The sequence below is a fragment of the Chrysoperla carnea genome, chromosome 2, assembly GCF_905475395.1.
Source record: "Chrysoperla carnea chromosome 2, inChrCarn1.1, whole genome shotgun sequence".
NCBI classification, from domain to species: Eukaryota; Metazoa; Arthropoda; class Insecta; order Neuroptera; family Chrysopidae; genus Chrysoperla; species Chrysoperla carnea.
Genome location: NC_058338.1, coordinates 14,505,064 through 14,649,242, shown reverse-complemented (window position 1 = coordinate 14,649,242; position 144,179 = coordinate 14,505,064). Strand labels below are relative to the sequence as shown.

The 144,179-nt window shown below is 29.5% G+C and overlaps 5 protein-coding genes across 5 annotated transcripts in view; 1 reads left to right on the top strand and 4 right to left on the bottom strand.

Moving 5' to 3' along the window:
- LOC123292134 overlaps window positions 1-2,641 on the bottom strand; it is a 6,677-nt gene extending 4,036 nt beyond the window's left edge. Inside the window, exons 1-7 of the mRNA XM_044872690.1 lie at window positions 2,569-2,641; window positions 2,256-2,419; window positions 1,134-1,278; window positions 823-1,065; window positions 508-713; window positions 287-446; window positions 1-221 (exon numbers count right to left, since the gene is read on the bottom strand). The exon at window positions 1-221 is cut by the window's left edge and continues 51 nt beyond it. Of these exons, the coding sequence (XP_044728625.1) occupies window positions 1-221; window positions 287-446; window positions 508-713; window positions 823-1,065; window positions 1,134-1,278; window positions 2,256-2,363 (1,083 nt within the window). The 5' untranslated portion in view covers window positions 2,364-2,419; window positions 2,569-2,641. The remainder of the gene's footprint in view (window positions 222-286; window positions 447-507; window positions 714-822; window positions 1,066-1,133; window positions 1,279-2,255; window positions 2,420-2,568) is intronic.
- A 2,318-nt stretch (window positions 2,642-4,959) lies between these two features.
- On the bottom strand, window positions 4,960-7,142 carry LOC123291584 (m7GpppX diphosphatase). The gene is made up of 4 exons (XM_044871919.1): window positions 6,794-7,142; window positions 6,581-6,726; window positions 6,284-6,508; window positions 4,960-5,344 (listed from the first exon to the last, which is right to left on the bottom strand). Exons 1-4 carry the CDS (start codon window positions 7,140-7,142, stop codon window positions 5,063-5,065), a joined length of 1,002 nt encoding a protein of 333 aa, XP_044727854.1. The 3' UTR covers window positions 4,960-5,062.
- A 206-nt stretch (window positions 7,143-7,348) lies between these two features.
- On the top strand, window positions 7,349-11,660 carry LOC123291581 (peroxisome assembly factor 2; the record flags this gene model as incomplete). Its single annotated transcript, XM_044871917.1, has 9 exons — window positions 7,349-7,355; window positions 7,951-8,667; window positions 8,732-8,961; window positions 9,806-10,187; window positions 10,555-10,869; window positions 10,928-11,101; window positions 11,161-11,290; window positions 11,346-11,482; window positions 11,551-11,660. Coding segments are annotated over exons 1-9 (2,202 nt in total), but the record flags the coding sequence as incomplete, so codon positions are not given.
- A 959-nt stretch (window positions 11,661-12,619) lies between these two features.
- Window positions 12,620-15,316, bottom strand: LOC123291578. Its single transcript, XM_044871913.1, has 4 exons — window positions 15,220-15,316; window positions 14,519-14,581; window positions 13,793-14,013; window positions 12,620-12,863 (listed from the first exon to the last, which is right to left on the bottom strand). The coding sequence occupies exons 2-4, from the start codon at window positions 14,579-14,581 to the stop codon at window positions 12,620-12,622; spliced, it is 528 nt and encodes a 175-aa protein (XP_044727848.1). The 5' UTR covers window positions 15,220-15,316.
- Window positions 15,317-26,041: 10,725 nt separating this feature from the next.
- Window positions 26,042-111,762, bottom strand: LOC123292363 (sex peptide receptor). The gene is made up of 3 exons (XM_044872992.1): window positions 111,337-111,762; window positions 42,547-42,744; window positions 26,042-26,647 (listed from the first exon to the last, which is right to left on the bottom strand). The coding sequence occupies exons 1-3, from the start codon at window positions 111,745-111,747 to the stop codon at window positions 26,042-26,044; spliced, it is 1,215 nt and encodes a 404-aa protein (XP_044728927.1). The 5' UTR covers window positions 111,748-111,762.
- Window positions 111,763-144,179: the final 32,417 nt, after the last annotated feature.

Genomic DNA, 144,179 nt, shown 5'->3' with positions numbered 1-144,179 from the left:
AGCACCTGGTGTATCCTGACCCCCAGTTCCAAATAAAATACCTACAGTGTCACTCATTTGTTCTCTGGTCGAATTCACACCGGAATTTGTATTATTTTTTATGTTACGCTTTAACAATTGGGGCATATAATAAGTTTCTCGATTACTAGGTGTTGGAATTTCTACAATTTCTGATCCAGTTTTTCCAGATATTAAAACCAAGTGACCAGTACGAATTTTTCCTAAATTCCAAAAAGAAGCATGTTCCAGAAATGTTTTCTATTTTCAATATGTAACAAAAAAATACCTTTTTGGGCCGTATGTGAAATAATCACATCAACAACTCCATCACCATCTTGATCATGGATCAATTGTCCAACTAAATAATCAATAATAGAATTTTTAACAATTTTATTGGTAAATTGCCAAATTAATGTGCCATTTCGCCCATCTAAAGCACACAAAAACTAAAAAGCCACATTCAAATATTAGAATCACATAAAACACTTTTCTGTACTAAAAACTTACACCTCCGCGGCCCATTGCAATACAATCCATAATTTTATCACCCGTTAAATCTGCCGAACAATCTATGTAGTAAACGGGATGTGCCGTCCAGTATTCCCATAATAATTCCCCATTATTTCCATCTAAAGCCATTACACCACCTTGACACACTACTTGTTTTGTAAAAAACATTGTGCACAAATATGGAAAGGGTTTAGGGCCGCTCTCTAAATTAAAAAATTTAACATTATGAAATTTCTTCAGTTTATTATAGTTAGAGCATTTAGCTATGTTAATTTCTATTCGCTCCGTGTGTGATTATATTTGAAAAGCTACCTGTTTGAAAACCGAGGATCATATCTTGAATACCATCTTCATTTACATCCACAGTACGAATTGAGGATTCTGTAGACCTTTTTGGTATTGTAACATTCCACATATTTGTAACTCGAAATGATGTGCATGGCCTTAATAAATTTGAACTTAGTGGTCTTGGTACTGATTGAGAGAACCACGGTCGTATCCGATCCATTGGTAAAGGATATATAGATACAATTAACACAGTCAATCCAATTAAGCCTACGAAATTGCAAAATTGAAAATATTCGTGAACGTTTTTTTAAAGTTTTTAGGCATACACTACTTACCTAAAAGAACTACTAAAGCAATTACAGCATAACAATAAAATACACATTTAATCCGACATGGTGCATGTCGATTTCGAATACCTTCTTTACAAATTTTTCTTCTTGGTGCCATAAGAGGCCGTTTAACGCCCCTGTCTTCAACAAGCTGTTACAAAATAAAATCTATATGAATTACTTAGAACATATTACAAATAAAATATATACATTGGGAATTATTCAATGCATGTTGGGAAATAATGGCAACTTTGGGTCTATTTTTGTATAAATATCGAAATTTGAAGTTTATCAAACCAAAATTTGCTCAGTATTTCTTTATTAAGAATTTTCATGTAGCTAAAATTGATGTTTTAGCTAGTACCATGAAAATATGCGCCTGAAAGTCAAAGTTATTGTAAGACATTTATTTTTCAAGATTCATCCAACGATATTGTAATTAATAATGGTGTACACGAAAAGAAATTTACCCCCCCCCCCCCCCGTTACCATTTTTTTATCATAAAAGGCCTTGATAAAAAACTAGTCCAAAAAATGCCGTCAATTAGCCAGACAATTCTCTATTAGAGAGTCCATGTAATTTTTAATAAAATTTATGGTTGGCCCATTGAAAGATTAATTGCACATATTTATTTATGTTTAGGCAATATACATTACATTGTTGTATGATTTTTGTAGAGAACTACTGCGATGTCGTAAAAGTCGGATACGAAAAAGTGCCATTATTTTCCGGATTAGATAGTTTTTTTTCTCCATAACACTGTTTGTCCGAATATATATTAAAATACTCAACAAAATTATATTCAATTCAAGCAGGGACAACTGTTAAGGGCGATACGAAAATTTTTGAAGCGCTCCTTTGAATTATATTCCTACAATGACTTATTGGGGTATAAACAAATCGACCCACCCTAAGACCACCACTGAATTCAAAACATACCGATATCTAGTTCAAATACTTCTTACATCTTATACTTAGCTCTGTTAAATGTATATAACAGTGACGTTTTACGGGTATTAAGCAATATCAGTTAAAAACGTTATAAAAATTTTAAACTTACAAAAAATATCAATAGAATGACGATAAACTTATTGTTATTTATTACAAAGAGTGAAATCAGCCCTTACCTTTGATCCATTTTTACCATCCCTAATAAAGACTTCATCGTCAACATCACTTAAATCTTCATCATCTAAACTATCCCTTACAGCTAATTTTGTGGTATACGAATCCATATTGAATTGGATTAAGTAAAATATACTTAAATTATTTCACTATTTTCAATTTGACTCTAAAAAACAAATAGAATCATGATATTACGTCTCATTTTTAAAGTTTAATTTTATGTGATTGTTAAATCAAACCACGAATTCATGGAGTTTATAGCTTGATATAATTGAAAATTGAAAATATTTATTGGATTTATTGAAAATTACTCACACAAAATTTTCACAACCACATAATATTTTCCATATTTTTCACCACTTTTGTAATGTTAATGTTAACAGATGGTTTGTGTATATTATTTTTCACGTTAATAAGGAAATAGGCATGTAATATTGATTTTTTTTATGTGGGTATTCTCACAATAACATAACGTACGAGCACTTTCTAGTGTTATAAAATAGAACTGTATATGATAAACGTTCATGTCTATTCTATCTAAATACAGGAGAAAAAATAGATTAGGCAATTTTACGAAGCAAATTTACCTAGAAAAATTCGCCAAGCATTTGGATTATTAACTCCGATTTATTCGTTTCGAAAAAAATTAAATTTTATCACTTTATTATACAGGTGATACAGTCACTTTTGCATAAAAATGGGGTCATGCTAGAAAGATGCGGTTTTCGGCATTGGGTACGGAATCTGCTTGAAATCTGCGGTGAAAATTAGGAAACTTTTATTTTTTCATTGAAAACTCCCGGAAAATCTATGAATATTAACTATTGGGTGTAATTACGTCCAAAATGAAAAAATATTTAGCACTACAGCTAGCGTATGGAAATGAATTATCTGCAACAGATTGTAATGGTTGATATTATTTCGAATTACGGTATTTTTAAAAGGCCGGTGAATCATTTCTGATAACATCTCGTTTACTGGCCAATATGTAACAGATAACACTGACTGGCCCTTTTTTAAAAATAATGTTATCGTCTTTGAATACTTTCTAATCGTGTATTCTATTATACCAGGCGTTCCTCAAAATAAAAACGACTATATTCATAAATTAAAAAAAAAGAGTGTGTGTACTTATGTACACGCGTTAGAAGTTATACTTCTTTCATTCAAAATTAATTATTCATATGAATACTATATTTCACAACCATCGACTTGAACTGGCTCAGGGATATAAGTACTATGTAGTGTATAGTATGAACACTCAGTACTGTAACTATATTCAGTGTTGAAAATATATTTTTTTATTATTTCAATTCTGTGGCTAACTTCATCATGTCGTTCGTGCGCGCGCAGCTCACAAATTCACTCTCATCCAAACGCGCCAAAAGAAGTATAACTTCAAAAAGTTATTATATAAATCGGAAAGGGACTTATGGCACACCTGTACAAAATTTTATGAAATTAGCTCTGTAATCAGGAAATTTTTTACTTTGAAATAAAACACAAAATTAAAAATAAATACGCTTCTCACTTTTATTCAAGAAATTTTGTACAAATAAAATTATTCAACAAGTATAAAAAAATAAAAAAAGATACTTTAAAAAAATATTTTAGTCATCTTATATTTGAAAATTTCAATCCAAAATTATATACGATATAGTAAAATCATCATTGGTATTTGAACAATTTGACATTAGTTCAGCTTTATCATTTAAATCTTTTAGACCATCTTTAAACATTGGATATGCCACTTTTAAATTTTGAACACTCATATCTGATTGCCATAATTGTACATCCGATGAAACGTTTGTACAATATTTAAATAATAATTTAATAGCAACATAATTTTGTAGCTCAATTAATCGTAAACGTTTATGTTCTACACGTTGATGAGGTGAATTTTCAAATAACGCTACATCTAGTCGTCGATCTAATACCCATAGCAAAATATATTCTGTTTTATCGACTGTCACATGGCATTCAATTAGAATTTTACAAATAATCCCAATGGTTTCATTAATTAAATTCAAAATTGATTGATGAAATGCATTCAAATTTAAATTCATATCCGTAATTTGAATCGAATTTAATTTAGTTTCAATATTTTTTACAAAATGGACCGTACAATCCCATAAAAAAATTTGCCCATTAATATTCGTACCTAACCAAGCTAAACATCGTTTACAAAAAATCACTTTATCAAAATACATTGCTTTCTCATTTAAAATTGTGGAATTAATCGTAAAACTACAAAAATTATAAAACATTTCATCAAATTTTGGTTGTAACGACGAAGAAACATCATTTGTTGTTTCAGATTTATGACAAAACCAATCGCTAGGATTACAATTTTCACTTGGTAATGGTAAAATACGTCGAAATTGTATTGACCTATTTAATAATTGATTTGTACAATTACGGCATTCTAAAGAATGCTCAGCCATTTTGATTGTCTCAAATTGGCATGGCGGTATTGCACTAGGTAACTTTGAGGCATCATTTACTTGTAATATTTCAGTTTTAAAACTACCGAATTGATTTAACGTTTTAGTTGTAACCCGAAACGAAACGTATTTATTATCGACGATTAAACTTGACATACTTTTTGGAAGTAATTGATAATTCTTATCGATTTCAATTGTCTCACATATCTGATAATTGTTTGATGGATTTTTATATAAAAATAAGATTGAATTTGAACGTAATTTTATTTTGAATGTTGTTGAATCGATATTTAGGCCGTTTAACGGTTTCAAAAATACATTACACGATTGTAATCGTGGACGCAATTCAATTAAAAGTGAATTTATTAATTCGGACATGGTTTTAATATTTTTTCAGTTTCAAATTTTTTAAATAAATTATCGTTTTCACGTACAACAAATGGTAGAGTAACACGTTGATAATAATCACCAATTAATTCAATGTTACTTATAACGTTGGTTAACAAATGCGATTTTTCTGTAAATATTCCGGGGGCGTCATATTTTAAATATGTAAAATGGACATGTAAATGATAAAATGATGGTTGATAATGTAAATAAATTCTTAGCTGCGATGCTGGAAGATTATATGTGTCTTCAATTGCTTTCTGGAACAAATTAATATATCAATTACAAGTTTAATTTTGTTTTTATTATCAAAAGTTGTAAAACTACGTTTACTGTTAAAACTGACCGATGCGAAGCTACGATATAAATTTAGATTCATAAATCTCGGCAGTTACAACGAAGAAAGGAATAGACCTCGGTTTCTTTCAGTTTAAACATAAAAGTATGTTAAGATCCCTCCAATCGTTAAACAGAAATGACAAAAAGTAAATTGAATAATAGGGAATATTCATGTATTTTTTTAATATTTTTAATTCATTGCTTACACCGTTATAACAAAGTAAAAAATATAAATACTGTTTAAAAATGCTGTATTTAAGAGTAAACAAATATTTAAAATACTTTATAATTTTGAGATATTTAAACGCAGTTTTTTGTCGCTCTCTGTTGATGACGTATAAGTACGTGATCTGTCAATTGGTGACAGTTCAATGTATAATTTACACTATAAAAAAATGAATTTACAACACAGAATTTACACTCGTCACTATTAAGTTTTCTAATAAAAAGCCGTAGAATAGTATAGTTTAATGAAATACCATATAAAATGTAAGTAATTAATATCATACAGTATGTCAACAAATTTGACAAGCCCGTACTATGATGTCACGTCCGTATAAAAATTTGAATTTCCGTTTTAGAAATTTTTAAATGCCCTCACTGAATTTGTACTTTTATTAATTAATTTTAAGTAATTAAAAAGATATTAATTACTAAAATAATGGTTTAGTTGAAATGTCCAGTCATTAAAGTTCCGGAAGAAAAATATTTGAACCAAATTTAAATTTCATGAATATTCCCTATTCGCGAAGGCGAAAAAATCTGGAATCAGTAATCTTAAAACTAATTTTCCTACTCTAAAAAACTAGTTATTTGTATACAATTATGTAATTATTTAAGAAAGATGTTAATAAACTTACCACTCCTTTGGTATAAATATTTCGTAACAGCGGTAGATGAGAATCATTTAAATCACGTAATGATTTCAACCCCTTGCAATGTACAATTCCAACCAAATACAATGTTTCTAATGTTTTCCCATCCCATTTTAAATCGGGAAGTAAAATAAATCCTATATTCGGATCAGAATCTTCAAAAACAATTCGTTCCGATTCAGATTTATGATCTAAAATATTATACACCCACTGAAACAAAACAAAAATTTTGATAATTAGGTATTAATAACTTTTCAAAACCATATGCCTATCTAAACTTACGTCTAACGAAAATTGTTCTTTTTGAATATGAGGTAACGTAATTTTATTATACAAATCAACAGTTTCGTTAACTAAATGGATATTTTGTTGAGAAAATTTTTGAATATGTTTTTCAGTCGCTGGATAAATTATAGTTGTTTTCAAACCTAAAAATAAACTACGTAATTTAACACTCTAAAAATCAACATGAAAAACACAAATGCTAAAACTTACCACTTAACACAAGATCTGGAAAACATTCGTAACTGTAATACACATCGTTTTTAAACACATATTTTAAAACACTGTTTTCAGTTAAATAACCATCATCGTTATTAAATTCTGTATCAGTAAATGATTTTTTCTCAAATATTAGTAACGCTATACCATCTTTACCAGGGAATGAACCTTGAATACATATGGTTTTACGATTACTATTATTTGATAAAATTTTTTCTAATTTAAAGTCTGATAATGTTTTCACTAAGTTATCATCATGTTCATCATTTATTTTATCACCATTTTTATCATCTAATTTAATTTTCTTAGAAGCAGGAGCGTCATTTACATCAGATGTCGCCATGTTGTTTGAAATATTTTCGTGAACCAAATATTTTCAATTTCTTGTATAATTTTCATAAATTTTTATAAAATTATATTTGTTTATGTAAATTTAATATTTGTTTTCTAGCTTTTATACAATTTAAAAATAAATATTAATAAAAATCTAGTTTTTATTTGGCGCCTTTTTCATGTGTCATTTCCGTTTACATGACGTTTTAAGTCAACATGGCCGGTTTGAACGAAGTTTTCCTTTTTATAAAGATAAACCAACAATAAATAATTATAAATAATTATTTGAGGATAGAGTAATCAAATATTTATAATGTTTTTTAGATGAATTTTCTGTACTTTTAAAAGGAATGTTAGCCATTTGAAAGAACGAATATAGAAGATGTCTAATTTTTTATTTTGCCGCCTTTTTTCGTTGGTTTTGATTTTTTAATAATTTTGATTTAAAAGGCGGGAACTCTTTTTGGCTTTTTATGAAATATTAATTTTATAATAACCGAACTTGCTTCCTAGATGAAAATTATCTTAAATTGAGAATTTTTAGTTTTTTTGATATCATAATTACTCAGTCGGTACAATTTTTAATAGTAATTAAAAGATGACATTGCTGATTGTTTACTTTGAAAGTAGGTAAACATGAGAGAGCAAAGTTTAAAAAAAACATGACCTGTCATTATTGTTAAAAATGGGAAATAATGAAAAGTTTATAGTTTTTGTTCTAAAATTGATATTTCCAATTCATTACAAACATTTTCCAAAGTATATAATTATATGTTATAAAATATTTGATAAATTTTTTAAGTTAAATGTTCAGCCAGTACCTCGTAAATTAATTTTAAAACAATTATCTAAACACTACGTGAATGATATAGAAAATTGTTGCTTAATTTCGAACACTAATTATAAATTGTATCAATATTTTTATGGTGAAAAAAATATTGCCCGAATAACTAATCAACAAAATTCCCGCGTGATTGTTGTGTATCCAACGTCATTTCTTAACGATTCAAAAATTTATGTCACTGAACAATTCTTTTCTAATTTCAATGAACCTAAAACGATTGTTACTTTGAAAGACGTTAATATAAATCAATTTCCGAAAATTGCCACCAAAGTATTAGTTTCATTTGTGAATAATAATTTAGATGTTTCAAATGCATTGTTAGAGCGCTTATTGTTTAACTATTTTAAAACTCCGAAATTGTTATATAAAAATGATATTTTTGAAATATCCATAAAAGAAACATGTTCCGACATTTTATTTACGAAAGTTGAAGCATCTAAGTACTTTTTTAAATGTGTAAACATTTTGGGTACAAACAATGTTACATTAAAGAAATGTTTTTGTATAAACGGCGAAACAGAATTGAGTTTAACTCATAATATTCAAAGCTACATTCCAAAATCTTTTAATCTAGTCACGAATCCAAATGAATTAGAAGTTTTGAATGATTTTTTATTAGATCGATGTCCTTTTGGATACAAGGATTATGAAACTATATTGCTGGATTGTATAAAACCATTCTTGAGTAAAAGTAAGTCCAACGTACATTTGTTTTTATATTAAAACTTTTCGAATAAGTAAGATTTGTTTTTTAGATAAACCATTGAAAGGTTTGCTACCGCTATTTTTAATAAGAAGTCCAACAGGAGAACAAAAATCTATGTTAGTTGAAGCAATTGCAAATAAATTGGGACTTCATTTATTGAAATTTGAATGTAATGATTTATCATCGTTTACTGCTGTTCATACGGAAACAAAATTACGAAATATATTTTTGAAAAGTAAACTTTGTTCACCTTGTATTGTTTTGTTAAATAATTTTCAGGTCAGTATTAAATATAAATTAAAACAATCGCTCTTGTTAGAATTTACTTAACGAAGTTTTTATGTCAACATCGACTGCCTTCATTGATCCTACAGTTGTATACCGGCCGTTGAATGAATTTTCTTCTTCACTAAGGTGCTAACGGTATACCTAACCGAGAAGTAAATTGATAAGATAGGTACAGATAAAAAATCTATTCAAATGATTTTTGGCCATCTTTTTAAAATCTGAATCAACGTAAATCGATTCAGTTCTCGGTTGGCTACATCGGAAAAAATCGTTACGGTGTGCGTTCATTCAATGGTTAAACAATCACTATAATGTTCCTAATACGTAACAATTTCTATAGTTAGTATTCAATTACGATTCCCAATTAGATTTGAGTGGGAATTTAAGGTGAATAACCATTTCACAATTCTAGGCTATTGACGTATATTTATCTCATGCTACCGGATGTTTCCACAATCTTTGCGAGAAAAGATAAAGTTTTCCCTAAATGATCGTTATTTGCTGTGGAAAACGTGCAGTCACACTAACCACTCTATAAATATAGTCATACCGACCAACGGACGGGGAAGCATTTGACAGTTCAACACCTATAGGATCGATGTCAATTATGCCTGTAAATCGCTGAATTGATTTCTATAGGTACTATTTATGAAAGAATGGCCTTGTTTACTTAAAACAAATAAGCGATTTGAAAAACCGCCAATGCATCTTCAAAGCGCAGAATTCCGTAACCACAGTCGTTAAACAATCTTCGGTCGGAAATTTTTTGTTTCTGCGTTATGATTTTAAATTTTAAGTATATTGGGTGTAATTTAATAAGAAATTTTGTTTACAGATTCTATGCCTGGACAGTGATGGGCATGACGATCCACGATTAATGTCATTTTTTCAAAACGAATGTGAAATTTTATTAACTAATAATAATTATCCAATAATTCTTGTTTGTAATTCAAATGACACAGAATTAAATTCATATTTATTACGAATGTTTTTACAAATAATCAATATTGAATTGCCAACACAAGATCAGCGCTTAGAATTAATACGATGGTTATTTAAATTGAAAAATATTCCACATAAATCTATTGATTTAGAAAATATATCTCGTAGAACTCATAGTTTTTCTTTTGGTGATTTAGAGCATTTAATAAATAAAGTTTTGGAAAATGGATATTATTCAAATGAAATCAATCAAGATATGTTTTTAAATGTTATGGGTGCGTATTAAGTTTCATGTTTATTTTTCAGTATTCTGAATAAAATTAAGGGTCTTAAAAAAAAATCGAAATTTAACAACTTAGAGACAACATTCAAGATTACTTGAATACTTGGAATAAGTAGTTCATGTTATTCAGGATTTGATATTTATGTTTCGATTTGTGCCTCTGTAACCTTCGATTGATTTCTTATTCGAATGAATCGAAAGTGAATCGGTATTCAAATGAATGAAAATGATTTTAATTTCCTATTCATTACCATTTTCGGGCTCCATTTTGGGGATCCATTTTCGGGCTAGGGACTAGTCTAATACTACCATTTTTTTTACTAATCTTTACCAATTAATTACTAATCTTGATTGTTTAGATCAAATGCAGAATGATTATTCGGATAGTATTGGTGCACCAAAAATACCGAAAGTGTACTGGGAAGATATTGGTGGACTAAATGAAATTAAACAAGAAATTATCAAAACAATTGAGTATCCATTAAAATACCAACACTTATTAAAAGATACAATATTAAAAAGGTCTGGTCTTTTGCTCTATGGCCCACCAGGAACGGGTAAAACTTTAATTGCCAAAGCAGTTGCTACTGAATGTGGTTTACATTTTTTATCTATCAAAGGGCCAGAATTGTTAAATATGTATGTGGGACAGTCTGAGTCGAATGTCCGTGAAGGTTCGTTTTATGTTTTTAATCTATTAATTTATAAACTGTTAAATAATTAATATTTTAGTTTTTCAACGAGCTAGAGACGCTGCACCGTGTATATTATTTTTTGATGAACTTGATTCATTGGCTCCAAATCGTGGAATTTCGGGAGATTCAGGAGGAGTAATGGATCGAGTTGTATCACAACTCTTGGCTGAAATGGATGGCATAAACGATAATACTTCTATTTTTATAATTGGTAAAATCATAGGAATTATTAATTGAAATAATAAAAATCTAAATTTAAATAAATTTTAGGTGCTACAAATAGACCTGACTTAATTGATCCAGCATTGTTACGACCTGGACGATTTGATAAATTACTTTATGTTGGTATTTCAACAGATTCAACATCAAAGTTAATGATTTTAAAAGCTCTAACTAGAAAGTAAGTTTTTCATAGAGTTTAAAATGCTTTCTGTTATTTGTGTATAATCTTTTAGGTTCAATTTTTCTGAAGATCTCCTCAAAGATGTGGTGAAAATATTACCCGAAAATATAACTGGTGCTGATTTGCAGGCATTATGTTCAAACGCATGGTTAATTTCAGTTCGAAAGAAAATAACTGAATTACAAATAGGTATTTTTTTTAACTTTTTTATTTTGATATTGGTTTGTAATACCTGTGTTAATTGATTTTTTTTATAGAAGGCAAAAGTAAAATGGGAAAACAAAGTATGGAATTAACATTTGATGATTTTGTAGCGTCTGTTAAATTGTTAAAACCTTCCGTAAATAAAGAGACTGCTAATTATTATAAAAATATTCAGAAACAATTTGAAAATATTCATTAATGTTAAAACAAACAAACAATATTATTAATTTTTTATACGTTGTTTTTATTGATTATTTCTTATTAAATAAAAATTAAAAAAATTTTTTTTAACTTTAGAAAAAGTACTTTATTATTACATTCTTTCGGAACATTTTATCGGAAAGAAAACTTAGTTAATGAAAATTGAAAATTAATATCAAAGAGGGTAATTGTATGCGCTTCTAGAAAAGAATATTTCAATCACATGAAGAATGAAACCAGTGTATCTCAGTTTAATATCCTTGATTACTCGACTGAATCTACTGCAGTAACTCCGCACCCAGAGTATAGAAGTCATGGAGACACAAGGATGAATAAAGCTAAAAATTATATCTATTGCATAACGTAATCGATTGCCATTTGCCTCCATTGTGTAATTTGTGAATTACAAACAAAACAAAGAGCTTACAGTGATATCCTATCTCTTAGCTTCGGAAAATAAAATGGTGTTTTTTTAACATTAGTTGCATTCTTAGTACGCCGACGTTCTTAATAATAATAATGACCTAGTGAGATATGTCTAAACAAGCTCATACCGCTGTGCGATTGATGATGGAAAGCTTTTTGTTGAGGCTAACTCATAAAATTCTCTGAGCTAAATTCTGATTCATTCGATATTATAACAATTATTTCCATAAAATTCATAACATTGTGTTAGCTTTTATGAAAGCTAAAGTCTTAATGAAAGATACTGCTTAGATCTGGCTAATAACAAAAAGAGTCATTTTATGTAGTAGTTTAAAATTAGATATTTATGTAGCCTTCTTTCCACCTTTCACTTAGCTAGAGGCCTCTAGTTTGACTCCATTCTAAATAAAACAAGGATTTTTTGCGATAAAAAGTATTTGTCTGTCTCACTAAGCCTTCATTACAGCTTGATTTAATATATTATATGATAATTAATTATAAAAGAAAGCTTGAAAGATAATTATCTAAATTTGATGATATATTGTTTCTTGTAATTAAATCGTAGCAAAGTATTCGATCACGCTTATCAACAAATTTGTATGAAATTGTCGGTGGTGGCTCATAGAATAATGATGATTTCATCTCATAAATGTGACGTATGTATACATTATTAGTTAAGTTGAACATTGCATTTAAAATATCTAGTGTTGAATTGCAAAAATTTTCTTTAGTTTCAGGACTAATAAAGAAAATTATATAGTAAGAATTTTTTTTAAATAATTGATATTAATAGCTGAACTCTCGGTGACGAAAAAAAAACTGTAAGGGATTTATTTTCTGATGACATCACACAACTGTTAAAGAAGAGGTAAATGTACTATCTATGAAAATCCGAAACAATCTACGTTGGAGCAATTACTCCGAGAATGAAAGTTTCAAATTTCTTCTACCACAGTTTTTTTCCCTTGGTAAAAATACGTTATCGTCAAACTATATGCTTATTCAGAAATATTTTCGTCAATCAAATCAATGTGCTGTGGAAGACTTTTTTCTATTATCATTGTGAGAGGAAAATCTGAACACAGTATTCCTTCTGGTAAAGACTGCAGTCTGTAGTCGATATTTTGTACATTGGAAACGTTTATTTACTTTTGCAAAATAATATTGTCAGAGAAAATACTTGAATTTGGAAATTTACGTGGATCGTCCTTACGTGGATCGTGTTAGATCGTCAGAGTTTCCATGTGTCTAATCTTTAATATTTTATTCTGCCGACGAAAATTACCGAGAGCGTTAATTTATTTAGCTTTATTTTGTCACCGAGAATGCTGCTGTAAAATTAATATTTTCGAATGACTTTAAATTTTGTATTCTTACATATTCACGATTCGCGATTACCACTGAAAGCTCCGAAAGAGAGATCGATTTGGATATTATTATCCAAGGTAGAATTAGGACAACGCTGTCATTTTTACCCACACTTTCCGATGGAATTTGATAAAAAGTATTCGAATTTGCAAATAATAAAAAAAATGTGTGCAAAATTTGAAGAGCTAACCTGTTTATGGAACAATACGAGATGTGATTAAGTATATGTGGGTGCATTTTCCGTATATATATATTTTGAAATCATTCGAAGATATGACATTTTTATTTTTATACTTTTACCATAGTTTAAGAGCGTAAACTTGTGGCGCTGCTAATGTTAATACTCGTATTTTCAAATAACATTTTTCACATAAATGCTGTAATGATCCATACCAGGTGATTGAATCAAAGAAGCAATAATGATAGACGTTACATTTCAGCATTTTATGCCATAATTTTCGGTTAATGGCAATACTATCATGAGATGAATCCCATTTCCATTCCTTATCATAAACGTTCCCCTGTAAAAAACATTGATTATAGTTATTGTAAAACAAAAAGCAGCGACGATTTATGGGTTGCAAATGTGTGAAGAAGCGATTTTTACGAGTTTTGTCCTGCAAAAGTTTTTTGCCTGATTGCATTTTAAGTGCTTGGTTGTTAATTGCCAAGAGAGCACGCGTAAAACCACCCAAAAATAACCATTTTCTGTTCTATACATGCTAGGAAGTTGGGATTTTCATCAATCGATTCGAAATAAAGTCAAATTAACATAAAAGTTCGAAAAACTTCATTTACCGCAACGCAACTCCCCGGAAAAATTAGCTTTAAAAAAAAATTAGTTTAAACAATATCCTACCGGATTACTTATCGACAACCTGCACTTTTACGTTTGGGAGCATTTTTTAAACGAGGTCCTGCACAAATTTTCCATGCGAAAATTACTCATGTTCAATGGACGGAGTTTACCGGGTAGCTATATTTTGAGAAATAATTAGTCGTCCCTACATTATAGGCTGTACCTACCTTTATTCGTCGGTTTTGATATAAATAACTCAAAGCTTTTACGATGTTCCCTGAATTGTACATCTGAAAATTATAAAATATGCAATTTATTTAAAACTATGTTGATTCTGAATAACGAAGAAAATTCTAGATTCATCCTAGAAACCCAAGAAATAAAAAATCGGAATTTTGGGGGAAGAAATTTTTTGTTTTCTAAAACTTAATACAAATACTGATATTCAACACATGTCTATATATACGGTATTTCAACAGTTAATTCTGTCAATTAATTATTTTCATTTTTATCTATCAAACTAAATTTCAATGGCTATTTTCTTTCGTTTTCCCGACAAAATATCTCCTACAGAAAAACTTTTTTTAATCGAGTTACTCTTATTTTTAACATTATTCATTAATATGAATATATTTGGGTTGATTAGTTCACGATCATAATGTACTTATCTTACTCCGCCGTGAGCACTAGTATCGCTATGCCATTCTAACTCCCTAGTCGATTGCCTAATTTACCTATTGTATGTATGCATAGTCGACTATGAAGTGAACCTATGTGTAATATCAATTATACGAACCATCGAACAAAGTTAATGTTGAAATTGGTTTGGCTTTTAATATTAAACTACTTTACTCGTTTTAAAATGAATTCATATAAAATATTTTTTTCAAATTTTTTCATTATTTGTAATAAAACAATATATGTATACCTTTCCGATTGCTGTGTCCGCATTAACGCCAAATTCAATTATTCTATGCTGCAATTCTTTCGTTTCATTATATTTGTTTTCAACGAATTGATCAAGATATTTCCAAACTTCGACAATATCTTTGGAAACATAATTGTTTTCTTTTAAATACAAAATTGATTGATTCCAATTGGATGTATAATTAATTTTATCAAAAACAAAATGTACAGTCCACAACCAATGATTTTTATCTTCGGTTAAATTTGATTGGTGATATGTAAAATTTTCATCATGAAATAATATGTGATGGCATTTGTTTGTCTTTTCATTTCGCCTAGAGGAAAAAATTATGCGTGTGTTCTGAGATTTAATCCAGTCTAGCTGATTAGCTTAAGCTGATGTGTTGGCACGGCCCAAGGCAGATTAACTAATCAACTGGCAGCATTTCTATGCGGATCAAATTTAGTAGGATTACATACTTGGTTTATCAAAATTGGATAAAATTTTGATGGGATAGAGCAAAATTAAATTTTTTGGATTTTGATGACGTCATAAAGTTAAAAAATTCTTTTTTTTTAATAACAAAGGCAAATTTGATCCGATCTTATTGGAATTTTTTTTGAAACCCACTAATTTTAGGCCATTCTTGTTAACTGTGAAATCAGTTTTGCACTAGCTGTCACTTATGTGCTTAATTCCGGGACCAGGACTCCATATTCTTGAAATTTATTAAAGCTAGGTTAATTTTGATCATAAATTTGAAAAGTATGAACTAAATTTAGTAGGTTTACAGACTTTGTTTATCAAAATTAGATAAAATTTGGATGTGATAGAGCAAAACTAAATTTTTTGGATTCTGATGACGTCATAAAGTTAAAAAATTCGATTTTTTTGATAACAAAGGCAAATTTGATCCGATTTCATTGGAATTTTTTTTGAAACCCACTAATTTTGGGCCATATTTTTCAGCTGTGATGTCAATTTTCTCTAGCGATCACTTTTGTGATTAATTCCGGGACCAGGACTCCATAATCTTAAAATCTATTAGATGTAGGTTAATTTTAATCACAAATTTGAAAAGTATGAACTAAATTTAGTAGGTTTACAGACTTTGTTTATCAAAATTAGATAAAATTTGGATGTGATAGAGCAAAACTAAATTTTTTGGATTCTGATGACGTCATAAAGTTAAAAAATTCGATTTTTTTGATAACAAAGGCAAATTTGATCCGATTTCATTGGAATTTTTTTTGAAACCCACTAATTTTGGGCCATATTTTTCAGCTGTGATGTCAATTTTCTCTAGCGATCACTTTTGTGATTAATTCCGGGACCAGGACTCCATAATCTTAAAATCTATTAGATGTAGGTTAATTTTAATCACAAATTTGAAAAGTATGACCGAAATTTAGTAGGATTACATACTTTGTTTATCAAAATTGGATAAAATTTGGATGTGATAGAGTAAAATTAAATTTTTTGGATTCTAATGACGTCATAAAGTAAACATAGGAAGTCTAAATCCGCCACTGGCTATTAGACTTTGACTATGCTAAAAAATGGAAAAACAAAAAATTACTTACACTAAATTCAATCCAGGGCATTCACTCGATAAATTTGAACTTGGAAATTTGTATTGTAATTGTAATGGAAATGGATAAAAAATTTGCGTGTATCTTGTATAATTAATTTTTCTTATTAATTTCATAATGTTCGGATTGTAATACGTATGTGAAAATATTAATAAAACATTTTTGATATTTTTCACATTACTTAAATTATTAATTAGTATGTTTAAATATTTTATATTATTTTTAACTAATATTACAATTATATATTGAAATTGGCTACCAAATATTTCTGCATTGTAAATTTTGTTTAAAGCATTTATTTTAAATATAATTCGTTTTATTGCATTTACATACATTTTACGATGTTTGTCAAGACGTATTCCTGTTGAGTACAATAAAATTATTAACAAATTTTATACTTTTACGAAATAAAGGATCTATAATGTTTTTTATTATTTCAAAATTAAATCTGGGATATCTGATGAACCACTATGCTGTTTTTACAATCACTTGTCCCAGTGTTAAAGGAAAATGAAAAAAAAAATATTTTGATGTCCCAGGAGTAACGGACGCCCTTGTTGCATCAGGTAGAAAATTTCTTACTGTTTCACAACCCGTGGCCGCAAGAGCTTTTTAATCAGAACGACCCCAAGATTATTTTGCGGGCGGTTTGAAAAAGTTTTACAGAAAGCCATTTGCTTAGTGATATAGGTATTATAAATATATGTTGTGTAGCTTTGATCGCCCGTAGCTCGAAAACTACTCATTAAAAATTTTTGTGACCGTGAGAGCTTTTGATCTAAATGGTCCAAAGAACATTTTAGAAAAAAGTGGGTTAGAAAAAGTTTCACTGAAAGCTATTTTTCTATCTAATATTGCGGGGTCCTTTTCGTAGAAAAATGTGTGGATTTACTTTACTTACTGTAGTATGTTATTCTTTTATCTACAAAAAAAATAAAATAACATTCTTGAATCCTATTAGAGCTGGGTTAATTTTGATAACAAATTTGAAAAGTATGACCCAAATTAAGTAGGATTACATACTTGGTTTATCAAAATCGGATAAAATCTGGATGTGATAAAGCAAAATTAAATATTTTGGATTTTGATGACGTCATCAAGTTAAAAAATTCGATTTTTTTGATAACACAGGCAAATTTGATCCGATCTTATTGGAATTTTATTTGAAACCCACTAACTTTGGGTCATACTTTTCAGCTGTAATATCAGTTTATCGGTAGCTATCACCTATGTGCTCAATTCTGGGACCAGGACTCAATATTGTTGAAATCTATTAGAGCTAGGTTAATTTTGATGACAAATTTGAAAAGTATGACCCAAATTTAGTAGGATTACATACTTGGTTTATCAAAATTGGATAAAATTTGAATGTGATAGAGCAAAATTAAATTTTTTGGATTTTGATGACGTCATAAAGTTCAAAAATTTGATTTTTTTGATAACACAGGCAAATTTGATCCAATCTTATTGGAATTTTATTTGAAACCCACTAATTTTGGGCCATTCTTTTCAGCTGTGATATCAATTTTTTGTTAGCTATCACTAATGTTCTAAATTCCGGGATCAGGACTCCATATTCTCGAAATCTATTAGAGCTTGGTTAATTTTGATCACAAATTTGAAAAGTATGACCCAAATTAAGTAGGAATACATATTTGTTTTATCAAAATTGGATAAAATTTGGATGTGATAGTGCAAAATTAAATATTTTTAAATCTGATGACGTCATAAAGTTAAAAAATTCGATTTTTTTTGATAATATAGGGTCTAAGCAATAGTATTATCCTCACAGTTAATCATAGCTTATATTTTCTGGCTAACATCGTATAATTTTAGTTACCTCTTTCATAAGCCACCTTCCGATAATTTGCATATAATATTAGTAATGATATGATGGTGCCAATGCATAATATTAAAAAAATACTTTTTAAAGATGCAACAGGAACTGCAAATAAATATATACAAGAAATTAACCATAACCATAAAAAGAGAAGGAATTAAATTATCTACTAGGTTACAATTGATATCAAGTGAACCGATTATTGCAAAAAAGTATTGGGGGGGGGGGGCATCCAAATATCACAAAATAAAGGCTAATATAAACGAATAACTACCACGAAAAATAAAAATTTGACAAAAAATTAGTGGATAGCACATCCATATAGTCTACAAATTTTTTCCTTGGCTTTTGTCGATTTACTCGTGTTCGTATTTAATTTCTTAACAATAAAATTATACTTACTCTTGTTGAAAAAGCTCATTATGATTGAAACATCGAAATTTTCTCGAATTGTATAGATGCTATCGTTTATCTAAGCATACGAAATGTAATTGAAATTTCTACTTAATTTTCAATTGTCTTTTCTGCTTTTTTCAGTAACCAAGGGAATATATGATTTATAATATCAAAATTATATGGTTCCGTAGCGTCTATTATTACTTTATTGGTTCCACTTGGTGTTTGCAGTATATTATCTGTCATCTATTCTGTTAAGTACACAATTCGACGAGGAAATATTCGCTGAAACTTTAGAAAACAATGCAATTTGTGCAATCTACCAAACAAGCTCCGTTTTCCCAATGGTCTATTATAATGAAGGGAAAAAATCGGTAACTCGGACTTAATTTAAAAGCAGTCAGTTTTTGTAGTTTTTTGTTACATTAAGCGCCAAAGAAAGCATACGCACACATATCAGCGGAAATTTACAGTCAATAAATATCGTGGAAGAGCTATTGAGTCTCCGCCTCTGCTACGATACAAATACATACCCACCCTTTTTTCCGCTGATTTTATAATGATTAATGCCATTCCCACATTACTTATTGATTCTCGTCCTGGTGTGTGTGTGTGGTCTTTTTCTGCTCTTAATGTAACAAAAAAAGTACAAAAACTGACTAAATGATCTTAAAAACCCTTTTCAAATATCCATCACTTGATTTCCGTTCGATTAAAAAACGTTTTTTTGCCACTCTCTCCTGCTCCTCTATGGGATCTGTGTGTCGAGCGTTTAAACTATCCACCCTCATGCATTCATGATAATTTCAGTAATTTATCTCGAACCATTTGAAAGTAATTCAAGGATTGCTGAACTTTTTCTCATCACTGTATAAAATATAACATAATAAAATTTCTAGAAAGTACCTAAATTCTAAAATGTAATTTGAATTTCTCTTTTCTATATATAGTTTCGGTCCAGTAAATAGTATTTCTTGGAAAACATTAATTTATTTCGGATTGATGGAGATAGATTAGATGGGGGTGTGAATGTTTTATTTGAGTATATTTAGTGAAAACAATTGTTCAACTTTATTTTCTTTTGCTCATTTTCTTATTTTCAACCAAGCCAAAGTAAGATGTATTACATTTCACAAAGATGTCCCTTACTTAGATAACAATAATTTGCAAAGTGCATTGAAGAAAATGCATTTAGAGAAAATTAATTTATTAAAAATATATTCTTTAGTATGAAATCTATATATCTGAAATCTATACGCCTGAAATAGCCGAAAGGAACTCGCACAAATTATATATAATCTGCATTTCGGTCCAACTTTTTCAAATTTTTGGGAATGATAGTGTAAGTCATTCTGAATAAAAGGTATCATAGTCACAAGTCATGAAAATGACAGGATTTTAAGTTATCGCTAAATTAAAATAGGAAAATGTACTCATTTATATAAAAAAAATTATTGTAATTTAATTGTCAAAAATCATGTACGTATATACTTAGCTCAAAATATTGATCTTAACGATAGAGATTATTGATTCATTGAACATTTAACACTGCTTCTTCTTTGAATTTCATAACATATTCTTAAAAACAAGAATTAAAAAACATCACCCTTCCATTAAAAAACACACATATGCATGTTGTTATACATATCTGTATATGTATTTGCCTATACACACATAGGTAATTAGGTATATATTATACAAATGAGTACATTTTCCAACTTTAATTTAACTATAATGTACGTATATATGTAGCTCAAAATATTGGTCTTAACAATTCATATTATTGATCCACTGAACATTTAACACTGCTTCTTCTTTGACTTTCGTAACATATTCTTCAAAAAAACAAGAATTAAAAAACAACACCCTTACATTGCAAAACATACGTATGCATGTTGTTATACATATCTGTATATGTATTTGCCTATACACACATAGGTAATTAGGTATATATTATACAAATGAGTACATTTTCCAACTTTAATTTAACTATAATGTACGTATATATGTAGCTCAAAATATTGGTCTTAACAATTCATATTATTGATCCACTGAACATTTAACACTGCTTCTTCTTTGACTTTCGTAACATATTCTTCAAAAAAACAAGAATTAAAAAACAACACCCTTACATTGCAAAACATACGTATGCATGTTGTTATACATATCTGTATATGTATTTGCCTATACACACATAGGTAATTAGGTATATATTATACAAATGAGTACATTTTCCAACTTTAATTTAACTATAATGTACGTATATATGTAGCTCAAAATATTGGTCTTAACAATTCATATTATTGATCCACTGAACATTTAACACTGCTTCTTCTTTGACTTTCGTAACATATTCTTCAAAAAAACAAGAATTAAAAAACAACACCCTTACATTACAAAACATACGTATGCATGTTGTTATACATATCTGTATATGTATTTGCCTATACATACATAGGCATACATAATACAAATGAGTACAGACTTGTGACCATGGGAACTTTTCTTTAGAATGACTTAAACTATCATTCCCCAAAATTTGAAAAAGTTTTCCCAATTATTTTGTACCATCAACTAGATACTATAAATTTCCAAAGGTATTGTATGTTTTGATTTTTTATAAAAAATAATAAATCAAAAATTTAATTTTCACATTTATTAAATAATTTCTTTTTTAAATATTTCGTACAGGTTTTTTACAATTTTTTTCCCTTAAATCTTAAAAATTCATTTAAAAATAAAGAAACTTTATTTTTTGTATTCATAAAACATGAATAATTGAAAATATTTTCTCATGTTTTATACTTTACAAAAAAAAAAAAAAAAAAAAAACACAATTTCTTTAAGAAAACATAATTATCACATAAATATTTTTCCAATAAAAAAATAATCATTATATTTATTATATTTAAAAATTATTTATTTTAAATAATTTCTTTATTTATTTCTTAATACATTGTTATTTTTTATTTTATAAATAGTTTTTTAAATTTTATTTTAAACATTTATTTTTATTATTAGATATTATTACTATTTTTTACAATTATAAATATGTTTTTGTTTTCAGGAGTTAGGGGATGGGGTGAATGTAATCATTTTCAAAAAGCATAGAAATACAAGGAATTTATAAGATAAATTGAGATTTGAAATAAAGTATTTTTGTCGTATTTAATCGAATCATATTAAACATCATTTTCGTAATCCATACAAATGGGAATTGTTTTTTGTGAGCTGTGTAAATAAACACACTTTTCTGTATAAACCATAAAACGTTTAGTTTTTTCATTCCTTCATATCTCGAGTGTAGAATTAGTTTTTTTGTAATAAAATTTTGTACAATAATTTTTCAAACAATCAAAATTGTCTTTTTGTGTATTAGTACAAAATGTACCAAAAAATATATTTATTGTGGCATATAATTTTGTAGAATATAATTCGATATATGTAAAATTAAAAAAATTGCAGCTCTTAAAAATTCCAAAAAATTAGTTTATATAGGCCTGGCAATAAAAATATAATGGCTCCAATTATTTTAATTTTTTCTTTACATTTGAAATCTCAAATTAAACATTTTTTGGGATAAACCCCTTTGTATTCCGGGCTCATTTGCTTTTTAAAATTGATTAAGAATAATTTTTTATAATTGAGGTACTTTTTTATATAATAGATTATCTAACATTTTATATAATATATTATCTATATTTTTTTCTATATTTTTTTTATAATTTTTATATCACAAATTTTTTTTTGTTTACACAAAATGTTTGGGTTGAGAGTTTTTGTTTTTCAAATCGACCTAAAAATAGTAAGCGTTTTTAGTTAACAAAAAATTAAATACAGAAATATCAAAAGTTTTCTTATATTTTTTTAAAATCTAGTCTTATCTACACTTAAAAAGAAAATTTAATTTAATACTCGAATTCAAATGGTTTTGTAGTAAAATGGTGTTGTTTTGTGAAGTTTCCAAATCAAATGGACCCAACTTTTTTTAATCTAGGCTTCTACATTATTATTAATGTAGATTTATTTGTTTTAAAATATTTAAAAATTAAAGCTAGTATCGTATAATGTGCAAATTTTATGAACTTAAAGCATGCAACTATGGTTGATAATTTTCTTCAGCCAGTCAGTATTTTTAATTTATTAAATTTTAAAAATGTTTATATTTCTTTGCAATATTCATGGTTGGCAAAAAAATAAATTCAATTTTATTTTGCATTATGGTAAAATTGACTTGCTTTTAAATATTCTAATCTGTATTTAAGGTAGTACTATCGGTAATAGACTTTGAATTCAGAATTTAATGAACTTTGGCATAGTTGTCCATTATTGTATCATAATTATCCAGTTAAATTTTCAGGGGCCTTCAGATAACTGAAAAAAATATATTTTAACATTGATCCTTATGGGAAATCACAGATTTTATTTTATTTCACAAAACTGGACGTTCAGATTTTCAGTTCTCTGAAGGCTCCTAAAAATTTAACTGGTTAATTATGATATAATAATGGACAACTATGCCAAGTTTCATTAAATTCTGAATGCAAAGACTATTACCGATAGTACTACCTTAACCCACAGTTGTAAGATACTTTTAACTAATCCATGAACTTTTTTCTGAATAATTTATAATGATATATAAGTATTATTAAATACTTTCTCTTATACCCTGCTATTTAATATAACCTGGACTTAAGTTTCGACTCTAAATTTATTAAGTCTTATTTCGGCATTTTGATTTAATTATCTAATGAAATTTGCATGGTTCATTTATTATTTGAGCTTTTTAACTTCAGATTAATTGTTCAACCAGTGTTATACAATTGTCAAAGTATACTTATACAAATTAGTGATGAAAAAAAGAGTTGATTTTTATATGCGCGTCCTTAGATATTCAAGGCCAAAGGTCCCGAAAATCATTTTTTGGTGAACAACGAAACTTTGGTGAATAAATTTTTTGAAATGTCATGGTATGGTTAATCAACTATTGAAAATAATTGCGTTGTAATCAAAATACTGGTATATAAGTCAACAAAAAGTATTTTATGATATCGATTTTGGTACACTTCATACCTTAATGACAGTGAAAATCACCCTTCTCGCTACTCTCTGTTTTTTTTTTCGAACGACTTGAGACAGATAATCATAAAAAGAACGATTTGAAAAGTGTCACTTGCTACGTCGGATACATCATACGGTCATTTTACAAACAAAAACTTCTGTGTTTATTTCTGTTTTCAAGTAAATTTCTAATAAAAAGGTAACAATTATGGATAAACAAATTTATCCAGGTAAAATTTTAGATGTTTCGTGTGTAACTTTCGGTAAGTAAAGCTTTTTGTGTATATTCATTTGGGAATCTTTTATAAATGTTGCATATTTGTTATTACACTATACTTGTCCATAACAAAACTTGATTATGAAGTGGTAATCTTTTTCACTCATCAAAGTGTAATGGAAGTGAAGTTTTTGAAGATAATAAGTTTTTGTAAATAATATTTATTAGCCCAATGGAAATTTATGTAACGGTATGCTAAAAATAATATTGTACTCTAAATTTCTGGTCAATTTATTTAATTTTGTGGGAGATGCTAGCAAACTATGCCCTATGGGTCATCTGTATATATAAAAATGTTTAGTTGTTTTGTGTACGCCTCAAAAACTAAAGAACCCGCTTCAAAGACTGCTTTTATCTATTTTAACCCTCGACGCAAGAGGATATGAAGGTGAAAGTGGGGATGAACAATCGCATATTATCAAAAATATCCATGGGGGGTATCAAATCTTATTATTTGAATCTTATTCCTTCGATTAATACCTGGGGAAAATATCTAAGAACATTGTGTAAAAATCCGATTCGTTGGTTTCTTAAGGTACAATAATATTTTTTGTATGGAAGTACAAGTAAGATGCTTTGTAAAAGTTAATGCCTTATGGTTGATTGCATATAATATGTTCCCTTAAATTTGTATATCACATAAGTTTGTATTTGTTTAATTATACATTTGAGGGTGCTTGAAAAGTTAGTTTTCTGTTAATGTTTTCCAAGAATGTATAAATTTGATAATGTTATACCTTTATTATAGTCGTATTTTCCTAGCATATCATGAAGAACTTGATTATTAAAGTGTTCAAGCGATGCAATTTTTTTTCCTTTACAGTGGCGAATCAGAGTTTGATCTTGGAGAGGACAGATTTCAATTTACAAATTTTGGTCCGTCATGGTGGGTTTGAAATAAAAATCTTTTCAAAAAAACATTTCAAATGGAATTGACGATTTCTTTTTGGGGGATGTCATTGCTCCTGCTGCACTCACTCCTCTTAGAAGTAATATTCATTGAAAATATTATTATTCATTAAAAGTTGGATACAAACATGGAAACATTCGATTGCTTCATTTGTAAACTTTTTGGCTCTGAATTTAAAGTTACTTGAAGCAATCAAAAACAGATTAGGTACTTATTCGAATTAAAAAACTTTGTTAGTTAGAGTCAAAACTAGTACCAAGTTTTTCAAAATAATTACATAAGTTTATTCTAAACCTAGATCAATAATTCGAACAAACTGTGTCGATAAATCAATTTATATCGTCCATCTAAGAATTAATTTCATTCAAAACAATAATTTGCAAACTCAAATAATGTCGATGAACTTTACTTTTACGATAAAAGAAGAAGTAGTGAAATTATATGTATTTCCTGCTCAAGCTTTGCGAAAGGTATTTCAAAAACAAAAAATTTTCTTAAATTCAGTTTTTCACTAATGAATTTTAAGCGAATGTTCGTAGATAGAATTCTACGTCGAGCAACATGGCCATAAATAAAAATGTAGGACGAAAATTTCATTCAAGAAGCAAATGAGCATAAATAGACTTGATAAGTACTTTGACAGTCACTAACAACTAATAAATGGTGACCTAGGCTTAATATAAACATTTTTTTTAATGACACAAAAATGCTTAGTGCCCTTTTTTTCGATAATAAATACATAATTAAAAAAATATGCGAAAGTCACTTTATAAAACAGTTTCATTCGTACATGTTCGTGGTCCATTTACTAAACTATATCGTGAGGAACCAGTTGTACCATTCTTTGATGTTTTTGCGACGACAACACCTCTAATAAATAGTTCTTTAAATGTTTCACGAAATTGTCGTGACATACCACAATATATTGCAAAATTAATTGGATAACTTACAATTATAAAAAAATTTGTAAATAATATTAAACGATTTGCAATTGTATAATTTAAAAATTCATGTATTGTTGATGATATTATATGTAAAATGGTGACAACGGCTAATGGTATTTCAACCAATAAGAACACGGACACTACAACAATTAACATTAATGTTGTACAATTCGATTCACGTAACTTTTTACATTCTGATTTACGATTCTCTTTAAATAAGATCTCACGTCTACGCTGTGCTTGACGCATTGCTCGAAATAAAAGACCATTTAAGACTACAAGCGACACACATGGTATTAAATGGACAAATATTACACGAAAACCATAGTATGTTGTATAATAGACGTCTTCCGATAGATATTCTTCAACCCATGGTGCAACACGCCAACAGCATATTTGCTCTAACTGACCATTCCATCGAACTTTTACCTGAAACAATAAAAATATGAAATTAGTATAAAATGAATAATACCTATCTACATCAATCTATGAAGGTACCAATAATACAGGTGAAAATAAGATGATATAGCGAAATCGATCAAAAGAAGTGACTTATGTTTGAGTTAAATATATGATCCGGTGTAATATAGTATCATTCGGTGCAAATATATGAAGATTAAAAAAGTGACGTATAAAATGGAAAAGGTCATAAATTGTATCTTTCACCCTGTTTTTCTGGCCTATGACTGGTCTTCGGCCATTAGCCTGGCTTTCAGCTTTCAGTCTTCGGCCTGGCCTTCAACCTCCAGCCTTCAGTCTAGCTGGAGCCATCGGCAGTGGAGCTCGCTGCGCTCGTATACAGCTCTAATAAATACCTCTTCACAATACCTGGATCCTAATAAATAATACCACAATACTAATCAAATAGCTCACAATTCTAGATAAATATGGGAGCGCCAATAAATACATTTGAATAGTAAGATGTGATGAAATAGGAGTTCAATTACAATTTTTGAATTTGACCTTCAAGATTTTCCAATTTTGATTAAAATAGGGAATCATAGGTTAGGTTAAGTTATATGAGCTGACCACGAAGGACACACTTAGGCTAAAGAGCCTCATTGTGATAATTATATGTGTTTTACCACCTTTCCGCTGATAATTTCATTTATCAGCTCCTCAATTTCAGAGGCTGAGTGCACCTCCTTCATGCATATACCATGCACTACACCAGCTCATCTCAACTATTAATTAAATTAATTTTTGTTGTGACGGCGGGAATCGAACCCGCTACCCTAAGCATATTGCGAACGGAAATGGTTACACCATAACCATCTGAGCTATAAGGGTTGATATAATGAGAAATATTTTGAATGACTGAAAATGTTGAAACAATAATTTTGGTTGGAGAATGACATGGATAGATATAAGATGGAGATTGATGATATTTTGATCTAAAACATATAAATATCTTGTAAATTCAATTTTGATATTCAATTATAAAGGATATAATTCAATTCCAATTTTGTCTGTCTGTACTAAAATATTATGTATAGGTAATGAAGAATCTTATCAACAAATTTATTCTAATAGAAAATTTTAATTAGTATTTCGTTTGACGTATTCTAACTACAGCATGTTATAAAATATTGTTACAAGTTTTGAGACCGTGTGTTCGATGTGTGTGTTGTCAAATTGTCAATTTGACGTCAAAACAAAGTGATGTATTGATGCCCCACCGAACAAGATGTGTATTTCGACGTATTTGGAGCCGCTGAATCTGAATTTTCTTGAACTAACTCATCGCTCAGAGTGTTCGTAGCTTCTAAACTATTGAAAATTTTATGAAACAATACAGCAACACGCTGCGCCTACACTAACATGTATTATCCATTTATTCTTTTCATCTAACACTTCAGTGAAATGATTTCAAATTGAAGACTTAAGCTTTGGCATATTTTAAATTCTCAAAAGTTTATTGTCTTCAACTTCAAAGCTTTTGAAAGAATGCGTATATGCTATTTGCATATTGGGTTTGACGATTGATCTGAATTATCGACTATATAAAAATGTTTGGTTAATTCATTCAGAACATTATTTTACCGGTTAATTAACCAAATAACTTACCGGTAAATAATCGGATAGTTGTCCTCTCGAATCATTAAATGAAACAAATACATAAATCCAAATTATAGGATACCCTACACCAATTAAAGGATTATAGTATTTTTGAGGAGTTAACTAAATAAAACTTTAACTAACTAAAAAAATGTAAATGTTAAATTAGCATTTAGTTCATTTTACTTATTACAACAATAATTTTATTTACTTGTTCATCAAAAAACAATATTGTTTTATTATATTAGAATATAAATATAATAAAAAAAATAAAGTGAAATAATTATTACGTATAATGCCTTCACATAAAATCGATAATATTCTTGTTAATTTTATTGGAAATTATTATGCTTTCATTGTTTAAACATAACCTTTATTAAATGTCATTTGTAACATAACCTATATAACGTAATGATAAATAAGTCTATACTTCTTGGATGTATTCCGAAATATACACCAATATACTGACCAGTATTGCACATAACCTATAAAATATATTGTCATCATTATAAATAAATATGCCATAATATATTTTATATAGGTTATGTGTAACACTGGTCAGTATACTGGTGTATATTTCGGAATACACCCCTTATATCCTTCGAATCATGGCACACACGTACTCTGTACATAATATACATAGTTTCTATGTTAAACTGTATCAATTTTTTTTTAAATGTATGCACCGATTTCTTTGCCAATAGGCTTTTATCCACAAAGAATTTGAAGCTCATACTCAGCGTCAAGCGTCAGCATGAAAATGTACCTTTGGACTATTAATTTTGAGGCGTTTAGTGAGGATAATAATAATGAAGAGTGTATCTTGTTACGATTTTATAATCAAGTTTTCAAGATTATAACTTATATTCCCATATGAAACGTGCAAGTACACTAATTACGTTTTACCCACGTCATCGATTCCAAATGCAGCTTATCGAATACAATAAATTTCTATATGAAATTGGAAACAAATCACCATTAAATTCATTCTGATTGTAAGTAGGTGTAAGATTTGTAAGGTATATGCAATATCATGGTTTCCTATCTCCAGAGGTATGTTGAACAAACATTAATAAAGAAATGGAAAAGATATTCATTATATCCAGAGACTTGAAATTAAACTAAGTCATTTGCATTAATTAAAATTTATTGAGTGTGTAGTCAACTGAAAGACAAAGGTTCGCCCCCACAATTACTTTGTGGGATAGATTCACAAAGATGTTGTTTAAAAGTCAGTGACTGTAAAGCATTTTTTTATTTATGGATCTGACTAGTTTATAATTATATGTGTTAGTAAATTGAACACATTTTGAGCAATAAAATTAAGCGGAGGGTTGGGTTACGTTTATATTGTCTGTTCACAAAGGAAACACTTAGGCTATAGAGCTTTGTGATCCTGTGTACCTCCTCCTATGTACGTTCATAGGGAAACTGTATGTAAATTTTAAATTAATAGAAAAGTTTAAATTATTATTAACCGGTAAAATACTTTTTCCATTTGGTTACACGTTATTTTTCTTACTTTTTAACTTAAAATTAAAAGAAGTTAAGATAGTACGAGCATCAAGGCCATTTTAGATTTAAGGTTGATATTATTTGTACCTTATGTTTAACTTTAATGTTTTTTTTTTGAATTGTTCTATATATCTACGGACCTGAAGTAATATTTAATTGATATTTATTAAAGTTTACTTAAGCTCGTATGTACGTAATCCACACTAACATAGTTGTCGGAAATGAACAAACACAGTTTAAAATGGCAGTATAATCTTCAACAAACAGACAGTCGAACGTACTAGCAAGCAGAATTATAATAGTAAAACTAAACTATATGTCATTCATGTATTGGAGTTGTTTGTGTTTACGTTCTGTAAAATACAGGGTGTTCTATGATTGATGGCAGAATTCCACACTTTCTGATAAAGCTTATAAAGACGAACGAAAAAGCTCTTTATAAAATTTTCGATCTGAGGCCTACTTTTCTAGATATTGTTCTTGGGACACTTAAAAAAATTCATGCATTCACAGAGCACTGAAAGTCAGTACGCTTGTTAAGCATGCATTTGTTTCTATGGAGGGGATTACAAAAAAACCATAAATTAATTTAATTGGATTAATTTAATTATCAAATTATATCACTTTCTTCGATTATTTATTATTAATTCCGAGAATACGAATACTATAAATAAAGCAATTGCATATACCTGGAGCTGGAGGTATTTGAGTTTGCAAAATGTTACCAAAAACCTTATTGATCCAATTATTGTATACACCTTCTAGTCCAATCATCTTAGGGTTTCAACCAGGAATCTTACGGAATAAGCTGAATACTTGTACCAACCTTTATTTTGATAGAATAAATGTTGTCTTAAGAGTCACATATAATCACGTGTGCACGTCCTTAGATATTCAAAATCAAGGGTCGCAAAAATCAGCATTTTTGAGATAGTTGAAGTAAATGCTATTTAGGAAGCGGGATAAATAAAGGCGTGTGGATTCAAGGATAATATGTGGTTGTGGTTTTTTAACAGTTTTAACAGGTTATATCTTACAGAGTATGCATAAAGAAATGAGTAATAAAAGATTCAAGAGATCATATACAAAATAAATAATTATACAGTGTGATCAAAGGTGGATACCTCCCATCTTTTATGTAGTCTTTCTTGAGAACGATTTCAATTTTGTTATGAAGGTGAATAGAAAATTATATGCCATTTCAAATTATGTATAACAAGGTAGGGGTTGCTATTTGAAATTTCGAAGGGGTGAAACTTGAAATTCTCTAGGTGTCATTTTTGTACTTCCTCCTCGATATTTAAATCGACGTGTTTTCACTCGAAACAATAATCACATCAGGTCAAAAATTATTAAAGGTGTACACTTTTGAAATGATCACACTGTATAATTAGCTTGAGGCTCAAACATAAAGAAGTCATAGAATCGATTTTCTTCTAGAATCGAGTTTTTAAGATTTTATAATTTAATTTATGTGTTGTACCTTACAGTTAATGTCGATTCATTTTTAACCGACTTCAAACAAAAAAGGAAGAGGTAAACAATTCGACTGTATTTTTTTATGTGTGTTACCACAGAACTTTCGACTGTGTGAATCGATTTTGATGATTCTTTATCTATTTGAAAGCTGGTACTTCCCGTGTGGTTCCACTTCATTTTGATCCAGTTCTCACAACGACATCCATAAAAAAACCATAAAAGTCTTAAATTTGCATTAAGTATCTACGACAAGAGGACGAATAACTCAATATCAAGGATAACCGATTTCAATGATTCTTTTTTTAGTGACAAATTAGTGTACTTCAGATTCACTAAAAATCTCAAAATAAAAAATACTTTTAACAAAAATAAAACCGACTTAAAAAGTAAAACTTTTTCAAAACAAATTAATACGCACTAAAAAGTAAAAAATAACGATATTATAATGTAATTTAAATTATTGTTATCTTTGGAGTCGGTGTCAGCCAAGGAAACAAACACCGACTAGAAAAATAACAATAATTTTAATTACATTATATTATCGTTATTTGCTTAATTTTTAGTGCATATTAATTTACTAGCGACCCGCCCCGGCTTCGCACGGGTGCAATGCTGATACTAAATACACTGTAATTATTTACGACATCACATTAGAAACCTCAAAAATAGCAGTACTTCTCCACTATTTAATGGATGTTATTATACATATAAACCTTCCTCTTGAATCACTCTATCTATTAAAAAAAACCGCATCAAAATCCGTTGCGTAGTTTCAAAGATTTAAGCATACAAAGGGACATAGGGACAGAGAAAGCGACTTTGTTTTATACTATGTAGTGATTTTGGAAAAGTTTTACTTTTGAAGTCGGTTTTCTTTTTGTAAAAAGTTTTATCGTAGCTCTTAGCATTCAATTAATATCTCATACAGTATTATTTTTATGTGTAAAATAGAGTCTTTGATTAACAAACGTAATTCAAACGAATTGAATATGTGACTATTATTGGATGTATTCTTCATTCCATTGTGCATGGTATTACATGCTAATCTTTTGAAGATTAAAGCAGACTTTATTCGTCTGAAATTCTATTCTAAATTCGTAATACTACCTTATTGTCTGTTTTATTAACTTTTATTTTTCATAATATCCAGTTTTACCATATATTAACTATATAGTTCTGAGGTTTTATAACATCATGGCTGTAGCATTTTCAAGAAAATGGAACTATTTTCCTGATTCAATGGGTGACATGTTTTCACCGTTCTTATTCAAGGACGGTGAAATAGATTAGTATTGAAAAATCGTATTACTTACATTTAAAAGCTTGAGATTATTGAATTAAAATTGAAATTAGATAATAAAATTAATAAAATTGAAGGATCTACCTAGTTATTATTTTCTGAGGCATAATTAAACCTTCTTGAGGTTTTATTAGAGGTAATGGCTAGTAGGTACTTACAGAATGTCACGCGGCTCGATAGTCGTAGACTAATGGTGGGTCGTCTGCACGATACAGAATATTGTTTGTACAGATATCGGTACTGACTGAAAGTCTGAGTAAAAATGTTAATATGATGACGAAATGTACGTGCAGACTTATTAGTATCTATGAGAATACTTCCAACTTCCGTGCTCAGACTTTTTTAACTCAGACTTTACGATCATACCGACTTTTGTTTGCACTGATTTGTCAGACAAAATTCTATAGAAGTCTGTGTGAAGTTGGTAGCGTGTGGACCCACCATAGGGCGTTTTTTAATTAAGGTGTTATGGGCACTATTGAGTTTAAAAAAATTTTTCATCGCGTTCTACTAAAGGAATTATTTTCGACCATGTAAACAATGACTTCTTCGTTGGAAAGTTCTTGCTGTACGGGACATTCTGCATTAGCTTTAAGAAAATTACGTTTTTCTGCCAAATAAGGATGCATATTTAAGAACACTTTTTTATGAAGAATTTTTCCTGATATTCCCGCATAGGCGTTCTTGCATTTGCGTCATAATATCCGTAATAAAGTGAATATCGGTATATTCTTGATTTGTAAACGTAGCCACTAAATCTCTTTCTCCATATAATATAAATGCGAAAGTAAGAATGTTTGTTTGTTTGTTTGTTTGTTACGCTTTCACGCTAAAACTAGCGAATGGTTTTAAATGAAACTGTACAGCAATATAGCTCATACTTCAGAATAACACATGAACTATAATTTATAAAGATATATTAAAGTAAAGAATGTAAAGAATGAAATGTCTCCTTGACAACAATATGGCAAAATAGTTACATTGCCTACTACATTAATTTACTATTTCAAGGTTATTCTTCTTGAATATAAGCTATTAATCTAAAATCTAAAAATGTGCGTTTTTAATGAAAACGTACACAGTTAGCTGTTATAGGACAGTTGATGGTATTTGATAGTTATCAGTTTTACATTTACTGTTGACATAAACCATTTGTTGTATTTAAGTTAAACAAGTTAATATCGTTTAAAACTTGTAATTCTGTAGACATAATTTTGTGACAATTTTGATTTAAGCTTTGAGATATTATTCGTTAAAATTACTACTATAATTTCAGAAAATATAGAATATTTCGAAAACCGTGAAGTTAAAGTGAGGTAAATCTTATGATAAACACCATTATTTTGATCGTAGAACCTGAAAATTAAATTACAGAGTGTTCTATTTAAGAAAATACAACTTTGAAACTGTCTGCGTTTCCGGTGACCGTGTATATTATACCATGTATATATGAAATATACATAGTATATTAACTTTAGTCCCAAGTTTGTAACGCTTAAAAATAATGATGCTAGGAAAAAACTTTTGTCATAGGTGTTCATAAAATCACCTACTTAGTCCATTTCCGGTTGTCCGTCCGTCCGTCCGTCTGTGGACACGATAACTCAAAAACGAAAAAAGATATCGAGCTGAAATTTTTACAGCGTACTCAGAACGTAAAAAGTGAGGTCAAGTTGGTAAATGAGCATCATAGGTCAATTGGGTCTTGGGTCCGTAGGACCCATATTGTAAACCGTTAGAGATAGAACAAAAGTTTAAATGTAAAAAATGTTCCTTATCAAAATTAAACAACTTTTGTTTGAAACATTTTTTCGTAAACATCACTGTTTACCCGTGAGGGCGCCAATTAGGCGGAAATTTTATAATATGTACTATACTTGATTATCAGTTATGTATGTGTAATGTAATAAAGAAATCAACACTGACTATGCATGGTATTTCAACAATTAACTCAGTCAATTGTTTGTTTTCACTTGTTAAGGAAATAATTTTTAAATGTACAGTCAATGACCATTTAACTTTGAAAAAAAATTTGTTAAAATGAAGCCGTTTAGCCATAATCTTCCGTGTCGTATACAAATTGTTTGGGAATGTGCAGTTACCGCAACAATTCTCAGGCACTAGATATTTTCTATACTAAAAAAGAAATATTCAAAATCCAGCCATTTTAAAATTAACTCTCTCGTGTTAATTAGCTCGTTACTCTAGCTTTTATGAATAAAACATTGTATCTATGTTTATTAACGAATGCTTTTAAGACAAAATGTATGTAATTAATTAGAGCCTGTATCGTTATAAATATCGATTGTATGAACATGTTTTGTAACATAATTTTTTTTCATGCATCCTTCAATGAGACAACTCTTTTCTCTTTTAATGAATTACTTTTTAATTAAGCATATAGAGTGACTGTGTTGATTGAATTGAATTGAATTGTATTTTTCATTTGATTTACTTTGAAACCGTAGTGGGTACATCAATGACAGACAAATAAACATCTCATTTTAACTAACTAATTAACCAACTAGCCATGGAAAACTACGAGATATTGTTTCTATGTGTTATCTACGTCGTAGATGTAATGCAAGTGGTAGATACAGTGTGTTGTCTAAGCAGGTACGCCTGCATTTTAAAGGGAAATACGAGCAAGGTAGCTCCTTCCAGTAAAAAGATGTTAATTTTTTTATTTTTGTGTTTAAATAAGCTTAATAAATGATTTTGAAAATTTGTGAGATTTTGACCGATTATTTAAATAAATAATTGATGCCAAAGGTCACCCTGTTTTATTAAAATTTAAGACCTTAACCCTTTGCCTTAACCTTTTGCTCATACTTGTACGGAGAGTGTTCTTAGCTATGTTTCAAGTGCGAGTTTAGGTTTCCGTACTCGAAAAAACTAAAAATTGGTGATGATCTTCAATATCGATTCAGTTCGGAAAAGGCATGACCTATAATTTTAACGTATAAATAATTAATATGGAAATGAATGGTGAAATGGTAAAATAATTAGGTAATTCAAAAGAACAAAGTCAACTAAAATGTTTTCAATTTCAATTAAAATATTTCCAAAAATTTGTCCCAAAAAATGATAGCTTTCTAAGTATCCCTTTCATCTCATCTGATGTCCTTGACCATCACTTGGATATTGATTTAAGAAGGAGTGTTATAAGTTTAAAGTGTTTATCTGTGCGTTTATGTACTTCTCAGTGGCATCGTAGCCCCCTAAACAGTCGAACTGACTTGATTGAGAACATTTTATAGCTAAGTTTCCAAAAACCGGTTTACAAGGAATAAATCGCATTTGTCTGGGGGTTTTTTAAATTATGTTAATTTCTGATAACTACAACACCTTTAAATTTTAATCCAATGAATTTGGTAAGTCACATATTTGTTTCAAATTTGTCTACAGTCCAAGTTATCTATAAAGCTAGGCTATACCAGATATCTATGGAAATTTGCTAGGCTCCTAGATTAAATTAATTGAAAAGAATGTAAAATGTTCTAATTAAAAGTGTTATTTATTATTCTTTGATCAAACTGTAAGTTAAAATATGTGTTAATACATTTTGCACATTTGTCTTGTTTTATTCAAGTAATAATATTTTATTATGTAGTAATAAGGGCGTCTGCAATCTGTTCTGGTTTAAATATCCTATTCCTTGTATATATTGTGTTGTATTGACATTTTAAAGGTCAATTATATATTATTACAATTTATAACTCGATTATGTAAATAGTTATCGAAAATGATACCATAAGGCAAGGTATATACATGCTGGTTGAAAGCACGCGTAAAAGCAATCTATATATATAAGCGATTTACCACTGACTGACTCATCACGAAATCTTCCAAACTTTCGGTCCGATTAACTTCAAATTTCGTATACCTCTTTCGTGGCATAGACTTCCATTAAGAACGGATTTTCTGTAGTTTATAAGTCTGTAGATACAGTCATAGAGGTAGAAGATACTGTTCACTATCCTGTCGAGTTTCTACACACACTCAACCCACCAGGAATACCACCTCATATTCTTCATCTAAAAATTTGTGCACCAATAATGTTGTTGCGTAATTTAAATCCCATAAAATTGTGTAATGGCACCAGACTACGAGTACAAACCATGCTAAGAAACGTTATCGAAGCAACAATTTTAACAGAAAAGTATGAAAGTGAAAGATAATTCATTCCGAGAATCCCTCTGATTCCATCGACTATCATTTTAAATTTAAGCGTTTGCAGTTTCCAGTAGTAAAATGTTGCTTTGCGATGACTAGCAATAAAGCACAAGGTTAGAGTTTAAAATTAACCAGTGTAGACTTACGAAGTGGCTGTTTTTCTTACGGTCAATTTTATGTGGCGTGTTCAAGAGTGAGTTCACCTGAGGATCTCATCGTTCTTCAACCAAAGAAACGAACGAAGAATGTTATTTACAGAGAGACGGACAAGGAGGAACAAGGATAGCCAAGCAGGGAGCAAGAAATATCAATAGAGTTGACCAGCGTTGCGGCCGAGTAACAGCTAGTATTGATATAATCATTATTAATATCTAATATAATTAAATAAGTACTTGATATCTATAATAAATTATAGATTTAATCTAATTAAATATTATTGTAGTATTTATTATAAAATTAATCAGTGGCCCCTGAAGGGGTTAATATTATTGACATTTTACAGCGTTTTTAGTCAAAAGTTCTGCGTGCGATAAGTGATTCACCATGGCATACGAAACGATGACCTAGATCGTATCTAGTTTAAGTGTGGCTACAGTGGGCGAAGTAATAGTGTGTGATTTAGTGAAAACTATATATGTATCGTTAAGAAATGCATCCAAATGTGTATGTGCTTAATCTTCTTAACAATAGTAAGAGCTTAAACAGAATTAGACGCTAAACAAAATTAGTTATGTTCATATACAACAACATATAATACAGGTAATATAGAAGCTCGTTACTCTTGTCTATAATGCACTAAATTACAGGAGTTATTTATTTATTTAAATAGATTCAGTATCTCGTACTGAATGCAAATTGCACAAAGTCCTTATAAAAAAGGAGGGACGAAAAACCTCATTTAAAAAAAAAACCTACTATACAGGGCGTTCTGTTATTAACTGCAGATCGTGGGCCTACAGAATAAGCTCATAAAGACGAAGGAAAAGGTCATTTACCAATTTTGGATCTGAGCCCTAATTTGGGCGCTACAGGTCTGACAAAAATTGATAAATTGGTAAATTCACTGGCTATCATTCGATAACCAGTAGCCAATGATAATCAGTAGATATTAGTAAATGTCATTTGATAATATTAAACTAAAGAAGGGATATGAACTGATTTCAATTGGATTATATTATTTTGAAAAAAACAATTTAAAAAAACTATTATATTATTTCATTGGTTTGGTCAATTCCCACTTTTTTTATAACTTTTTCCTTCGTCTTTATGAGCTTATTCTGTAGGCCCACGATCTGCAGTTAATAACAGAACGCCCTGTATATAAAAATACCTACTAAATATAAAAAATTCTCTGTAGTCTTAAGTAATAAGCATATTTAGAATTATTAATTATCTCATTTATATTTTTTTTTTAGTTTTTAAGGGTGTCAAAACTAAATTTTAAAGATATCAATAAAATTTATGTAAAAATTCCGTTCTTTAAACATAATAGAAAAGTGATAAATAATCAAAATAATAAAAAAATGTGTTATAAAAAATAATTCTATATAAACACGAAAACACCTTTTTCACATTTTTATGAAAAGTTTTCGTTCTTTCTTTTCTAAATAAAAACCTAACTGCATTTTCACAATACAACAATAATACTGTAACAATGGAAAAATATAATAACATGTTTTTTTGAAAACATTTAAGTGCTTTTAGAAATGGAATGATGTTAATAGCTTTTTTCAAATGCATATGTTTAAGAAATAATAGTTTGGTAATATACAGGGTAAATAACTTGAGCAATGATCAGTGGTGGCGTAAGCGCTAAGAGATAATAGGATGTGTACAAATATGAAGCCGGGTCTTGTATATGTGAAAAACTGAACAAAGTTATATAACAGGCAAATTGATTAAGGATGTATGAGCATGACAACAATGTTTGATTTAAAGGCTCAAAATTTTTGTATAGGCAGACTATTACTCAAAGAATAACTGGTTAAAATTTCAACATAGGTGACCATGCAAATTTTTAAGAAAAAAATCACGGAAAATCGATGTAAAATATATTGACTCTTATGGAGAAATCTTATAAAACGACATACTTTGAAAGTCTTTGAGAATTTTCACTTGGAACGAATGAAAACAAATTTTATATATTTATATTTTAATTGAAATTGAAATATTTGAGTTGACTTTGTCCTTTTGAATTATTGTTTTGAATTACCTAATTATTTTAACATTTCAGTTTTCGAAATGAATTGAGCCATGTTTATTTGACCATTTATTTCCAGAGTAATTATTTATAAGTTAAAATTATATGTCCTGCCTTTTCCAAACTGAATCGATTTTGATGATCATCGTCAATTTTTTAGTTTTCTCGGGTACAAACCTCCATATAGCTAGTAACACTCTCTGTTAAATTTTCTTTCAAATGAAATCAAAAAAAACTAAAATCAGTTCATTCGTTTAGGCGCTACGATGCCACAGACAGACACACACACACACATAGCGTTTAGTTTTAGACTAAAAAAAAATTTTTAAGTAGCCTTCACCCTGTTTATTAAATTATATATCGTTATAATTCATCATTTAAAATTATCTGACATGAATTCATTATAAAATGCTATATTTTGTGTAAATTTATACACTTCATAGAAAATTCTATTTAGAAAGTTTACACAAAGTAAATAGAATCAACGTTTTTAAAGTTAGCATTGTTAACTTAATACAGGAAGAGCAGCTTTTCATCTACAGCGTGGTTATAATAATATTTGAGTTTAAGTTCACAATTCTTTGAACAATTTCAATCATTAAAGTTCATATTAACATTTGTTTAAAGCTATGAATAAGGATACAACATGTTTATTAAGAGTGTAATTTTTTTTTTTAAATACACCCATGCTTAAATCGATCCAAATATTACGATATCTTAGAAATTGTGCTTCCAATCATTAAATTAACCTGATTTTTATACTTTTTGTATCAAAATAAGCCCACTCACCGAGTTTCATCAAATTCCAAAACAAAATTTTTATTCCGATTTTCTCAATTTTTTCAAAGGGGTACGTACCCTTTTCCGATTTTTAGAAAAATGTGTTATTTTTTCAATCTCTTAGGGAATGCACTAACACAGCTCCTACGCTACGAATTTTTTATTTTTTATGTTGTTTTTTATACACACATTAATAATTTCAATTTACAAATTATGAGATTTTAATTATTTATACTATAATTAATTAAAAAATTAAATAAAAAAAATATATTTCAAAGCTTTAAGCAGTTCCCATGACTGACTATCTTTTTTTATGTATAAACACCTTTTTGAATCAACTTTATATGATTTTGATCACACCTTGAAAAGAGTGTTTTTGTGTCACATATATAGTAGCTATTAAATCTGAACACATATGATAAATCATTATGTTATTTGGCAGAATGTAAGGAGAATTTAAACGGAAATGTATTTTTATACGAAAAAATTTAAGATATCACAATTTAAATTTTTTAACAGACTTTTTATCCACATTATTATACCATGTATATATGAAATATAGATAGTATATTAAGTTTAGTACCAAGTTTGTAATGCTTAAAAATATTGATGCTACGAAAAAAATTTTGGTATAGGTGTTCATAGAATCATCTAATTAGTCCATTTCCGGTTATCCGTCCGTCCGTCCGCCCGACCGTCTGTGAACACGATAACACTAAAACGAAGAGAAATATCAAGCTGTACTCAAGACTTAAAAAGTGAGGTCGAGTTCGTAAATGAGCAACAAAGGTTAATTGGGCCATCTTGTAAACCGTTAGAGATAGAATAAAAGTTTAAATAAAAAAAAAGTAAAAAAATGAATAACTTTGCTTGAAATATTTGTTCGTAAATGTCATTTTTTCGTAAATTACTGTTTACCCGTGACAGCGCAAATTGTATAGTTTGTATTATATGGGAGTATCAGTTATATTTTGTGACATTTATGTATGTGTAATGTGGCAGAGTAATCAACACTGTCTATACATAATATTTCATCAATTAACTTAGTCAATTGTATGTTTTTACTCATCAAGCTATTTATTTAACTTTACAATCCTCAAAAGTATTCATAATATGGCTGAAAACAAGTGGCTAATAATTCGAAAATTCTTTGCCTCCGTGAAGGTTTTTTGTTGGATATTCATCTGACATTGGTGATTGATTAGCAGTTGATCTTCATTTGCAAAGTGGAAATTGTTTAAAAATAAAACATACTGTAAATTAGATATGTCTATGAAAATAGAATGAAAAGGGGAAATCATTAGAACTGATGGTGTAAAAAGTAATTATTCATTCAACGATAATGCTGGCTGGCTGACTAGCTGATGTTTCAAGTGTTTCATTAGATAGATGACGATGACATCGTCTTTAAGATGTAATTAAAATTTGTAATGAAACTCATTTCTTTCCAAGTGGAAAAAAATAGTCATTCTATTTTCTCTATACAGTTTTTTCATCAGTATTGCATGGTACAGTTCTGCTTAGTAGAACTTGAGAAACATTTTAATATTTAAATTTAATTTTTTCTTCTAAAACAAATAAAATTATCTTATTAGCTTCTTAATTAGTTTAGAAGGAACTCTTAACGTACATAATGAATTCGAAAATCGTAATCATTATTTCCAACAAACATGTCATCTTGGAAAGTAATGAAAATGCGTTAGATAAAAATATTTTAAGAGACATGTATATAGGATGGATGCTTGGTTATTCTTGGTCGAAAGGTGATGTAAAGCTATTTATTTTGTGCATAATAGGAGAAAAACTGAAAAAAAGTCTAAAAATTTGGAACACTACTTTCTTACCTGCATTATAAGTGATAAACTGAAAAAAATCCAAAAATTTGGAGCACTACTTTCTTTTGCTTGGAAAACGTAGTTTCACATTCTCGCAAGGAGTTAAATAACATACCAAAAACGCGGCTTTAAATCGCGTTTTGCCATTTTAATCTCTATATCTCTATATACATTATAAATGTGAAAGTAAGGATGTTTGTTTGTTTGTTTGCTACGCTTTCACGCAAAAATTATTGAATGAATTTGAATGAAACTTAACAATTATATAGCTCCTACATCAGAATAACACACGAGCTTTAATTTATAAAGATAAATTAAAAAAAAAAATTAACACAGGGTGAAGCAGAACAATTTATGGACATCTGTTCTACATAGGTTATCAGACATACTTCTGACATTTAAAAAAAGTTGAAAACTGATTATATTTGATACATATACTTTTATCCGTGTAAATCGAATAAGTGTACATTTGAATATTGCATATTCACTGAGCTATATGCGAGCGCAGCGAGCTTTAATGCTGAATGCGCCAACTAGGCCGAAGGCCAAGTTAAGGTCGAGGTCTAAGGACCAATGCCAGCCAAAGGCCAGTTTTTCCAAAGTTTTAAGTTTTCTTTTAAGTTATCTTTTTTTTTTTGACATTTCAAAAACAGGGTGAAAGATACAATTTACGGCCTTTTCCAATTTATACGTAACCTTTAAACTTCACATATTTGCATCGGATGACAGAACAAATAATATTGTATACAGAAGCATCCTGTATTTTATATTTAATAATCTTTGCCAGTTATTTATGAGGACAAAAACGCGGTCGTAGCCGTGGGTAAAAGCTAGTTTTATATAATTTTTAATCAAATGTTATGATTTTACTCAAACTTTAAAGTTTATAAAACAGCAATTGAAAAATATACTATAAACATTGGCATCATAAATTGTTTTAGAAGTGGAAATAAATTAATAATTCATAATTATTTTAACTTCTTACCTCCATATAATCTCGATCGAAAAATCGTGTGCTTTGATGTAATATAGCCGCAACCGCAATACCAATCAATGCTTTAACAACACGATCCATTGTACAACATACACGTGCAATTGCCGCATGGCAAACATAAATATATCGTTGTGTAGCCAAAGCCAACGTTAACCAAATACTAGCCGTATGAAATAATGCTGGTAAAACCTGCAAAAGAAGAAAATCACCTTCAATATTATTAAAATAACTGTTTCAAAAATTTAATTTATTTGTATGCCTTCTATGATATGATGGTTAGGTTAGGTTAGGTTGTATTGACTGTCCACGAAGGACACACTTAGGCTATAGAGCCAATTGTAATATCATGTGTGTGTTTTACCACGTTTCCGCAAATAATTTCAGAGGCTGAGTGCATCTCCTTCATGCATATTATACTATGCACTACACCAGCCCATCACAACTATTAATTTAATTAATTTTGTTGCGACGGCGGAAATCGAACTCGCCACTTTTCTAGTTTAAATACGTAATAGGTAAATTTTTGTCACACAAATTGTGACAACGTATTATTTTAAGCCTTAAAACATAATCTTTCTTTATGAGAATGGAATACAATTGCATGATATCACCTGTTAGTAATCCTGTAATATAATTTCAGGGGACTTGATCCTTGCTTTTTTTTTATATAGATAATTAAAAAATGTATAAAATTAATGGAATTTAACAGCTAAATGACCTATAAAAAAACTTAACATTTAAATTATATATAAATATCTTTATTAATTAAATAACAAATGAACGTAAATACTCATAGCACTTGCATGTTCAACAATTAATATTTTAGTGTGAAATACTACCACTACGAGATATAATTGCACCAAATTTTAAAAAAAAATTTTTGTGCGTAGACATATTTGGACTTATTTTTATCAAAATAGAGCTTCACAGTATTTTGATAATATACTCTAAAACAGTCTTTGTTCTGTAAATAAACAAGCCGTGGGGTGGGTCTGGTGCGACCCTTGAGGTTCACACGAAAAACATCCCAGTATAATAAAGAGATATAAGAAAAAACAGTCATGGTAGGGACCATAAAATCGATGCCAGCGCTTCCAGTGAAAATTTTGGCGATAAAGCAGGCTGTTATGACTAATTTGAAATTCTTTACATGTTTATGTTATAGAAAATGTTAAATTAAAATATTTGAAGAAAACTAATTAATTAAACTTAATGCATTAAAAATTGTGAAAATAAGGAATCAAATTGCACAAATATTATTTTTCAATTGTAAATTATCATAATTATTTATTTAAATTTGTGAAACAAGAATATTAAATTTTTAATGTAAGTCATAAATGCAATCCATACAATTCTATAATTAAAGTAGTGTATCGTTACCATGGAAACAATAAAACTCACGCACGGTGCGAATAGACTGGGAATGTTTATAGATGCAGTAAGTAAATGGTGGAAACGCATTTCTGTTATGTAGTATATCAATATATAATATGTAATAAGCATTTATGTGCGCTCCCACCATATCAATAAAGTTGGTATATTTTAGATGGACAAAAATTTAATGTTGAGATTGCTAAAAAAGTTCTTTTTTTATTTTTTTACTACAATCTGTAGCTTAGATGTTAGTACTGAGATCAATACACCCCTCCCCCCGCACTGGGAAAATATTTCTTTAATGCATAATATCAACTATCGTAAATATTTCAGTAAATATTAGTTTTACAGAAAAAACGATCTGGGGATTAATTATTTTTTAAGTGATTTTCTCCAAATTTACTAATTGTAGTACAGGAGCCGACTAAAGGTCGACCTTCACCCACCTGTTTACCGAATGGAAGTTTTGTTTTAATGAAATGTTTAATGTTAATAAATATCTTTGAAATCGGTTGACACATTTGAACAGTTTTGATTTTTCAAACCAATTACAAGAACTTCTTTATAATGGGAAGTGAATAATAATAATTTCGAGGCTTTAGGCCGTAAATATGTTTCTTATAAAAACTTTCAGTAGTATTATTTACTCCCAGAACGAATTATCCTGTTGATTCATATGTTGGAATATTTAAATAAGTTAATTATAATTACCTGTTTATACCTTACAAATAAAACTGACTTTTCTGGTCGGTAATAAATTAAAAATTAAAAATTGAATAAAAAAAATGAATGTATGTGTATGGAAATCTCTCCAGGGTATTAAAATGACTTCAAATATGGTTGGATGATTACAGTGACTATAATCTCTTGGGAGTAGTTCGATAGTTTATAAACAGAGATACAGGCTGGCACAAAAGTCACCCATACATTTAAAATTAGAATAATGTTCTTCAATTGACGCAGTAGAGCAGTATCAAGGGTCGTAGTTAATTACTATTTTTAAACTACAAAATAATCTTTATTTTAAGTAATAACGAGTTTTCGGCGAAAATCTGCTTTCTTTTTTTTCAAACGCTTATATCTCGGAAACTTTAAGGTGAAGTAAAAATTAAAAAAGATAAAAAATGCTGAAAATTGTCCGAAATCAAATATTCGATAGTTTTTTTTTTTTTTTTTTAAATGTTAAATAAAGAGAAAGTTAGTAAGGTACTTCTGTCGCACTGTATGGGCGTAAATCGAAAAAACACAAATTGGCATGCATATGATTTTGTTGAGTACACTCAGGCAAACACATTTTACCGGTTCCCCTAAAAACTAACTGACTAGATGTTGATTCCTGGGTTAGACTGTTTTGTAGGTTGTACTTTTTCGATTATTATTTCTCTTCGCATTACCAGTTATTTAAGCTAATTTGAATTCATGATGGCCCGTGGAAGTTAGTTTAAATTAGTTCAATAATTCATTAATTTGTGAACATCCTGTAAATTTCATATACGGTATATTACTCTGCCTCTTGTTTATAGTGAGTGACATCATATCCTGACATTAATGACTGGCATTAAACGTAAACGTGCCAGTCCAATAATTACAATTTAATGTTTTTAATTAGTTGTGTAAATTACCTAATTAATATAAATTATTATCATTTCTTTATGATAACAGCTATAATGTGTCCAGGGCATTGTAATATCAGGTTTTTTGTTGTTAAATATAATATACTTTTCCCATTTTTAAAATGAAAAAATATGATAATGTGAAAGCTTGATCCATAATTTTTAATGTTTTTTTTTTTTTTTTTTTTAAATTCAAAATGTCATTTAATTTTTAATAATGAGTAGTAAGAGATGAGTAGATTTGTAAAAAAAAAGGTAGTTTGTTACCCAAATCACCTACACTTGACCCTGTATTTTTTTATATTTAAATACGGATGCATAGAAAAAAATCAAATGATTTTAGCGCATGATTCACGACATATTATTAATAAAAAATTAGGCAAAAATATTATGAGGTCTTATGAGTGTCCTATTTCAATAACTCGGGAGCCAATAACTCCAAAAATCGAGGGATTATAAAAAATCGGCAAACTTGAGCAAAAAAAAAACAACTTTTTAATTAATAGAACGAAGTCTTAAACGTATATTAGAAAAAATTTCAAACTATTTACCGTAAACTTACTGTTTCGGTTTAATACGAAATATATCAATCTATACTAAGTTAAGTCCCCAGTTTGTAAGGCTTAAAAATATTGATGCTACAAGCGAAATTTTGGTAGATGTTCATAAAATCACTTAAAAGCTCCTTTCCAGTTGTCCGTTATTATTTCTTCTCCATTTTTCAGCATTCAAAGAACTGAAAGTTTTCAGCAGAATTAGTAGAGCCGTTTTTTAATGGTAATAAAAAAACTGGAAAAAAACAGATTAAACAGAATCTGAAAAGTGGATAAAACCCATCATTTATCTATGGAGATAATGATCGTTCCAGCATAAGCTACACCTACATGTTCGAAGAATAATCTATGAAGGCTAACAAGACCTTTTTTTTAATGTTTTTTCCTCTCTGAGAAGTTAGTCTAGTGGACTACTGCCGACTATGAACTGCCAATTTATTTATTCTAAGTTGCATTTTAATCAAATGAGATTTTTTCTTCTCATTTTTTGAAACATCTCCATAAAGAAGCCGAAAAGAGAGTTGAAGAGTTGATAATATCAAAGTGAACTTTCTTAACTTGAACTCAATTCATTTACAAATTTTTAATATTGTTACTCCACTTAGACTGTAGAGATATTAAAGTATTGATTATTATAGAGTTGGTTTGTGAAATCTGATACTACCTGTCCATCTCAATGACGTTGTCAACAACAGCAAAAATTCGAGTATGCAATTTATTTAATCGAAATAATTGTCGTTATTAAAACCTTCGTTCATGTGTCAATCTATGATGGAAAATTTTTAATAAAAGCAAGCAATGTATTGTTTCTAGGGAGCTGTTTCTAGGAAGCTGAACACACAAGGTGTTTTTGAACAAATTTTCAATAATCAAGGGAGTGGTAGGGATACAGCGAAACAATTTTTTTGGTATAAGAAATATGAATTCAACAACCCGAACTTTTCTCAGCCAGCAACTTTTACAAAGTCTTGAATTTGTAAAAAAGGAAGATAAACTAAGACATACTCTATATTAACTGTTGGAAAAAGAGAAAAACTTTAAATAATAAAAATTTTTCTCATAAAAAAAATTTATTGTTCGAATCATTTAAAAGAAAAACACAACGGATTCGGCACAATTTCGGAACAGAGTTCAAAGTTTTGTCACGTTCGTAGCTCCATCTAACCACATGTTCCTTGGAACAAAATTGATTGTTTCGGTGTACTCCCTTGATGATATATCGTGTACTTTCTACTGAAAGAAAACTTATCAAAGATTCCTAAATAATTCCGCAGTTTATACGCTTTGAACATATGAAGAAGTGTTTTAACGTAATATAGAACCCTCTACATGAGAGTCGAACAATTAAAACACAATTTGTCTACTACTTATTTCTAGGTAATAAGCCCAGTACGTCGTATTTGAACTTTGTCCTATATTTACTAATAATAACCAATCAGTTTCCTTTTTTTTTTGTAAAAGTAATAATGTGCTTCAATAAAATTTGCCATTCATGTACAGAATGAAAGAACGTTTAAAACTTGAGTTTAAAATGTTTTGAATTTTGCAAAATTTTTTCTCTGTGATTCTTCTGTATGATGTACCGATTGCACATTCTGTTCAACGTTGCGGACGTGAAGTTTCAACACTTTATAGAATATTTTGTCATGTTTTTCAAAGTGGTTTTAATTTATCTGTTGAATATTGAGATATTTGGAAATTCAATCCAATTTTAATCAATTTGATTCAGATTCGCTTCATATAACTGAAGAACCTTTTCGAAAATTCTAAAACTATCTAAAAAAATCCGTCTCAAAATGGATTTATCATAAAAATATTAACTATGGACCAAGTAATGTTCTATTCGAATGTTCTATTCGCTGCTTTTAACATATTTTCTAGAATATATTTAACCATTGACCGATATATTTATCAAATAGTAGGTCTATTCTAAAATATTCTGGAACATTTTATAGCTTATCTTAGAAAGCGTATGTGTTAAGAAGATAAATTGAAGGATTGGTAAACCCACCTTAGTTTGGTTATAAAGAAAAAAATGGAGTTTTAACGGTGCCTCGAGTGTAGAATTCATGGAAATCGAATTTTTCAATAATTTTGCTTCGAAAGGCACTGACAACATAATACGTTAGTGGTAACAAAGGCCAAGATGTTTGCAACTGTCCAAGATTTGAAAACCATTTCAATGAATTTTTAGTAGTTAGAATTTTTAGTAATTAGAAATATAGAAAGACCGATTAATTTCTTTACGACAAACATTTCTGTTGCACTCTGTATTTGATTTCGTCCGCTTTGTTCTGTTTTGGCTCTTATCAATTGATTGCACAATGCATACGATATTATAAATGGACAATTCAAGGTTTAATGAATGTTCATCGTCATAGTTCTTATAACTTAATAAATTTTGTAATTATTCTAGATAAATGGCCTTCAGTGTATATAAATTATTTCATCAATTGAATTTAATTTCTTGTCAATGCAATTTCTTCTCTGCGATACTTTATCTCCATTACACAAGTCCCTAGACCATATTATCTTATTTGCTTTGAATAGAAGTAATGTAGGCGAATAACGTTTTTCGGAGAAAAAATTCTTTACATCGAAATCTCAACGGGAAAGGGTAGAGAAAGTGATTACCAATACAGAGTAAAAAAATTTAGAGCTGAATGTTTGCAGTCGCAGAGGGGGGTGGTTAAAAGGAGAGAATGGGGTGAAAACTGGTTTTTTAAGATTTAATAGTTGTTGTATCCAAAAAAAATACATGGAAACGTTTTAGAAAATTAAAAAATCTACAACATTTGTACGTAAAATTTTTTGAAATAGCTCCAAATTTTTTCATTCTGCAAGGATTAATTATAGTATCATATGTAATTCGTGCAATTTTTTGTGACACTGAGTATACATTCGATCAACGTTAACAACAATACTAAGAATATTCTTGTTAAATTATTTATTAATAATCCGTTTTATGACCGCAATGAAATCAATTATGTTATTAAAGTTGTACATTACCTTTTAATTTCGCAAATACATCAATTATATCGTCAAAAACTAGTAGAATCAACTACTAGTTGGTTGAACTAGAAGATCACTTTTGTGCTAGTGCACTTAGCGTGAACTGACAGTCACCGTTATTGCCCGCTTCGTAGTTTCATCTTGAGGACGATCGACTTTAACCCCAGTCGTCCTTCTTTTTCATACGCTTCATTCAATTCCTTGCCGCAAAATAAGAATAGTTTTCTACAATAGAAATGTGATTTACTTACACGTGCTCTAGTACAAGAAGAATTTACTGTAGATGTGCTGGGTTCTTGTTCTTCATGTTCTCGTTTAATAGATTCCGTAATAGAAAACTTTCGAATATAATTTTTACATTACTTCTTTCAGTACTTGCATAATGTCTTCATACAACGTTCAATGGTAACAATTTTACCAGGATTTCTGGACAAATCACGTTATAAAAAACGCGCTAAGTATACTTGAGGTAGTGTACTTAGCTAAAAAAAGCGTTTATTTAAAAACAAACTACGTCAAGTGAACTTTTGGTTAGAATATTGTTTTACTTGTGTAAACTTTTAACTGAAGGTGAAATTGTTACTGTTGAACGTGGTATGAAGACACTAATCAATGCAAGTACTGAAAGAGCTAATGAATTTTCAGAATATCTTAAAGAGCAGAAATCTGTGACCATGAGCTGGCATTGAAACGTGTGCATATGACGAATACCCTTTCAACTTTTTGAATCGTAAGATCTCAGAAACGGTGGCTATTAGGAAAAAAAGTATTGGTACATTTTTTATATTTAATTATCTTATCTACAATTTTTGTTCACACTAATTTTATGATAAAACCTACCGTTTTGCTGAAAAACGCAAAAAACCCGTTTATCTACGTAAATTATTATCCACACATCGGATCGATGAGGACTTTTTAGTTTTCATTTATGATGGTTCTTTGAACAATCCTACCAAAATTCAGCCGGATGTGAATTTTTGTACCTTTGAATGTTTAAATTGACCGGATCAAAAGCTATTGGAATAATTTTAAATTTTATTCATAAAAGTACACTTTATAAAACTTTTAGTCATTTTTTTTATACAGACGTTGAATTATTCGGTATATTGTATAGTATTAATATATTGTAATTTTTGTAAATATAAATTTTTGAACCAAATTTGCCGCCCCTAAAATTTATCACCATATGCTAAGCCTATTGGTAAATCCGTCACATTGACGATAAAAAGGTCAGCCACAGACAAGTCGGATAAAATCTCTCTTATTTGGGACGCTTTTGTAAATGTTGTATTATTATTTCGTTTAAACAATAAAATTATTCTCTTAATGATAAAGTCATCAAAGTACCTAATTTACAAAGACAAGAAAACATTCAATTGGCATAAACATAGACCATCTATTATTACTATGAGCATTGTAAAGTACTTGTTTATAACTTGTAGATATTTAATGTTTCATATAAATGTTATTTGCTTGTAAATTATCCTTTAAACCCAATACGTCTGTTCCAAACTCCTCTCTATATGTTCTAGTTACGATCATGTCGGTTACTAAGGAACTATAATCCGATGTAGGCATTATATAATTGGATATATTCGCTCATAAACTACAGTAGGTACTTGTTTATAACTACCGGTTATGCATCAGTAAAATTTATCTGAGTACAATTTTTCAAAAACATGGTTATCAAAATTTAACTTCTGTTTATTATACCATGTATATGTATATGAAATATATCAAGGTATACTAAGTTTAGTCCCAGGTTTGTAACGCTTAAAACTATTGACGATAGTAACAAAATTTTGATATAGATGTTCATAGCATCACATAATTAGTCCATTTCCGATTGACTCTCTGTCTGTCTGCCCGTCTGTCTGTCCGTCTATAAACACGATAACTCAAAAACGAAAAGAGGTATCAAGTCGATATTTTTAACTCGTGCTTAGAACGTAAAAAGTGAACGTAGAAAGTCGAGTTCGTAAATAGGCAGCATAGGTCAATTAAGTATTGATATCGACTTCGTTGAGATGTCGATCGAAGCGTATTAACGCCAATATGATCCGAGAATGTCCATAACATTAAGGTTATTTCGAATTAAAAAAAAAACACTTTTTTTATGCTCAATGTGGACCTCTTTTATGTGGACCTCAAGGGTTGCACCCTATCTACCCACAGCTTGCTTATTTCTTCTTTAATACTTTGATTAAGAATGATTTTACATTTATTCTGCAACACAAAGTCATTTGGACACAATTTGTACAAATATATAATATAATGCATAAATCCAAATGGTATATATGTATAAATCCATCTAACATTGAGAAACTATAGGGTAAGGTGTAGTGCTTAGCGTCTAATGTTTCTTCAGTCATTTTTTCAGAATTCAGAATTTGCATTGAAATCAGGGGATTTCTTCAAAATGCAGGTAGGCTAATGACTGAATATCAACCTGGATTTGTTTTTTGATAAAATTAAAATAAATAGTAATATTACAATCAAATTAAACATTGGACCTTACATCAAATCAGGTATTTCTGTTTCTTTTTTTTCGGAAAACACCAAGACCCAATTGACCTATGTTGCTCATTCACGAACTCGACCTCACTTTTTACGTCTTGAGTGCGCTGTAAAAATTTCAGCTTGATATGTTTTTTCGTTTTTGAGTTATCGTGTTCACAGACGAACCGAAAATGGACTAATTAGCTGATTCCATGAACGGCTATACCAAAATTTTTTTCGTAGCAGCAATATTTTTTAAGCGAACAAACTTGGGACTAAGCTTAATATACTATGTATAATTCATATATACATGGTATAAAAAGCAGTAAGTAAAATTTGTAGCCTTTTTCTTAATTATGACAGTATTCGCTCCGTGCGTGAGTTTCGTTTCCATGGTAACGATACACTACTTTAATTATAGAATTGTATGGATGCATATATAATTGTATGGATTGCATTTAAGACTTACATTTAAAATTTAATATTCTTGTCTCACAAATTTAAATAAATAATTATGATAATTTACATTTGAAAAATAATATTTGTTCAATTTGATTTCTTATTTTCACAATTTTTAATGCATTAAGTTTAATTAATTCGTGTTTTTCAATAATTTTAATTTGACATTTCTATAACATTAACATGTAAATAATTGCAAATTAGTCATAACAGCCCCCTTTAACTCCAAAATTTTTCACTTAAAGCGTTGGCATCGATTTTATTGTTCCTACCATGACTACGCACACAACGAATAGATATAACACCTTACCGGTAGTTGTAGTGATCTTTTTAATATAATCGTTATCATGTTACTGTCAACGTATTAGTCAAATGACATAGTCTCATAACATCATCAGCTACCTACAGTTGTTAGAATCCCACGTGATAAAAGCCAATTTAATATTGTCAAATGTGTGTCTCAGAGAACTATTGTCTTTTATTGGCGATATCATATAATTTTATGTCTGGGAGACACTGACACAAAAGACATTTTGGTTCAAGTAAAGCGACCTTTACTAGGGCAAATTATATCATAATTGAAATGAAAATTATTTTTTGTTTGTTTTAATTACTAGAATAATATCTACCGCAGTGTTGGCAACGGCAAAACTGGCTGAAGATTATAATTTATGTAGCTAGAAGAGCATAAAAAATGATTTATTTAAAAAATTTTACTTCGAAAAAGAATGTTATAATGAATGAAGAATATGAATGATATAAAAAATCAGCCGTCTTAAAATCAACTATCTTATGACGTTGACAGATTTTAAACCATTATAAATTTGCTTCGCCTATTCGCTCCGTGCGTGAATTTCGTTTCCATGGTAACGATACACTACTTTAATTATAGAATTGTATGGATGCATATATAATTGTATGGATTGCATTTAAGACTTACATTTAAAAATTAATATTCTTGTCTCACAAATTTAAATAAATAATTATGATAATTTACATTTGAAAAATAATATTTGTTCAATTTGATTTCTTATTTTCACAATTTTTAATGCATTAAGTTTAATGAATTCGTGTTTTTCAATAATTTTAATTTGACATTTCTATTACATTAACAAGTAAGGAATTGCAAATTAGTCATAACAGCCCCCTTTAACTCCAAAATTTTTCACTTAAAACGCTGGCATCGATTTTATTGTCCCTACCATGACTACGCACACAACGAATAAAAACGAAAGAAAATTTTATATGTATATTTTAATCATAATTTGCCCTTTTTTGTGGAAATTTACCACCTTTTTCTTTTAGTTTTATTAGTTGGATAAATATTTAAACGAATGCACATTGGCTAATGCAGACAGAGTTGTTCAGCTTTACACGTGAAATGAATTTTCTATTCCCTAATGTTATAGCTATGAAAGCAATATTAGCACTACATTATATTTGAGTTCATCTCTTTACAATTCTATGACGTAATACCTCTGTTAACGTATACTGGTTCATCCTCTTCGGGATCAATGGTGAGTATAAACTGTGTAGGTCATATTTAATGTGTTTAAAGTTTATTCATTTTAGTGGATAAAACTACAGAATGTTTCAGTAACTAAAGAAATGCAATAAACTGTTATTTGTGAAAGCATATTGCATGAATGTGATGTAAATTCGACTTCTACCAATAATTCGTTCAATTCCTCCTTTATTACGGCTCTAAAACTCATTCATAATATTTCAATTTTTGATCTTTTACAGTTGACTTAAATATTAATTTTTATCCATATTACTTGTTTCGAATGTATGTAGACAAAACCTGGCTATCATTTAGACGAGACGCTTAGAAAATCGCGCTTTTTATCATATGCAGAAATCGAATCCCCGAGAAATGAGTTACCCGAATGAGCTTGTGGCGCTTGATATTTTTATTCTTGATGAAATAATCAATATGCAACTACTATAGATATTCTGGACTTATAAGGCTGTTCTAAGTTTGTCCGTTTGCTGTTAATTTTACATGAATTTGATCCATTTTTACGAATTCAGTCGTAACTAGTCACGTAATAACTAAATATTGAAAAATGACACAAGATATCGAAGTAATGTATTAATAATACATTACCGAACTTAAAGAGGCTCGTAAGTTCTAGGTTGAGAAAACAATCGGTTCATAAACTATACTTCTTCGATGGATTCAAACATGTATGGTGGTTATTTTATACGATAAGTCAAAAAAATAGCCGGCTGTAAATCTCCTCCTGGCAGTGAGTTTACGCCCCGATGAACAGTGCTATCCACGATCCATCTTTCAATAATCAGCATTTACGCCAGTATCCTTCAGTCTAATTAATTAGATTTTGCTAGCTACCAAACGTTTGAAATTGAATATAATAGGTAAGATTTCAACAGTACCTACGAAAGTGTGACCTTAGGCTGAAAAAAGAGATATATTTAGAAAAACTTTAGTACCCTTCATTCTTATTATTTTTGATGATAGAAAATTCTATCTGTAACATATGAAAATGAAAACTTTATATCTTTTTTATTTTTTCGGTTTATTCTCTATTATTAAAGCCTTTCTTTTATTTTCTCATAAATACATAGTATTATTTTTTTTAATATTCGTAGTAGCAGTATATATGCAGTAAACATTGAGAAAAGATCTTTTTTCAAAAAATAAAACCGATTTAGTGATTTTGTAGTAAATAATCCTGTCAATAATTTCCTTGTAAGCAATTACGTTTTGAAGCTGCCACCCATGAATCAATTTTAAGTTAAGTATATAGCCATGAACTTCAAAGTGTAATTTATGAACACTACACTATAGGATACTCAATATCTGACACAAAAAGGTGAAAGTGATGTTCCTTTTGGAACCGTGATGGAGATTCAAATGAATTTAGAAGATTATTGAACTAGAAGTTAAGTAAAATTCTATATAATCTAAGAAAAGTGAAATTTACAAAATTTAAAAAACCCTCGACAAATTTTTCGGATGCGGAACCCTAAACTCTCACTAGAAACATAGCTAAGAACACTGTGCATTAACTTACCTATCAAAAGCAACAAAAAAAATCGGTTCATATGTTTAAGCGCTACGATGCCACAGACAGACAGACAGACAAGCAGACAGTCAGGCAGACAGACACACACGCACACATAGTGGTCAAACACCCCTTTTTTTAGCTCGGGGAATTCCCTTACTCTCTCACATAAGAGTAGAATTAATTTTTGAAATTTCCATGAAACCAACCTGACAGCGCACTAAATAGAAAAGGAATAATTTAAATCGGGATAATTAGCGGAAATATAATAACAAACACTCCACAAAAAAAATACAATCGAATTGATATCCTCCTTATTTTTAGGAGGTTAAAAATCACACTCGAGATAAACAGACAGACTTCACACAAGTGTACGTACTTTACTTTACCAAAGGAGACTACCTGAAAGGTCTATTTATGAAAACTTATTCACTATTCTTATACCGATTCAATCGATATGAAATAAATTGAAAATGTTATCGATATAGAAATGAGGTTTTTTTTTCTACAGATTGCTTGTATTTATTTCATATGAGATATAGAGTGACTTGTAAGTGTTAAAAAATATAAAAGTTTTAGTTGTCTATTTAGGTTGAAGAAAGGAAAAGATGTCAGTTTATTTTAACTCCCTGCATTATACATTGTGTTCCAGAATTTTTTAGGAATATAGTCACCCTTTAATCTTTCTATTAAGATATAGAAAAATACTCGCAAGTAAACGTATCAAAAAGAGTATTTAATAGGCACGTTAGATTGGATCTTGAAGGCAAGTTAAACGTCACTTCCTGTTCATTACAGACACAAGAGAGAAGATTACTTTAAATTAGGAAGTTGTTTCTTATAAAACAAGAAAATCTCTTGTATGAAACCTTCTATTCGAAATATGAATAAATTCGACAGATATTTACTAAAATTATTTAATTTTGGCACAAATTTTGTATTTGGGGCAAATTTTAGAATATTCGCACTTTGAAATTAAAAGATCACTTCAAAAGCCCATTTTTTCAGAGGAAAATGGCCTATTAAGGTGAAGTCTATTACTGTTTAAAAATATATATAAGATACTTTTACCTACATTTCAAAAATGCATTTTGATTAATTTCGGAATTCACCCTATAATTTTTTCAATATGATTCGTATATATTATTAAACGTTAAAAGCATAACAACTTACTGCCGATGTTAATACGACTTGTACTCAATAAATTTTCTTATTTTTCCTGTCTTTTCTATTACAGAATGTTCAATAAATCAAAAACATTACGTAATTTATAATTAATATAAAAAATAAGTAACATTCAAAAAAGTAATAATTTTCTATAAAGATAAATTATGCACTATATCATATTTTGATTATGAAACTTAACTTTTTACATTTATTTCAAATTTTAGTTTACTTTTTTAAACCCCGATTTAAAAAAAGGGGTTTTATAAGTTTGACCGCTATGTGTGTGTGTGTGTGTAGCGCCTAAGCGGATGAACCGATTTTAATTTTTTTGGTTTCTTTGGAAAGGTAATTTAACGGAGTGTGTTCTTAGCTATGTTTTAAGTGCGAACTTAGAGTTTCGTGCAATTTGGGAAAAGCATGACATATAATGTTAACATATAAATAATTATTATGGAAATGAATGGTCAAATAAACCTGTGTGTCAATTCATTACGAAAAGTGAAATGGTAACTAATTAGGCAATTCAAAACAATAATTCAAAAGAACAAAATCAACTCAAATATTTCAATTTCAATTAAAATATTTCCAAAAATTTTTCCCAAAAATGATAGCTCTCTAAGTATCTTTTACATCTGATCTGATGTCCCTGACCATCACTTTGATATTGATTTAAGAAGGAGTGCTATTAAGCTATACACTCTGTATATACTTACTTATTAACAAGATCAAATCAAGAGAGTTAAAATAATTTTTATTACTTAGATTATAATAATTTTTTTAAGCTAATCAAAAATGCATAAAAATGAAAAATCATGCATCATTTTTGATTAATATCTCATGAAAATCAAACCAGCCGTTTGAGATATTCGATGACCAAACAAAATTTTCAAACTTAACATCCTCTCGTAAAGATTATTATTAGGCTTTTCCCGTGTGTAAATTGTTACTAAATACCTTTGTATTCAATGTTACCAAACAAAAACATGAAATCATTTTTAAGAAAAGTTATTAAGATAGTAATAGACTTTGCATTCAGAATTTAATGAAACTTGGCATAGTTGTCCATTATTATATCATAATTAACCAGTTAAATTTTTAGGGGTCTTCAGAGAACTGAAAAAAAGATATTTTAACATTGATCCTTAAGGGAAATCACAGATTTTATTTTACTTCACAAAACTGGACGTTCAGATTTTCAGTTCTCTGAAGGCCCCTAAAAATTTAACTGGTTAATTATGATATAATAATGAATAACTATGCCAAGTTTCATTAAATTCTGAATGCAAAGTCTATACCGATAGTACTATCTTAAATTATATAATAAATTTTCTAAACGGTAAGTGTTGTATTGATGTAGGTATAAAAGAACAAGCAATCAGTTTGACTGTACAGATATAAATTGGTGTTGTTTATTGTAAATTGAATTTTTTATATTAAATATGACATTCATTTCACTGATAAAAAACTCAGAATAGAGAATAAAATCAATGTGTGATAGCAAGGAACACTTCAACGGTGATTATAGGTACTCTTATTATGAAAAAATTTTCAAACATATTACTTAATATTAAAGTAAATAAACGCTAACCACTTATGTTGATAGAGGAAAAACCATTCTATGTAATGTATTCACAAAAACTGGCAATAAATTCCTTGTATCTTTATCTTTAAACAAAAGTTTCTCAAGGTAAATGTCAATTTATACTACAGAGAAATTTTTCGCTGCAGCTATATGTGCTTGTTTTAGCTTCGCTATATTCATCATCGGACAGAAATTGAATTAAAAAATTTTATCCTAAATTTTTATACCATGTATATGAAATATACCAAGGTATACTAAGTTTAGTCTCAAGTTTGTAACGCTTAAAAATATTGATGCTATGAACAAAATTTTGGTATAGGTGGCCATAAAATCACCTAATTAGTCCATTTCCGATTGTCTGTCCGTCTGTCATCACGATTACTCAAAAACGAAAAGAAATATGAAGCTGAAATTTGTATAGCGTACTCAGTGAGGTCGACTTCGTAAATGAGCAACATAGGTCTATTGGGTCTTGGGTCCGTGGGACGCATCTTGTAAACCGTTAGAGATAGAACAAAAGTTTAAATGTAGAAAATATTCCTTATAAAAAAGTAAACAACTACTGTTTGAAACATTTTTTCGTAAACATCACTGTTTACCTGTGAAAGCGCAAACTATGCGCAAATTGTATAGTATGTATTTTATGGGAATATCAGTTATATATGTGTGACATGTATGTATGTGTAATTTGACAGAGTAATCAACACTATCTATACATGGTATTTCAACAATTAACTCAGTCAATTGTTTGTTTTTACTTGTTTATTTCGAAGAAGGCACCCCTAGCCTAATGTTTACTTTCTCTAAGATTTTTGAAGTTATAAGCATTATAAATATTCCGAAGATCAAAACATTTTTTGTTGTTGTTGAAAATGACTTTTCACGTTGAAATAAATAAAATATTTTAAATTCAGTGAAGATAATATATAATCAAATATATGAATTTGTTGAAAAAGTTTTCTTTTTTTATCAAAACATAAAACTAACAAATGAAAACAATCAATTGAATGAGTTAATTGTTGAAATATCATGTATAGACAGTGTTGATTACTCTGTCACATTACACATACATACATGTCACACATTTATAACTGATATTCCCATATACTACATATTATACAATTTGCGCATCATTTGTGATATCATGGGTAAACAGTGATGTTTACGAAAAAATGTTTCAAATTAAAGTTGTTTATTTTTTTATATGGAACATTTTTTACATTTAAACTTTTGTTCTCTCCCTAATGGTTTACAAGATGGGTTGTACAGACCCAAGACTCAATTGATCAATGTTGCTCATTTACGAACTCGACCTCATTTTTAATGTCCTAAGCAAGCTATAAAAAGCACGCTCTTTTCGTTTTTGAGTGAACGTGACGACAGATGGAAAAATGACAGACGACCGACGACATACAGACAGACGACAGTATCAATATTTTTAAGCGTTACAAACTTGGGACTAAACTTAGTATACCTTGGTATATTTCATATACATGGTATATTAATTTAAATGTAGTATACATAATATTATGTCTAAATCTATATTCTATAATATTTGAACCAAGAGGGGTCATGTAAAGGTTAAAATACCAAGAACAGGCATAAAATAATACATTTTGTCTATTTCAACGAAACAAAAAAAAAAAAAACAAAAACGGAGGGAGTATTTGACAAAAAATAGTTTTACTTACGAGGCTGATTACATAAAACTTTTCCACACGGATTGTGCTTTTGTAAAATTAATTTAAAGGTCTTAAGTTTTCTTTTAAGAATAGATTTTTTTCCACTAAGAATAAATCGGGTGGATAACAGTCTCTACTGATTAATAATGATATGTAGAAAACAAAGTACAAAATTATTTTTAATAAAAAAAACTTAGGCCTCTACAAGATATATGGCTTCAAGATATAGGTGCAGGTACAATTATCGGCGAGTAACATTTACTGTTTTTAAAACAATTAGGCACCAAAATAATAAAATCAATGAAATTGTGAACATAAGGAGGATAAGTGTCGGCATTTAATGTGAAGGTTCTAACACAATAATCTTTGTATTTAAAATTAAAGTTGCTTAGCGAAGCGGGTAGCTCACAGCTAGTAAATAAATATAAAATTATCATAGTAGATAAATATAAAATTATCGAATTGAAAATATTGTAATAGATGCCGTTGGTGTCAGTCATTAATTTTAAGATAATATATAAGAAGGTATTCCAATCCTGCAATGCATGATGGGAAATGTGTCAAGCGGTCGCGCCACCACGAGTGTGTCAGACACACTAGCCGGGTTATAAAGTCGTTTATATTTATTTATAAATTGCGGACACAATAAAAAACAATTAATTAAAGGTTTTTAATTACTAATTATTATTTATTATTGTTATGGAAGGGTAAAAATAATTTTTTCTGACGCTGAATTATTATTAAAAAATAAATTTTATTATTTGAGGAGTTAGCATGAAACGACTTTATAACCCGGCTAGTGTGTCTGGCTTGACACATTTCCCATCATGCATTGCAGGATTGGAATACCTTCTTATATATTATCTTAATTAATTTGTGAAAATGGATTTTTATGGTCAATAATATATGTTCATTTACATTTTCTAGTAACCTGCGGAAAAAATATTTTCCATTAAAATTTTAATAAAAAAAAAACTGTATTTATAATTATTATTTGTTTAATATTTTGTTTATTATTATAGTAAAATATTATATTATTTGGCACATTTCAACAGAGTGATTTTTACAATTTCATTAAACAAATATTATTTCAATAATTTTTTTAAACATAATAATTTTTATACCATGTATATATGTAACTAGCTGTTACCCGCCCGCTTTGCTGGGCAACATCCCCACTTGCACCCCTCCCTCCACATTTCCTTGCGTTGGATAACAGTTTTGTAATGTACACGTCATGCTCTTTTATTTGATACCCCACTTAGGTATATTTGTAAATATTCGATATTTCCTTCCCACTTTCTCGCTACACCTTTCTACCCTCCGAAGGTTAAAAAAATTTCTAAATGTAATTTAAAACATTCTGACCAAGTTTTGAACTATTAAAAGCCATAATTGAAAAATATGAATTTTTTATTCATGAACACCCCCGCAACCCCCCTTGTGGGTGGAATTTCGTAAAATCCGTTCTTAGCTGACCTCTACTTGGCAAAAGGAATATTCCTCCCAAATTTCAAGTCTCTAGGTCTTATAGTTCCAGAGATATCGTGATGAGTGACTATCTATCTATCTATCTATCTATATCTATAGAAAGTCTCCTATATATTTATAGATATATATCAAGGTATACTAAGTTTAGTTCCAAGTTTGTAACGCTTAAAAATATTGATGCTACGCATTAATTAGTTCATTTCCGGTTGTCCGTCCGTTAGTGAACACGAACTCAAAAACGAAAAAAGATATCAAGCTGAAATTTTTATAGCGTGCTTAAGGCATAAAAAGTGAGGTCAAGTTCGTAAATGAACAACATTCACTGTTCACTTTTGAGGGTGCAAATTAGGCGGAAATTTTATAGTATCAGTTTTATGTGTGACATGTATGTATGTGTAAAGTGACAGAGTAATCAACACTGTCTATATATGGTATTTCCACAATGAACTCAATTGTTTGTTTTTACTTGTTTTAATTTAATATTAATAGTAAACTAATAATAGTCGATAAACATAAAATTATATCGAATCGAAATTATTGTAATGGATTTTTGTTGGTGTTAGTTATTAATTTGTGAAAATTCATTTTTATTAATAATAATATATGTTCTCATTTTCATTTTTCGAATACCATGCGAAAAAAATGCTTTCTATTAAAATTTTAATAAAATAAAGCTATATTTGTTTAATTAAGCAATAATTTGTTATTAAAATTTTAATGAAAAAAATATTTTTCCACCGAGTATTAATTATTGAAATAATTTGTAGAGATTATTAGTATATATGGGCAATTTTTATAAAATACGATGTTAATGAAGGTACTACTAAAAAAAGAAATATGTAACCATATTTTTAATATCACATATGATTTTAATAACCATATTTTTATATGCACTCATAATTCGTTAACATTTCATCAAAAACTCGACCCATATCGTTCCGCAACCACCGTATTTACCTGATCTGGGGTCCTGCGACTTCTGGCTGTTAAGTAAGCTCAAAAGATCGCTCCGGGGGACACCGTTTTGATACGATAGAGGAGATTCAAGCCACAGCGAAGACGGAACTGAAGGCAATCCCGGAAAGTGACTATAACCAGTGTTGCGAAGATTCGAAAATCCATTGGCATAAGTGCATTGCATCGGGAGGGGATTGCTTTGAAGGGGATGAAATTGATTTGGAAGAATAAATAAAGAATTTTCAAAATAAATACAATGTCACTAGTATGTCGGTCCCAAACCGGTATGTGCTTTATAAATAAAAAATGGAGTCATTACATAGGTATACTCAATGACACAAAAAATGCTCGTTTTAAAACATTCTAAGTGTTACTATTATAACATAACATATGATGCGTACGCTTAGAATGTTTTAACTATGGCACTTTTTCTGATAGTGAGTGTACGTTGAATTTTAATTAGTTAAAAAAACTTTGTTTTTGTAAAAATGAAGGAATTGCATTAAAAAAAGAAACACATATTACCGAAAATTCCTCATATTTTTGTTATTCCAAATATATTTTCCAATTTATTAAGCATATATTTTTTCATAAAAATAACTCAATTGAACGGCTTATGAATTGAAAATGGAAAAGAATTATGTTAAAACTTTATGTGAATACAATTTTAGATTAGTTTTTTTTTTTTAAGAAGAATAAAAGACAAGTCTAGACAGAAGTTAAATTTACAAATAAACTATAAGAAATTTTTATTCAGAAAAACAGTAGTGAAAATGTAAAAAATTTGATTTTAATGCTAGTTGTTGCAAGAATTCTACAATGTATTTTTTTTTCTGCTTACAACCACTTTTTGTGAAATAATTGAAAACAAACAATTGACTATGTTAATTATTAAAATATCCTGTATAAAATGTGTTGAATATCAGTGTTTGCATTACCTTTTTTTTTTATAAATAAGAAGAGATTAAAAAACAACACATTTATTTGGTTTTCGAAAATTTCGAAAATATTTTTAAGATTATTTTTTCTATCGATACAAAATGACCACATAGGTATTCAGTCAAGTAACGAACCACATCGTACGTCTTTGGGTTTTTTTTCGGGTTACCATATATAAATTACACTACATAGTTTACACGTATAACAGACAAAGCATCTATTGTTTGAAACTGACAATAATCTGACGGGCACAACACACTATACAACTCTTAAGAAGTAAACTTCAGTCGTGCGTTGGAGCTAACATACGCTTTTTTTTTCATTTGTCTTTTTTTATCTTAAGTGAAAATTAGATTTGCCGGTTTCCCGCATAAGAGCGATGTTTTCTCCGCACGATATTGTAAAAATGTTATGTAAGTATTATACACTAAGCATTAAACAAAACTCTACTACTTGTAAACAAAAATCAAGACTTAATCCGTTTGCAGAGACTATTACGATAGTTTACAACGTTTTTGAGAGTTTATTTTAGGAAAGCTAAATTTCAGACATGATTCTACAAACTAACTAAGAAATATTTTCGCATCTCAGCTAAAATATCATATGAAATATATTTTACAAATTAATTAACTTGTAAACGCATCAATCGATCAATTTTCAAAATCGATAATCATTGTGATTGATTATTTATTAAAAGCATAAAACAATATTTGGTAAAGCAAGAAAATGAAAATTATGATCAATATTATTTTAATATATTTATTCAATGTTGTGTGTTATATAAATTGGTATTGTGTTCAAAATATTAAGACATTTTCCTTCAAACAAATATAATTTATATTTAAAGTAAATATGATATTTATCTTAATTATAGGTTATGTTTTATACATTTACAGAGACCATAATCATGTTTCAAATTTAGAGTGATTAAAAACTTATTATACAAAACTTATGGATTAAGAGCTAAGCCAAAAAAAATTCTTTGAATTTGCTAAAGCTATTTATTTGAGGATTGGTTATAGTAGTTGTGTACACACACATACTGCGGTCAGTCAAGCGAACGATAGAACTAGGGTCAGATATATGCTATCGATCATATGTTTTATGTCGTACTTAAATGAATTTACCAAAGCTGAAAATTGTTATGATGGTCAGTCAGTTAGGTGTTAGAACAGAGCTGGTCAGTAGGCCCATATTTATGAACAAAAAATACATCAGATTCATTTATGATTTCCGTGAGAAATTTTTTAAATATTAAGTTTGGCGAACTAAAACAGCCATAAACTGAATAGGTAACGAGATATTTGTAAAGAAGCAATTTTCGCGATCTTTGACTTTAAATAATTTTTTGAAGTGAAAACTTCTTTAGCGGCGTTGTACACTTTTTTTGTAATGGGTAAAAATGTTAAACTCGCGACAGGGTCACGTGTCCTGATCGAAAATTCGTAAGATCTTGTCACAGTCAGTACACAGGTTCGAAGTTAAGCAACATTGAGCACAGTCAGTACTTGGATGGGTGACCGCTTGGCAACACGGTGTGCGGTTGCCATTTTATTAAAAATATATTTTTTTATTCATTTATTCTCATGACGCATCTGCATTGCTTCAAAAAAAAATTGGAAAAAGCTTTTATGAATTGCCAATGATTTTGAGTGGAGATTTCAACATAAACTTTGCAGACGATAAAAATCAACTATTAATTGGATTTTTAAATAATGAATTTGGTTTAACTATGTCAAATGATCGCAATGTTAGCACAACGAAATACAAAACTGCTATTGATGCGGTCTTTATTAGACATTTAAATAGGTTCAAATCAAAACTGTTCGTTTCTTACTTCAGGTATCATAAACCGATCGTATCAGTTTTAGAGATTGGCGATGATGGTTCTGGTAGTAATGATGGGGAAAAAGTCGTCGAAATTATGGATGTAAGTTGATTTTTCTAAGAGATAAACTTTTTAATGTAATATAAAATGTCATGTTTGTGTACGATAGCCCTATAAATAAATATTGTATTCTACCACATAAATGAGAGTACTTTTATACTGATAATTAAAGCAATTCGTGCAAAATTATTCCCTAACCATTCCAAAATATCAAAAATGCACAACGTTAATATTCAAGTTTTCACTTCTGCCGGCACTCCCAGAGTGCAACCCGTCGTTTTTTTTTTTGTACACATAATTTTCCAATGGACTTTTTATAGGTCATTTTTTACATCCAAATAAAAAAAATCCAGTTGAAAAAACTTCACTCGGATTTTATAAGCAGATCGGTTGTTTTATTGCCCTATTTTTCTCCTAATTTAAGAAGAGAAAAATATATTTGAAGTTAACAATAGTTCTTATATAGGTATCATACTTACATATTAGGAATAATATGTTTTAAGTTCTGTTTTCTAAGAATAATAATATTATATTATTCCTGTGTATATTGTAAATATTATATAATAATTTTAATATATAGTTTAAAGTAAATATTGATTTTATTTATTTGTACGTTGTGTTTAGTCAAGCTTCGTAATATACTGTAAGAATATAATAATTAATTTAATTAATTTAATAATTATTTGATCTAAATGATACTTAATTTGAATAAGAAATATTCATAGCTAAATGGTATTCGAAATTTTAAAATAAATGTTATTTGACTTCTTCGAGTTCATTCAAGTACAACCGTTGCTTAAATTCTTACCTAATTACTGTAGTTGAATTTTCTACTACAAATTTAAAAAAAGCACAGCACTTTTTAAAGGCTATAAACTTTTGCCTAATAAAACTGGGAAACATGTTAAATATCTTTAATTAAAAAAAAAATTAAGGAATTCAGCTGGATAATAAAGGGAATGCAAACTCAAGATGAAACTTTGTAATCTTGGATTCACAATTTTGATCGTTAAAATAGCATCACTGGTATTACTTAACTCAATTTCAGGGGTTAGTATCATCTCTAAAATTTAATATTAAAAATTAGATTGAAGAAGACAAATAAACCAAAACCCATATAGGATGATTAATAATGACAGCAAAATAATAATTAATGCTAAATTCCCATTAATTGTGTAATTTTATGTTATGTCATACCAAATATCCTGACCAATTAAATTGTGGGTAATGTACCCAGATATAAGGTTGACTACTTAATCAGAAGTGTTTCGTTTTAAAACTAATATTACAATTAATTCGTAAACCAAAGAGTTAAAGTAGCTATAATATTTAATTCATTAAACAATATTTGACTATTTAATACTTAAAATAGTTCAGAATTACCAACGCACAGATTGCGCAAGAAAAAGTGAAGAAAAAAAAAACAAATTAAACCTAAACTTACCAACGCACAGAAATGTAAAAAGTACATTAAAAGAAACTAATTAAACTAAACCTCCAAGGTGGCGTACCACAAAACTAATATTTCTAATTAATTACTAATACAGTTATTTGTACGAAAGGAACACAGTTCCTACCGGGTGTATCCACGACACTTCTCGTTAGTTTTTTATTTTTATTTCATAGCAATTTGTGTGATAGGTATACGATACCAGCTAGATGTAACCCTCAGCTTCGTTGGGTTGAACGTATGCAAAAAACACAATTTTTCAATTTCTAGACAACATATATTCGATTCGATATCATTGATTGTTTTTTATTACTTTTAAAGGCATTCAACACGTATTAAAATACAGCCAGTGCTTTATCTTATCAAAATTTTTTTTTTTTCATATTATTTTTAAATTAATTTAATATTTATTTTTAATTAAAATTTATACTTCCTTCTGATTCTAAATGTTATAGAAAATGTATTAATAGAAGATGGAGGTGGTAAGCTTATATTACATAAAGGAAATAATTATAAAATCGATTGGAAAAACTTAAAATATTAAACATACTTTAATGAAATATATACATACAGTGCAGATTGTTCATCGTTTCTCTCTGAACTGTGATAATAGATTGAAAACGTGTAATTTGCTTCCGTTTCAATATCCACCCACAAAACTTTTTTATTTTCAACGTATAATAATTTTAAATTGATTTCAAATAAAATTTATTACACTGAAATTGATTAGGTGATTATCTGTATCGTTATGTTACGAATATATAAATAATATAATAAAGTGAATTTTATTGGATGGTGGTGGAAGGTGCAGTTACCTAGAATCAAAATTTAAATATTCGCCCCGTGTGTGAGTTTTATTGGAGGCGTTTCCATGGTAACGATACACTACTTTAATTATAGAATTGTATGGATGGATATATAATTGTATGGATTGCATTTATGACTTACATTGAAAATTTAATATTATTGTCTCACAAATTTAAAGAAATAATTATGATAATTTACATTCGAAAAATAATATTTGTGCAATTAGATTTCTTATTTTCACAATTTTTAATGCATTAAGTTTAATTAATTAGTGTTTTTCAATAATTTTAGTTTGACATTCACTATAAAATTTACATGTAAAGAATTGCAAATTAGTCATAACAGCCTCCTTTAATGCCAAAATTTTTCACTGGAAGCGCTGGCATCGATTTTATTGTCCCTACCATGACTGCGCACACAACGAATATGTATTTTTTAACCATCTTTTAAATTATTAACATGGGCATAGTCTGTTTTTACAACGTTGTTTTTCCGCAACTTATTTTTGTTTGTGATAATTTAATTATTAAACAACTATCGATAAAATCTTAGTACATGAAGCGTGTTTCACGTGGATTAAGAGGCAGGCCAAAAAAAATTCTTGGAATTTACTAAAGCTGATCATTTGAGGATTGGTGATAATTTCCGATAACCATAGAACAGGGATTATCATTTCAATACCGCGGAAATCATAATCGTTTCAATAGCATATATCTGACCCTTGGTCTATCGTTCGCTTGACTGACCGCGGTATGTGTGCAAATAAATAGCTTTAGCAAATTCAAAGAATTGTTTGGCCTGGATTTACCATTAATTGTTGGAATATAATAATGTATCTTGCTTTACATTCCAATATACCTAAAAATATGCCCACTGATTATCCCTGGGCATGCTCTCTTTGTCATGTAACCTTTAAGTTTTGGCTCGATTGCGATAATTTCTCGATTACAATAACTTGTACTTATCTTATTCTACTTATTTGCAAAAACGAGAATAGAAGTTAAAAAACTAAATATGTAAAATGTGACCTATTAATACAGGCAACCAATTTATTTTTATTGGTAATATGAAACCAGATTTTTCGAAATAAAATATTTTTAAAATTACATTTTTTTATAAAATGATCATACTAATGTAATAAACTTCTCGGAAAGTCCATTTAAAACGTAAATAATCCACATAAAAACTGTTAGTATCATTTAAAAACAAAACAAATAATACGTTTTTTAAATAGTTTTGCCTCCATACAGAGGTGAGGTCTGGGAATATTGAAATAGAACAAGACTCCAGATCAAAATCGTGTAATTCGTAATGAAATGTATTCTACCTTGTTAGAATCGAAGAATCAGTTTTTTCATATCTTCAATCCGAACAAAAGTTGTTTATTTTTATATAAGGAATTACTTTTATATTTAAACTTTTGTTCTATGTCAAACCAAAAATGAACCATTTTAAAATTGGCATACCTCGGTCAAATTTGAAGCTAGAAAGTCGAAAAACAAAATAAAAATGTATAAAATTACTTCAGTTAGAACTTTTTCTTATTTGATGCATACCTTTTTTTTGAAATTTGTAAAAATATCCTTCGAAACTCGCGTTAATTTTGCACAATTCTTGGGATTTGACAAACTTGGATTACACGCTTTTAGGACCACATGAATTTTTTAAAACGATTTCCAGCTTGCTAGAAATAAATTCCTCAAAACTTTTTTTATGGGTTCTATGTGATTACCCAAAGTAGGGTGTGAAAATTTATATGAAACCTTGGAACTTTTTAAGTACTTGTACGAATGCAGTATTGAAAATCGAATTTATTCAAAGAAGGGGGGGGGGAACTGCTAGTATATCATTTTTTATACATAGAGGTAAAACAATAAAATTGAAATTCCATATGGTAGCAATTGTAATATTTGCATATCGATGTTCAACTTCCAATTTAAATATAATTATATAAATATGAGTAAAAAAAATTATTTTTTAAACAAAATTAACGCAGGACCGTATTAATGAAACAATTACAAAGCGAAAATGACAATAAATTGGTCTCATTCTTAAATAACTAGTAAACGACGTCGTCACGAAAGCAACGGTGGAAGCTCTGTTACGCTAGCGATGCAAAGTTTGAGAATCGTATTTAAAAGATGCCAAAATTAGGTACTTTTTAGGTGCTAGCACATAATAAGCACCAAATTATATTTCCTTAACATTCATTATTTTCATTCCGTTGCTAGTAACGCACCTTTGAGTATTGAGTTGAGGTTCAAATACGATTTCCGTATTTTTCATCGCTGGCGTAATAGAGCTAACGGTGGAACTTTCAGAGGAGAGACCCAAGTAGAGAAAAAGTATGCAAGTTAAGTAAATAAGGGTTGGAACTGTACACAAAGCAACAATAGAAATAGAAGAATTGGAAAGAAATTATGTACTAGTTCAGAACGGTGTTAGATACACAAAGCAAGCGTATAGGTTTCCATTTAAAAAATATGTAGCCTATGGATAGTATTTATTGCCATTATTTATGCCTCCATCTCTACGGTTATTGGACATATATTTCTTCTAAAAGAGCGGTTTTTCCCTGCAGGTTCTCTCCAAATTACTTAAAGAATATTAAACAACCTTAAATACCAGATCATTTTAACTAATTTGAACCACTGGAAATGCCCAAATGTAACTGGAAAAAAGAACATAGTATCAAATGCAATGAAATAATGGTCGACAAACTACAGACATTTTTGAATTAGTAATAAATAGACGAACACACATGTTAAAATGTTATAACGTTCAACAGGCATCAAAGCAACCACGAGAATCATGATTATTGCAATTCGTGGAATAAGAAGAGGGTTGTAGTTATATTATAAACTAGTGTGACATATATTTTTGGTCAAGTTTTGAGCTGCTACACCGAAATATTTCGAAAGTAGAACTCATAAAGAACAAATTTAAAAAAGCAATGTATTGGCTTTATATATTAAAAATCGGTGTGACAGACTTTTCTGTCACGATAAGAGCTGTCACATAAATTTTCCTGAAAATAGATAGAAATATGCAATGAAATGGTCTCTTACAAATTTATTTCCATTTACATACCTAGTCCATATTGTACCTATGGTTAAATAGCATTGATTCATATGCAAAATTTCAAAATCGCTATAAGTGCAGGTTTGCTGGCACCCGCTCCCCGCCTATAATTAAGTAAAAACACTCATACCAAGAATATTATTGTAATTGATATGGTGTATCGTCGCAGATATTATTAATAAAAAAATGTTATACAATATTATATAAAAATGTATGTGTTCATAATTAAAGCAATCATGTGAAAATATTTAATATCGAGAGAATCAGAAAAAATGTGGTCGGAGTGGAAGCTGGGAAACAGTGAAACAACTGTAAAATTCATATCTTATTCCAATAGAAATTCGGGAACGAATTACACAGATGTCGAATGCATCAGACCAAATGTTTATTACCCGACTGCCAAGGAGTGGTTATATTTTTCTCCCTATAAACTGCGCGCGTTTGTTGTGCATTATGAATTCCTTCCGCCTGGCCAAACAATCAACAAGGAATGTTATTTGAACGTTATGCGTCGTTTGCGTAACGCTATCCGCCTAAAAAGGCCGGGGATTGTGGAAAGACAATTCACGGTTTTTACACCACGATAATGCACCATCCCATACTGCATAATTTGTTATCATTTCGTCAAAAACTCAACCCATATAGTTCCGCAACCCCCGTATTCACCTGATCTGATGGCGTGCGACTTCTGGCAGTTCAGCAAGTTCAAAAGACCGCTCCGGGGACACTGTTTTGATACGATAGAGGAGATTCAAGCCGAAGCGAATACAGAACTGAAGGCAATCCCGGAAAGTGATTACAACCAGTGTTTCGAAGATTGGAAAATCCGTTGGCATAAATACATTGTATCGGGAGGAGATTACTTTTAAGAGGATGAAATTGATATGGAAGAATAAATAAATAATTTTCAAAATAAATACAATGTCACCTTAATTTTTTTGGGCACAGTAGTATGTATATTTTATATGTAAATTTCTTTATTACTTCGTATTGTCCAAACAGATCAATGGATTTTGCTATTTAAGTTATCGCTATATTGGTCTTAAAAACCCAAGTGTCATTAGACAAGTGTCTGAAAAACCGATTACTAGTATTTCGATATACACTAGGAAAAAAATCAAATGATAATTGCAATAGCGGATTCGACAAAATTTACACATCGCAAGAAATCCTGAGAGCAATAGAATATGAAAAAACAAACAAATAATTAATTACTAACGTTTATGTTCGTTTTTCCTTGATCACTCTGTAAATGTAAAAAATTATTGAATTTTTTTTTGTTTTTGGTTTTCTATATATTCATAAAATTAATGATATCAAATTCTAACAGTTCAATGAAAATTAACTTTGTTACCTTTGGCATTCGGAAAATGTTTGATGCGTGTAAAATTTTTTTAAATATGTTTTTCAAATATTCATTATTGCAATTATAATTTACTTTTATAATATTTTTTTCATATTAAAAAAAAAAAGTGGGAAGTGATGCTACGAATATTCGTACTGGCAGATTTCGCAAGGAATGTTGCGAATTTTTGACATAAATAATTAAATTAGATACGGATATGTAATGAAAAAACAACTATGAATATTTCGCACAGCACTAGTCGCTCATTCTTTGCGCGAATATTTTTTAACAAAAAACTTTACATTTTCGTCATCATAAATTGAAAAATAAGTTCAAACTTCGCGATGTGCTTTACTCATATTTTTGGTTTCTTTATGGTTTCCTTTTACGAACTTATACGACCGACTCTTTTATTTCAATGAATAATCTATATATATATATAAGAATGGAAGCTGACTGATCGATCAACGCAGAGCTGAAACCGCTGGGTCAAGAAGCCTGAAATTTTGTTCACACCTTCCTTAAGTAACGTAACTGAGCACTAAGAAGGATTTTTATATAGATCACACAAATATAGATCAACGTACATGGTATAATGTTACCAAGGTTTTTGTTTACAATATTTACAATATTAAAAAAATTAATAGTTTTTTAATTAACTGCTTAACCGATTTTAAAAATGATTTCACCTATACTGAGTTACAATGCAGAGTTTCTGACATATCGCAATATTTCGATTGATTTTAGCCCGTATCTCAAAAACTATTCGACCAGTCATCAAATGCACCCGATTTTTGTACTTTTTGGGTCAAAATTACCTGATATACTGAGTTTTATCAGTTACATGGTTTAAAAATCAATAAGAATACTCAAATATTTTTATTTTTTGTTTATAATTTTGTTTTATTTGTAACAAAAACCTAAATAACTTCACTTTCAGAAACACTTACTTAAATCAAAAAACTTTTTAATTATAATTTTTTTTTTATATTTTCATATATAATAACTTATATTTTATTATAAATAATTATACCATAGAAATGTTGTGACATATTTACATGAAAAATAAATATAGTACCCAGAAAACATTCATAGTTAGCTGTAGCTTTATAAAACTTTTATAGAAATTGTTTAGAAAATATTAATGACTAATTGGTAGCCTAAATTATAAATTAGATTTTATCCTTTTGTCGATCCCTTGATAACTTATTTAATAATAAAACCTTCGTAGTTTTATAAGTACATCTGTTGGCGCCAAGGCGCAAAACTTAGTAAACAAAAAGTAAACAACTGTAAACACGGGTAGACGCGCGCCCATTCATTTTTTAAGTAGTTATAGTTTAGCATCCGCTTCGATCGGATACCGGCCTAGTTAGTTTATAACCGTTATTTGTAAAATTTAAACCGTGTTCGATTAAGTAGTGAACGAAGGTTTAAGAAATAAATAAATGTCAATTTAATTGTAAATTAATAAGTGTGAGTTAATTTGTAAACTGGTTCATCTGTTATTTTCGTTGTGTAAACCCACGTGAAACCTCCACACGTCGAAATTGTTAGAGGTTAAAAATGAGCTCATGAACAACCGTACTAGCAACGACGACATCACAGCAAAACCGGGTTCAAACAGGTGAGTCAGTTTTTTATCAATTAATTTTAACCGTGAATTGCATTTTGGATCGCCTAACAGTTAAATTCCTAACAAAATTGGTCCTTCGAGTTGGATCCTTGACCAATGCGGGTAGTAAATTCGCGGTTAAAAAAGTAATTAGTGTTAAAAATAATAAATAAAAGTTTCAGCCATATTGAAATTGTAAAGTTGTGCTTGTACTGATCAACGTTCTGCGCGCGCATACTATACGCCAAGCCCAGTTTCTGAGAGTCAAGTCGGTTTGCGTGCTACTCAAAAAGTTGATCTTGTCATAGTTTAGTTTTAATACTATATAACTTAGATATAGTATTAAAACTAATATTGAAAAATAACTTAAATATTGAAATAACTTAGTTTTTTCAATATTTTTAGTGATCTTGATTACTCAGCTGATATTTTTACTATTATAGTATTTTTCGTTTTTTCAATGAATTTATTTAATGAATAGAATTTATTATTATAAAACTGATTTTACAATAAATTTAAATACAATTTATTTTTGAGGATTTGTTTATTTTGATAAAAGTTTGTTTACTACCGAGCGTATTTACTTTATATCTGTCAATATTAAATTTAAAGTTTACTATTTGTTTACTTTTTTCAAGATTGTTTTTTGAATTTAATATTTAAAACCATGCCACTTGTTGAAGCTGATGAGATTAGAAGCTTGACGGCGCGTAGAGAAAGAATATTCGCCAGTGTTCAATCAATTTATGATTATTCCAAAACGCTTACTTCTGCCAATGTACAATCATTTTTACCCAGGTTTCAAAAATTGGATACTTATGAGAAAAGTTTTGATGACATTCAAGCGGACATTATTGAATTTAATGCTTCTTTAACGGACCGTAAAAGTGAAATTAAAGTCAATGATGTGCAAACATCGTTTGATACTCTGATTTTTGAAGCTAGAGCTGCTTATATGCTGTTAAAAGGGCAACAGGAACCTGTGGCGCAAGCACCTTCGCCAATTGTAACGCAAATACAACTTCCTCAATTGAATATCCCACGATTTTCAAATAAGATGGCAGATTGGCCTACATTTTTCTCGCTTTTTGAATCTTTGGTGCACAATAATAATTTATTGTCAGCAATTCAAAAATTTCAGTATCTCAGAACTTTGTTAACCGATGACGCCTTAGCAGTTATTTCTGAATACCATTTGTCAGAGGAAAATTATTTGTTAGCTTTGACTGCATTGAAGAATCGTTATCACAATAAAAGGAGGTTAGCACAAATGTATATTGATAATATTTTAAATTTCGGTAAAATTGCGAATGGAAACTCTGCCAACCTTCATAAGTTTTTGAAAACTCATACTAGTTCTGTTAATGCATTTAAGGCTTTAGGCATAAACGATCAACTTGATTATTTGCTTTTACATTTATCGTTACACAATTTAGATAATAAAACTCGTAAAGTTTTTGAAAATAAACACGCCTCTTCGTCAATACCTAGTTATCAGAATTTAATTGATTTCATAACCGAACAGTGTCGGACTAATGAGTTGATTGATTCAGATGCCAAAGATTCTAATTGTGGTCGAAAGCCTAGTACGTCGTTTTTTGCTCAAAAAACCGACCCAAAGTCTGAAGGTTCCATTAAAAGTCAGCCTAAAATAATGAGATGTCCATGTTGTCAGCAATCCCATACCCTATCTACTTGCAGCAAATTTCAAGCTTTAGAGTTAGGAAAAAAATATGATTTAGTACGCCGTTCTCATTTGTGTTTTAATTGTTTAGGCCCTCATTTACGAACACTTTGTAAATCAATTAAATCCTGTTCCAAGTGTAGGAGTAATAAACATCACAGTTTATTACATCCGGAAGGTAAAACGTTCGAAAGTAAAGCTGAGGCTACGGAAAGTAAGCCAGAAGTAACCCAGACTCCTCAAACGTCAGCTGTTGCCATGCAAAACAACTCATTTGCGTGTCAGGTATCTAAAAAAGCGAAACCTAAACAAGTGTTATTAGGTACGGCTGTCGTTTTAGTGCGTGATACTTGTGGGCAGTTTCAGCCTGCCAGAGCGGTTCTGGATTGTGGCTCTCAGGTGTCTGCCATTACTTCATCGTTAGTCCAAAGACTGGGTTTAAAGCCTTTCTACTCCTCTTGTGAAATAGTTGGAATTACTAATGAACGTGCTAAGGTTTGTGGTGAAGTTAATTGTGTAATTGCTTCTAATCGTAGCAAGCGTACTGTATCGTTGTGTCCTGTCGTTTTATCGTCGATCGTTCAATCCTTGCCTAGCGTGCCATTGCCTGAGTTGAAAAATAAATTTCCTAACATTTGCCTAGCCGATGAAGAATTTTATCGTCCTGAAAAGGTTGAAATGTTGTTAGGGTCTGATGTTTATCCGTTTTTGTTGGAACCTAATTCTGACTCGTCAGTAATTTTAGGGGAGCCTAGCCTACTTAAAACCATTTTTGGATACGTTGTAACCGGGCCCGTGGCCTCGGATAGTGTAACTGGAAGTAGAACTTCTTTGTTAGCCTTATCTCCTAGTCTTGAGTCCATTCTTAAAAAATTTTGGGAACAAGAAGAAGTTGCCTTGCCCATTCTGGTAAACCCGGAAGATGAAGCCGCTGAAAGTCATTTTTGTAACACTTATGAAAGAGAAGCCTCCGGGAGATATTCTGTCAGCCTGCCCTTCATGGATAAGAATCATGGATTAAGAAATCGTCCCGCTGCCTATAAATCTTATTTATCCTTAGAGAGAAAATTATCTCGAAATGAGGAACTCAAAGTTTCCTATAATTCGTTCCTGCAGGACTATTTAAGCCTTTCCCATATGAGCCCAGCTAAGTGCCCTAGTGACTACTTACTGCCACATCATTGTGTCACTAAAGTCGATAGTTCCAGCACGAAGGTTCGAGTTGTTTTCAATGCATCTGCTCCGGGATCTCTTGTTGACCGTAGCTTAAATGACGTCCTGCTGCGAGGTCCGAAATTGCAGAAAGCCTTGCCTAATCTTATAAATCAATTTCGATTATATAAATATGCCCTATGTGCCGACATCAGAATGATGTATCGCCAAATTCTGGTAGATAAAGCTGATAGAATTTATCAGCATATATTTTGGAGGCCTGAAGAGAATTGCGAAATTCTTGAATATGAATTGAATACTGTAACTTATGGTTTGAAACCAGCCCCTTTCCTTGCCCAAAGAGTATTATTACAGTTAGTTAAAGATGAAGGGGAAAAATTTCCTCTGGCCAGTCCGGTTATAGAAAACCAAACGTATATGGATGATATCCTGGGGGGAGCAGACACTATTGAACAAGCCCAGTTATTGCAAAAGGAGTTAGTTGAATTATTAACTGCGGGATGTTTCGAGCTTAGAAAGTGGTCCAGCAACAATGAATCTGTTTTGGAAGCTGTTCCTACTGAATTTAGAGAACAAACGTTATCTTTTGCGACCGAGGATAATATTATAAAAATATTAGGATTAATTTGGGATCCTACCTCTGATTGTTTTCAATTTAAAATTTCTCCATTTAAAGATATAGTGACAAAACGAACAATCCTTTCGTATGTGGCCCGGGTTTTTGATCCTTTAGGTTTCATATCTCCCGTTGTTCACTTTATGAAATGGTTTTTACAACAATTATGGCTTTCCCAACTAGACTGGGACACGCCGCTTGAAGGAAGTCTTGCAGAAGAATGGATTCATTTTACAAATGATCTTATGCAAGTTTCTGTAATCAAAATACCCCGATTCATAGGCTCTGCTAATTGTGAGAAAATGTTAGTAGGTTTTTGTGATGCCAGTGAAAAGGGTGTCGCTGCTTGTCTTTACCTTGTAGTAAAAACCGAGTTATCAGTACAAAGTTCGTTGATTGCCTCAAAAACTAAAGTTGCCCCTTTAAAATCTTTTCGTATAAATCGCCTTGAACTTTCAGGTGCACACTTATTAACACGTTTATTAAAATCGCCCGAAATGGGTTTAAATAATTTAAAACTCCCTCGAATTAAATTATATACGGACTCGAAAACCGTATTATGTTGGCTAAAAACCCCTCCCTATTTATTAAATACATATGTAGCTAACCGAGTCTCGGATATATTAGGGGATACTTCGCCTACTGATTGGGGACATGTTAAATCTGAAGATAACCCCGCTGATTGTGCATCAAGAGGTCTGAAAATGTCCAGTTTGTTAAATCACCCTTTATGGCTAACGGGACCTTCCTTTATAAAGGATAAAAATATTTTTGAAAATACATCCCCGCTGCCAGTTCTTGATAATCTGGAGATTCCTGAGCTGAAAAAGAGCCCAGTTTCGTTGGCTATTAATATAGATGAAAATTACGTAGTACAAATGATCACCCATTTTAGTTCTTTCATGCGACTGCAGAGAACGTTTGCCTTTGTCCTGCGTTACATTTCAATTTTAAAATCCCGTTTAGGTATGAAATTTGATCGCGCTCTTAATTTTTCTGGTCCTTTAAGCACCAAAGAATTGGAAAATTCCTTAGTACTCTTAGTACGGAAAACTCAACAATGTTATTTCGCTCCTGAATTTAAATTACTAGAAAAGGGTAATTTAAAGAATTCAAAACTTGTTAAATTAAAGCCTTTTGTAGATGAAGAGGGTTGTTTGCGGGTGGGTGGTCGTTTAACCCATTCATTATTACCGAGTCATACAAAACACCCTTTCATTCTTCCTAAAAATTGTCATTTGTCTTACCTGATTTGTGATTACTATCATAAAACTTCACTGCATTCTGGCCCTCAATTGGTTCAATCTTTAATTTTGCGAAAATTTTGGATTGTTTCTTGCCGTTCATTGGTTCGTTCGCAAATTCATAAATGCCTTAGATGCCATAAACTAGCTGCGCAACCTGATCAGCCTATAATGGCTGACTTGCCACCATCTAGAGTTCGTGTAGGTCGACCTTTTAGTCAAGTCGGAACAGATTTTGCCGGCCCCTTTCAGTGTAAAGAAAATTTACTGAGGAAATCTCGCATTTCCAAATCCTATTTGTGTGTGTTTGTCTGTATGGCTACCAAAGCCGTCCATCTCGAAAGTGTAACGGACTTATCAACCCGATGTTTCCTGGCAGCTTTGGACCGATTTGTGGGACGCCGGGGTTCCCCCCATACCATCTACTCTGATTGTGGAAGGAACTTCGTAGGAGCAGCTCGACATTTGAAGGAAGTAGATTCATTCCTAAATAGCAATTCGGATAGGATTGTTGAATTCTGTACCTCTAAACATATTAATTGGCAATTTAACCCAGCTTACGGAGCAAACTTTGGCGGTTTATGGGAAGCCGTTGTAAAATCAACCAAAACTTTACTGAAGCGAATAATAGGAGACACCATCTTAACATTTGAAGAATATTCTACTTTGTTTATTCGAATTGAGGCTGTTTTAAATAGTCGCCCTCTTTGTCGTTTAAGTGAGGATCCTGATGGTACAGATTATCTGACCCCTGGACATTTTCTGACGGGAGCTCCGTTATTAGCTACCCCTGAAATGCCAATTCCTGAAAACTGTACTCCTAAATTGAGATGGGGTAAAGTCCAATTAATGGCCCAAGCGTTTTGGAAGCGTTGGTCCCAGGAATATTTAGTAACCCTAAATAAACGTGTAAAATGGTCGACTGATTGTAAACCTGTCGAAATAGGCGAGATAGTTTTTTTATCAGATTTTTCCACTACCCCTCTTTCCTGGCCAATGGGTGTCATTACTGAACTGCACCCAGGTAGTGACGGAGTAGCTAGAGTTGCTACTATTCGCACTGTTCGAGGTATCTATACTCGCCCAGTTAACAAGCTTCTTCGCTTGCCACATTAGTTGCCAAATATTGTCTACTTTAGTTAATAATCTTTGTTTTGTTTCGTCTTTTATGTTTTTACTTGCTAAATTTGTTGTTATCTGGTGGGTGGAAAATGCGTCGTAAACTGATTGAACACTGAGAAGTGCTGATTTGTCGTAAGTTTTGTTACCTAGCCTTATAAAGTCTCTTCTTTGAGTGTGAAAGCTCTTCGCGCTTTGGTGGGTGGTATGTTGGCGCCAAGGCGCAAAACTTAGTAAACAAAAAGTAAACAACTGTAAACACGGGTAGACGCGCGCCCATTCATTTTTTAAGTAGTTATAGTTTAGCATCCGCTTCGATCGGATACCGGCCTAGTTAGTTTATAACCGTTATTTGTAAAATTTAAACCGTGTTCGATTAAGTAGTGAACGAAGGTTTAAGAAATAAATAAATGTCAATTTAATTGTAAATTAATAAGTGTGAGTTAATTTGTAAACTGGTTCATCTGTTATTTTCGTTGTGTAAACCCACGTGAAACCTCCACACGTCGAAATTGTTAGAGGTTAAAAATGAGCTCATGAACAACCGTACTAGCAACGACGACATCACAGCAAAACCGGGTTCAAACAGGTGAGTCAGTTTTTTATCAATTAATTTTAACCGTGAATTGCATTTTGGATCGCCTAACAGTTAAATTCCTAACAACATCATTACAAATTAGTTAATTGAAATTATATTTTCAAACAATTATATTCAAAATTCAAGGGAAAAACAAGTGAAAACAAACAATTGACTGAGTTAGTTAATGAAATACCCCGTATAGAAAGTGTTGAATTTCAATGCTTGCATTATCTACATAAATATAAGCAAAATACCATAGAGTCATCAGGCGATCTCTAATCTTTCTGTGAAACTTTGTCAAACCACCCCCAAAATGTTCTGCAGATCATCTGATCTAAAACTCTCAGGGCCACAAAATTTTGTTTTTGTGGAACACGTTCTCAGGGCCACAAAAGTTTTCAAGCTATGGGAAATCAAAGCTACACATTCATTAAGTATATTTTTATTACCTATATGACTAAGAAAATGGTTTTTGTGAAACTTTTTCAAACTGTCCCGAAAGTGTTTTTACACAAAATTTTTATTTAGCCACTAAACAAAAATTGGTTTTCCTTCGTTAATCCATTCCTTATTATTTCTTTGTTCAATAATTTTTATTAGTTTTTTCAATAATTTTTTCCATTGGTGGTGGCCCTTCAACATATTTCCAGCATAACCCTTATCATAATCGACATATTTAATGTGGACTATGCAGAGTAAGCATCATTCCACCATTTTCTGATTACAGCAGTTATAATTATTTCTAGAGAGCCAAACTTTTACAGATAACAAACGAACACAGAAACTAGTAGCTATTTTTGTGACTTGTGATATTATATATACAACAAGTATCGTCCTTCTATCTGAGGATAAGACAAACAACGTTAACTAGATCTTTTGTTACAAAATAAATAATACATTATAGTAATGGAACGAATATTCGTGTATTTTTTAATATTTCCATTCCCAAAAAGCTTTATAATGTTTTGGGCATCATTTTGTATAATAAATTGCAAAATAACCCCAAGCTTTACTAATATGTAGGTACTTTACTCACATTTTTATATCACTGTTTAATATCACTGTTAAATTTGAATGTTGGACAAAAACTGAATTTTGCTTTTAATGGACTTATAGGGTTTGTTTTTAATGGACTTCTACGACAAACACTTATACGCTAATGATAATGAAGAAGAATTATATGTACTAGTTTGACCCGTGCCTTGGCTACCGCAACCCAAGGCTAACAACACATATACTGGTGATTAAAAAACACAAACAAATTTTGTAGAAAAGGAGTGGAAAAAATCAAAAGTTATTACATTAATATAAGGAGAACATGTTTTAAAAATAATTTCATTTGAAATATTTGCCGAAATAATTGCCAATTCACTTAATGCTGCCATTCTTCTTAATGCTGTCTTCAGTATCATAAAAACATGTATCAAGCAAACATGTTTCGAATATAACTTAAAAACTGTTATATTCGAAACATGTTTGCCTGATACACTTATTATTTAACTCATCTTCTAAACTAATTATAAAGCTGTTTATTTGTTTGAACGCGCTAATCTCAGGAACCGCCGGTCCGATTTGAAAAATTATTTCAGTGTTGGATAGCACATTTATCGAGGAAGACTATAGGCTATATTATATTTTCCAAAAAAAATAAGGATAGTTACTAAAAGTCTAATAATGTAACCCAAGGTGTAAAAAAATGAACCTAAATTATATAAAAAGAGAGCCAGGTGGACTTTATCAGTATTTATTTTAAAAACCCAGCGAAGTGGGTGAGTATCAAGCTAGATTAAAATATAGATAATTTTTTCGTTAAAATTATTTATGTGTCCAGCTTTATTTTTTCCTAAGCGGTACAATGGTAGTCTGTGCGTATATTTTTCGTCAGAAGTTTGATAAAGGAATTATTGACGATAAGGGTATATGGACAGAAAAAAACATGCTGAATAAATAATATATACGGATTAATTACGTTACTACATTAGAATTTGTGAGCGAATGTACAAAATTTAACATTTGTCCCATCACTAATACATAATAAACAAATGTATTCTCTACCAGAATAATGTTATTTTTAACATAAGTGTTTATCTAAAACCTAAGTAACTATGTATATGTGAAACGTATAAATGTTTAGAGAGAAATGTTTATCGTATAAATATTTTATAGTCTGTATCTTGGGGCTGACTTAGAAAACTATTTTAATTGTGTTGTATATATTTTACATCAAAATTATTGTTTCAATGAGTTTCATGTTTTACGAGTAGGTAAAGAGATATAAAGGAACTAATTAATTTATTTGGTATGTTTACTAGTTGTTGTAAACTTTTGGTTTATGAGGACCTGGAACAAGTGGTATTACAAAACTAGAAAACAAACTTTAATAACCCTTTGAAAGCTTTACACACGTAGATGGATGGTCCTTCTTTAAACTTTTCAAAGAAAGTTCAAAGCTTTGAAAAAATTTTTTCAGAAGAAGTTATTTGTCATTTTGAATATTCTATTCTCGAAATATTATTTCAAATATTTCAAAAACAAAAAAATACATAAAGAATCGATGATTTTAAAGATATCAAACCTTCTGGAGGAAAATAAGGGATTCTAACAGGTCCCAAAAAAAAAATATATTTATGAGCTTTATAATTTTTTTTTGTGTGTCTCTTAAAGTTTATCAAAATTTAACACCTTTGTAAGACGCAGTCACACGTCAATGTGGATCGCTCACTCATATTTTGCGAGGTGAATGCGATATAGATTGCAGTCACTTATGCTCGTTATGTGGTCGCAGCTGAATATAAAGATGTTTAAAAACTTGGCAAACTATGAGCGATACAGAATGAAACGTAATAAATTATTTTTACATTATAATAAGAACATTTTAACATAAATATTTATATTATCTATAGAAATATTTTATAACAATAAAACTACAAATAATATTCTAAAACTTTGAGATGCATTTTATAGTCGACCATAAAACATCTGATATTTTCTATAGCTCAGACTATATTGGAGTGCTTATGAATTTCACAAAAATCATGTTTAGCTTAGATTAGTTTTAGATCAGGTAAAATCCGTCATTGAGCATGAATCATTGTCGTATTTTCGCAATGGAAACTTTTTGCAGGATTCCGTTAGAGAAATGCTCTTGAGCGTAAAAATGCAGGTTGGTAGGATATTGTTTAAGCAATTTTTTTAAACAAATAAATAATTTTGACCGAATGAAAAAATTTTCTCATATAATTTTGGTCAAAGTTAACAAAAAATGTAAATCCTTCAGTTTTTCATTTTTCTGTAAATCCTCCAGTTTTCGAGGGTATAGAGAAAATTGACTCAAAATAAAGTCAATTTATCAGAAAAGTTCGAAAAATTGAATTTTTACCATCGCAACCCTTGGCAAAATCGTAAAAACTGTTTTCCCGGATGATCTGTTCCGGAAAATGAAATTTTTCGAACTTTCTCTTAACAAATTTCGCGGGATGTTGTTGAGTAAGCTTTGAACTACAGATTTTTACGAATTTTTTTCTCGAAAACTTGAGGGTTTAGAGAAACATATCTAAGAAAAATTTTTGCTTATTTTGACCACTATTTTATGGCATAAATTTTTTCGAAGCGATTCGGTCAATTTTATTTATTTTTTTAAATTGTTTAATTTAAACAATATCCTACCGGGTTACCTACAGGAAACCTGCACTTGAACGTTCAGAAGCATTCATTAAACGGGATCCTGTAAAATTTTCCATGCGAAAATTATTCATGCTCAATGACGGGTTTTTCCGGGCCTAAGATATATAGGGCCTCGTTCTTCAAATAAATAGATGAACTGTGCTACGATAAAATTACTTCCCGGAATGCAATAATCGTAAACAAAATCTCATTTACCAGACCTATAAAAACATGTATTAATTTAGTCCTTACTAAGCATTATAATTGCATATAATATATAACTTGTTATATTGTTTTAATATATGAAGTTAGTTTAGCATTATATAATATAAATTTTGCTACTGGTTATTTATGTTTACATTCTAAATATTATAAATGTGAAAGTAAGGATGTTTGTTTGTGTGTTTGTTTCACTTTCACGCAAAACCTAATGAATGGAATAGAATGAAACTTAACAATAATATTATAAATGTGAAAGTAAGGATGCTTGTTTGCTTGTATATTTGTTACGCTATCACGCAAAAACTTATGAATGGATTTGAATGAAACTTAACGATAATATAGTTCATTTTAGTTTCAGGTTAGGTTACATTGGCTGTCCACGAAGGACCCACTTAGGCTGTAAAGCCCATTGTGATACCATATATGTGTTTTACCACCTTTCCGCTGATATTTTTATTTATCAGCTCCTCAATTTCAGAGGCTGAGTGCACCTCCTTCATGCATATACCATGCACTACAAGAGCCCATCACAACTATTAATTAAATTAATTGTGTTGCGACGGCGGGAATCGAACCCGCTACCCTAAGCATACCGGGGACGGAATTGGTTACGCCTAAACCAACTGAGCTAATAGGGCGACTAACATGTCGGTCTAGATTTAAATGGATGCCGACTGTTTAGGTCGCTATGTAAACTAGTGGATCTGTTTCTTTCTTTTCAGATTTTATTTAACACAGTCGGGTTTTGAATTTTTTTTAAATTATTTATTTTATTTGAGAACTTTATATGCAGACACACGTAGTATATTATTTGATAATGTAATAATATGATAATGTTATTAACATAAATATTATTTATAATTAAATCAGTTTTGCTTTGATTGATGTATAAATAATGTATTACAATCTATGATAATATTATAATGCTTAGAATATTATATCTAACTCAAATTTTAATTAATGTTTTGGTTAGAAAAAACTAATATATGTAATTACAAATTATTTAGGTAATCTTGTCAAAATTAGCTACATTTTCACGCTAATTAGCTATGTTTCATGTGCGAGTTTAGAGTTTAGTATATAAATAATTATTATGGAAATGAATGGTCAAATAAACCTGGCTCAATTTGTTTCGAAAAGTCAAGTGGTAAAATAATTAGGTAATTCAAAACAATTCAACTCAAATTTCAATTTTAATTAAAATATTTCCAAAAATTTGTCTGATAGCTCTCTAAGTATCCTTTTCATCTCAATTGGTGTCCTTGACCATCACTTTTATATTGATTAAAGAAGGATTGTGATAAGTTTAAAGTGTTTATCTGCGCGTCTGTGTGCTTCTCAGTGGCATCGTAGCCCCTAAACGGTCCAACCGACACTTTCTAACACTTTCTTTTACGAATCCTAAAACCTTCTTGATTTATTTTTCATGAATTGGAAAAGTGATATAATTTACGTATTCAGCTATAATAATTTATCAAAATATGTGGTATTTATATTGAAATCAACTTAAAATTTAATAAGAACATCATTAAAAACTGTGTGCTATTATCAAGGATAAATTTTATGTTTAGTACAATTGTAAATACATTTATGTTCGAAAAATTTGAGCAGCAAGTTGGATTTGAATGCGTTTTTCGGCATTCGATTCGTTAGAGCATCGGAAAATTTTGTGACCTAGTCTGATTTATGAGAAATTAAAAATATGCATAATTAATATGCATTTTATGATTGTAATTAATATTAAATTCATAATTCGGTTATAAGTAGGAAAATAGGTACTAAATTGGTCTCAGAGGTACCTGGTGCAACGATATCCCTATCGCCTCCTGGATTTTTCGAGAAATGCGTCTTATAATCAGTCCAAACTCGTTACAAAGGAGTTTTGGGATCGCTGAAAACGAATTTCTTGACGGACTTGGTCTCTAAAGAACCTGATGCAACGGTACCTTACCCCGGTCGCCTCCTGCAGTTTTCGAGAAAAATATAATATAATCAGTTCGAACTTATTACTAGGGGGTTTTTGGGATCGATCATGCCAGAGAATTCTTCATTTGGTTTAGCTCTAAAAATATATTCATAAAATGAGATTTATTCTTAAAAAATTTTGATTAATAATAGTTTTATTTCAATATAAGAGAATAAAATTTTATTTTTACTATTATTTATGGTTCGAGCTGTATACGTCTTAACTCATCCCATTTCAGTAGTTGTGTATTTTTCATTTCTTAAACAACAACAAAATTCAATCCAATTGATTGGCAATAAAATTTCGAAACAAGAAAATAAATTGATAAAACAATTCATATAAATAATTCAAGACATCAGTAGAAAAGTGTTTATATTTATTATTTTATGGTTGTTTGAATTTATTTGAGCTCGAAACATTAATGTCAATTTAGAGTGTACATTTCAAATTGTTTTTTATTCACTTATATATAATCATTCCGCATATATTTTTAATTTTTCAAGCTTCAAAAAAACGATGTAAAAATGTATTATATTCTAAAATTCACTACAAATGTTGAGATGAGACAGAACAAAACTATAAATTTCAGATACGAAACTCATAAATTTCAGCGCTTTTTTTTGTCATGAACCGTTTGAATTTAATTTGAGGGCTGTCGAACTTTTTCTATCAATGGTATGACATAATTAAAATAAATTGAAAAAATAACTACATAGTGTCTATAGTGGGAGTTATTTAAGCGAAAAGTTCAACAGTTTATAAAGAAGTTAATTGTTAAAATACCATGTATAGACAGTGTTGATTACTCTGTCACATTACACATATATACATGTCACACATATATAACTGATATTCCTATATAACACATACTATACAATTTGCGCATAATTTGCGCTCTCACGGGTAAACAGTGATGTTTACGAAAAAATATTTCAAACAGAAGTTGTTTACTTTTTTATAAGGAACATTTTCTATATCGAAACTTTTGTTCTATCTCTAACGGTTTACAAGATGCGTCCTACAGACCCATGACCCAAATGACTTATGTTGCTTATTTATGAGCTCGATCTCACTTTTTACGTCCTGAGTACGCTATAAAAATTTCAGCTTGATATATTTTGTCGTTTTTGAGTAATCGTGATGACAGACGAACAGGCGACAGACAGACAGACAACCGGAAATGGATTAATTAGGTGATTTTATGAACACCTATACCAAAATTTTGTTCATTGCATCACTATTTTTAAGCGTAACAAACTTGGGACTCAACTTAGTATACCTTGGTATATTTCATATACATGGTATAATGACCCACCCGGTATATGTATTTATTGTGTATGTCTATGTATAGAGGTAATAAAATTAGAACAAAAGAAATATTAAATGATATATTTTAAAGCATAAAAATATAATAACGAACGTCATTATGAATTTTAGTGCACACATCCATAAATATACTGGGTGTTCCAGAAAAATACAATAATACATTTAAAAATGAAAAAAAAAAAAAAACAATAAATGTATTAATCGTAATTAGTGATTCAATTGGTTAATGCATATCGATTACCATACCTAGGGGAGCAGATGCGATTCATATTGTGACAACATATTAATTTAATATGACAATCCATCCTTTAAATATACCAAAAAATTGCAGAAAATCATAGTCTAGCATAGTAGCAAATATATTTGATATTGCTAGTCCTACTCCTTCAGTTGGTTAAGGCGTAACCAATTCCGTCCGCGGTATGATGAGGGTAGCGGATTCGATTCCCGCCGTATATGCCTAAAGGAGGTGCGCTCAGCCTCTGAATTTGAGGGGCTGATAAATGAAATTATCAGCGGAAAGGTGGTAAAACACATATATGGTTACACAATGGGGTTTATAGCCTAAATGTGTCCTAACATGTGTCCTAACCTCTGTTCAATTCATTTTTTACGTCATACTCTATACATTCTGTATAGTTGTTTTATTATTTTTGTTGTTCTAATCTAGAATGGTGTACATAATATGTATATTTTATACTGAAGCATATGAATGCTTTTAAAATAATTAAATATTTATACAATGTAAAATACATATACCTAATAGTAAAATATACAGAAAGTTTATTGAAAAAGTTAGAAAAGATAGCTTTTTCTGATTCCCCATATCTGATTCTACATACATTCTCCGAAGTTAAGCACCTAAACAAAATTTTAGTTATACAAGTTTAGTTTTAATTTAGTTTCATATTCATGTTAAGGATGTATGAGCACGGTAGTGGGGGCACAAATTTAAAAAATACATATTTTCAATTTTGATGATACAATATATTGTAACTTGACGATATCAGACGAAAAGTATGAATAAAATTTTTCGATATCTGGCGTAATTATCCAAATATCGAAAATGGAAAATTTTGTTTAATTATTCAGCTTTCGATATTTCGAAAACCAAGGCAAATATCGAAAATTTTTATTCATATCTTTCGTCTACATTCACGAAGTTATAACAAAATTCATCAACCCCAAATCTACCCTGCTCTTATAGACTTATAAGGAGGCACTTGGTTTTTTTCTTTTCTATGCCATTGCTTATATGTTTAATTTCTATTAAAAAGAGTTCTTAAATGAGCACATAAGTCAATTGGGTTTTGGGTCCGTAGGTCTTGTAAACCGTTAGAGATAGAAGAAAAAATTAAATTTAAAATGTTCCTTATAAAAAAATAAACAACTTTTGTTTGAAACAGTTTTTCGTAAACATCACTGGTTACCCTTGAGGGCGCAAATTAGGTGCAAAGTTTTTAGTATGTATTATATGGGAATATGTGTGGCTATCTAAGGGTGGATTTCATTCTTTATTTGCATGACGTAAAAAACCAAACGATTGGGTCATCAACACTGTGTGTACATGGTATTTAAACAATTAACTCAGTCAATTGTTTGTTTTAGCTTGTTTTTATTTTGGGCTTTAAGTTAGTTTTCTAAAATTTTTTTTATGAAACAATAAATGACAGCCATTTTCTCATTAATAGTTGTCTTTTTTTGTGAATTTTTGAACATCCTGTAGTGAGTGATCAACGGATTCTTGTTATAATATTATGTTAATGATAAAATTTTTTGAAGACTACAACTTATTATTAATACTACTGTAAGCACAAGGTATATAATTATTTAAATGAAAAATGTATGAATTCGATGATTGATTAATTTCAAAACACTGTTAATCAATATAAATTATATATATATTTTATAATTAAATATTTGGTATGATTGTTTTCAAGTTCAAAACAAAATATTACATTAATAACCATAGACTACAAGCTCATGCCAAAATTTTTCGTGTGAAATAACCCATCAGGAATCATAATGAAAAAGATGCTCCTACAGGTACAGCAGAGTACAGGTGAGTAAAGGTGAGAATATGAATGTCACACTTCTTGGTGTCTCACCTTTGCAACAACAAAAATATGTACGGCGTTAGATACTAAACTATTCATAAGTATCTCTCTTCCGTCAATTTTCACAGCTCTATACGTGATTTATTTCTGTACAAAATTTATGTAATTCCCTATCTGTAATTAACAAATTAAAAAAAAAAAACAAGCAAAAGTTTTTTTTGTGTTTTTCTCGATTTTTTTAAAGGGGTACCCCTTAAAAAATTTGTAAAAAATCGAAACATTTTTTTGTCTCCAATTTCGACAAATCTCAATGTTTAAGGTAATTTTCACCCAAAAAGTACAAAAATCGGGTGTATTTGATGACTGGTCGAATAGTTTTTGAGATACGGACAAATATTGCGATATCTCAGAAACTCTGCATCCAATCATTAAATGAACCTGATTTTTTAAACTTTTTCATCAAATTCCAAACCGAGTTTCATCAAATTCAACATGTAGAGCAGCTCACATCCCCTTTTGAACCCCTTTCGGGATGAATTTCCAAAAATCTCTCCTTAGTGCTCATTTACGTTACTTAATGAACGTGTGTAGTAAATTTCAGGCTTCTAGATCCAACGGTTTCAGCTGTGCGTTGATCAGTCGATCAGTCACCTTCCATTCTTATAAATATAGATTATTTGTAACGCCCTTTATGAATGGACTGATAGGTAAAATATAGAAACAAAGACAGGATATCTATATCATATTTAAAATATTATTTATAAAACAATAATAAAAAAAAAAAAACAAAATGTATAGTTTATTAAAACTAAAATTTTCTAAAACAAACTATTGAATGGTTTTTTTTTTTTAAATTTTGTTTGTTTAATAATATAAATCCATGTTATAAAATTATGACATTTATGTCAAAACTCCTAGAGTTTATTTAAAAAGTTTATGGGTAGCCAAGCTATAGTAAATGAATTATTATTGATAACTTTTCTATTTAAACTTACAATGTGTATTTATTTGAGAGGCATAGAAAGTAGAACAACTTTATGAGTGACAAAATCAACATTCATTATTAGTTTTAGGTATAACTACCAATAACAAACTAAAATTATTTCATAAAGTTAATTAAACGAATTATTCTTTCGAAAATACTACTTCATGTATTTATTTTTAATTTGAAAAAAAAAACTTGAGCAGCAGAGCTCTATCGAAAACGTCATATTTTGATCTCATTAAGTGCTTCATTTTTTACGATGCTTCTTATTGCAAGTGTATTTTTTTTTTGGAACTATGCTCCTTATATTACACGATATTTGTTACCTGGTTGGGAGTTAAAACTCAAAAAACTGCAACAAACACATCTAGGTTACTTAGGAAACTGAAACTTTTTCAATCGATTCAGGTTGCCATGAATTTTGAGAAAATGCAAAAATGTTTTTATAATTGTCAATTTGTATTTTTTTTTTAATTTTATGTTTTATCATTAAAAAAATTTAGTTGTGAAAGTTATCAGAAGTTACTCTAAAGTTTCTATTCTAATGATAGTTTGTATATAGAAATTTGCGAACTGCAACTTGCTCCTCAAAGAGGATATCTTAAAAAGGATCAATCTTAGATGCAGCTGCAGGGAGGAACGTACTTGTGGTACTACAAGACAGATATGGTCTGAGTACAATCGCAGACGTTTCGAAGATCTTATATCACTTCTAAGGGTCTATGTACGCAAAGTTGTTGCCTCCATTACAGGAAACTGTAATAGAGATCATTCCTCTATCACGACTACTACCATGAGGAGATGGACTTACTTGAGTCAGCCTCTCTTTGACGACCTCTCCAACCTGGAGTTCGTCGACGCCAAAGCTCTCCTGCTTTTCTTAAACAGCTCCAAATGGTTCATGGAGTAGTGGCCGGGGATGGGCCAACCCTTTTTCGGTATCAAAGCGAACCCTATGGTTTAAGTGTGTCCCACCCCAGGACAGCAACTCTAACCTAACCTAACCTTGTATATGGAAGCCTCATGTAAAAATTTTTTTTGGACAAATATGGATCAATTTTTGCTAAATTGTCAATGTTACTAAGGATTTATTAATTTCTTGTGATATAATATTTCCATTATTAATATTTATAAAAGAGAATTCTGATTATTTTTCTCAAATTACAAAATAAATTTTCATTTTTAAAATAAACTTTCACGTTTGTTAATTTATATTTAAAAAGCACAAACATTATGTGGAAAAAAGATTTTTCTATTTTTGTAAAAATCAACATAGGTGGTAATAACATAAAAAGGGATAAAAAGGGGTTGTATACATAATAATGAACTTTACATAAAAGGGCCATTTTTAGTTATTTAATTTTTTCAATATACTCTACGAATAAACGTTTGTTGATAGACATGAGATACATTTCATCTTGTCATTAATTTACAGTCAATTTGTTTGGTTTTGTTTGTTGTTTAATTACTGTTTTATCTTTCAAATAAATGATTGATTGGCTACATTAATTAAAAAAAAATATTTTGCAAAAATAAAATTAACGTTATCTAAATTTTTCGTTTACTTCTATTGAAAAATTATACATAGGTAATAAGTTCGAAATTTAAAAGAAAATTCGTTTAATAGTCTCTGATTGTATATTTGCATAAACTATATTGTCTTCTACGAAAATATAATTTTATTATTTTTATGAAATTTTATCATGGATCATGGAAAGGAAATCTTTGGCTCTATATTATTGGGACCTGGAAGAGATAATCTTGAAAATTTTTGGTATAAAATCAGGTAAAATTATTGTAGATGCCATACAGTGATTTTTCAAGCTTAGAACAAGAAGATACCGCAATTATTTACAATTAAAATCAGACTGAAACATTGTAGGTATCAAACAAACTCACAGTATTGTTCAACGTCCAATTATAGGTACTTGAGATACAATATAAATTTTAATTTTACCTCGAAACTATTTACCATTAAATACATTTCATTGACTAACGAAGAAGTAGTTTTTATTAAATTTAGAATCAAAAATAAATAATCAAAGCCAAGTTTCACGATAATTAGTCTTTGGTGATGGCAGCTAAAAGCCCTTATAATCGAAGGATACACAACTGAATAAACTGCGTCGAGGTATTAATTTAAACATTCCTTTCAAAACGACAAGGGATGACAAAAGTTTTTCAGCAATATATTCAAAATCTAGAAATGAGCGATTGATGTTCTTAAAAGAAATCATAACCGCTAACCCATAGGTATTTATTTTAAACATACAGGACATGTCACATTCGAAAAAATTTGGCTATTTCTATCTTTGGATTCTGAACATTTTTCTTAAAATCTCGATTATAAACTGGCTATGTTTGCCTCCATACATAATTTAACGGGTTGTTTAAATCATTCTAACCAATCGGAACCAATTACTATCCCTAAATATTTTGTATGTTTCCCTATAAACGGTTTTTTGTTTGTTACCCTTTCACGCAAAAACAAGCGAATGGATTTTAATGAAACTGTAAAACAATATAGCCCATACACCAGAATAACACATGAGCTACAATTTATAAAGATATATTTACAAAAAAATTAAATTTGACATTTTACTGCTCCATCTATGATCATGATTTTGAACCATAAATTGAAGATTTCTGTAAAAATCTAAAGTAGTAAATGACAAACAACTCATGGCTATCTTTTTTGTTATACCTAATTCTCATCTTTTCTGATAGACACAATGAATTATGACTACTTTACACTTTAAAAATAATTTAAAACTGTGCATATATTTTCGCTGTGTAAAACAATCCTTTCCAGTGTTATGGAAGGAGGATAAGTGAGATCAACAGAGGAGAAGGCTATAAAGCGGTGGAATTTACTTTTAAGCCTACTGAAGCGGGCGAATATCAAGCTTGTACCATAATAATTGCTAATATAAAATATCATAATAATTATGAACAAGAAGATTAATTTTAATTTTATTTTTACACACATTATCTCCATTAAACTATCAAAATAATTTTATTTGCGCAAAAAGTTCGTTAAAAAGAAAAGTCATAATTGTTATTTATATTTTTAAATATATATCATCAATAAAAACGATTATTAAACTAAAATGAAGCTTTTTCCTTTTAATGGAAGTCAATATAATTATTGTAGGAGAGGCGTTCTACATAATATTTTAAATATAGAATTGGTAAGCTATTATTATCATCAGCTCTGAGAATAGACGTTTTATTTTTATTATTATACGAACAAATTAAATTTTTATGTATTATTTAATTGAACTGACAGAGAGAGCTTAACTCATTCAAATTCACTGATGTATATAATCATTTAAGATCACTAACATACTGTTAAAAGTATGTAATCTTATATTAATATAGTAACCTTGTCGTTTGAAAGTACAGAGTAGTGTGCATCAAATCCGGGAGTTCCTATTTTTTGCAGACTTGTTTATGATTTTGGTCTTATAAATAATCCAAGTTTGTAACCTCGAGAGCTGAACTCAAATCCGTGAAACATTTGGATTTGGCGTTAATAACCCTAAACGACTAGTTTTTTGATAAATTCTTTTCAGAACTTTTTTAAAGTAGACTAAATTTTCTACAATATGAGACGAGAATGGACTCAGTAGATCCAATACTTTCCGAGATAAAGCCTTAAATTTATCGACTTAGCTTTATATATCAGAGCTAACGTAAAATCCGGTAGTTCTGATTTTTAGCAGACTTGTTTGAGATGTTGTTCCAATACATAATCCAAGTTTGTGACCTCGAGCGTCGAACGCAACTCCGTTACAAATCGAAAAAACCCGTGAAAATTTCGTCTTTTTTCTGATTTTGATAGTTATAAACCTGAACGGGTAGTTTTTAAAGTACCTTTTAAAAATGTTTTTAAATAAGACTAAATTTGCTACAATATGAATAGAATCGAATGTTTAGAATCGTCTTTGTAGACACCGAAATAAATACTTTCAAAGTTTATCAACTTTTTCTAATCATACTTTAATACTCATATCTATGTGGATTACTACCACCCATGATCATCATTTTTATGAATTAGAAATGTGAATGAACGAGTCCGATGTTTACATTTTTATATTCGTCATAATAATATTTTTTATCTAGCTTAAAACTGGCAATTTTTCAAAAAAAAAAAGATAGTTTTATTATTGATTTCATACAGAAATAGTTTAAAATAAATTGTGGGATAACTTATGATGTCAGTTATCGTGAACGAAAAACTATGAAATCCTCATTCAGTTTATGAGGATCTGTAAATTACAATAAGGATTCGGACGAATATTGGATGCGTTATAATGACTTCAAGAAATAGGGACGACATTCAATCTTTGCACGAAAGCGAAACCAACAAACAACCAACTTTCACATTTATAATATATAGGGACTCAATGAATTGACAGATGAGCGTAATTAATATTAATAATAATGATAGTAATAATAATGAGGGTTTAACCTCCGTTTCTCTGACATATACGCCTATAACAGAGGCCAACCACATCATTATTTGTTAATACATACATATTTACAATTACATTTTGATGTGGGTGGATTCTATCTTCCCCATTAATTTTAATTGATCGCACTGCCGCTGCCTGGATTCGAACGGAGCTAGGCTTTTTTAACTCCGGTACATATTTCTTATGTTTTTTTTTTTTTTTTTTTTTAGTTTCGAATAGACCAAAAATCGTAGAGGAAAGTTTAGTAGACTCATCAAAAGGAAGAGAAGAATGTATTTATCATTTTAATATGTATTTATGCATTCAAGTTTGTATTTATCACTTAAAGAAATCCGTGGTGTCCTACGATCTAATTAGTCAGGTAGAAATTTGGTTCCTTTACTATCATGCATTCCACGTTAATTGCCGCAACAGTTCTCAGATTTAAGACTTCATTCTCCCCTTGCTTAATCCTTTATCTTAAAACCTTTGTCAGTTCTCGTACAATATATCCTTTGTATAGATTTTAACTTCATAATAAGCTAATAATACTCATACAGACAGACTCATGCGGCAATCTACTTCAGTACATGATATCACGTAATACCATCTCCATTGGTAAAATACCCCATATATCTTATTGCCAACCATACATACAACCTATGTAGATTACCATTCCGAATAGTGCAGTAAATACGTAAGAAAATACTAAAGATTTGAAAATTCTCTTGCCTGGTTTTGCAACGGGAATTTAGGAAATGTAGAATTTCAGTTTTTTGGTAACCTTTTTTGGTATCGAAATGATTTAAAGTCCTACATAATTATTAATCATCTTTACATGATGAAACCGTGAAAACGCAAAGAAAAAAGGTAGTTTACAAACGATAATGTATGTTATAGGTTGTATGTTATACATTATTGAATGTAAATTACCGGTTTTCTTTGTGTTTTCACGTTTTCATAATGAATCTTCCAGATTAATAATATTGCAGAGGTTTTAGGGTAACTCTTAACAAAGAAAATATTTTTATACCATGTATATATGAAATATACATAGTATATTAAGTTTAGTCCCAAGTTTGTAACGCTTAAAAATAATGATGCTAGGAAAAAAATTTGTCATAGGTGTTCATAAAATCACCTAATTAGTCCATTTCCGGTTGTCCGTCCGTCCGTCCGTCTGTGGACACGATAACTCAAAAAAGAAAAAAGATATCGAGCTGAAATTTTTACAGCGTACTCAGGACGTTAAAAGTGAGGTCAAGTTCGTAAATGAGCATCATGGCTCAATTGAGTCTTGGGTCCGTAGGACCCATCTTGTAAACCGTTAGAGATAGAACAAAAGTTTAAATGTAAAAAATGTTCCTTATCAAAAATTAAACAACTTTTGTTTGAAACATTTTTTCGTAAACATCACTGTTTACCCGTGAGGGCGCCAATTAGGCGGAAATTTTATAATATGTACTATACTTGATTATCAGTTATGTAGGTGTCACATGTATGTATGTGAATGTGATAAAGAAATCAACACTGACTATGCATGGTATTCCAACAATTAACTCAGTCAATTGTTTGTTTTCACTTGTTTTAATTGCCGTAGGATGTTATACTACTTTGCAAAGAAATTTCTGTTACAAAAAGATATAAATAAAAGTATAAAAGTTAAAATTTTAGACCGGAACGGATTTCCTGCAAGTCATACAAGCCGAGCAAATAAAAGGCGGAAAACGTGATATTTTCGCGATAAAACCGTGTTTTCTTGGACGAAAGCTTCGAACGAATTTGACTCTATAACCCATTTTTTCTTTTTACCACAAATCATTTTCCGTTTTTTTTTTTCTTCAAAAAACCTATTTTTTCACAACTTTATTACACAACGATTTTTTTCTAGAATATGTTTTCCTAAAAACTAATCTTTTTCTCTCGTTGAAAAACCGGACAGGAGAATTATTTTAAATTTAAACTATTTTGCTTATACTAGAATATGAAGATTATGGGTTGGTGATGAGTAGTAAGGTATTATTACTGCTGTGCTTGGTTGCTCATTTGTTTGACACGTTGAATAAACACGTGGAATATTTCACATACTAGATGAGAGTTGGTTGGTATTTTCTAGCATGTAACTCAACTTCAATCTGCTTTCAAAAGCTTGTGTGTCGAATGGAAGATATGTGAATTCACTTAAAGATATGAGTTTTTTTTTTCTATTTCTTTTATTTATTTTTTTTCGGTTTTGTGTAGGTTATTATGTAAGTTGGTGATTATGCTATCGGTTCCGTTATATTTTCACGTTACGAGAATATAATATTGATTTATACGTCAAATTAACGCTTGGATTGGTTTGTTTTTTCTGTATTCTGTTGAGAATTACTTCAGGGACTTTGATTTTAAACCAAGAAAATGATGGTCGCGTGTCGTGTGTATGTTCCAGACCAATTTTTATAGTCGGTAAATATGAAATATATGTCAAAGGTAATCTATTAAGAAAAACTTTTCCAAAACAAATTCATATGCACTAAAAAATAAAAAAATAACGATAATATAATGTAGTTAAAATTATTGTTATTTTTGGAGTCGGTGTCAGCCAAGGAAACAACTCTGATAGAACAGTTTGCTACATTAGCTTGGCTGACACCGACTTCAAAAATAACAATAATTTTAACTACATTATATTATCGTTATTTTTTTACTTTTTAGTGTATATTAATTTGTTTTGGAAAAGTTTTTCTTTTGAAGTCGGTTCACTAAGAAAAGAATCATCGAAATCGGTTGGTGTCATATTGAGTTATTCGTCCTCTTGTCGTGCATACTTAATGCAAATTTAAGACTTTTATGGTTTTCTCATGGATGCCATTGCCAGAACTGAATCAAATTGAAATGGGACCACACGGGAAGCACCAGTTTACAAATAGATAAAGAATCATCAAATTGGTTCACCCAGTCAAAAGTTCTAAGGTAATACACATAAAAAACATACTTAAGAATAGAAAACTTTTACAAATCGAGACATGCTACTATCGCTTCGTGACTTCTTTGGTGGCAATCATTTTTTGAACACCCTGTAGTTATATTTTTAAACTCCCGGTGTTTATTTATTTTATTTCACATAAGCTTTATAAAAACCACATCGAATACAACAATAACCGAATTAATATCACAAAAAAATAATAATAATTACACATATTGTTCTGTGTTTTACTTTTCGCATAAATATTGATATTTTATTACGAACAGTAGCAGTGTTTGTTACAAGCAAATGTATGTATGTATGTATGTATGTATATAATACAAATCGTATTTTTTCGCCAGAAAACAAAAAATAATTGAATTAAATGATTAAATTTATATTTTAGTAATATTTTGTACGTGACTGAAATATATATTGAAAATAAAATGCAAGCAAACGGTACGATAGCACGTTTTGACCGATTTAACGAAATTCAATGAAAATATCATTTAGTTTTATCAATTGTTGTGCATTATGTACAGAGTCCGATTTTGGTTCATCGCATTTTTTTATCATGCATATATGAAATATATTAAGGTATACAGGTAAGTCCCAAGTTTGTAACGCTTGAAAATATTGATGCTACGAACAAAATTTTGATATAGGCGTTCTTTAAGTCAGCTAATTAGTTCATTTCCGGTTGTCGATAGTTCAAAAACGAAAAGAGATATCTAGTTGAAATTTTTATAGCGTTCTCAGGGCGTGAAAAATGAGGTCGAGTTCGTAAATGAGCAACATAGGTCTATTGAGTCCTGGGTCCGTAGAATCCATCTTTTAAACTGTTAGAGATAGAACAACAAAGGATTAAATACAAAAAAAGTGTCTTATATAAAAATATATCTGTGAGGGCACAAATAAGGCGCAAATTATATAGTATGTATTATATGGGAGCATCAGTTATGTGTTTGTGCGACATGTATAAATGTGCGCCTATGTAAGAATAATCTTTATTTACTTACATGAAGAAAAAAAATCGATTGCATGATAATCTATATATACTATTTCAACCATTAACTCAGTCAATTGTTTGTTTTCACTTGTTTAATATAATAATAAAATAATGCGTACGTTTAAAAATGAATAATATGCCGATATTGATTTTAATTTTGGATATTGTGGCGGAAATATGCAAAAGCGTCAATGAGGAAATATAATAATAATAATAATATAATAATAATGGGGTTTAACCTCCGTTTCTCTGACATATACGCCTATAACAGAGGCCACCCACATCATTATTTGTGAATCTTTATTTATTTAATTACAAATTATATTTACAAATACATTTTTGATGTGAGTGGAGCCGGTTACTACGTTCTTATCAAAGCGACGACAATGTGATTAATTCTGCACTCCCATTAATTATAATTGTTCACACTGCCGCTGCCTGGATTCGAACCCGCAACCTAAGTCTAAGTAAACTAACGGTCTATAACTAATGCCTTAGACCGCTCGGCCACTTAGGCTCTGTCAATGAGGAAATATCAAAGACGGTTTCCTGACCGCGCAGCCTCGTTTTAAAAATTGATTCCCGGCAGTAATCTTCCAGTGCAAGCAACCTACTTCCCTCTCTTCAGAGATGTGAAAACTGGTAAGTATACCAAATCGGAAGAATGGCCATAAGGACAAACAAACAATTCGTAATAAAATTCAATTCCCTTCCTAAATCATATGTGACTACACGAGGTTTAATAGACAGTGTCTATTACATATAGACCATATCAAAATCTTTAGGATTTAATTTTATGTGAACTATTTAATTTCCAAAAACTGTGTATATAAAATTCGGTTACATCTGCCTTTTCACATGAATATTATCGCATATATAAAAATGTTAGAAAACCGAATGACAACAAAATGAAGAAAACGATTGCTGGTTGTTAAATTTAATGATAGACATTATTCTGTAGTTGTATTCGTATATTTTTCTGAATATAAACTATAGGTTAACTAATAATATATTCTTATAGAATCTAGACGTTTCTACTAGATATTCTGATAATGTTACGTCGTATAACATTCATGATATTACAATCTAAATAACATTTTTACTTGACACAAATCTTTAATGAAATTGACATTAAGGCAGTTCATCCGTAAACTGACATCTCTTATGCATTTGATGATTGATTTCGATGTTAGAAAGACACGATCGCTTTGTATTTGTTGTGTGAAGAACCAAATTCAATACTGCTTTTTCTTAATTATTTATCATAATTTGACAGATGATGTATTTTAGCAAGCCTCTTGATTGTCCGCTGGTTATAGACTATGTTTACTTATCATAAAAATATCCGATGAAAATATTTTCTTCTTTTCATACTTTTTTAAGCGTAATTTGTAGTTTATTTAAATATTTTCATATTTGCAGAAATAAAACAAAATCTGCAAGTACTTTTATGAAACTATTATTATTTAAAAGTTTTGCTTAGTATTTAAACAGTTTGTTGAAGATGCTCTAACGATAGAGCAACGCTTTAAATTGCCATTGGCTTTTTTCGAAGATGCAGCGAACGAGACACAAATCCAAAACGGTTTACATAGCACAAATCCAAGACGGCTGTAATTTCGAAAAGAATGTAAATAACCAAAATAAAAACAGCTTCCTTTTGGCATCCAACCAACACCTTGAACAACCAACCTTTTATCCTGTAGGTATTCATTTTCTAATAAATAATAGACACGATGACTCCGGAAGACGATAAGAGAATACCAGAATTGCTCTTAATTTTCTGTCTTTGTGGGTAACTTGTATTATGCGCTAAGTGAAAAATACGAATGATATAAACAACATTTTTATTTCTGATATACATGAATATACTACCTTAAAGTTTGTTTTTTCGTATCTCATTAGCAACGGAAAAACATTTTCGTAACCAAACATACCTTTGAAAGTATTTTAATGATAATATTCTAACACTTTATTACTAAGAAAGTCCATTTTGTTCACCAATGCAACAAGATAAGTTCTGAATTTTCATATTTCATACTTATTTAGTGTGTGTTGAAAAAAAAAACTTATTTATAATATTTCTTATTTTAAGGCGGTTTTTTTTAAATTAAAACGGATATGAATAAAAAATTTTCTTCTATGTTTACTACCGTTATAACTGTGTATAGTGTCAAATTTAATAGTTTTTGAAACCGCTTTTACTTAATTTATTGACCTAAAGAAAGCCTGTGAGTAATTGATAGTTTTTATATCCTGTTCTATAATTTATTGAAGACCTCATCACTTTATAAGGTTAGGTTAAGTTAGGTTATATTGAATGTCTACGAAGGACACACTTAGGCTATAGAGCCCATAGTGATTACCATATATGTGTTTTACCACATTTTCGCTGATAATTTCACTTATCAGCTTCTCAATTTCAGAGGCTGAGGGCACCTCCTTCATGCATATACCAGGCACTACACCAGCCCATCACAACTATTAATTAAATTAATCTTGTTGCGACGGCGTGAATCGAGCCCGCTACCCTAAGCATACCGCGGGAATTGGTTACACCTTAACCAACTGAGAAAATAGGGCGACTCACTTTATTAATAAGCCGAAAAAAGGAAAAGCTCTTAACAAAATTTTGATCTGAGCTTAATTTAGGAGATATGGTTATGGAAAAACCTGAGGGATTTGTTTATTAACAAATCAATGATAGTCTTCAGGCGTAGTATGTTTCATTTAATAAACAGTCAGAATATGACGGGAGCTTTCACAATGTGCTACTTCAAAATAAACATTTATAGACACTTGAGAAAGGTTTAGAAATAAAATGGTATTTTCAATTTTATTTTTCAAAATGCTAGTTATCACTTTATTTTTATTTTTGATCATTAAGATGTATAATATCAATTTAATTTTATCACTTTCGATGCGAATAAGTACCTCTAACATCTTTGGAAATTGTGTCAGTGGTAAATCGTTAAATTCAAAATAAATAGACTTTTTATTTGTTTTATTGTTAGTACAATTATTATGATAAATATGTCTAGTTTTTCTTTTGTTTTATGTTTTTTATGATGTTCTCTACATTTAAACAAAAAATACAGTTCTAATAACGTATTGCTCCATCTTAAAAAATTACGTTCAAGGAAAAAAATGCTTATGTAAAGACGAAATTTAACGCAATAATGATATTTTTTTCGTGTTTTAAATATCTCCAAGATTCTCTAATTCTTAAAAAAAGCCAAATTTTCGTTAACTAATAGCTCTCGAAAAAAATTAACCATTCGATTTCAAATTTTATTTTAAACTGGTTAAAGATTGGATACAAGGTGCATATTTTTTGACCGACTTCAAAGAAAGGAGGAGGTTCTCAATTCGATTTTTTTTTTATGTTCGTTAACTTCGAACTTTCGACTGGGAGAACCGATTTCATGATTCTTTTTCTATTTGATAGCTGGTACTTCCCGTGTGGTCTCTTGCCAGTTCTGACAATGGCATCCATGAGAAAACCATATAAGTCTTATATTTACATTCAGTATGTGGGCGACAAATGGACGAATAACTCAAAATCACGCTAACCGATTTCGATTATTCTTTTTTTAGTGACAAATTAGTGTAGTTCAGATTCACTAAAAGTAAAAAAATAAATACCCATTACAAATTCACTGCCTGGTAAAAAGGGTAGGTAAACCTGCCTGAATTGGACTAAAATAATATTAATATAGAACAATTCTTTAAAATCTCGAAAATTATGTTCTTTTATGATTGCTTTTTATCATTATAAAACTTTAAAAATCGAATAGAAATCAAAAGAAAATGTGGGTAGACGAAGATATGTGTTAGCTTTTGGCCAAGATGCGAAAAAGAAAACTAAATGGTTAGAATTTGTTGAAAAAATTATTATCTCTTTTGTCTAATGCAAAAATTTTATATTTTTAAGTTTGTAATCAGGTTTTGATATAATCAAATATCGAAAACTGATCAGGTTTTTTTTCCATTTAGAAATAAATCAGAAATCGATTACATCTTGGTTGCATATGCATATTCTGACTGCTGACAATTCTTTAAATAGAAGCACAATAGTATTATAAACTATACATTTGTTATATTTTTGACATTTTGATGAATTACATTTTCGAAGATTGAAGATCGACTAAAGAAATAAAATTTGAATTTTTTGATATCGGTTAGTTATATTTTATAGAATATAAAACTCTGAACAGCATTCATAATAAGGTAAGCGTGCATTCCTTTTCAATAGAAGTCAATATAAATTGTTAACAACTATGAAAAGTTATCAATATTACAGAATTCATTAGTTAAAACAAGGCTAGTTCATTAAAACGCTCAAATTATTATCGCTCCTCAACATTCTAGCGGAGAATCTCCAATTTCGATAAAACTCAGAATATAAGATAATTTTGACCCAAAAAGTACAAAAATTGGGTGAATTTGATGACTGGTCGAACAGTTTTTAAGATACGGACTAAAATCTATCCAAATATTGCGATATCCCAAAATAATATCGGGTCTGATCAACTCCTACGATACCACAAACGGATGAACTAACACATATTTTTTGGCTTGAAAGATAATTTGATGGAGAATGTTCTTAGCTATGTTTCAAGCCCGAGTTTAAGTTTCCGTAACCGATAAGAACTACAAAAGAGGTTATGATTTCCTAACAGATGAGCATATTTTCTTAAAACATTGCTAAGAATACTCTCGATCAGATTTCCTTTCTAATAAACAAAAAATCAATCGCTTCATCCGAAACTACGATGCGAAAGACAGACACATAGATATACAGGCATACAGGTACACAAATGCTCGAATACACAAATATACAAATACCTAGATACAAGGGTACATTAAATTTATAGCATCCCTCTTTTTAGTCGAGGATTAATGACTCATGTAAAAGTATAGGTTAGTGATTTTACAAGTGTCGTTTCTCTTAGATTCTCAACTTATTGAACCCTCCTATTACTAAAGCGCAGAAAAGTAAACTAAAATTTATAATTATTGTTGGCTATGTAATAAATATGTGTTTATGAATGCGTCCATTTCTGTAGATAACTATTTTTCAATATAATATTATATAATAATATAAAGTTCAACGAAAAATTATGAAAGCTATAGTAGAAAAATTTCTGTATAGAATATCATATTTCACTATATTTGACCTAAATCGTAAACAAGAGATAAATCGAAAACTAACCGTTCAGTTTTCAAAAGGCAATGCAAGAAGAATTTCTATATATATTCTTGAAATATTTATTTACTGTTATATATGTGATATCCATTGTAAAATTTATATTACATAGTTTATTAGCTGAACCAAAGGCATCATTGGAGTGGCTTATGTTCGTTATTGCCAACTTAATTCATTATTGTTATCACTACTTTGGTAACTTTATATATTCAGCATGTACGGTTTCTTTTATCGTCTAAAAGGTTGATTTTCGAAAGAAGCTTTTTTAAATAAACTATTTATTTAACTACTTGTAACATAGAAACTATGTTTGTCAATTTCATTTCATCTTTAAAACATACAATTGTTTGAGTTAATTGTTGAAATATCATGTATAGACAGTGTTGACTACGCTTTCGTTTGTTTTTTGACGACTTGTAAGTAAAGAAAGATATCCACTCTCAGATAGCCACACAGATGTAACTGATATTCCCATATAATAAATAGTATAAAATTTGTACCTAATTTGCGTCCTCGTGGATCAACAAATATGTTTACAAAAAAATGTTTCAAACAAAAGTTGATTATTTTTTAATAAGGAACATTTTTTACATTTAAACTTTTATTCTATCTCCAACGGTTTACAAGATGGGTCCTACGGACTCAAAATCCAATTGATCTATGTTGCTCATTTACGAACTCGACCTCACTTTTTATGTTCTGAGCACGCTGTAAATTTCAGCTTCATATCATTTTTCGTTTTTGAGTTATCGTGTTGACAGACAGACGAACAGACGGACAGACAACCGAAAATGGACTAAGTAGGTGATTTTATGAACTCCTATACCAAAATTTTGCTCGTAGTATCTATATTTTTAAGTGTTACAACTTGGGACTAAACTTAATATACTATGATATATATTGGTTTATGCGAAACCATTTTGTTCTACTTTTTATTCGACCAATTTGTTAATTCAGAAACCAATTTCTTGCTCTAAACTCATAAGACTTAATTTCTTTTAGTTGAAAAGTTTTATTATATTAAAGTCACTTCATCTACCATGGGAGTGTATTAATTAAGTCTTGAAAACAAAATCAGAGAACCGAGTGAACTAAAAATTTTGTGTTGTGTTCACGGATTTAAAAATGATGTCAGCCCACAAGGCATAATCAACCGGATGGGATCAATAAAAATTGTCTTAAAAAACTTATTTAAACGTTTTCCTTCTAAAGATTATCTTATTATAAGTTCAAAGATTACAGCTCAAGATGTGGAAATTTTGTATGCCATACGGTAAATTTATTATGTTTGTAAGCCTGTGATGTAAAAATACTAAAACTATGTGGAAAATTAGAAAAGTTTTCACCATCTGTACCACCCCCACTTACACAGAGAAACTTAACTTTTACTTGAACCTTATTAATATTTATTAATATAATTATTTCGAAATAGTGACTGTATTAAAACAATTTTATAAAGTTTTGTTACATGTGGCATGTTTAAGGAATTATGTGTTACGATACAAACGTATATATTTAGTATGACATGTTTGTACAGAAAATTTCGCAAAAAACTATAGTAAAATGTTAGAAATACAGGCTTAAATACTGTAGAAAAGAAAATAAACAGTCCGAAACATCGGACAAGACGTTATTATATTATAAAATTGATATATTATTCTTCTAATATTTTTATTGAAAAATAAAATAAGTAATGAGGAACAGGGTTAGGTATTTATTGGATTTAATATAATATTTAGAAGGATATAGTTTGGTAAGGGTTAGATTAAGCAAAGATTACAAAGTTAAAAATGTTACTTAAAAAGACATTTTAAATAATATTTGATCAATTTTGGGTAGGGTTGATTTGACCACTTTTGACGATTTCACCCCTCCAGCTCCACGGCTCCAGGGGGCGGGGTCCCAGAGCGGAGTTATATCAAACCTAGGACCTTGTTGATATAAATCCTGATACGAAGTTTCACTGCTGTCTCCTCAGCCTCTCCCTAGAAAATCCCATTTTCCTGTATTTGGAAAGGTTTTCCTTAGGGTGTGGGTCTTCTCGAATTTTCCCGGATATGTGGCTTATACCAATCCTAGGAACTAGCCTTGTGCCAAGTTTAATCGAATCGTTAGAGCCGTTTTTGAAAAAAACCCCAAAAATCCTGTTTTGGGCGAAAACACCAAAATTCGATTTTATTGTCCCTACCATGACTACGCACACAACGAATTGGAGAAGCAAGAATGAAAGCAAACATAGACAATTTGAATCTATTTTAATCTTCATTCTAGAAACATTTGTTACAAATATAAATAAAGATAGAACATTCTGCGTGAACTCTGTAACACGCACAAAACAATATAAGTTGAAGTTGCTCTTAAATTGATGGAAAATTCATTTGTAGAAGAATCTTTTGTGTATATTTATTTAAATGAATGTTGACACAAACCAATTTAAAAACCACTAAAACATATAAATACCAAGCAGTGTAATTATTTCTGAATACTATTTAATGTCTTTTAACTTTAACTATTTGTTAAAATTTCCAAAAAAACCAATAACATTCATACTGATGAACAATTTAATTAGTTCGATATTTAAACTACTATTTTAGACATAAATTGAAACGAATTGCTCAAAAAATTAAATTCAAAATGTTTGCGAAAATATTGTGAGAAAATATGGGGATTTATACAAATATATTCGACATTCGGATTCAGTATTTGTTATTCTAAGAAAATTTCAGAACGAATTGTACAAAATTTTAATTTTAGCCAGACCTAATATTTCTGTGTAATTTGTTCCGAAATTTTCATGGGATAAATATTGTGGCTGTTCCACTATTAATCGTGTTTCAGAAAAAACTTTGTAAAATCAGTCCAAGCTTGTTACTCGAGAGTTGTTGGAGTCGCTGAACACGAATATCGCAACAGAATAGGACACCAGGTACCTGGCGCTCCAAATAAAATTTCTAAAACGAAAATTTAAATTTTAAAACGGACGTGACGTCATAGAATGTGGTATGTCAGACTTATTAATTATTTATGTTTTGTATGGTATTAAAATAGATATATGCTATAATTACTACATACGTGGGGTATTATACCTTTAGTAAACAGTACATTGGCCTGTCACCAAATGACAGCTCACATATTAATACGTCATCAACAGAGAGCGCCAAAAGATATAAAAAAATACATGAATATTCCCTTTTAGATCAAAGAATGAACTATGCTATAGGTTTGTCTAATTTTTATGAATCACTCTGTTTACGGTAAAATAATTAATTGATCCAATGAATCTTGCGTGACATAACATTGCATAATAAACATTAACTTCATTTATGAATTCGATTCTTATCATCTAGCCATCACTCGGAAAATGATGTAGTCTAACAATAAAAACATTCATAAACTAATGTTTATTTACTCCTTTTATTTATAAATATATATTCAAGTCGAGAAACTCAAATATAATTTAAATAAATAAAATTTATTACTAAATAAAAAAACATTAACTTTAGTTAGTTTGGTGTTTATCTCACTTACAACTACAAGTAAAACTACAACTATAAACAATGTTTTAAAATTATTATTATTATTATTATTATTAAATTCACAATAGCCACAACAATATCTAGAACTCTTTACCTATTTATAGCAAAACAAGACGTGGTGGATGTGGCCTTCAGACGCACAATGGGTAGGTTAGGTTAGAGTGGCTGTCCTGGGGTGGGACACACAAAGAACATAGGGTCCGTTGGGATAACGAAAAAGGGGTTGGCTCATGCCCGGCTCATCAACAGCAGGAGAGCTTTGACGTCGACAGACTTTAGGTCGGAGAGGTCGTCAAGGAGAGGCTGGCTCAAGTAAGTCCATCTCCTCATGGCAAGAGCTGGGCAGTGACAGAGAAGATGAGACATTTTCTCCTCCTCTTCACCACTGTGACTGTTCCTGCAATAGTCGTGATAAACTACTAGGCCCAGGTGCAATACAATTGTATTCAATTCACGACACAACGAACAATTTTGCCGAGAAATATGGTTTTTGCGAACACAATCTATCAAGGAAGGGTCTTGACGAATAAGCATATAAAAACTCCACTAGCGTCTGATGAAGGATTTTTACCTTTATTGCTTTTCATCTAAAATAGCCATACACTTAATCTCACACCCCTAACCCTTATGGTATGGGATAATATTGACAACAACCTTGAACGTAAAATTTTTTTTCTCTCGGTACCTATTAAAGATACTTTCATGAAATTGAAATTGTACATGACTATCAATAAACTAATTATATATTAGATTAGTTTATATTAGAAACTGTAAAAAATAGCAGAAAATTTGTGGGCGTGGTTTTTTAAACCAACCCTCAAAGTGACACCTACCAAAAAAATATATCTTATTTGTTAATTAGTTAGCTATTATGTGTTACATACCACAATATTAGATTCCGTTATCAATGAACCAAATTTTGGTGTCAAGTACTTGAATATCGATAACCAGCCAGTGAAAGAAGTGGTTCAGATGTACCGACGATTCATTAATGATAGTGACTCAACTATTATAAATTAATACTGGATGGCTAAATGGAAAACAGAATGTGAAAATAATTCCGTCATACCAAAGTCGATAGTTCATCTCATTGAAATATGCGACCAAGATTTGTAACGTAAATTTCACGGCCAGCGTAGCTACCGCAGAGAGATCTTACTCTACACTTCCCGGGGTAAAATCTTGATTGCGTGCCTCAATGGGACAGGAAATATTATTCGGGCTTGCTTTGTTAAACATCTGGAAATCGATGATATTATCAACGCTTTCGCGGAAAAAAAAACGAAAGCTTGAATTTGTTATTAAAGTAAAGAACTAAGAACTTAAGAAAGGTGTAAGAATTTCATCAAAATTGGTGTAGTAGTTTAGAGTCTTAATGTGACACTGTGATATGTAAACAAACGCACATTTACTTTTGTAATTTTTGTGAGCGAACAAATTAACATTTTACAGGTTTATTAATTTACAAATACACTGTACAAAATTTTGGTCAGGGTCTCATATATTTTGTAAACATCTCCTTTGTAGCAATCTCGATCATGAGCGAGTTCATACTCTGATTCGCATTTGGCCAATTTTCGGGTACTTTTTGTGGGCTTTATTTTCGGGATTAAAACAATAATTTTTCTATCAGAAAGCAAATACATCGAAAAACCTTTTTCTGTACTTTTATTTTATTTCTATATGTATAGAAAAAAGTGTCTCGTATTTTATCACATTATTTGGTTTTTCATTAAAATGAACAAAGAAAAATATAAATAAGTACATTTTATTATACCTCTTTTCTACCAGCTACCATTTTTATATATATAAAGTATTAAAAACTATTAAATTTTAATATTAAATTACGACCATTTATAAAACATTATATCATTATTTATTCTCTTCAATTCATTTTATTATATGTTTATAAATTTAATTTGTTCAAATTTATTATTATTTACGTTCTTTTTTTATGGTGATCCTCTTATAAAAAATATTATTGAATAATATAATTCAATAATTAGACCCATTCCATTCGCGTCATAGCTAGCGGAAAACCCATAGTTTCACAATGGAAGAACTGAATCGATTAAGGGCGTTACTGTCTTCACACCCTTTTTGCTCCAATGAATTTTTCCTAAATTATTGTTGTCATTTACCAAAATCTTATACAATAAATAAATTAAAAAAAAAAAAAAACAAAAATTGCGCTAAATAAAATTTATATATTTTTGTAGCCCTCTTTTAATTTCCTCTATTTTGATGCACTACTCGATAGATTTGGTTAATTGTTTTTTACTAACGTTTTACTATTTTGCTGCAAAAATCTGCCATTTTGTTTTTTTTTCAAAAACCTATCTAATAACACTTGGGTTTTTGAGACAAATATAACGATATCCTAAATGTTGAAATCCATTAAGCCATTTGGAAGGTACGAGGTAATAAAGAAATTTCAAACAAATGTACATACATGCAAGATATACGCGAAAAACATAACCGCTCCTTGACAGTTGGGTAAAAACGAGGACCCAATATACAAAAATCTGAACGCACACATACGCTCTTCTTGCGCCAGTAGAATTTCTGTATATGGTCAGTTTCGTGGAAGCTGTTCCGGCAAAGTGAGACAGCAATGCTATCGTCCGAGTGACTAAGCCTGTTCTTCGCATCTGCTATTGTTACTTGTCAAGTTGACAAGCATGCACATCATGGTCACCGTCTCTCGGAGGATAAGTGAATAATATAAAAGTCGGCACTAGTATGTTGGGACATTCTGTCCCCTGCCAACTGATCATATAGGATTGTAATATATTTGATTATCACTTATTAAATTAAAATGGAGAGCAATGGCATCGATAGTAGTGAACGTGGTGTACAATCTATTTTGTAAATATATTAAAATAAGGACCAGGTGATTATTCTAGTAAGTAATTATTCTAGCTTCGTAATTTATTTATCTACGTCCTTGCTATAATATCCTTGAACTGGCACCGCAAATTATTAGAAATGTGTGACACCAGACTCCTACACATTGATTAGAATTCAATGTTCTAATTAAGTAACTCGGAACCCAATATTACAAAGTATAACTGGGTGTCTCAACTCAAATCTTACTTTTTATTAATAAATCAAGCTTGGCTAAGGCTAAAAGAATCTGGGTTAAGTAAGCAATAAATAACTATATTTATAGACGAACTCAACAGTTATTACAAAGCAGTAGGCCTAAAATCTACACTTAATTCTAGTTATATCATAATTTATTTATAGCCATCTAGAACAGGGAACTTTCCTTGACTATTACGTCCCATTTATAAAACTTCGTGTTATTGTTCAACCACGCATTCATTTGCAATCTGCACGAAAGTGAATTTTGTATCACATTTTAGTAAGATGTCCCATATACCAGCGCCTGAGAACCTGATACTTAAATTAAAATGTAGTTAGTTCAAGTCAGCTAATACCCTGGCTGCTGAGTCCTCCTAGTATGCCACCGGTGAATCACCCTAGAAATGCGTCTGATCAGATTGTAATCAGATATGCTATCATCAAGGTGATAAAATATGCTAATTTTCAAGTGTTATTTTATTTATTTATTGTTTTTATCTTTTAAATATTGTATACTAAATATATTAAAATGTGTTCGTAATATTATTGTACCAAGCACTGTAATAAGCCCAGGGTCGTAGCTACCGACGTATAAATGATACGGGGTCCCCGGGCTACAGACGCCCTTAATGTATGTAAGAAAAAATTAGAAAAAATACTATCAGACTTGTCACTATTGTCTATAGAAGCATAAATTTTAGAAAAACTGAAGTCTTCAGCTATAGATATAGTATTCGCACTATGCGCGAGTTTTATTGATGGTGTTTCCATGGTAACGATACACTACTTTAATTATAGAATTGTATGGATGCATATATAATTGTATGGATTGCATTTATAACTTACATTGAAAATTTAATATTATTGTCTTACAAATTTAAATAAATAATTATGATAATTTACATTTGAAAAATAATATTTGTACAATTTGATTTCTTATTTTCACAATTTTTAATGCATTAAGTTTAATTAATTAGTGTTTTTCGATAATTTTAATTTGACATTTTCTATAACATTAACATGTCAAGAATTGAAAATTAGTCATAACAGCCTCCTTTATCGCCAAAATTTTTCACTGGAAGCGCTGGCATCGATTTTATTGTCCCTACCATGACTACGCACACAACGAATATTTAATTTGAATATTTATTTTAATTTAATGCAATTTGGTTTTTTTTTTTGTGAAAAATCCTTACCCCATAACTAATTTTGATACAAGGCCCCTCCAAGGCGAGCTACGCCACCGAATAAGCCGTTGGGCTTTATATATACAATAAATTATTCTATTCTATTCGATTCTATTACATAAGTAAATAAAATGAATAATATAAAAACATCATGTTTTCACACTTACCTCATGCATTACCATCCATGCATAACATGCACCCATCGGCGATAATGGTTTATAATGATTACCAAACGTATACATATAAAATAACCATGGTGCTGGGAATAATAATGTAAACATATCACATAATGCCATTGCCATTAAAACAATATTTGTTGGTGTTCGCATATGCCGTTTTGATAATACCACAACAATTAATGTATTTGCTATAATTGTTATAATTAATAAAAATGGTACAACATATCCGTACATTGGTTGTGCATATTCGATTGGTAATTCATTTGTAATATTTAATACATTAAATGTCATATTTTCATGTCGATTTGGATAATCTTCCCAAATAATTTGATCGAATTGTTGTCGTTCAACTCTTGCTGGTGTAGTTGTTAAATTATTATCATTGTTAATTGTTGGCATTGTTGTAATATTTATTAAATTTATTAATAATGCTGTATTAATGGTACTATTATTGTTGATAACATTACTACTGGTGATATCGGTTGTTGAGTCATCATAAGTTGAGGATATAAAAGTGGATACCGTTGAAATGGAACTATCTGGATAATAATTTGTTTCCATCGTTGTAGAATCCATAATTAATTCAACTAAAACTTTGATATATTACTTTTTTTTCACATTTTATTAAAATTAATTTTTCGTTTTTTCAATGAAATTGTTTAACACTCACTAATCTTAAGAGAGCAAAATAATAATTTTCATAATAATTTCAGAGATTTGTTTTAGATCGTAACTTATATTTTCAGTATTATTCATTCATTTGGGGTAATATTTATTGTTTTAATAAAAAATATTAATCAGTTTTTCGTTGTATGAGAATTTTAAAAAAATATTTTAAAACAAATTTTTTTTTAAATTGTTTATTGATGGAAAAATTTTATTTTTTTTAATTAATTGAAAGGTTGCTAGAAAAACTTATTTTAATTATTGATATATGTAAAAACCATATGAAAACAACGAAATTTTTTTAATTTTCAATTCACTAGAAATGTAATTAACTTTGTTTTAAAATTTCCCACTCACAATATTAGTTTTGACATGTGGTTGATTTCTATGCAGATATTTTTTTCATGAAAAAAAAAAGATGTTGCTGTCTGTTAATTCCCATTTTATCTGAAACAAAATAATACACAGAATTGAGGTTTTGAATTTTCTATAAAATTTTGCCGGCACATGTCCTTTCATATATAATTAATAATAGATAATAGATCCAGAATGTGCCATTCTATGGACTTTTTTTGAAACAGGTAAGGAATTTGTGTGAGTCTAGTCCTTAGGTAGTTTATCAACAGTAAGCATGGATGTTATGATTCAGTTCTGTCGGTCTGTGGCATCGTAGCGCCTAAACGGATTAGGCGCTATTATAGAATAATTTTGAGTAAAACTCAATATAATGAGGAATCAAAAGATTTAATCGGTACATTAATTCGATTTTTGTATTTTTTGGGTTAAAATTACCTTATATACAGAGTTTTATGGAAATCAGAATTTTTTCCCGATTTTTTCGATTTTTTCAAAGGGGTACCCCTTAAGAAAATTGCAAAAAAATCGAAAAATTTTTTTTGCCTCCGATATCGATAAAATTCATAATATAATATAATTTGGACCTAAAAAATCCAAAAATCGAGTTTATTTATTGATAGGATGCGTTGCTGTTGAAATATAATCAAAAATTGGACACGAAGAGCGATTTTCTCAGAAACTATGCATTCAATCGGTACATAAACCCGATTTTTGTAATTTTTGGGTCAAAATTACCTTATATACAAAGTTTTATCGAAATCGGAAATAAAAATTTTTTCCCGATTTTTTCGATTTTTTCTAAGGGGTACCCCTTAAGAAAATTGCAAAAAATCCAAAAATTTTTTTTGCCTCCAATATCGATAAAATTCATAATATAATATAATTTAAACCTAAAAAATCCAAAAATCGGGTTTATTTATTGATTGGGTGCGTTGCTGTTGAAATATAATCAAAAATTGGACACGAAGAGCGATTTTCTCAGAAACTATGCATTCAATCGGTACATAAACCCGATTTTTGTAATTTTTGGGTCAAAATTACATTATATACAAAGTTTTATCGAAATCGGAAATAAAAATTTTTTCCCGATTTTTTCGATTTTTTCTAAGGGGTACCCCTTAAGAAAATTGCAAAAAATCCAAAAATTTTTTTTGCCTCCAATATCGATAAAATTCATAATATAATATAATTTAAACCTAAAAAATCCAAAAATCGGGTTTATTTATTGATTGGGTGCGTTGCTGTTGAAATATAATCAAAATTTGGACACGAAGAGCGATTTTCTCAGAAACTATGCATTCAATCGGTACATAAACCCGATTTTTGTAATTTTTGGGTCAAAATTACCTTATATACAAAGTTTTATCGAAATCGGAAATAAAAATTTTTTCCCGATTTTTTCGATTTTTTCTAAGGGGTACCCCTTAAGAAAATTGCAAAAAATCGAAAAATTTTTTTTGCCTCCGATATCGATAAAATTCATAATATAATATAATTTGAACCTAAAAAATCCAAAAATCGGGTTTATTTATTGATTGGATGCGTTGCTGTTGAAATATAATCAAAAATTGGACACGAAGAGCGATTTTCTCAGAAACTATGCATTCAATCGGTACATAAACCCGATTTTTGTAATTTTTGGGTCAAAATTACCTTATATACAAAGTTTTATCGAAATCGGAAACAAAATGTTTTCCCCAATTTTTTCGATTTTTTCTAAGGGGTACCCCTTAAGAAAATTGCAAAAAATCGAGACCGAGTTGACCTATGTTGCTCATTTACGAACTCGATCTCACTTTTTACGTCCTAAGCACGCTATAAACATTTCAGCTTGATATCTCTTTTCGTTTTTGAGTTATCGTTTCGACAGACGGACAGACGGACGAACAACCGAAAATGGACTAATGAGGTGATTTTATGAACACTTATACCAAAATTTTTTTTTGTAACATCAATTTTTTTAAGCGTTACTAACTTGGGACTTGTTAATCTAAATTTTCACACCGGACGTTCAAAAAGAAAATTACTAAACTTGTCAACTCTCAAACAATATTTTAGCACTCCTCTCTTTAAACACGATAGAACATTTTTTTAAATTTTATCTCATCTTTATTGAATAATTATTATTGAAAATATTCAATTTGTACAACATTAAAAACACATTAAATTTCTAAGAAAAAAAATCATTAAAGTATGTTAATTACATTCTTATTATAATAATTACTGAGAAAAGTATATAATAATGTATTTTTCATGTTATTTAACTCGAAAAATTCATTTTAATGTTTCTAGAAGAAAAAACGAGAGAAAAATTAACTAAAATATAATATTTAAATTTAATTTTAATGTTCATTTTTTTTTCTTATTGTTTCAAAAGAAAATTAAACTCATAAAAACGGAAAATATTCATTGTTCAATGAAGGGATTATTTTATGAAAATTATAATTGGTTTATGTGATTATTATCTAGGTGTATAGGTACTCAACGCTTATGTAATTATTTATCTATATATACAGAATGTTCGATTTACATCTAGGCATATCAATATCACGAGTGTGACAGAATACATGCGTTAAGTAATGTATCTAAGTGAGAGGTATTAAATACATGTGTTGAAGCTTCGATATGCGTTGAGATAGTTGTAAGACACTTGGAGAGTGGGAGTTTCTTAGTTGAATAGATAAACTACAGCAGATAAGCCACGATACAAATCACTTTTGCAATTTCAAATTAAACACCTATAATACCTCTTACTTTGATGCATTGCTTAACGCATGTACTCTGTCATATTCGCGATATTTATATGCCTAAATGTACATGAAATGAATATCAAGGTATACAAAGCTTAGACCCAAGTTGGTATAATATTAAGTCTGAAATCATATTACAAAAATAGGAAATACCTTTCCAATTTAACAATATAAAATATTCGAATATATAGACATCAAATAAAAGTTATCATATTAAAGAAATAATAATTTATGATTATATGAATTTGAATAAATTTTATTATTATCATCATTCCACAGAGACGGTGAGTATCAAACTAAATTGGCATATGTTTGCTTTGGACAGGCTACAATTTATAAAGGTATAATTTATAATTTATTTCTTATAAACTTTTTTTTGTTTCATACCAATCAGTACATCACATTTACTTCCATGACTTGACTATTGTAGTACTTCAAATAGTTCGATGATGCCCGATATGAAAAATATAAAACTCATTCATTATAATTATACCATGCAATATGCATAGTATATTAAGTTTAGTCCCAAGTTTGTAACGCTTAAAAATAATGATGCTAGGAAAAAAATTTTGTAAAAAAATTTTGTCATAGCTGTTCATAAAATCACCTAATTAGTCCATTTCCGGTTGTCCGCCCGTCCGTCCGTCTGTGGACACGATAACTCAAAAACCAAAAAAGATATCGAGCTGAAATTTTTACAGCGTACTCAGGACGTAAAAAGTGAGGGCAAGTTCGTAAATGAGCATCATAGGTCAATTGGATCTTGGGTCCGTAGGACCCATCTTGTAAACCGTTAGAGATAGAACGATAGAAAGTTTAAATGTAAAAAATGTTTCTTATAAAAAAATAAAAAACTTTTGTTTGAAACATTTTTTTGTAAACATCACTGTTTACCCACGAGGGCGTTAATTAGATGCAAATTTTATAGTATGTATTAATATAGGAATATCAGTTTTGTGTGTGTCTATTTAAAAGTGAATATCTTTTGTTATTTACGTGACGTCAAAAAAACAAACGATTGCGCATCAACACTGTCTATATATTTTCGTATGTGTTATGTGATAAAGAAATCAACACTGACTATGCATGGTATTTCAACAATTAACTCAGTCAATTGTTTCTTTTCACTTGTTTTGAATTAAAATTTAACGGAAAAGCATCATACTTTTGAGCAGTTAACTAATTTGCAGTTATTACTCAGGCCAACCAGCTTGTTTGTTAAGTGTTACATAATTTAGATCATAAATTTATATTTTAAGGCATATCGCAGTATAAAAAAAACTAGAGGTGTCGTGGGAAACTCGGTAGGAACTATGCTACCTTTGCTATAATTTTTAATTTTGAAAATTTAAAAAAAAATCTATAAAAAAGGAAAAAGAGAAAATGTTTTGGTCGGTGCTGGTTCACTTTTTTTCGTCTAATATCCATCCGCCCAACACATGATAAGGAACATTGTTCCAAAAGTACTACATAGAAAATATGTCCTAAACTTGTTTTAGGAACATCCACGCGTTTGCTTTAATTCAATAATTTTGTTTTTACAGTGTAATATTATATAAATTTGGTACACGACCAATTTCTAGACTTTATATAATTTCTGTTTTACATTCTATTAGTTCGAATATATATTAGGGTATTATATTATATAATATTGGAAGTATCCATATTTTTTAGTCACAAATCGAATTATACCCGTACAAAACAGTTTTTGTACTAAGGTTTTAATGTTGTCGTAAATTTTATAGAATATTATGGGTCATTTATTATGTAAAATTATATATATATATAGGTATATATATATATCGATAATATTCTAGGTAAAAACGATATATTCTATATATACATATATATAAGGTGTCCCATGATACGGTGGCCATAGTTTCAGAGCGTCGACAATTTTAAGTCGAAACTGCTTATATGCTATTGTCCAAAACCCAATAATTAAGTGGCTGTTTGCACTTTTTTTAACCAATAAAGTAACGGCATTATTGTTGAGAAAAATAGTTTATAGTTTTATTAATAAAAAAAATTTTGCTATTGTAACACAATTGATACTAAAATTTTGGTCAAATTTTAATTAAATTTTTGTGGTAACAGTACATACAATTTTAATTAATGAAACATTAAACTCCTTAACTTTTAGGTTTTGCACTAAGGCACTACTTAAAATTGACAAAATAATACGCCCCTTAACTGTGGCCATCGAGTCATAGGACAGCCTGTATATATTTATATATTATATAAAACTATCTGATAGAAAGTCAACTTCGAAAATTATATAAAAAATTTATCATTAAATTTGAAAATTTTGCTTTAAAAATTAATTAATGCGTGTGTATTTTACATTAATTTGTCTACTTATCTGTCGGAAAATGATAAAATGATGCCAGGCAAGGTAACGAAAAAAATTATTACAGCACTTATAATAGTCTTGGTTGCACAGTTTTTATGGTCAACGACTTCAAGTGCCAAATTTCTGGACAACTTTTGGGATATAAAACAGTATATCCTGTAACCAATTGGATTATTGTCAATTGTACAAGAGAGCGGATTTAGAAACAAGAAGTGAGAATGTATAAGGAAGAAATAGCTAGCTACACATTGAGTTTGACAAATTATGCTCTTATATGAAATTTCGCTCTGACAAAAACTTAAAACGATGGGTACAGCATGTATGAAAAAACTTTGAAAATGGGACCATAAATGTTATCAGAATTATTTTCGTCTATTAATTAAATGAAAAAAATTTGCCATAGCTCACTTAATCAGAAAGTTATCAGTATGGCCTCTAAAGTTCATGTCATCAATGCTCCTTGTTGTTTAATACCAATTCTGTGAGTGACTGACAATAGGTGGATATTATGGCGAAAGCTGTCTGTTTAAACAAATATAGTCCCTTATATTTTTTAATATAAATATTTGAATATACTGGCGGACGAGGTGGCTGGTTATTACAGAAGGTTTATTTTAAGAGAAATCAGGGTATATTTATTCCTATGCATATATAACGTATATACATGGTGTCTCAGTTTAACCGTCACGTAAGATTAAACGGCTATTGGAGGAAGGGAGCACAATGTTCATAAAAAAGGGTGGTAAATTGCCGGATACATAACCTCAGTTTTGAGAAAAACGAATTTTTCTCAAAATTGAGGTTATGTATCGGTAAAATAAATTACTGTCAATGTTTATCACTGATTTTAGCCACGGGTACCTCTCTGGGGAATTCCGCACGGATTGAGCTAGTATTATTTTAATAGTAAATATAACTCAAATTGGAAAAGCTTGGAAAACCGTTTATTTTTCTGAATTCACATTTATCTTCTGCGCATGTGGAAATTTTTATTATACAATGTAAAAAACTTAAAATTGGCATAGACGGCATTGGTGCACCCAAAACTTCAGTAAATTACACCTAACTTGATGGAACTAAAAAATAATGTGATCGAAATATTTCTACTTCTATTTCTAATACACTCTATATACTTTACCTATAATATAAAAGTGATAGATTTCAATTTTATTGAATGTTTATTTGACGATGACTTAAATAACGTGATAGACCGTAGCCACGTGACAACATAAAAATACTAGATATTTTTCTATCGAAACAAGATACTCCCTCGAGTTTTCGATTGAAATCTACGATTCTTCTGGTGTTGTAAATATTGATTTTATGTATACATATATATGTGTGTTTGATACGTAACAAATGTATATTCAGTTGAAATATAAAACTGCTAAATTATAACGTTAGTCAAAGTATAAGTTTGACCGCATGAACCGATTTTAATTTTTTTTTATTTCATTTGGAAGGTAATTTAACGGAGAGTGTTCTTGGGTTTGACTGACCTTTTAAGAGCTCTTATCGTGGGTGACAGATCAGTCACACCGATTTTTGATATATAAAGTCAAGCCCTTTCTTCTTTTTTTTTGTTTTATTTGTTCGTTAACCCTCGTAATCCTAGTCCATATTGTACCTATCATTAAATAGTATTGATTCATATGCGAAATTTCGAAATCCGGGTAAGTGCTGTTTCACTGTCACGGGTTGTCCACTTAAATTGTTCGTGTAGCTGTGAAATGTTGATAAAAAGCGTATACGATGAGTGACATCTCTGAGCAACTTCTACATTCGTTATTTTAGAAACTTCAATCGTAAAATTCACTAGATTTTTCCGTACAAATGTTACTCGCTAGGTAAACAACTGAACCTATTTTTTCCTTTTCATATTTGATTTAACGCTGTCGGGTTTTTGATATTTTTAATTATTTATTTATGTTAAATACATTTTTGATATTCTTCCCAGACTACTTATAAACGAAATGAAATGTAGGTAATATTTTCCAAAAAAGTACCTACCTAAGGCTATTTTTTATTTAGTATTATATTTGAATAAATTTGATTAAGTATAAAATTTGAATAAATGTACAATCAGGATAACTCTTGGGATTTGTTCATTGGTACATCCGGACACGTTCTGAGAATTGAAGGGACTTATGAAGTAATTAAATAATAATAATGTGTATTTAAATGATATAATTTTTTTTCATATTTTAAAATAAAAAACGAAATTGTTTTTAAAACATATAGGTTGTTTTCGAAACAAAATTATTTCAAAATAATGTGAAGTACAAAAAGATTTCTTACTCGCCTTGAATATTACGTCCTGTGACCTAAAATTCGAACAAAGATTAATTTATAAGTGTATAGTGTTATTTCGACAATTTCTTCTCCTATTCAACCCTTGAACATCAAAATTGGACGAGATTCTTATGAATTTTTGAATGCACTTCATATTTTTGAAGAACATTATAATAATACGGCAATTTCTTACAAATTTTAATGCTCAAGTATTTAAGTATTTTAATAATCATCTGTATAGAAAACAATTTAAATAACGCTCTTAGAATATACTTGAAGAATTTAATTAAATATATATTATACATAAAAATCTTTAAGTTTTTAGCGAATTTCGTAAGGAAATGGAGCTATTGTAGCGATGATAAAATTTTGCAAAATTTTTATCGATTCCATTGACGTCAAAAATGATTATCGGTAAAAGTTTTACACATGCATGTACAGGGTGGTGCAAGTAATAACAGCAAAACTTCATTCTTCTTTAGATACAGAGTGTTAAAATTGTAGAAAAAATAGTATTATTGCAAATATTGCCTAGCCGTGGCGCTGAAAAACCACTAATCACTGACCATCTTATCGCCTATCATCTCATTACCACTAAAAACAAAATCACAGGACTTATTATAATGATATTAGATTAAGAAGTTTTATCTATTTAATGGTGCATCAAACTAAAAAACTCAAAAGACCTTTTGACTTATGTTCATCTGAAGAAATTTATTGAAGTGAGAAATTCTTTTGGCCAGTTGAGCACTTTTTGGATGAGCAAAAATCATGGAACTCGCGTCATCGCGTGTTTCATGACGAAATTTTGTGTGTGAGTTCAAGTGGATGCGAGGATGGTTTAGATTTATTAGAATTTGGTCGATCACAAAATGTTTTTAAGAGTTCCGCACCAAAAAATTAAAACCTATGAAATAAATGGTGGAAACGCATATAAAAATATATATTACATTACATCTTACTATTCAAATGTATTTATTTGCGCTCCCACCATATTTATCTAGAATTTTGAACAGCTAATAGTATTATTTATTATTATTCCAGCGCAGAGAGTTCCACTGCCGAAGGACAAGCCAAGGTCCAGTTATTCGAAAGTTTTAAGTTTTCACTTACGTCCGGCTGACTATCTATTTTCCTCCGACATTCGTCGTATATATGTAGATATATCACCAATTAAATATTCTGTCTATGTGAAATGTGACTGATTCAATCTTATCGAAAGGAAAGTCGTTCAGTTAACGCAGCCACTGCGCCAACGGATTTTTTTATAAATCATATTCTAGCGTACAAATTTTTATAATTACATACTATATATAACTGTTATAAGTATGGTAGCTTCTTCAGTGTAGTTATTTTATTTCTCAAGTATATACATAGTAGGGTAAAATGTTTTATCCTTTTGAAAATAAACATTGGGTGAACCTTCAGTTTCTTGATAGATATTCCTATCTACAAAATAGCAAATATACCTATCGACATAAATCAGAAGGCAAAAAATCCAATGTTAGGCTAATAAGCTATCCCATGAAACGTAAAACTGAATTTTCAAAATGTGAAATATTGACTTGAGATTTTCGATTGACTAATATAAAATAGCGTTTTCGTAAAGCGCATTGTATGGCTTGCGGGGAAATACAAAGCAAATAAAGAAAATGACAGCCAAAAATTAACATAAGTATTTTACTTTTTGGTACGATGCAATTTGTGTCTCACAAACGAATCCCTACTGAATGACCACTTTATTCATATTTCTATACTTTGACTAAAAAGTGAACTAGAATTATCTTTCAATATTGATTGTCCATGCTTTCAAACTCTTCAAAATGGATAATACAAAGACAAATTTAAATGTCATAAATACTTAAGTTTTGCTATAATGATGGTTAAACAAATTTGAAATTTTTGAAGAGTGAAGTGTTTGAATTTCTATGCGCATCATTTTTAAATGTACATATATTTTTCCTTTTCCCCCATATTAGAATTAAAATGATTCGAATTGTTAACTCTTCAAACTGGTGATGAATGTTCTGGACTTCTAGTATGTTGAATGCAACTGGCATTTATAAAACAAGTGAAAATAAACTATCGACTGAGTTACTTGTCGGCATATTCTGTTGAGACAGTATTGATGATAGTGTGTTCATTTTCTCCAATAAATTAAAAAAATTAGTATAACCAACCATTTCTGGCGGTCTCTCGGCGGCCATTTGTAACTGTTTTTGAATAAAAACTTTCATTATTTGAAAATCTAATATTTACTAGCGGAGGCTACCTACAAATTCAATTCTCTATCATTTATAGGTTTGGAGAAAATTAAATCACCAAAGTTTTGCCCTAATTTGCAACCTCGCGGGAAAACCATGATATTTACAAAGATGTTACAAACAAAAGTTGTTCATTTTTGTATAAGGAGCATTTTTTTTTTTAACTTTTACAAAATGGGTCATACGGACCAAAGACTATATTGTCTATGTTGCTTATTAACTCTAACTGACTTTTTACGCTCTGAGCACCCCATAAATACCATGTTTTATTAAATAACTAAAATGTTAAGTTATTTTACCGTAAGCTTCTAGAGTTTTTAAATTTAAATACCTAAGCTTTTAAATTTAATATTATTAATAATAATAATAATAAAACATAAACATTATTTGATTTACAAAATATTTCAATTCAATTTTCACTTATTTGACCGTAAGCTCCTTAAGTTCATTTAATATTAATAACTAGCTGTACCTTAACACGCTGCTCTGTGGGATATTATGTTTGCATGGAAATAGATGAGAAGCATCTAGTAAACTTTATTGTAATTTAAGAAACCCATACTGCTTGTGAGATTAATATTTAGAATTCCCTTTTTTGAACATTATCATCACATGAAAAAAAAATTGGTAGCACGCCATTTAGGCACCATAAATTTATTTACATGAGAGGTGGTTATTTCCACCCCCTGAAGGTTAAGTATAGAGAAAAAAGATAAAATCCATTCTCGAAGCAGGTTGTAAAAATTTGGGCTAAATCGATGCAGAACTTTTTGAGCTCATATGCAATACACAAACGAACATAACACTTTTATATATATATAGATAGATAATAATAAAACATTAAAATTATTTGATATATAAAATTTATAAGTTAATTTATTTTATTCTAATTATAAACACAAATTTTAAATGCAAAATACATAAAATAATGAAATGATTTATCATAGACATAAATATTTAACAAAATGATCCTTTCACAATATGTCAATGAAGAAGATAATGAAGGTAGCTCGATATATTTCTTGTGGTACTATTCTCTTGAACTACGTGCAAGAAAACAAAATGTTCCAGGTAATCCGTTCTATGTGCCAAATAAAAGAAAAAGTTTAAGTCACTGTAAAGACTTGATTTACATTAGAAATGTTAGATACGTGTCCTTTACGAGCATAAAATCCTAAAAACCGAGGATTTTTGGGTACATAACCAAAGTTTAAACATATACCATGATATACAGTTTGTAGAAATACATGTTAGGGATATTATGTATAAGAAGAGTTTTTATAGACATCAATGTGTAAAACAAAGATATAGAGACATTATGTGTGTGCGATGCACTGGTATTGTCGAGGTTTTGTTGGAATATCATACAAGTGGCCTGTGCTTCACTATGTGTGTCGTTTCGTTACTCACAAGATGTAGTTGGGCATGATTTAAAAATTTCTAAGCTATAACTTACAACGAAGTGTTATAGTAATACACATATCCTGCTAACGAAAAGTTTTTTTTATGTAAATATCCCAAAATAAATGAGGGAAATAATTTAATTATATATCAACATTTATTTAAGGTAATTAATTATCTCATTTATTTAAGATTTATATAATTTATATGGTAAATATAATTTCCATTATCATTTAGGGAATGATAAATTTGGAAAATAAAATTAATACAATTATGTACAGATATCAAAATTAAATTAGTTGTAACTCGAAAAATGTTTATAGCAAACGTACAACTTTTTTTTGTCGTATTTGAAACGAGTAAAAAATTTTTGGTGTCTTTAGACATTCTTATAACACTAAGCAAGGGAAATTTTGAAAGAATTTACTCTTTTTAAGTTATGGAATCGGAAAATTATGAATTTCTATACCCAATTTTGATTAATATCTGCCTTATTTTATAATTTAAGAAGATAAGCGACCCTCACTTGGTATACGAAAAAAAAAGTGACGAATTTGAAAATTTCCGCCGTGCTATACAGATACCTCGTTCTGGTTTATTAATTGTAGGATAAGTCAATAATGTCAGAGAGTCAATTAGCTACTTTCAAGGATAAAAAAGCGGACATTCGCCAGTTTTAAATTGGAAGGCAATTATGGATTCGGCGGATGCAAAACTTAAAAAAGGAAAGCTCTCTCAACTCTTACGTCCATAATAAATATTTACAAACAGATCAAAAAAATGTCCAGTGTATTTATATCTTTAAGGGGGAAATTAATTGATGGGGGGCTAATTATATTTGATATAATATTTCATGAAATAATTTATTACGAAGAAATTTTTTAGAGTAGATATCTACAGTACAATAAATTTCTGTTTCATTCAAGTAAAGATTCATTTTTTCAAGTGTTTAAGTGTCGGCGTAAATTATTTTAAACAAATTGTAATTTGAATTATTACCCACTCATCGTTACTTATTTTAAAATAACGCATTATATTTCAAAAATGGTTTTTTGTGATAGGTTATCAATCAGCATAATCATAATTTTATACCGGATGTTTGATTTTAATGGCACATTCCGAATATTTCTTTATCAATAATGAATTTTGTAATGACTTGATGAATATAGACGAAAAATTATAATACAATTTTTTGATATCTACTTTTGTTTTCGAAATATCGACAACTAAATAAATTTTAAATTTTCGATATTTTGAAAATTACTTTAGTTATCGAAAAATTTTACTCTCACTTTTCGTCTGATATTATCATATTATTACATAAATCACCATCAAAATTGAAAATATATGTTTTTTAATTTATGTCCCCACTAACCGTGCTCATACATCCTCAATTAATCGGGCACGTCGTTTTATCCACGTTTTCAGGAAAAATTGCAACATTAACTTCAAAATATGACTCTTCCTGACATCTATTGGCGATGAAATAAAATGATTCTTATAGTAGTGATAAAATTGGTTTCTTTTTAACTCAAAAACTACCGTGTGAAGCCCGATTATCCAGGTACTATCTATAAGTCAAGCTAATAGTGGTGTGTTACAAGAATGAACAAAATTTCAACTCCAGGGGGTATTGTTTATAAACTGACATTTTACATTGAAAACCAACACGCCCACCCACCTATCTTGAGCGGTGGGTGCTACTTCATAAAGTTTACTTTGAGGTCTGATGAACATAGGTTCGAAATGCCATTGCTTAATCATAAAATGAAAGGTATCAAAGAAAAATGGTTTATTACCATGTCGACTACTATCTCTATATAATATAAATGCGAAAGTAAGCATGTTTGTTTGTTTGTTTGTTATACTTTCACGCTAAAACTAGCGAATGGTTTTTAATGAAACTGTACAGCAATATAGCTCATACTTCAGAATAACACATGAGATATAAATTATAAAGATATATTAATAAAAAAAAAAACAAAAATTAATTTAATTTGACATTACCATAAATTACAGATTTCTGTAAAAGTTGTCATTTGACATTACCTTAAATTACAGATTTCTGTACAAATAATCAAATATTTCACGGCCATCTTTTCTGATATACTCAATGGATAATTACTATAATACATTTAAAAAAATAGAAAATCATAAATATATTTTATCTTTATAAAACAATCCTTACCATTATTTCGAGTGTTTATGGAAAGGTGATAAGTGAGAGCAATCTTTACTTTTAAACCCAACGAAGCGGGTGGGTATCACTCTAGTTAATATTATATATGGAAATTTTATTATGATGTTTGAATACAACAAATTAATAAAATAATTGAATTTTCATATTTTAAAATTATATGATTTTGTTTTGTAAGTTAATTGTAAAATTAAATGTGGTATAATAAATTCATTTTAATAAATTTATTCCGTGTAATACAAATTATTATTAATAATAATTTTAAATACAATACAATGTTTCTACTATGTGTGTATGAATGTAGTATATAAATGAAATTATTTGTCAATTAGTACAATAATTGTAGATTTTGAACTGATAAATTTTAGTACAAAAGCAATAAGTGATATTGTAACTAGATATACAAACTAGGTTTACATGACTTTGCTGCCATATGAACCTTTTGGAAAATTGGAAAATTCAAAATCATAGTTAAATAAAAAACACTTTTAAAGAAAAATTTTTCCAAAATAAATTATTAAAATAATTATGCACTAAAAAGTAAAAAATACCGATAATATAATGTAGTTAAAATTATTGTTATTTTTAGAGTCGGTATGAGCCAAGGAAACAACTCTGACAGAACAGTTTGCTACATTAGCTTGGCTGACACCGGCTCCAAAAATAACAGTAATTTTAACTACACTATATATTATCGTTATTTTTTACTTTTTAGTGCATAATAATTTATTTTGGAAAAGTTTTCTTTTGAAGTCGATTTTGTGATTTTTAGTGAATCTGAAGTAAACTAACTAATTTATAACTAAAAAAAGAATCATCGAAATCGGTTGGCGTGATATTGAGTTATTCGTCCTCTTTTCGTCCATACTTAATGCAAATTTAAGATATTTATGGTTTTCTCACGGATGTCGTTGCCAGAACTGGAGCAAAATGAAATGGGACCACACGGGAAACACCCGCTTTCAAACAGATATAATCATCAAAATCGGTTCACCCAGTCGAAAGTTCTGAGGTAACACATATTTTTTTCATGCTTATTTTCCATTTACGAATTTTCCAAAAGCTCCGCGTAACTTTGACATATCAAGTTACATTTAGTAAGTCTTTCTAAAAAATTTTTAGTTTAGAGCTAATTAATTCTGTATTGCTTTCCTCTAACTCATATAATTTCTATATATAATATTAAATATAATATTTCTGAAGAACGTGATTTCTAAACAGAAAATAAAATTGATGTAGAGAAGAGTTTTATATACAGGAGTGAACTCAACTGTATAATTAGATTGTGGCCATGTGCAAATACGGTCATAATCGTCACACATCGTAATTTTTTAAAATATCATTCAAAAATTGTAAAAAGTAGTATATATACTGTTTATCCTGGGTAATTTTGGACCAATTTTAGAACAGAAATTGTGTTTAAGATAAATGTTCTGGTAAATAACAAGTTTGAATCCTGAAATAAAGGCACAAATAGCTACGCGTCAAAGTTATATTTACTTTGGGTCAACATTTGACTATCTTCATTTTTCATTTTATAAACTGATTTTATCGCGTTTTTGTAATATTTTGTGTCCACCCCGAATCGGTTGTTTCGGTCATTTTAGTTTCTTCAGGCCTTACCCACCCTCCTTCCTTATACCCATGGGGGGGTGAAGACATGTGGAAGGTTTAATAATAATAATAATGGGGTTAGCCTCATCATTATTTGTTAATCTTTATTTATTAAATTACATTAATTTTTACAATTACATTTATGATGTGGGTGGAATCGGTTAATTCGTGCCTATCCAAGCGACGACAATGTGATCAATTCCACAGACCCCATTAATTATAATTGTTCACACTGCCGCTGCCTGGATTCGAACCCGCAACCTTAGTTTAAGTAGCCAAACGGTCAAATACCAACGCCTTAGACCGCTCGGCCATTTAGGCTTTTGAGGAAGGTTTAAGTGTAATTCCTGAAACATCTATATTGTATATCAATGAATTGGTGGACTTGATCATTGATCATTGATCATGATTCCTGTGACATATCCGGTTTCATCATAGTTACCTATGTGAACCTTGTTGAAGTTGAAGTTATTAGAAAAACAAGCCATCATACTTGCAATTTCAATCTAGTAGAGCGAGGCAGTTTCGTAATAAAATTTCAATTCACCCTCAATGTCTTTCATTTATATTTTGTGAAATCTGTTTACAGATATTTTGATGTAGAGACAATGGAATGCTAAATGATGATACTTCACACTCATTGCTGTTGGAAGTACAATAGCTATAAAATTATATGTATTCAATTCGTGTGGAATCACAAATAGACATCTAATACATTATTTTTCAAAGAAAAACAGCGGTCTATTTCTTAGAATCAGACTGTATATTATCTACATCAAGTCATGTGCCTTGCTTGCACTCGAAGCGTGCAATGTACATGCATGCAGTTCCAGTAATTTTCTGTGTCATAGATTTCATTTATATAAAAAGAACGTCGTTTACATTTGAGAAAAGAATAGAGTTAACATCAGTAACATGTTCATATATAATTTTCATCATTTAAAAGTTTATTCAAATGTAACAAGGGAAGTGTAAATGTAACAAAATTTAAAAAACCCCTGACAAATGCGATTTATTCTCTGTAAACTGATTTGTGGAAACTTAGGTATAAAATGTTCTAAATCAAGGCGGCTCGACCGTTTAGTGGCTACGATGCCACTGAGAAACACACAGACGCACAGATCAACACTTTAAACTTATAACACTCCTTTTTAAATCATTATCAAAGTGATGGTCATGAACATCAGATGAGATGAAAAGCATACTTAGAGAGCTATCATTTTTGAGACAAATTTTTGAAAATATTTTAATTGAAATTGAAATATTTGAGTTGAGTTTGTTCTTTTGAATTATTGTTTTGAATTTCCTAATTATTTTACCCATTCACTTTTCAAAATGAATTGAGCCAGTTTTATTTGACCATACATTTCCATAGCAATTATTTATATGTTAGAATTATACATCACGCCTTTTCCAAACTAAATCGATTTTAGCTTAGAATGGCTATTTTATATATTCCTTTATCCGACTATAAATAAGAAAATAAATATTCAAATTCCAGTCGTCTGGAAATCAACTTTATACCATAAATATATTACATTCATAAAAATTTGTTCAAAAAACTTTTGAAATGTACAATCAAATATTGCAAACGTTTCATTCAATAACAATTTTTGTGCTGCAAGTACACTAAATTGTCGATACCACTGGAGAGCGATGTCAGAAACATAAAATGAGAGCTTTTAAAACTCGAAAACGAACATATAATAGATTTTCATAAACTATCATAAACTAGGTAGATACCCATCGGAAATAATTTTATACAAATAACATACAAAATATTTTATGAACAAAATTATTATTTAGAATATATTAAACTAGCTTCTCCTGTGGAGAATCCGTAGTGTAGTACCCGTGGCTAAAAACAGGTAAAAGAAATAACATAACATCAATAGTAATTTACAACCCTCGCTCCCTTAAAACTTTCAGAAATGATTAAGACTAGTACAACTTCATATAAAAAAAGACAAGCTTTTTATTTTAAACTGCCATGATGCTCGCACATACAACATTTTTTTTGAAACTCATATTTAACAAAATAAATCAATGGTAAATCGAGTACTAGAGTTAAGTTATCCTGTTTTACCATCCCGTCTTTAACCCCTACGCGGCTCAGGATGGTGTATGAATACAAACTTTGTCCCACTGTACTTACATGTTTATATTTAGAATAAATAAATAGTTTATATTTAGAGCTTTCAATAGAGTAAAACATCAGCTTTTCATGTCAGTTAATTATAAGTATTATCTATGCAATGTGGATACAAGTCTAGTGGTGAATATTGTTATGATAGTTGTTTACATAGCTCCTAGTGTTAAATCGGTTTACATAAGCCATCGTACAAAATATAATAAATTTTTATGATGTAAATATGGAGTTAATTAAATTGTTAAACCAGAATTATAATTAAAAATATTATTTTTGGTATAATTAAAAGAAGACAGATCTGGCAAGTGTACCTGTTACCTAAAAATTAAGTATAAATCGCTTTGGATATTTTAAAACCATGGTGTTGGACAGAAAAGCATGATATTTTAAAGGAGTGGATTGGAATTTTATGGAACATAAAATTCTCAACAAAAAGTTATTGTCATATGTTTAGGTTAAGTCGTCCTATTAGCTCAGTTGGTTAAGGCGTAACCAATTCCGTCCGCGGTATGCTTAGGGTAGCGGGCTCGATTCCCGCCGTCGCAACAAATTATTATAATTAATAGTATTGATGGGCTGGTGTATTGCATGGTATATGCATGAAGGACGTGTACTCACTCAGCCTCTGAAATTGAGAAGCTGATAAATGAAATTATCAGCGGAAAAGTGGTAAAACACATATGGTATCACAATGGGCTCTATAGCCTAAGTATGTCCTTCGTGGACAGCCAATATAACCTAACCTAGCCTAACCTGGTTAGGGGATTTTACTGTTATATTACTCTGAAACATATCATTCATCTACCCATAAGATCAATGTTAAATATTTATTTATTTGAATAATCGGGCAAACCTTTCTTTCCTCTAAAATTTTCAGAATTGATTTAGACTTAGTCCAACATTATATAAAAATTAAATCAAGCCTTTTTTCCAAAATTGACCTGGCGCTCGTACATCCTTAAATACATTATTCAGATAAATTTTAAAAACTTGATAGGATTTTTTTTACAGTGTTTTCAAAATCGCACTTAACAATAATTTTACATGATTTCGATCAAAAACATGATTTCAGTGAATCTCACCGCAATCCAAAATTAAATGAGAAAGTAGCCCGATTCTCTCGGAATATATTTTATATCCCTAAATATGTGCCCCTTGTAAGCTCATTGATAAATACATCATTAAAAAAATTAAAATCATAACACATTTACAAATTAACATAATAAAATAATAAATAATTCTATTAGGTTTTATGTTTATATATGGATTCATTGAATTCATGATCAAATATTAAAAAATAAATGATAGCTAAAAAAATGTTTTGCAATAAATAATCAGATTTTTGGTTGAGTCTGTTTAGCGTTCCGTTACGAAATTCGAACATAATTGGCTAAACGGTCGTAGTCCCTAAACGATCGAACTGCTTTGATTGAGAACATTTTATAGCTAAGTTTCCAAAAATCGGTTTTCATGGAATAAATCGCATTTATCGGAAGTTTTTTTAAATTTTGTAAATTTCATTTGTCCCCAACAATCAATTGAATGTACAGGAATGAGAATCGAAAAATACATTCACTTAAACGCTTTTGGAGAAAGTGTTTTAATGTAGGTAGTTTCAATTTAAAAATCCATCTTTTTCGAAAATTTACCAAGTGCGATGTCTAGTTTCCATGAATTTCAATACAAAAACGAAAAATCATAAAATACGAATTGAAAAGGCAACTTTCTGGCTACGAAAAAGAAAATGTAGAACAAAACATAGTATTCGTTTAGTGCCGAACGAAATAAACAACACTCAGTAAGGTGTAGCGCCACTTATATAGTGGCGTATTCATCTATATTTGTTACTTCTATGCGAAAACATATATGCGAATTTAATTCATACTTGATCGCATTAGTTTTGTTGTTTCTCATGTATAATCTATAATACTTGATAAATATGAAAATAATAGAATGTGTTTTAGCGAAACAAAAAAATAACCATATATTCCCACTCTAATAAAAAAAAATCTTTAGAAGAGTAGGAGAACTTTAGTTTTTGCTTTTTATATGCCTATAAACACACAAAATATAAGTACCTAGAAAAATCATTTTTAAATTTATCATTTGGTAGTTCATTTCAATTTCAAGGGTAAAGGGCCATTCATAAGGGCCACCCCCTTCCATCTTTGTCACTGATTTTTTCCTATTCAAAATAATTCTTGGGCATTAAATCGGACATTTTAAAAACATTTTTTCTTTTTTATTCATAAGTCATAAGAAGTCTCCGTTCATGAAGTTACAATAAAATTCATCATCAAAGTTGAAAGTAAGATAAAAATAATTTCAACCCAAAATCTATCCTACTCTTATATCCCTTATATGGACGGAGACACTTGGTTTTTGTCTTTTCTATGCCATTGCTAATATGTTTACTTTCTATTAAAAAGTTTTTTTTTAAATTTGTTTTCATTCTTTCCAAGTGAAAATTATCAAAAACTTTCAAAATATGTCGTTTTTTGAGATTCCTCTATAAGAGCCAATGTATTTTATATCGTTTTCAATGACTTTTTTCTTGCATGGATACCTATGCTGAAATTTTAACCACATATTCTTTGAGTCGCTCGTTTATCTATCTTATTTTGATTAAAGAGAATTGAAAAAAATACACTCGAACCAGGACTCGAACCCGGACTTCTTGGATTCATGTCAAGCGCCCTACCAATTAGGCTATTCGAGTTCTAGACACGAATGCAATTTTTTCAACTCAATGAATTTTTTACTTTGTTTATCCACCTTATTTATTATTATTACTTATTATTTAATTTAAGAGTTTATTGCTAATGAAGAGGATTGGCAAGACAATCGAAACCGCTCTAGAAATTTATTTCTTTATGTGATATAACTTGCACAAAAAATAAACAAAAACTCTAAATTAACATAAATTGTATGTTGAGTAAGGAAATTTGAATATACGATTTCAGCAACTGTTAACTCATGGAGAACTAAGCATCTTATAATTTTTCTGAACACATCTATATTCACATAGTTATAGGTTCATGGTAAAAATAAAATCAGAATAGATATAACATGTAAAAAAATCTCATTAATCTCCTATGGTGTGACACTGCATGTAATGTACATGTGTTTTATAAATAATTTATTTCAATGTAAAAATAAATACAAAATATGATTTATTATAGTCATTTTAGTATAAAAATAAACAAATAAATATATAATATTTATATATATATATAGACTTTTCAATCATGAAAATTATTATTGATAGTTACCAGTAGCAACGACGCCGATAGTAATTGGTTTTTGAGATAAAAAATTACCTTTGTCTTTTAACACGCGAACTTTTTATATTTCATGTAAGATAAATTAATTTTTTTTTAATCAATTAGAAAAATTGTAAAAACAAACGAAGTTCTGTATTATCGCAGTTTCGAATACATTCTTATTTTTCGAGTCGGTAACTTGCTCCACAGTATCGCACAGTATATTGGGAAAATTTAGGTACTCACAAAATTGGTCAAGGTAGAGCACACGGATCTACACTGGTAGTCTAAACCACGACGGCCTAAATGAAAAGGATTATAAAAATTTTAATTGAATATCTATAAACGACTCGCATTAAAAATCGCCGTATCTTAATTGAAGCAGACAAGGCTTCACGAAGTAAGAAAGTCGAAACCGAGGGTAAAAGCTAGTATAAAATAAAATATTTAAAAAAATTTTTAAATGTTGTTTTTCAAAGCATTTTCATGTCTGTTATATTTTGTTTTTATGACTAAAATCATTTCAAGCGTAGTAAAAAATAGTCGTCATCATATACTAAACACTCACAACTAAGAACTGAAAAGACAAAGTGAAATATATAACTAAGTGTTCAAAAGTGAATAATCTCATAAAAAAATTTATGACAATCTTACATTAGGCGTTCAAACAAACAAGATAGAATTTGTTTTTCTAGCGTTTCTTTTCTTGGTAAAGAAAAAATTTCTATACGCGAATGCAAAAAAGAAGAAAAAACTTTTAAAGATAAAATGAAAACGAATGTCTACTTTTTTTGGTGTTTTCTGGTAAAGTTTTCAGAAGTGTTTTTAGGACGGCTTAATTTCGATTTTTTTTCCTTATTTAATTTAGGGAGAGATGAAATTTTTAACGTGTCTGTATATCTGTGTATCTGTGTGACTACCTGTGGCATCTTAGCTCTAATACGGATTAAACGGTTATAATTTTTGTTTGTTTGAATTGATTTGTTTTTAGTTGTTTGGAAGGTTATTTGATCAAGCGTGTTTTGAGCTATATTTCAAGAAAATCTAATCAGCCGTTTGTAAATCATCGCCTATTTACTAGTTGGTTTGGGTATGGAATACCAAGCTCGCACTAAAACATAGCTGAAAACACTCTCGATCTCGAGCTTGGGATTCCATACCCGATCCAACTAGTAAAGAGGCGATGATGCACAAACTGCTGAGTAGATTTTCTTGAAATATATCTAAAAAAACTATCGATCAAATGACCTTTTAAACAACTAAAACCAAATCAATTCATCCGTTTGGGGGTACAAACGAATCGACCAAACCAGATTTTATGTCGAGGGTTTATAAAAATTCTTAAATTAAAATTATTTAATTTTTAGAATCATATCTGTCGAAAAGTCAGTAACGGCAAAACTGTCATTGCTAAAAGAATATGAAAAATGATGAAAAATTAACCGTTTTCATGTTCCGGGCGCACTTCGTTTCTACCTCATTTAAATAAGAAAATAAATATCAAAAACCCAGTCGTCTTAAAATAAAATTTTTCGTGGCTTTGTCAGCTCTTATACTATTATTTATTTAAATTTGTTTTTACTAAATTTATACTTATGTGTTTCTATAAATTCCATTTATTAATAAAAAAAATACGACAGATATTGCTAAAATATTCAATATTATTTTAAAGCTTACCAAAAAAACATACAGAAGCCTATCAATGGAGATACACTATAGAGTGAGCTGCAATTTAATCTAAAAACAACATTTGAAAATTCAAATAGTAATGCGTAAATTTATAAGATATAAATTTATTAATAAGTATTTGAACCCATGACTTATGGTACTTCAATCGAGAATGTTATCCCCTAAATCATGAATCGTGGAAATAAGTGTATACAAAATTTCTGTTACAATAACCCGTCAGCACTCGTGTCAACCATTCGATGTTCTCTAGTCGCGAGAGATTTGCTAATGAGTTCTGCACGTGCATCAAATACTTCGCATATTAAATATTCTTTACCTTTGTAAATCATAGTCTCTACATAATAATTGTATATACATTTATATTTTATTAGCTACTTAAAAATAGTTTGATTAAGTGATTATTGATGTTTGATAATGAAAATTACTTTTCGAATAATTGATATGAAATTCTATGAGCTTAAATGTCTATAAACATAAATTTGAGAACTTATGAACTTTAACAAAGCATTCATTCGATTGTATCAAACGAAATATATGAGATTACAATAAATACAAGTTATTATCTATTGTAATATTACACACATAGCGAAGTAGTACTTAATATTATTACAACAGATTTGTAATTAAATGGTATATTTTACCTTTATCAAATGCAAAAGATATATTGTTAAATCCGCTATTGTTCGGATAATATTCTATAATGAAGATTGATTTTTGGATAAAATTATTTGTGATTAAACTTACATTTTAATTAAATTTAAACAAAGTGACATATCAATCTATTTACAATACTTGTGTGGCAACAGCCAATATAATCGATATATATATATATATATATATATATATATATATATATATATATATATATATATATATATATGAATGTTCGATTTACATCTAGGCATATAAATATCACGGGTATGACATAATACATGCGTTAAGTAATGTATCTAAGTGAGAGGTATTATATACATGTGTTAAAGCTTCGATATGCGTTGAGATAGTTGTAAGACGCTTGGAAAGTGGGAGTTTCATAGTTGAATAGATGAACTACAACAGATAAGCCATGATACAAGTAACTTTTGTAATTTCATATACCACTTATCATAACTCTTACTTAGACGCATTGCTTAACAATTCTGTATATATATACAGAAAAATGCCCTACCATCACTATATACAAAGTATTTTCTTCGTCTTCGACCTTCTTTATTCGTCATTTTCGAAATATTAGGAAGTTGAGATGGGACAGATTGTATTTAATCTAGGAATTCAAGTCTCTTTTTCGTAGTCTAGTAAAAATTTTTTTTAGAAATTAATTAAATACTTGTATCTCTCGTTAAAAAGTATATTTAAAAATAAAAAATAAAAAAAAATTCTTGAAAATAAATCATTTCTGTAGCAAAAATGTGATAACAAATTAATTCAGAATTAAAATATTGTTTACAAGATCAACTGCATAAGGGTCGTTGATTTATGATGCGTCACGACGTCGGAGAAAAATTATTAAAAAAATTATAACACTCTACCCTTTAATGTGTGTTTTCTTCTGATGAAATGAATGAATTATAATTAGTTTTTTTTCTGTAGTGGGGGTAGATGTTAACAAGAAAATTAATTAAATATAGTAAATAAATTTGTTTTTAATTAGAAATACATAACAGCATGAAGACGCTAGTGAAAAGCATTTCCCTTCTTTAAACTGAAAATAACTTTATTAAAAACTTCATTTTTATGAAAATAATAATTATAGTATTATTTATAACCGTTATATGTTTTCAAATGCTTTAAATATTATTTCTAAACTGAAATAAAATAAAGTTCGAAAACTAAAACCCCGACAATTACAGAATCGTGCTCTTAAAAGTATGAAAACAAGAAAATATTTGCATCTGAAATTGTTATGATAAGTAAACTCGTCATTACAGTCAGGAGACCTCTTTTTGGACCTGTGAAAAACTGTGTAATCTTAGAGGTTTATTATTCTTTATTATTTCGTGAGAATACGATTTCATTCCCTATTTTTACCCCCTTTAGGGTGAAAAATTCACAAATTTATTTATACCGTGTAATCATTTCCAAAGTATCCACCCTTCATAACTCTTGATCTGATGTGATTATTGTTTTGTGTGAAAACACCTCAATTTAAATATTGAGGAGTAAATTTAAAAATGGTACCTAGAGAATTTTAGGTTTCATCCCTTGACCCCCAGCTACCCCAACTTTGAAATTTCAAATGGAAGCACCTACCTTGTTATACCTCATTTGAAAAAGCATAAAATTTTCTATTCAACCATGATCAAAAAAAATGAAATCGGTCGAAAAAAATAACCATGATTACGAAAATCAGTCTAAACACACACGAAAATCGATTTAAGCCACGCTTTATAGACGCTTTATTAGTATTACATAGATAAATCGAACTTGTGATGTGTCTCGAAATTGACGTTCATGTGAACAGGCGTATTTTCAAAAATATATTTCTGAAAGGAATGTCGAGTTGATACGTTGGTTTTGTTACTCGCCTGACAGAATTCCGCTATTAAAAATGGGACTTCCCAATGTCAGAAAATCGCTTGCAAAAAACATGACCTTTGCATTTTCAGTGGAATATAATACGCTTGATTTAGAAATTGGAATACTTTTTGCTTCTATGGTTATTATATTCATTATGAATACCACGTCATAATCTTTCTAAATATCTCGAAAAATGAATAACATAGGAAAAGTTTGCATGGTGTGAACAATAATTTCATTCTTCGATATAATGATAAACCCTTCTGAAATATTTTCGTACCTTGTCGAGGTATATTGAATGAATATAAATTAATAATTTTACCAAAAACGAAGTTATGTATTTCACAAATGTATTTAGTACAGATGCAGATATCTATGTATACATGAAAACTGTTAAGTGGATTAATCAGTAGATCACGTAGGATTCGACAGGGCGGGAACGGTTTATTAATTGTATTGTGTTAAAAAAACTCTCTTACGATACTATATTAAAGCTGTTTATATTCAGAGATAGGCCGTAGCAGGTGGACACGATTTTTCTTTAAAAGAATTAAACTGCATTGAAATTACTTTAATCACATCTCAACTTGATAACTGCTATCCGAATTACATTTATCAAGTTTTAAGTTTCAGCTTGTAGATGCAAATCATGCATTTTGGAAAGAATGAACTAAAACAGATCTCAAACGTACGTTTTAGTTTTACTAAAGTGGATTTTTTTCCGAATTTTTAACAGTAATAATACCAATCCAAATCTGTTGTAAGCCGTATTACCTATTTGCAATTATTATTATTGAAGTAATAATACTGTGGATTATATTAATCATTGAAATTTATAAATACGATTTGTTTAATAGTAAAATGAAATTGTTCGCTAAATATTCAAATTATATTTCCAACGAAAACTAATTATTCTGGTTATATAGATTATTATTTCGTAAATTCTTTGATAATTTGTGAATGTTTGAATCTACTACATCAATAGTGCTTTAATTGATACAGTTGTGAATGTATGACTTCAGACTACAGAGAATTTTGTTCTACATTAAATTACAGGAGTTATTTTTTTAATTTAAATAGGTTCAGTATCACGTGCTTACTGAATGTAAATTCACAAAGTCTTTACAAAAATAGGCGGGGGATGTACCTCTATTTTTAGGAAAACCGTTTTGGGCTATATCTGCATAATTGTGTCTTTATTGTAGATAATTAAATTTACTGTCGTTTTTGTAAAATATTTTGTATTTTGTTTTTTTTTGTATCATTAACCGTTTATGACTTATACGACTTTGATTATTTACTTATTGCTTATTTGACCGATATCTCTTCTTATATTTGTTTAAACAATAAAATGCTAATAAATTAACTTTAACATTATGGACAAGAGTAACTAGCTTCTATAAAACCTGTATTATATTTCCTACTAACAAATACATCAAATACATTTGCTATAATAGTGTTTTACGTGCAACCACGAAATAACTGAAAAAAGATAAGCCTTCATTCGTTCTTGTACCTACCGCGATTTCACTGGCGTTAATATTGACAAATCGCAGGAAAGTGTTAAATTCGAAGACTATAAAACGGCCGTGTTAATTTTATTAGTTTCCAGATAGAATATCCCGGAAGTCTCAAAAACTAATGAAATTTAGCATATGTGAAAAGAAAGCAGAAGGTTTTTTTTTTCACAAACACCCTTTATTCCATAAAACTCGATGCGCAATAAAAATTGTCAATAAAAGTAATCATCTCTTTATTTGTATTGTGTGTTTATTATTCATTATGTTTTTTTAATATTTTCAATTAAACATATCGAATCTCTTTTAGTCAACAGATGTATTAATTTCCTTTAAAATTCATTTAAAAAAATAGTCATGAAACAATTCAATAATTGAATAAAGCAATACATTGAATATTTATCTATAGCCTACTATTTTATATTATATTTCACGTAAAATGAATGTAACGCCCAATTCTATGCTATCATATTGAATGCACATATTATATTTTATTACATAAATAGATGGGAAACTCTAATGAATATGAAATACTGTTCAAAAAGCCCCCTGGAGTAAGGCACTTAGAGTGAACTTATGAGTTTGTACTTACAATAATCACAAAAAAACAAACACGACTTGAAGGTAATTAACACGATTTACAAGACCTTAACACTAAAATAAATTCAGTGAATACCATAATAAAATCAGAAAATATATTTATAAACACACCTAAAACGACCTGAACTAAATTACACTAATTAGTAAATAAACACAATGAAAGCGGCCGAAAAACTTTGTCTCGGTTTTTGTAACAATACACCTCGCCTCACCTCAACTAGTAACGAGGATTAAATTTTGAAAATCGTCTCGCTGGCTTCGTGCTTCGTGAGTGAGGACCGAGGTGACAAGGTGAAACACTGCATACTTCTCACTAGATTATGGACTTTAGCTTTACTTTATAATTAATTAAAATTATGTTTTAGCAAATAAGCGTAATACCTTTCATCGCTTCAATAACTATTCAATTCAATTCAATTCAATTTATTTATTCTTTTTTTAAACAATACAATATTGTACAGAACATGTCATTAAAAAGGGATAGGGAAAACGAAAGGAAGGGAAAGGTATGCAGCTATAAAATAAAAATTTCCATTAAACACAAGTTAACATATTACAAGAAATGATAAATAATATATAAATTATACAAATACTTGTATATTATATATTTAACTGATATAATAATAAAATATCAAATTTCCTCTGATTTTCCGTTAAATATGCACGGTAAAACGTATTTATAATGTTAATGGAAATTATCAACATGTCTAGTTTGGAAATAGATAGGAAATTCATTAAAATTGTCGCATATATTACAGAAAACTCGAAAATTCATTTTACACTTCAATATAATTTTAATTGATATTTACATTGAAATAGTTTAGCCGAGTATTATATTTTATGTATACTGAGTGATTTATCAGCTTTGAAACAAAAATTATTCAACTTACCCTCAACAAAGTTACATTACCTACTTTCACGTGTAGAAAAATATCGACACTTAATATAAAGCTATCGTTTAATTTATGAACTTACTAGCTTGATATCCGCCCGCTTCACTGGGCTTAAAAGTAAAAACCACTGTTTTATAGCCTTCACCTCTTTCTCTCACTTATTAACGTTCCATAACACTTGAAGGGATTGTTTACGCAGCTAAAAGATATGCACAGTTTTCAATTTTTTAAATTGTAATGTAGTCATAATTCATTGAGTATATATCAGAAAAGGTATAGCCATGAATTGTGACATTTACTATTTTAAATTTTTACAGAAATCTTTATGCTTCAAAAGGATGACCATAACTATGCTCCATTTTTTATCAACATTTTGAACCAGAAATTAAAGATTTCTGTAAAAATTTAAAATAGTGAATGTCATATTAAATTTATTAAAAAAATTATTTTTTTAGTTTCTATATCTTTTTAATTTATAGCTCATGTGTTATTCTAATGTATGAGCTATATTGCTGTACAGTTTTATTAAAAACCATTCGCTAGTTTTTGCGTGAAAGCATAACAAACAATCTAACAAAGAAACAAACATCCTTACTTTCACATTTATAATATATAAGGATTTATAAGAATTTGTACGGAAATAGTCCTAAGTGTAACAACAATAAGAAAGAAATTACTCAATTTGCAAATGATCGTCCTAGAATTTACCTAAGCATAAATAAAAAAGTTATATTAAATTAAATAAATTTTTAAATAATAATAATCAAAGAGAACAAAAAAGCAATAACAACCATAGAAAATATTAAATAAATAACAACAATAACAATAATATAATATGAATGACAGAGCTAGAAGGAAATAGTACAAAACAAAATAAAGCTACACCTCTAGTAATTAAATTCTTGAATGAAAGTATATCTGTATTTCCATGCTAACAAACGACACCTAGGCCCTCGTCTAAATCATTTAGATGTAAATAAGATTTTCAACACTCACATCTATTTTACCGAGACAAAATGCTCTAATTTCTCGCAAGCAATGGCAGATACAAATAAAATGGAATATATAGTTCTTCATCTTTCTATTGCATAATGAGCATAATTTGATTTCTTTGTTTTAATATAGGCAACTTTCCACTCATTTTAAATACCCAGCTTGCAGCATTCAAGTTTCTGTTACAAATAATTTTCTACGCTATCTATTTTATAGCAAAGGTTACATCGCAAGAAAATCTAACCCAATTCGGATCAGTCAGGAATTTTTTACGTCACAAGTGTACATAGATATAGAGAGACATTATGGACCATTATATGTAAGGCTGAGTATCAGGCACATATTTTTCTTGACGTGAATAAAAATTTCGAAGAAGGTTATATACCAATTTTATTTTTACTAGGAATTAATATTTATTTCATATTCATTTACATAATAAAAACAAATAAAATATTATTTTTTTTTTTATATTGACAACGGTTTGATATTTCAAACAGAGAATCAAATTTTATAACCGAACAAATAGGTATATACTTCCAAAAAAAAAAATCATATCAAACTATCGAAATCTTGCAATATTACGAAAGCAATATTGAATTTTTATCTATATATGGTATGTAAAATGTCACATCGAAAAATGTAATAAATATAAAATAGTAAATATTATACATCGTCCTTGTATGCGGTGAGACAGACCATAGTCGAATTTACATATAAAAGGTTTTCCGTTAATATTGCCCGAATCAAAGGTATACAATTTGTAAAACGTTTTAAACAAAAATGGTTAGTTTATTCTATCTCGTACAGTTTAGAATCTAAATTGGCAATTAAAGCAACCCGAAAAACTAGGTTCAATATGATGCCAGAACATAGTGTTCCCCATCAAACTCTACAACTTTTGTTTTATTTTATTTTTTGATTGGTTAACTACTAAACGAGATATTAGCCATTGACCCACCCTGGATAATGATTTTTCTTCGAAATGTATGACGAAATATAGGAATTTTTTATAAAGTTTACCTTTTTATGTTAAAAATGAAATGCAAATAATCGATCAGCGAGTTAGGATTGGATAGTTACTTTTATCTGTATAAACATATAATATATAAACACTATTTTTCGGTATTTTTGCGTTTTTTTTTTTTTTTTTTTTACATCAATCAAAATCATGTTTAGTTTTCTTAAAAATGGGCTATAAAAAATTTCAATACGAGCTTTTAATTTGATTTTAATCCTGTATCTTTAAAATAATCATTGTACTGAAATTGTTCTCATACCATTAGACAACTTAAAACTTTCTTTTGAGTCCTGGCATAAATAATATTTTTTCCATATTTGCGGCGTTATTTCATTTGACCAGCATTTTGTAAAAACAGGCGGTTTCTAATAATCTCATCTTGTTTTTATAGTTGTTAATGTCCCTCCACTTTCCCTTGGTGTAAATCCATCGCTGGTTAGTTAGACTATTATGGTCCATGGATTTGATCACATTTTGGAGCACTTGGCGCATTCAAGCATATTAAACTTACAGTTTTAGCGCAGTTTATTTTAATTCTAATTGCATACAAAATTTTATTTGATATTTTTTTATCTTTGAAAGAAAAAAGTTTTTATATCAGTGCAATAGTTATAAAAGAACTTATTACGGATATCTGAGATACTTTAAACTCTTGAATTCCTTGTACTTTTTACAACGATATGTTTTACATTATATCCAATTATTACAATTCGTATAAAACTTTTCAAATCTGCTTTTTGTACATAACATACATATATCGAGAAAACTATATTTATTTTGCGGTTGACCTACTTTGTTCAATTTATTCTCTAAGGAGGCTCATCGCCACTATTTGATCGAAAATTTTTTTCAGAAATATTTAGAGAAAGCTTAAAAAGAAACTATAGACGGCATGAACCAGCTATTTTCACATGCATAATGAATTTTTTTGAATCCTGCTGCTATAGGCGTTTGATGGTTACAAAATATAACGAATGATTCTGAAGCTTAGACAATTGAGAAACAAAAGCATCTTGACAGCTGACAATAGTGTAGGGCCTTCCAAAAACAACGCATTTGTCAAAACTTATAAAAATGATGAATTTATAGACAGACAAGTGATTTAACATCATAGAAAAAAATCATAGAGACATAGAAATCCGAAATGCCCGCTTAGATCTTCAATAAAACTTACAAACGGTGTGGTTTCAATAAAAATGACTTCTTGCTTCAATTTGGGACATACAAAAGTCCCATAAAGACACGAATCCAGATTAGTATCATAATCAGTGATACCGTACTCACACGACGATTTATTTTCCATTATATAATTTTCAAACAAAGAACAACTGTAGTAAGACCTTTAGGTATAGTAACAACAAATTTATCTTTTAACCTTGAAAAAAAGATAATTTCTATTTAAAATTTTACATTGTTCAAATTCCTTTTTCTAGTTGAATTAACAAAACATAGTACCAGTAATATTTTTGATAATTTGACTCATGATAATAATAAAAGTTAAATATTTATGTTATATGCCATTTTAAAAATTAAACAACACACAATGGGGTAGTTTTACAAGTTACAAATTCTCAAATAAACTTCAACAAAATCAATGTTTTTAACCTCTGTATACAGAGTTACGTTAATTAAGTTCACGTGTGAACTTAAGTTTGTATTTATGAAAGTGCATCTGTGAATACCTTATTTAAAACTATCGATGTGGGCCGACTTTCTATGGGTGAAAAGGAAAATCGTTTTAAAATCTGTTTCTTGGTTTGAAAGGAGTTAGCAAGTAAACAGACGGGTACAGTCAATCAAATATGAAGAAAAACAAACAATAATTCTGGTAAAAGTTTTAACAGAACGAAAATTATTAAAATATTTTGTAAATCTGGCGGAAAGGAAAAGCGAAAATTCAAAAGGTCATAAGAGTATGATTAAAGCATTTGCTTTCGTTTTAACAAAATACAATTTAAATATTTAAACTACATATTCGAGTACAGCTTGATCATGTACATTTTAAATTTGTTCAGTTTTCTGAACATTCAAATTATGCAATCTACGCCTACAGAAAAATCTTATATAAAAAACCATTGATATTTAAAATTATCCTCAGTTGGACGGATAAGTCGTCCCTAAAACTAGACCTTAAAGCAGGCATGGGCAAGTTATTTTAAGTCGAGGTCACCATTGTTATAGCTTTATTGTGTGTCCTAAATTTTATTGTGTATCTCTTTATCTCAGTTTCTCTAATATTAATGAGATAAGTAAAAATAAAATGTTGTTTCTCTGTCTTACTCGTATTTTAGGTTGTCG

Bases quoted from the DNA above. Each gene is read 5' to 3' on its own strand.
- LOC123291584 (XM_044871919.1), bottom strand. From the start codon at position 7,142: ATGGCGACATCTGATGTAAATGACGCTCCTGCTTCTAAGAAAATTAAA. The intron at 6,509-6,580 runs GTAAGTTTAGAT...GTTTTGTTTCAG, and splicing joins AAGAACAATTTTCGTTAGAC to TGGGTGTATAATATTTTAGA. The intron at 5,345-6,283 runs GTAAGTTTATTA...AATTTGTTCCAG, and splicing joins ATATTTATACCAAAGGAGTG to AAAGCAATTGAAGACACATA.
- LOC123291578 (XM_044871913.1), bottom strand. From the start codon at position 14,581: ATGTACAATTCAGGGAACATCGTAAAAGCTTTGAGTTATTTATATCAA. The intron at 14,014-14,518 runs GTAGGTACAGCC...TGTTTTTTACAG, and splicing joins ATCAAAACCGACGAATAAAG to GGGAACGTTTATGATAAGGA. The intron at 12,864-13,792 runs GTAAAAGTATAA...TTTCTTTATTAG, and splicing joins GTTTACGCTCTTAAACTATG to TCCTGAAACTAAAGAAAATT.
- LOC123292363 (XM_044872992.1), bottom strand. From the start codon at position 111,747: ATGCCAACAATTAACAATGATAATAATTTAACAACTACACCAGCAAGA. The intron at 42,745-111,336 runs GTAAGTGTGAAA...CTTCTTTTGCAG, and splicing joins CATGGATGGTAATGCATGAG to GTTTTACCAGCATTATTTCA. The intron at 26,648-42,546 runs GTAAGAAGTTAA...TTATTGTTTCAG, and splicing joins TCGATCGAGATTATATGGAG to GTAAAAGTTCGATGGAATGG.